Source organism: Falco cherrug, chromosome 8 (assembly GCF_023634085.1).
Source record: "Falco cherrug isolate bFalChe1 chromosome 8, bFalChe1.pri, whole genome shotgun sequence".
NCBI classification, from domain to species: Eukaryota; Metazoa; Chordata; class Aves; order Falconiformes; family Falconidae; genus Falco; species Falco cherrug.
In genome coordinates, this window is record NC_073704.1 from 63,817,518 (window position 1) to 63,923,197 (window position 105,680).

At 41.3% G+C, this 105,680-nt stretch overlaps 5 protein-coding genes and 1 long non-coding RNA gene across 14 annotated transcripts; 3 read left to right on the forward strand and 3 right to left on the reverse strand.

Moving 5' to 3' along the window:
* The first annotated feature begins 20,949 nt into the window (after positions 1-20,949).
* On the forward strand, positions 20,950-25,998 carry GDF9 (growth differentiation factor 9). Its single transcript, XM_005440678.3, has 2 exons — positions 20,950-22,059; positions 23,931-25,998. The coding sequence occupies exons 1-2, from the start codon at positions 21,630-21,632 to the stop codon at positions 24,881-24,883; spliced, it is 1,383 nt and encodes a 460-aa protein (XP_005440735.1). The 5' UTR covers positions 20,950-21,629; the 3' UTR covers positions 24,884-25,998.
* Positions 25,999-27,137: 1,139 nt separating this feature from the next.
* Positions 27,138-27,788, forward strand: LOC102060081 (cytochrome b-c1 complex subunit 8). The gene is made up of 2 exons (XM_055719203.1): positions 27,138-27,358; positions 27,571-27,788. The coding sequence occupies exons 1-2, from the start codon at positions 27,205-27,207 to the stop codon at positions 27,663-27,665; spliced, it is 249 nt and encodes an 82-aa protein (XP_055575178.1). The 5' UTR covers positions 27,138-27,204; the 3' UTR covers positions 27,666-27,788.
* A 126-nt stretch (positions 27,789-27,914) lies between these two features.
* Positions 27,915-31,705, reverse strand: LOC114016270 (uncharacterized). The gene is made up of 3 exons (XR_003560655.2): positions 30,685-31,705; positions 30,040-30,190; positions 27,915-28,068 (listed from the first exon to the last, which is right to left on the reverse strand). It is a non-coding gene; the product is annotated as an uncharacterized LOC114016270 (long non-coding RNA).
* Positions 31,706-31,847: 142 nt separating this feature from the next.
* On the forward strand, positions 31,848-33,770 carry LEAP2 (liver enriched antimicrobial peptide 2). Its single transcript, XM_005440679.2, has 3 exons — positions 31,848-31,994; positions 32,395-32,525; positions 33,486-33,770. Exons 1-3 carry the CDS (start codon positions 31,938-31,940, stop codon positions 33,520-33,522), a joined length of 225 nt encoding a protein of 74 aa, XP_005440736.1. The 5' UTR covers positions 31,848-31,937; the 3' UTR covers positions 33,523-33,770.
* Positions 33,771-33,859: 89 nt separating this feature from the next.
* AFF4 (ALF transcription elongation factor 4) lies at positions 33,860-88,109 on the reverse strand. Of its 8 annotated transcripts, none has more exons than XM_055719200.1 (22): positions 87,878-88,109; positions 68,916-69,042; positions 66,764-67,555; positions 65,398-65,442; positions 64,362-64,448; positions 59,021-59,057; positions 57,491-57,539; positions 56,084-56,104; positions 55,470-55,524; positions 54,403-54,440; positions 53,874-54,036; positions 52,417-53,334; positions 50,071-50,159; positions 48,277-48,514; positions 46,021-46,118; positions 44,128-44,191; positions 43,843-43,979; positions 43,378-43,449; positions 42,558-42,651; positions 41,334-41,377; positions 40,265-40,485; positions 33,860-34,049 (listed from the first exon to the last, which is right to left on the reverse strand). In XM_055719200.1, exons 1-22 carry the CDS (start codon positions 87,922-87,924, stop codon positions 34,039-34,041), a joined length of 3,447 nt encoding a protein of 1,148 aa, XP_055575175.1. In that variant the 5' UTR covers positions 87,925-88,109; the 3' UTR covers positions 33,860-34,038. The 8 variants fall into 8 exon arrangements, with proteins under 8 accessions (XP_055575175.1, XP_055575170.1, XP_055575172.1 ...); XM_055719195.1 differs by lacking the exon at positions 33,860-34,049 and adding an exon at positions 34,439-39,679 and having other exon boundaries at positions 87,878-88,108; XM_055719197.1 differs by lacking the exon at positions 33,860-34,049 and adding an exon at positions 34,439-39,679 and having other exon boundaries at positions 87,667-88,108.
* A 2,997-nt stretch (positions 88,110-91,106) lies between these two features.
* On the reverse strand, positions 91,107-104,111 carry ZCCHC10 (zinc finger CCHC-type containing 10). 2 transcript variants are annotated; one of them, XM_055719202.1, is made up of 4 exons: positions 102,608-102,734; positions 100,193-100,354; positions 96,459-96,500; positions 91,107-92,961 (listed from the first exon to the last, which is right to left on the reverse strand). In XM_055719202.1, the coding sequence occupies exons 1-4, from the start codon at positions 102,721-102,723 to the stop codon at positions 92,694-92,696; spliced, it is 588 nt and encodes a 195-aa protein (XP_055575177.1). In that variant the 5' UTR covers positions 102,724-102,734; the 3' UTR covers positions 91,107-92,693. The 2 variants fall into 2 exon arrangements, with proteins under 2 accessions (XP_055575177.1, XP_055575176.1); XM_055719201.1 differs by lacking the exon at positions 96,459-96,500 and having other exon boundaries at positions 102,610-104,111.
* Between the last annotated feature and the right edge of the window lie 1,569 nt (positions 104,112-105,680).

Here is a 105,680-nt window from a genome sequence, read left to right on the forward strand (position 1 = left end):
TTTCCAACGCTCTGAGAAATGAGAAGAAAAGAAAATAAATACTCGTGCCTGCATGATGCCAGCTTGGAAGGAAAAAGACAAGCCTGAGCAATTCCTCCTGCCAGGTCACGAGCAAAGCTCTCATCTGGGCATGGAGCCGGCGACGCTGGTCATGCCTCCTCCATGTGGGAGCTTGTCTGTGTTCCTTTTGCAACAGAAAGTTGTGTGCGGGTATGCCAGGGATGACTGATGTGTTAAAGCGCTGCAGAAAAATCTGACCTCGGTCCTATGTGAACAATAAAGGTTCCAACACATCACATGAGAAAATACAGAAAGCCAAAGTCGTCACTTTTCCACCCTACACCTCCCAGGGTTAATGCACTGCTCCTGCCTCTCCCGGGCACAGCGGGGGCAGCTGGATTCAGCAGCTCGGCCATTAACCTCAGAGAGTTTGGTTTAGCTCCAGGATTTGTCACAGATCTTTGTAAGGTTTGGCCCTTATATTGAGGATAAGATTTATTTTTTTTTTTAAAAAAAAGACATTTCACCACATCAAAATTGAGACTGCATCCAGACTTTTCCAGACAGTACAGTGACGACTTCTGACTCCTCACCACTCCAAACAAGAACTGTACAGACACTGAAGCTCAAAGGCCCTTAAATGATGCATCTTTTGTATGTAAACTGGGGATAAAACCCTCTCTTCTTGCCATACTGTTGTCAAGATAAATCCGTTAAAAACTGTGAGACTCTCGGAAACAAACACAACTTGCCCCCTAACCTGCGGGTGCTGAAAGCCTCTGCGGGGTGGGGAGCGCCAGCAACAGCTCAGAGCAAATCACTTGAAACTTTGCAAAACAATACAAAACCTCAGGAAAACAGCCCTGCCAGCCCAGCATCATGTAACCTGGAGCTCTACACCAGCAGAGGTTTTACTAGTAACTTGCAATAACACACAGTAACAGCATTCACTAATTACTAGTTATTTCAAAATATGAATCACATGACTCTGAGTGACCCTCCCGAACTGTAAACCAGTTGCCTTGTAAAGAAGTTATTAAATATTATATATGGTCTGCAGCTCTAATGATTTGCATCTCACAATGGCAAATTGTTCTGGGGCTGGATCCGGCTGCATTACTGTCAGGGAGGACCACGCAGCCACACTTGCCTGCTGACACCGCCAGCACGCGAAACACGAACTAACAGGGAGCAGGGCTAAAATCCACGTTTTACAACAATTAAAGCTTCCCATTGCCTTTGCAGGAAGCGCTGCAGATTTTGGCTGAATAACTGCCCTTTGCTCTGCCCTCAGATCCAGCCTCAGGGCAGCTCAGGGGTGATGGCAAGAACATGCTCCTGAGAGATGGGGCTTCACCACAGCCCTGCCTCACTCAAATGCCACAGCATGTTTCATAACTAAGAAAAATTGAATGAGATGTAACGGTGAGACCCCAAAAGAGAGATTTTACAGCTGCTTCTGGCAATTAAAAGCACTACAATAAATTAGAATCAGAGAATATGATAGAACCAAGGCATAATCCTTGCTCTCATATCAGACATCAGCCATTCATTCATCCATCTCCACTGGGAAACAACTGAAGTATTCTTGGGAGACCTACAAGTCATGAAAAACCATGCTTAAGGTTTGTTATCTATAAATTTACATGGTAACAATAATAAACAGGGCCAAGAGTAAAAACAATCAAAGGATTTTGTAAAAACAACAGAGCTGAAGTTTATTTTATTTGTCCTTGGGTTCCTAAATGTTTAGAGCATGTTTACATTATGTTTTCAAACTCTTCTTCACAACTAGAAATACTGATATACACGGGGGAGTTCTTAATTGAGAGCTAAGACTTCCAGGGAACCCTTGAATTTTAACACCTAATGCTTTCAGAGATGCATAAAGTCTCATAACGCTCATGGTAAAGATATCAGGAGCTGCCATCAGTATGCCTTTCATTTCTGAACACCATCACAGTCACTGCACAAAATTGCTTGGAAGTAGAAAAGCAAGAATTAGGGTTACAAGCCAAAACTTGCCTCATGAAGCTGCTTTCCAGATCTGCACATCGCTGGGATGCGTTCTGCACTTGTGTGCTGCTCCTGGAGGCAGGTGACTGTAACTCTGGATAAAACGCAGGAAACATCAGCAATCAAGCACCACCACAGTAGATGCCTGCCCACCATTCACCAGCCCCTCGCGTCCTGACGCTGCCCTTTTAACACGAGCTTTACTGTACCAACACCACAGAAACATTTACAGACTACAGGGATATCAGATAAATATACCATTAAAATAATTTCTCACAGCTGTGCCAGTCTTCCATCCAGGCCCAGAGCCGTCACTGGTTACTGAGATGAGCCCCTCGAGGCAGCAGGACACAAGGAAAAGCACCGCTACCGGCCACGGAGCCCCCCTCCCACCCCGCAAGCTAATCCCTGCTCATCTGCCTTCCCAGCCCTTTTAACTTGGTGTTAGAAAGCGAAATCCGGACGGGAAGCAACACAAACAGCAAATGCTACCCGTAAACCCCTCCAATCGCCCACTGGGCTGTTACCTTTCCATGTTATTTTCATTACTTGGCATCAGCTGGGATACAGATGGCTGCTCAGAGTTATTGGCTTCAAAAACTAGGTCAATGCTATATCACAGATATAAAGCAAAAATAAAAATCCTGGGTTTTACCCACCAAAACCCTCCAAGTAACACCAGCCTAATAGACAAAATAACATCCCTGAGAAATCTCATCAATCCCAGGCTGCAGGGATGCGGCTGCCCTACCTAGCAAGCAAACCAGCTAGCTGGGCAGAGGCAGTGGTATTATACACACACATTCATTATTTTTTCAGTAAGATCCAGTAATTCCTACAGGAGTTAACCCTTCCGAATTACATTACAGCAAAAATGGTCAATGTTTTTTAGCATTTCCTATTATTGAGTTATCTGTTTGGTAATCGTTTCTAGAAGAAAGGTAACTACTATTGTTCTAAGTCATGCCAAGGTACCGGGGATCTAAGGCAGGTCCCCATGTTCCTTCAATCCCTGATCCAATACAAAACCTTCTATGGCCAAAGCAACTTGCAGACGTCTCCTTTGCTCATGCTCCTTTCAAGGCTGGTTTCCCACTCCGCAGCAGTACAAGCCGTGGCAAGGAGCAGGGTTTCTGCTGCCCGTGGAGCCGCGGCCAGCAGCGGTGTGTGTGCTGGGGAGGCACGGCTGCCAGGAATTACCTGCAACTGCTCTTGCTGCCTAGCAGCCCAGCCACACTTTAGACATGGAAATCTTCACTGGGAGTTTTGACTGAGAAAGGTTACAGGATTTGTCCCTAGTAAAACATATAATTGTAGGTCTTTAGGTGAGAACAATCAGATCATATTTGAAAGTCTCATTAGAAAAGAACAACATTTAGCCAAACAAGGCTTCCAGCTGAAACCACCCCGAAGGTGCATTTAAATGCTACACCACCAGCATCTGAGCTCTTTGAGCCCACAGAAAAATCTTTAGACAATATCATACACACAACACTGGGACACTTTAATTTCTGAATCAAGGGGCTGTACCAGCCTGGATAAGTGGCTTTAATTTTACTATTTAATGTCATTTCTCAAACCAGCTGAACTTCATTTTGTATGGCTCATAGATTACTAGTCAGCCATCCCTGGGCCTCAGAGCAGGATCTGCTCAAGCCATTTAAATGGAAATGCAGCTGAGCCAACGCTGCTGCTGAAAGGGGAGAGGCTGTCCTCACCCCTCCTTTGCCCAGCACTTCCTTCCTTCCTGTCCCCAGCACTGGCCTTCCTGCAGCTCTAGTACTCAGGCTCTGCCGAATTGATTCAGTTTACTAATTTGGCAGAAGCTGTCCAGGGTTTTAAGTTTTCTGATGATTTACTGAGCTGGAAGAGTTCACAGAGGACCTGGGTGAATGTTGAGTCAATGCCAGTGGTGAGCAGATGAGAGGAGCGTGCTGCCGGGCAGGATGGCTGCGTTTTTAGCAGCTCCGAGCCACCCTGGCAGCTTGTGCTGTAATGCAGAAGTGCATCACAAGCCAGCTCACGCTCTTGGCATTAGTGCTGTGCCATGTTATCCTTTGACAGAAAAAGGAGTCTGGGCGCAAAACATAACAAGCATCAGTCTCTGTCCCTCCAATCTACCACCACCTGAGCTAACTGCAGTGGGTGCACCCATGGTGGTACCTGGGGTAGGGATGTGTATCCAGCACTCCCAGCAAAGGGAGCCTTACCAGAAATCTGCTTTTCTTGATAGTGGCTCCACTCGAATCTGTCAAAACTCTTTCTTTATATTGGCTAAATGAAAGGGCACTCAGAAAAGAAGTAGGGCACTGTTTCAGGAACATGTTACTTGCCAGTAGTTGTATGCTTGCTTTTTTCACAGATAATTATGAAACTAGAATTTAAATGCAGCTTGTTGCTACATTTAAAAAATTTGTTCAGGAGTCACACTCGTAGCTAAGTATTAAAGAGTGGTGCAAGACGCTAATAAACAACTCCCAAAGAAATGGTGATCTACTTGTTTATCTTTTAAGCATTGCAAAATGTGAAAGAACTAAGAAGAGAGGGACATTATGGTTCCCCTGGGACAAGGGTCTGGCTGAAGAGTAGAAAAGCCAGCTGCTGCCTGCTTTTGTCATCAGGTACGTGCTCCTCTCTTGCTGTGCTTAGAAAAATAAATAAATTACAGGGGCTTCTGGTGGCATGTTGATCCAGTTACACAGCAAAGGCAGCAGCAGGCTTTCTGCTTTCTCTCACAACACTTTAGTACAATGGTGTCTTTGTTATGGGGAGGCTAAATAAATAACGCAGCCATTAGATGTCATAAAGAAATGGAGCATTAAGCGATACAGAGCGGGGCAGCTCTGCCATCTCCAAATAAACCAACGCACAGCAAAGAAAGCTGCAGACTGCCAGAGGCTTGGTCCAGCAGCATGTGGTTTTTTTAGGCAAAAATTACACAAGGTCAACAGAGATACAGAACGTGAAGGTCTGGGCATGAAGTACAGTTCAGTTTAGAATAGTGACCGATAACAGGTATTTCTCATGTGCTTTTGTTTTCTGCAGTGAAGCTTATAAATGTATAAAACCAGCAGGATCTGCACTAATGACTCTTGGAAAAAAAAAAAAAAAATCAGTCTGTCTCCCAACACAACTTGAGCACAAATACTTCCACAAGTAAAAGCAATATTATTCTAATAATGAAGCACTAAAAAGAGTTTCAGAGGTCTCCAGGCAAACCTGGCTCATTACTCACTCAACTTCAGATTTGGTAAGCATTCATTTGGCCAGTAGTCTGGAAATGCCAGTTAATCATTTGAATTTTGGAGTCTCCCTGAATTTCAGAAGGTATTGGGATGACACAATAATATACAAAGTCATTCTACCTTTAAGATTGGTATTTTAGGAAGCATACATTTTCTTTTGAATGAACCATTCCTGCTAATAAGGTCTTACTCTGCAAGCTATGCACAATGCAAATGTCACACCAGCTTTTGCAAGAGTTTTCACTATGGAAAAAAACTCAAGAATAAATTTCAAGACATTTTTCAAGTGGTAAAGTTCTACGAAATTAGTAACAGAAGACAGAAAGGTGTCTGTTCTGGAAATTCCTGTAAGTGGATATACAAGATGCTACAACTGATCTCCCCCCTTTTAAAATATGATTTTATATATCAAAAGAATCAATTTTCCTAGATACACAATGTGAAATTCTATTATTCTCATCTAATGACTGACAATTTGCTAACAACCCCCACAAAACTGGAAAGGGTTTTTTTTTTTAGTTGGTAGGAACAAATCTTTCTCGTTTTACCAGTCTGTTTTGTTTAATTCAGGCAAAATTACTTGCAACACATATAAATATATATAAAGGTGCTTTGAACTCAACACTTCTCAGACACAGAGCTGACAAGCTATTCAATGGCCAGGTTTGGGGCTACACAGCGATTTAACCACATTCACACAGTAAGTTAGCGGCAAAAGTGGAAAGAGAACAAGTCTATTTTCCAGTTCCCTTCCCTGCTGACCAGACCAGATTTCCCATGTTAGATGACCATGCAAGAGGGAAGCTTTGTGGGTGCATTTTCAGAGGTCAGGTCAGGTTACGGTCTCAGATCCTTAAGCCCAAGACTCAAGAGTGCACATGCAAGCTCATATTCCATTAGTATGCTAGACTAGGTTCTACTGACCCTTCTGAAGCACCACCCAAGACCCTTTGAAATACTACAAAAGCAATTCTAAAAACCATGTCACTTACCATGGGCCTTCACATGGATGTGAGTGTCTCCTCTACATTAAAGCATAAGATCTGCCATGGGGAAAAGGAGAGCGCCTGGTGTGAAAGGAAGGGCAGGGAGGAACCAACACATCCTGGAGTCGCTCCCACCCATGTAATTCTAAGCTTGGTTACAGTTGTCCAATATGGGGGCTCCTCAGCCCTTGCTGGAAAACACCACATGGCAGAAACAGTAGCTGAGCTTCCCGAGGAACAGATGCTGCTTATGGAGAAAGCCATATTCTCTAGTTGAATGACTTAGTCAAGGGTTTGCAGGGACTTCTCATGAGATCAGGACTGGAAACTCAATTTCACACTATAGAAGCTTCAGAGACATGAACTTTGCCAGCTGAGATCTGCCAGGAACAGCTTTCTGGCATCATCTCATCATAGATATTTTCAGTTTGACAGCCGAATCGGCTAAGTAAGAATTGCTTCAGTTAATATCAAAACCACTTCTACAGCTTGTCTATAAAAAAACCTTAAAGTACAAGCTTCTGTTTTGTGCCAAATAAAACATTGCAGTTCCACCCAAAATGAAACATTTCACGTATTCAGGATGTGCAAAACCATCAAGGAACCACCAAACTGTGGACATGGCCAGCAGTGTAACTGAACAGCATGTAATCTGGAAAAGGCTGTGAAACACACCTGGAAGTGGGACAGTTTCTTGGGTGGTTAACACCTACTGAGGTCTCCTAGCAGCAGGCACCACAAGGGCAGCACTCTTACAATTAAATTGTCTTTGAGTTTCTTCTACAAATGGTCTTCAGCAGCAGGGACAGGTGAAGGAATAAAACTGAGGCAGGGGCAGGTGCAAACCACACACTTGCCACAAGCAAGACAACTGTGGTCCTCCTGGATTAGACAAAAATACAAATGTACAAGCCCAGCTGATCTTAAGCTGGAAGGACCCTTGAATGTACAAATCCCTCAGCAATGTGGAATATGTGCATACGACCACGGTGGGGAATCAGCACAGATGACCTCCTTTCAGCCTTGATGAAACAAACATTCCTGACACAAGCCAAGCTGTTACTGCTCCAGGTTCACCATCAGCACTCAAGGGAGCAGAGAAGTTCAGCTCTCCGAGATCCTGGGGCACCACACTGCTGCTCTTTTGAGCATGCTGAAGTGAGATGAGCATCTTCTAGGACTTGGATAAATGTCCTAAATCAGACCTCGTGCTACTGGGAATACTGGTCCCTTAGAAGGTTTGATTGGGTGAAGAGCTGAGACACTGCTCATTTCTCAGACCAGTTTTGACAGTGTCAGTAATGTACAAGCTGTATTACATCGCTAATGCTTGGATTTCTGCAATATATGATATGAAGTCAAGTCATTCTTGAGTCTTCTACAAATGGTCTTGTAAAAATGGCTTGTGATATTTTAGATACCAGAAAATTCAACTTTAGCAATAAATAGGTGATACAATTGTGACTATTTCAAAGACAGAACAGTAAACCCCCAAAAATTAGCTTTATGGTGATTAGTCACAGACATGACAAACCCTTGGGTCAAACTTTTACATTTTACACGCTCTAAGATTATCACAAAACTCAGCTCAAAGAGTATGTCTACTATCTAAACCATTTGGTTTAGAACTCATGGAAAGTTTGTTGGCAATTTAAAAATAAATACTTAGTTGTAGTTTTTCCTGTAAAAAGTTACTAATATAAAAAATCCACTCACTGATTTAGATTTATTATCATAAATAATTAACAAGAAAAAATTGCTTCAAACCGGGACTGAAATTTTATTAGGTACAGGCTTAGTGGACAGCCCAATGCATAATTAGTCCTGGACAGATGAATAGCAGAAAGATTACTTTCAAATTCTAATCATACTCTGTTCCTGTTGTTGAAGCTAGAAGCCTGTATAGTAACAGGGACAGGTGCAGAAAAGCCCATGATCCAAGAAATGATCTTGTATAGCTCCATGTGTGGAATGCTGCACCAAGAATAAGCTCCCAAAGAGGACAGAAATGTCATTTCATATTCAGGATGAAAAATAGATACATTTGGGTACTCTAGAAAGGTCCTGTGCATATCAGCATTGCTTCATGTTTCCTGCTATAATTACTTATAACAAATGTTTATCCATTTGACTGTAATATTCTGGCTGGAGATTTGTGTGTTTGTTTTTTTTTTTTTTTTAAACTTGTCAGATGAAGTGTTCCAGCTGTTTAAGAACAAGTCTCAAGATAATACATTGTTTTCTCAAGGTTAAAAAAAATATCTGGCAATCATTTATAAAACAGTAGCTCTTGTCCTTTAGAGTTCAAACTAAAAAATCTGGCAAGGATTGCAGATTGGCTTGGCTATTGCACCAAGCACTTGTCTTAGATTTATCTGTGAAATCTAAGTCATCTAAATTTGGGACTGAATTTACAGCCCTGAACAATCACTTTGCATATATTCAGTAGAGACTTGATGTATTAAAGTTTCCATGTAGTCAATACACAGCTTACAAGGCTATTCTTGGAATTTATTTTGGAAGTTCAGCATCATCCACAGCTAGTGAAACCAGAGCACTTCTCAGCTGTGAGAAGTTTCAGCTCTCGTTTCTGTGCTGCTTGGATCACAGTCAGGTGGAGCAAAGGAATTGCCAATTTCAGAGAAAAGTTAGAATCAGTTGGAATACAGTAAAGTGTGTTGAGGCTGGACTGGTAGATAGATGATGGGTGAGGCTGTCCTAGCAAGAAGGCTTGAAAGAGGAGCCAAGTAAAGGAAATTAATTGGGGGGCACCAAAAATCCCCCAAACGCCAAAATGCTGATTTGGAGGAGATTAAACACTGAGGGAATGTGGACTTTTTTTGCCAAAAAGACTGGGCCTTGGAAATAAGAGTGGCAAGGAAGAGCTGCAGCCCAGGCAGGCAGACACAGTAAGAGCCAGCCGAAGAGCAGAGGCTGTTCAGGCAAACAGAAACGGACAAAAATCTCAAAACCCAAGATATAAAATAAACAAATAAACCCAAGGGAATATTAGGTATTCTTGATTCAGTGAGAAGGAAGAGCATACTTCTTGCTAACTAGGCTAGTGTCATTGTTCAAAAAGCCAAAAATAAGTTGGTCATTAATGAAAACTACCACCACAGTGTAAGAACTCACCCTGTTAGAGGGAACATACAGTTTATAAAGCAGAATTAATGACAGGACCTCAGATGATCCAAGTCTGATAGACTTCAGGATACTTACAGGCCTGGTTAAAGCTGCCTCAGGACCGTTACTGTTTATCTGCAAGGGCTGATGGAAGCTGGTCCAGAGAAGACAGGAAAAAAGGCAAATAAAATGCCTGTCAAAACAGGGCAAAAAGAGAAAGCATCTGGCTGGTTTAACTTTGATTTGACCTTGTCTATTTTTGACAAGTCCATGTTTTTAAATAATCTGTTAACTTACAGTCGCTCATGATCAGTTCCTTTGATTATTTACATTCATTCTGCACATTTTCTGCACTTCATTCACTGTATGAAGACCTTCCAGGATCAAATACTTTACACATCCCTACACAGTAGTTGGAAAGCATTCATTCTCAGACCACCTTCTGTCATTCCTCATTAGTCTGTGAGCACTTCCCACATCAGATGCAAGAAGTCTTTGGGGATAACAAAAGGCTCACGGCAGATCCCCAAGCTAGCTCAACCAGCATGCAGGTCACAAATAGATGTGTTTTACCCAGTCCCCAATGCCTCCCTGAACTAACCGCTGTTCTGACAGGAAGGCAGGCCATGCTTGTATTTATAGAATGATGCATATCTATGAGAGCAAGTACCGACACTCCATCCATTTGCATACGAAACAATTATAAATCTCATTTTGAGACATATAGTCTACACCCATGCATGCACACAAGCAAAAAATGGAAATTGTATGTCACTTGTGATGATGTACAGGACTGTATTTGGGCATAACTTTCTAAGCAGCACATCAAGCCAGAATGGGAACCAGGCTTGTACAACCATAGGACCAGGAAACCCACTGAATGAGCAGGAGCATCATCCCCAGAACTGATGTAACTGATTTCACTTCCACAGCATGCTGTCTGATGTTCATTCTCACACCTTAGCACCCACCATTATTCAATGCCAAAACCTAAAAACCACTATAAAATCATCATTCACCTGATAGCAAAGGATCTTCTAGGTCACCAAAAAAATGTGCTCATCAGATTATTTATGGAATATTTAAGTACATTTATTGACTTTTATTATGTATATGATTTGGCATAACATTAAGTTCTGTTGCTATCCTTTAAGAAGTTTTTTTTCAAGGCCCACTAAAGTAAATGGCACCTTTACACTGATTTTACCATTTTGAATCAGACCCAAATCAGACCCAAACAAGCAGGAAAATATCCAAAGCAATTAATCTTTTTCATACCCTTGGGATAAATACATCCCCTGTTTAAAGAAAGTTTACATTTGCCCTCTCTTGTTTGAGTGTGGATATAGTACACTATTAAAAGAAAGAAAAGAAGAGCGAGTGCAGAGAGCGCTGCTGCCAGGCAGCAGGGTGGTAGCCGGGGAACGCAGAGCACCTTTCTTCCCTTCTCCCCTTTGCTTTTTATTCACTCTGTATTAAAATTCTATACATATAGAATTATGTTAAAAGAACACTCACAGTACTCCTATTCCACTTGCATCAGCCCTACCCTTCAGTTATTTTACAAACCCATTTTCACTGTTTTATAGCAGCAAGTCCCCTATCAAGTCACCGCTGGGGGTTCAGCCAGCACCAGCTCTTAGCTCCAAGCTGGCTGAGGCCAACAAGCCAGCCACGATGGCGACAACCTGGTTTATCATCTGAAGCCACAGGTCAAAGGCAGCATCTTCACTTATGCTTTGGGACTAGCACAGAATCAGCCCAGCCACAACTGGAAGCTCTCAGAGATTCCAGTATGTTGAAGACAGAATCTTCAGACATTTAAGTTACTAAAATAAGTAAAATCAAAGCATGTGCATTTTTCAGACTTCTTAATTGGCCAGACTTGCGAAGATTTTCAGAGGAAACAATGAAGAGCACACCCCTGATGCAAATTCATGCAAAACAAAATTTAGCTCCCTTCTCCAAAGCGTGGGAAACAAAGTTGTTCAGTTACAGGTCAGATGTATTGAAAACAGGCAAGACTTTTTTTCCCTAAGCTGCTTCTTAGAAATGTAGGATTCAGTTTGTCTACATATTCCCAAAATTCTGGGCAAAGCAAACAACTGGAATGCAAAACCCTCAGATGAAAAACTCCAGCAAAGTCAGAGGGAAGAAATGAGATTGTTAGGATTGAAAGTACCAAACACCTGGTGGCACGTACAGCGGCAGTCACTGGTTCTCCAACTTGGAGCCCGAACTGCAGATTCAGAGGCCATGCCTGGCCCAAGGGCAGGTACTGCCGGGGCAGGTGCTGTCCAGGGGGCAGATGGCTGTCCAGGCCAGGGATGCAGTAGCCCCTGCCCCTCTCCAGCTACAGCCTGAAGCTTATTGCACTGGATGCTTGGATGTAGTTTTCAGTTTCCATAGCTCACTCTGCACTGTATAGGCAGCCAGCGGGACCCTGGCAGGCCTGAATAGCCCTGTTAGTATGAATCTGGCCCTTTGCATGCTTGGACTTGCACCTTAGCATGAAATAAGGCCAAATGAGACAGTATCAGAGCATAATAAAACCCTCTTAGGCAAATTCATAAATAAATACATTCGCATATTCTCTCAGCCTTTGTAAGTGGCTGGAAAATCTCCTGCAATTCCCTCCCCCCCCCCTCCACTTGAAAATACTTTTCTTTTTGTCCCCTCCCCTATTTATTCAACCTGGATCTCTGTTTTCTAAATGCACACTCAAATTGTTATTCAAGTTCAAACTTCAAGATTTTCTCATTAATTTGCACATTTAGGTGTACATCATTTGGAGATGCTTCTACTTTTTAAATACATCACTAATACTTTGCAAAACACCGAACACAGGAGTTAAGTTTGGAATTCTTTAGAATACACTTCATCGAAATACATTGTTTGTACCTGACATTGCTTCATTCTTGACATCAAATGCTGCTAAGGAGACCTTTCTTTCTGAGAGAAGAATCCTATTAACAGGTCTCTGCACAACAGGGAAAGAAGGGCCCGGGCAATTACTGCCCCTGTGAATTTTGCAGGAAATAGTTATGTAGCTCAGGTCTTGAAATTAGTAGAAAGATTAAAAACCCTCCTGCTGAAGACAGCATAAATAGGCCACATTGTTACACATCAAAATTTGTTTTAGTACTACAATTCCACAGATTCTAAACTACGAAAGAATGCTTTTCACCACTGGAGTAATACCAGGTTAGATAAAAGTAATTTTTAGAAAACTTCCGTCTTCAGCAGACAGTGCCATAGCTGTCCTCAGCGCCCCCCCCGCCCCCCCCGGAACGCGCTCAAGCCCCGCGCCCTCACCCGGGGCTGCCCCGCACCGGCAACCCGAGTTTGCCGTGGCAATTCCAGCAGCAAGGTCCGGGAAAACGCCGCTCTAACGTTTCCACCCCTCTGAAGGGCTCACTGAACTTTAAACGGCTCTGGCGCTGCAGCACCGATCGCCTCCCCCGCCAGCATTCCCACCCCGTCCACCTCTGTCCACCCCCAGTCACCTTCTCCAAGGCCAATCACTTCCAGATGGGTGCGCGCGGTTACAGTAATTAGAACCAATCAGTGTAATTTCTATAACGGGGATCATCACCGCGAGCATTCGTCACTTCAAGTTGTAGCTTCCTCTGCCAGCTCCGCAAGGACCGAGCCCCCGAGCGTCCCCCTGCCCCCGGCACGGGTTTACCTGGTGTCCCCGGGCGGCCGCGGCCGGCGGCGAGCCCCGCTCGGGAGGGCAGCGCTCGCCCAGCCGCCACCGGGGCTACTTGTAGCCCGCGAAGGCAGCGGGCAGGGCCCGGCCCAGGGGGAGGCACGGAGGTGGGGTCAGGATAACGAACCTGAAACTGCCGGCGGGGGAGAAGCCTTGCGCGGAGCCACGGCTCCTGCTGCAGAGGGAGGAGACGCCCCGCAAGAGCTGGGCAACCCGACGGGCAGCCCACCGCCCGCAAGCCACTGCGGGGCCAGGGCGGCAAGGGGCCGCTGGAGCTCACCCCGTCCCCCCCGCTGCAGCAGCTCTCCTAGAGCAGGACCCACCACGTCCAGGCGGGTTTGAATGTCTCCAGAGAAGGAGACCCCCCCGCCTCGCTGGGCAGCCTGTGCCAGGGCTCCGTCACCCGCAGGGCAGGGAAGTTCTTCCTCACGTGGAGCTGGAACTTCTCGTGGTGCGGTTTGTGCCCGTTGCCCCTTGTCCTGTCGCTGGGCACCACTGGAAGGGGCCTGGCCCCATCCTGCTGGCACTCGCCCTGAAGATATTTGTATGGGTGGATAAGATCCTCTCTCAGCCTTCTCCTCTCCAGGCTAAACCAGCCCGGCTTTCAACCTCTCCTCACCAGGGAGATGCTCCAGTCCTCTCATCTTTGTAGCCCTGTGCTGGACTTCCATTGTTCACCTGTTAAATTTTCAAAAGGACTGGGGAGCCCAGAACTAGACACAGGACACCAGATGCGGCCTCACCAGGGCAGAGCGGAGGGGGAAGATAACCTGCCTTGACCTGCTGGCTGTGCTCCTCCTAGTGTGCCCCAGAATACCACTGGCCTTCATGGCTACAAGGACACACTAGTCAAGAGCCCACTGCCAACCAAGGTCTTCAAGGCACAAGAATAGCTCGCAGGATACAATCACAGAATCATTTAGGTTGGAAAAGACCCTTAACAGCATTGAGTCCAACTGTAAACACAGTCGCATACGAGGAGCGTATCCATATACGAGAACAGAGAGATTGGAAAAGAATATAATTATGGAATTTAGTTTTCTGCAATTTTAAAAAGCTGAATTATAATTTAGCATTTTTCTCATCTAAGGGTCACATAAAGACTTGCATCTTAACCATATCTGATAGCAGCATAAAATAAACAAGATGCCAACAAAATGAAAAACAGTTTCCCAGCTCCTACTTCATGGCCACAGCTGAACACATGGCAGCAATGCTACAAGAACGGCCAAACTTATTTTATTTAGGAGTAATAAAAAAAATTCTGAAAAGAAAATAAAAATCATATCTGGTACACAGCATTTTACCTGCCACCTGAGGTGACATTTGAGGTAACACCAGCAGGCTCTCTTACTTTCAAGAATTTTCATTCTTCAGGGCTTTCTTCTCTCTGCAGCTTGTAAACAAGAGCTCACCAGACAGGAGAGTACAACAGGAAAGCTGAAAGTGATAGTAACAATCTTCACAAACTCAGCTCTTTATACTAGCATACCAAGGCTAGAGGAAAACTATCTAGTACATGACCCCAATTCCCCCGTTTTTAGAATAGTTTGTTCCAAACATTTTCTTTCTCCCTTCTGAAAAAAGGGGAAGGTAGATAAATCACGCAACCCTGCCTACATTTTTATGAAGAGAGGGGAAACAAATAAAAAGCCCAACTAAATTCTACCTACTCATTTTTATCACTGAATCTTTCTAGGTACCTATAGTATCTAGAATATTCTTGACTCTAGCATTGTATAACTTCACATTATACCCAAGTTAAGCTAACCATAAGATACCCCCAAAGCAGCAGGTCACTACCCTTAACCTTCCTCCAAAACAAAGCACACAGCCGAGGCTGCCCCAGAGCTTTATACTGAGCATGCAGCTGTGAGCATTCAGCTCACAGGCCAGGTGAAAACTATTCCACCAACACATGGAAAGAAGCCAGAAGGCAGGTAGGAAAAGGCAAACCCCACCCTATAGCCCTGAGACCAGATTAAATGTATTCTGAAACTTCACCTGAAAGCCATGTTTTATGGATGCATGTATAGCACCTCCCTGTAACAGAAACGACATGTGCAAACAAGTGATGGTTCTGTTCGTTAACTTCAGAAGTTTTACTTCAATAAAAATTTAACTGTACTAAAAGACTATCTCATTCAGGTTCCAGAAGGGTAGTCATGTTTGTAAGTATGCACAAAACTTGCCCTATAATGGCTTTCCAGAGACCTATGAGAAATAAGTCAACATCACAGATTTCACTCCTTGCAGATAGTGTACACCAAAACTTTAACTTCTATGGTTTTGCTATATGCCCATTAGATGCTATACAGCCATAATGTAAATGGAGGTGTCCCTCTATTGAAGGGCCCCTCCAGGAACCTTGCTGTACTACCTACAGTAGAGTGTTTTCTGCAGCTGTTGTTTCTTTTCAGAGAATGACCTTTATTTTTTTAAAGAATATCCGATTACAAAAAGGACAAACCTGCTAGTTTTCCATGTGGTATTTCCTTACCAGGTGAAATTGCAAGTGTCATACTTCAGCACTGAATATCCACATTCTTCCCCAATCATAGCAGGGATGATGAAAAGTAACATGTGAATGAGTGGGAAACTAAACTCTTGACACAAAAGAGCTCTAAGAAAGCACTCCAGCAGCATGTACCCTCACGTCAGTAAAGCTGAAGAGGTTTGACAAAGATACCACACCAGTATCCAAACGGCCACCAGCAGCCCAGCTGCAAAGGAAAAGCTGGGCTCTTTTTCCGTGGCTGAGTGGGGCTGTCAGGTTGCTCTTTGGTAATCGTTTGTTTTCGCCACATGATGAAGTAAAACTTTTCTCACGCTGCTGCCCATTAAGCCACTAAACTCATGTCCTAAATGAACCGACTAACTGATTACCCTGTCAAGAACATTCATTAATTCCACTTGTACAAAGTGTCCCCAAGGTCACTCCTCGGCGTTACTATGCGCTCAGTTTACAGCAATGCCACGTAAGAGAACAGGAAGGTAACCAGCCCGAAGGAATGGGAGCAGGAGCTTGGAAACGCACCACGATACCTTCCCCTGCATCCTCACAGAAGCCATTGTCATCTTTGTCGCTCTGTCTTGTACAGCAAACTCCATACTCCGACCAAGCTGTTTCATCTATCAGCTAAGTGTTTTGTAACACTTGAAAGAGTTACTTATTTTTATTGACATATAAATAATACAAGAAACCAGAGATGAGGTTTCATTTTTGTTCAGAATATCCTAATCCAATATAGAATGCATGAGATATTAGAATGTTTAGTAAAGTTATACTTCCATAGATCTAGATTTAATTTTCATAAATCTAGAAACTATATAGAAGAACTAAATTGAAAATTGACTGTTGGATCATCTATAGCTAAGTCTTTTAGCAACAAAGAATAGATACCTTTTGCAAACAATAGAATTGTAACTATATATACATTAACTTTAGGCACCATTATAATATATTTTTTGTAAAGTGGGAATCCAGTACTTGACATGGGTGCCTTAGTGAAGCAGGCAGAAGCAGAGGCAATGATTTTTTTCTTTTTGGTTGACTTACTACTGTGCCCTTGGCAGAAAACTAAAACATAATATTATTATGCCACTGGATAAACTCACAGCATACGCCTGGTCCCCTTAGCTCTACAAGGATATAGTAGAAGGCAGTCTTTTTTAGCTAAGGCAGACAGAGGCCACAGATAGTAATTATAAAAACAGAGGGGTGGCTAACAGTCTTGCCCCAGCCCCCAGAGCCAGGCACTGCCTTTGCAGCAGCTGACACCACGGCACTGGGTGCAGTTCAGAGTCCAGTTCTCTTCAGATATAAAGAAAGGGGGAGACATGCCTGGGACAAGGTACTTCATTTCTGAGTGCTCCTCGCTGCCAGGTACACCACAAAGCTCATCTCCCTCCCCTTCTCACCTTCCTCACTGGAGTCAGCCACCCAGGAACGATCTTTCCTCATCCTGATGCTTTGGGGACCTCGGTGGGCATGTGAACAAAGAGGAAGGCCCTTTTGGGCATGTCCTCCTCATGCAGGTTTTTCCCTTGCCTAAGGAACTGAGACAATTAAAATTTGGAAGTTTTACATTATTTCAGATTCTAAAACCTGATTATTGTGGAAAATCCACACTGTTTAGTACATCATCACTGCTGCTGGCTTCTAACCTACCTATTACAGCCATAGCCTGCAGATACCAAATGGTATCTGAGATGGTCACGATCATGGCTGTGTACCTAGCTGTGCATATCTATTTCAGGTCATTACAAAACTCGCATTACCCTAGTGCTTGAATGGTTCACAGTGTTTCATATATATTCATCCTCAGAGCACCCCTGTAAGGTAAGGGGCATACCAGTGTGCTCTGCCGACAGCCTCTCATGGGGCCAGCTTCCAGTGTTCACCTGTTAAATTAAAACAAGATCTTCATGCTGCCCCTGATGCAATCAGCAATGCTCTTATGTAATCTTCTTTAAAGCCCTAAAACTCTGCTCTTCTATAATGACGACAAATACAAGATAATCATTCATATGCTAAGTCCCTTCTCTTGTCCTATATTTAGATCACAAACTCTCTGGGCAGTTGAGTCTGTATTTATGCAGCACCCAGGAAAATGTGCTCACAGTCCATTAAGGAAATTTCTAGGTTCTATAAACAATGATAAAGTGACGGTAAATTAAAATATAAAGATACATGCAAAGCTGCAAAGGTAGTAGTAGTAGTCTGCAAGAAAAAGGGAATTCATAAACTATCTATCCATCAGTGCCACAGCTTCTGTTTACGTCTAGGATGTTTCAGTTCTTTTCCAAGCTCTTCAAGAAGGCTGACCTTTCAGCTAGGAAAATAAGTCCTCCATGGGACAATTACAAGTGTGATAAACAGGAAAAATCTCATCCACTGTGTCTGTGAAAAACAGCTCAAATTGCAGGTATGACTACATAAGACGATGGAGACTGCTGTAACAATCAGGTACAAGAAGGCAGTTAGGAACAGAGAGGAAAATGGAGCCCAACCTTCTGGCTATCATCAGGTTAAGGGGCTGCTGATGTTATCATCAAGGAGATAAAAGTGGGCTGACTTGAGCATAGGCTGCTACCATCAGTGACAAAAAAAATCTCTGTTTTACACTGTAGTCATAAAAACAGTGGTACATAGTTCTGTAGCTCTGATTCTGTCTTGTCAAACCATGACATATGTATCTATGCATCGGTTCTTCAAAATATTTTGTTTGATCTTTTTGGTTTGTGGCAGGAAGAAGCTATTAGAAGTGACAGAAAACATTTCTTCTTTTTAAATTGTTAGAAATCGCTACAGCTCACATCTGTATAGCAGACACACAACTCAGCTGTTACTCTGCATGGGCAGTTAGCCGAGTTTCTGCAACGTTATTAATGGACCCTGCAGAGAGCACCTGATACTTCTTATATTTCAAAGTCCACTGAATAAGCTCAGTGAGCCAAAATTAAAACACTTTGTTTATCAGGGCATAACAGCTATACCTATGATTAATGCTTTTGCTCCCTTGTGGAAACAAACAAATGTCATTAGCTACAAGGCAAAGCTAAACATTCTTCGGCTCTGTTTTATAGGAATTTAACAATTATTATTAGTTTATGGTAGTACAGACTAGGTACTCAGTGTTTCCCAGGAGGAAAAAGGAAAATATAATTGCTGCTGCAACAAACTAATGATTATAATAGACTAAATATTTCAGATAGATAAAACATGAGACTATCAAACAATCTAATAACGGTCAGGATTTTACAGAGATACAATGAAACTAATCTCCTTGGATATTATGTTTTACTAAACAGTTCTTTAATATCTGAAATGTTTATGCACATGTATTTGGAACTACCTACAACTGTAGTATGTCAGAATCTTCACTCAAATATAGCTGCAATTTATAACTCTTCAGCAAATGTGTCCAAGCATTAAGAAACCTGAAATCCAGTAAAAAAATCACAGTTGGGATGATAAACTGGCTTTGGCAGTGAGTGTGGCTTACAGGGCTCTCTCTTTTCTCGTTCGTTCGTTCCCCCAGCTCCTGACTCCTCCGCAAGTGGCTCGGCTTCAGTTCTGCATGTAGGGATTGTTGTGACTGTGCTGGATCAGTAATCTGTTCAGAGGAGCTGGGTTTCACAGCAAAAAAATCAACGGCAACATAAATTCCAGGTTTGTCCCTCTTTATTACAGGCTACTGCAGAGCAAAGGAAGTCTAGTTTATTAGAACCTGCTGAAGAACTGCCTAAAGTTATAAATACATTCATGGGAAGGCTCTAAGGCTTCAGTAACATTAAGAATCCTTGCACTGCTACAGCCAGTCTCAGAGTGTTTTAGCTCCTATTTATGCACTGAAAACGATCACATTTCCTAAAGGGTTGAGGAGTCAGCATGCCACAGTCTAATCAACTGACCACATTTGTTGTCAAATGACAACATTTCCACAGGTCTAGACCGACAAGTTGCTAAAAGTGTGAAAACTTAGCTGTAAGATCCTTTGAAAGCCTCCACAGCCTCTAACTGAGTTGGACACCAGGATGAAGAAAAATAAACAAGATCTAACTTTCTTCTACACCAAAGCACCACAGGATGCTAATCAGCATTATGCTTGAGGATGAGATGAGAAGCAGTTGTGTTGATGGCCCTCCAGCCATCACTACAGCAGCTCCCAGCCTTGGCCAACAGAGCATGAGGCAGTTTGTACTAGGTTTCTCCCTGTCATTACAGTCAGTGAAAGTGCCTGATATATCGGTTCAAGTTGGATATATTGGGACTTTGACTTCTCCACTTACGTTTCCAACAAGACAGCTAATAAATGTGGATGAGTTTTACGGTCAGGCCACTAGATTATGCAAAAGAGGGGGTATCTCTAGTCAGGGCTAGGTTTAAATCTGCAGTTAAAAATCTCTGTGTCCTTCCACCTGTTTCATGAACTTTTCATTCTACTTTAATACAATTTTCCAAAGCTACATATTTAACAATACCCTCTTCAGTGCAGTATATATATAAGGATATGTAAGATTATTTCAGCACTCACCGTATGGAATAATAGTTCAGGATTCGCTCTGCCTTTAGCATCCACAAGTACCACTCATGTCCTGTTGATCCCTGAATTATTCAAGATAGGCTTAGTTTTTCTTAGCAGTCCTGTGGTTTCAGCAAGGTAAAGCAAATATTCACTTTTTGTTGGATTATTTTCCTACCGTTTCAGCTCCCTGGCTGGACCCACCACAAGATCTGGTAACATCAAAAACCAGTGCAAAGGAGAGAGCAGGAATGCACATTTGGTTTGTGGAAGAGGGTAGGGTTAGAAGGCAGCTTAAGTGGCCATGGAACAGCAGAAACTATAGTTACATTTGATGGAAACTCATGTGAAGTGGGACTAATTCAAACCCAGAAGGGAGAGAGAAGATGAGCTTGTTCAGTGCGAGCAAGCCTGACCGAAGGATATATTTTTAAAACTAATCAAAGTACAGATCACCTTATTAATCACAGTTTAAACATAGCTGATCTTAGAAGTAACAGTATCCCACTCTCATTCTGATCAAATCAGCTTTGAGAAATCTTGCAAAAAAGTTATATTGTTTCATATTCTAGGTTGTTACTGGAATTAACCTTCCACCCCAAATCAAAGAATGCCACACTGCCATTTTTGTAAGTGAATCAAACACTCTCCAAACAAGCAATCCTTACTCAGAAGCCTTAAGATGTGTAAATTGGATTATGGGTGACATTTCACTAGATTACCAATAGCATAGGTCTAATTAAAAACAACTGTCATGAAAACAGATTTCCCCACCCCAGCCCATATTTTCCTAATTAAATAAGACTAACCTCCCCATCCTTTTAGTTATGCTCAGCTACAAGAGTTTTGAGTACTTTTGATGCAGTCAATATTACTCTGTTTGGAGTCTTTTGGAGCACACTCCACAGAGATCTGATACTGACTGAAAAAGCACTCTGCTTTTTGGATGCCTTACCTGAGCTAAACATGTGCTGCGTGCTGGAATGAAAACAAATCTGATGGTACTATAGTCACAGCTACCTCTCTCTCAAGTGGATATTACTGTCTACAGAGACATGAAATGTGAGAAACACGTCAACAGAAAATGAAATGTTTCTTTCTTTTTTCATTAGTGTACTATTGCTAAAAGCAATAAATTTTAGCTCTATAGATTTCTGCAAATAAACAGGGACTTAGACTAGCCAATACCAGCTTGTCTCCCCAGCTCCCTCTGGAGGCTGGCGCTCTTGTTTTGTTGTTTACCACGTGAAAACGGTTAACTCTCTGAATAAGGATTTTGTTTATAATATACTTTCATAGGCAAAGGCTGTAGCCTAAATGCAAACAGGCATATGGTTTCAGTAGCCAGCTGCAGATCTTTCTCTTTGGTTTCTAATCAGAATGAAACCTCCCTCCCATTCCACAGCTGCAACATATATAAGGGCTGGGGCTCCAGTACTCTTTTCCCCCCCCCTCCCCCCCCCCCCTTGAATATTTTAGGGGAGGCATTTTTTTTTTGGCTGTAGCCCTAACGAACATGGAGAGTACTTGGAGAATTTGTGTTTGCTTCTATTGCTGTTTTCATTGGCTTTCTTCTAGCATCCAGTGTTCCCCCCGCTCCAGGGGTAGTGTAGTCTCTGACAAGACCTCTGGGATACTGGTAGTCCCTGAGGATACTGCCAGTGAGCCAAATCCATTGCTGCAGCTGCCAAAAGGTGTGAGACGTGGATATGCTCTCTTGCCTCCTCTTCTCAAGGTGCTGTCTGACCGGGGACACCAGAACTGGGAAAGCGAGGCCACCAGGCTACAGCCAGATTCCAGAGCCCTTCGGTACATGAAAAGGCTGTATAAGATGTCTGCTACGAAGGAGGGAATCCCAAAGGTTAACAAAAGCCACATCTATAACACTGTTCGACTTTTCACTCCATGTTCTGAATGCAAGCACCACCACAGGGACCTCATGAAAGGTAGGTGTGCAGAGACTGAGTTGCCAAGGTTAAATGGGGGTTTTCCATGTGTTCTGTGCTTGCAGTGTAATAGAAAAATACCGTATTTCTTTAGATGTGTTGCTGTCTTAATCCTGATAACTCCTCTCTTAAACTGTAGGTGTTTTTCATAACCTACTTCTCCTTGAATGGCATTCGACATAGATGCCACACAAATGGTACTATGTTCAAGATGATGCTGATGTTTCAGGCTGGCTCATCATGAGTCACAGAAAATGATAATCGCTTCTAAGTAAGAAAATAGGAAAAAAAACCCCATGTTTCCTTCTACTGCCCATATTGGTTTTGTTTTTTTCAAGGGAATAAAAACAGCACTGTAATGAGACAACAAATTCCCAGACTCCTATTGCCAGATGACTCTTCCCCTTGCTTTGTATGTTTGCTGGGGAAGAATCACAACCGGAATTTGTGACTATCCTGAAGGGAAGAGTAGAATTACTTGTAAGTCAGGCTCAGGGCTGAAAATCCAGGGTAGCTGGGTACTTTGTAACTTACCATGCTTTCATGGCTTTCTTGAATGTGGGCTGGCCACACCAATAGCAGCTAGAAATCCTCAGCCTTTAATTCTGTTTATGCGACTGCTGACAAGTGATCTGAGTTCTTCTGACTTGGATTTTTGTTCACTTAGAAAGACAAATAACTCTAAACACAAACATCATACCTGTGCACAGTAACAGCACTTTGAGACTGAGGTTCAGTTAAGGGGTATTCGCTATGGAAAAATAAAATAACCAAGCTATGTTTATGACTATATTTTCCTGGCATAGTATAATCTACTGATTCAGAAACATACTCAGAATTAACAGTTAATCTTGTGATTATATATTCTAAATGTGGTAGTAATTAAAGCAGCAGCCTGAATCTGAACCAATTTCCTACAATTATTGAGGATATTCAGATTCATGATTTTAGAAAAATTCATTAATGTAGGAAATAAAAAGTTTAGCAGGGTCTACAGAGCCCTCATTTGATTGCTTATTATTTTGGCCTATGTAAGTCTGAAGAGATCGCTTAATGCATTAGTGGTCGAAAAAGAACAGTTTCTTATTTACAGAAAAAATACAGTGGTGAGTAGTAAAAAAGCAATATGTTAAACACATGCTATGTCCACATCTGGAAAACAGGCCGGGAAATGGGTTTATCAGTCTCAAAGCAAGATGGAAACTGGAGCAAACTGAAAGAATGCCAGAAAAATTTTAACATTGTGGGGGAAAAGATAAGAGCAGTGTATCTTACAGTAGAGATTAATGAGACAAATGTGCTTTCAGAATAACTTGGAAACTCTGGTCCTGTTTTGTGAGAGAAGCAAAGTGATGTGCATGAAAGAATGATAATATTTTTTTAGTAGTGCTAATAAATAACTTTCTGCCTTGCTATTATTCAGACTTGCTGGCAGCTGCTGGTCAAAAGATTTAAATAGGAAAAATATAAGAAAGAATAACCAGAGTTAATGCTAAAAAGCTCTGAAAGCACTCACTTTAAAACTAGCTATTTCATTTCATGACTTGTATAATCTAGTTTCTGTTTCCCCATACCAATGCTGAAAAGACAACTGCTAACTTCCTCCTGTAGTTGGTTTGTTTTTTTTTTTTTAATGAAACGAATCCTAATAACTCTTCATCATGGGTTTCTTGGTTTTGTTGCCACTTGACTTTTACGTCTTCTGTCCCTGACCAAAGTAGAAGTTCCATACAATAAAAGTAAGGGAGGGCAACTAAGCTGGTTTCTGCTGCTGCTGAATTATTTCTACTTACCTGCTACATGGCTGTTATTTATGTCTAGGTGAAAAAATAAGATGCAGTAACTCTACAAGATTTTGTTTCCCTTCTCAGGAGATGTTCACTCAGCGGATTTACTCTTCAACCTGGATCGTCTTACTGCCTTGGAGCACTTACTCAAGTCTGTCTTGCTTTATACCTTTGACACGTCAGTTCCTGTTTCTTCTTCCACTACATGCATGTGCCATTTATCTGTTAAGGAGCATGATTTTTCCAGCCAAATATGTCCCAGCATTTCACACTCTATAGCTTTTAGCCTGCACTTTGAAGTTAGAAAACGCAAGTGGGTTGAGATTGATGTGACTTCTTTTCTCCAGCCTCTAATTGCCACTAACAGGAGGAATATTCATATGGCTGTGAACTTCACTTGTCTGATGGGTGATCCACAACAGAACACTAAACTGGAAAATCCCATTAATATGGCACTGGTTCCCCCTTCTCTTCTTCTTTATCTGAATGATACCAGTGAACAAGCTTATCACAGGTGGAACTCACTTAGACACAGAAGGAAAAACCCAGTGCAGCCCAGGCAAAGGAACAATCCGCTTGTTGATGTTACAGGTGACAAAGGAAAAGAGAATTCACAGGGTAAAAGGGCCTCTCGACAGCGAAGAGATGAGAGCCTGAAAGAAGCGCCAGCAACTCCACTTTACAATTTGAGTGAATATTTCAAACAGTTTCTGTTCCCTCAAAATGAGTGTGAGCTTCACAGCTTCAGTCTAAGTTTTAGCCAACTAAAATGGGACAAATGGATAATAGCACCACACCGGTACAGCCCTCAGTATTGCAAAGGTGACTGCCCAAGGGTTGTCGGGCATCGTTACGGCTCTCCAGTGCACACAATGGTGCAGAACATAATATATGAGAAACTGGACTCATCTGTTCCAAGGCCCTCCTGTGTTCCTGCGGAATACAGCCCACTGAGTGTCCTGACCATAGAGCCTGATGGCTCCATAGTCTACAAAGAGTATGAAGATATGATAGCTACAAAGTGCACTTGTCGTTAGTGGGTGAATCCTGCTTGGTTTTACTCTGGTTTTGGTAATTTTTGTATTCTCAAAGTATCTGTAGCTATAATCAACAGAATACTGTTTGTGAAATTCTAATAGCTCTATAAGATCAGTTATGATTTAGCATGGAGTTAGTAGAAGGTGTTTACATCATAGCACTTATTTTTGTAGCCACTCAGCCTTTCTAGAATGTGAAATTAAATTTAAAATCTTTTTATTGGAATAATTTTGCATTTAAAATGTGGAAGAGGTTTCAACTACCAGACGTCTATTTTAAGCTGCTTTGTTATAAATTTAGATAAATAAATGTCTATCATGCATACCACTTATATTCAACGCCTGATAGTCTTCCTCTAGATAAAGACACCTTTTGCATGAAGTTTCCAGCAAGTGTCTAGGAAGAGAAGAAAGTTGTTAATGTTAAAATTACTTTCTCAGGTTTTCATTCTTTTTCCCTACCGTGTTTCCAGTTCCCCCAGGCAAGAAGACAACTCTTCCTCACAGCTCTGTAAAAAAGTTACAAGGTTGCTTCTTGCTTTTCTTCTTTGGGCTTTCTCAGTGAAGAGTGGTAAGAATTGAAGGATGGCTGTGTCGTAACTTGTGAAAACTTAAGTAACTGAACTATTTGAGTAAGAACCGGCACAGCTTGTGGGTGAGCTGTTAAAAATGGAAAGGCTTGATCTAGTTCAAGAGCAAAGCACAAGCTGTTCATGGGCACAGGATTCTACAGGTGGTACTACACCACCACTTGCTTCTGAATTATGAAATGTTCAATGTTGTCAGCATAAAAAAATAAGAAAGGGCTTTAGAAGCCCATTTTAAAATAGTTTATTTAAATGCTATTAAATTGGTTTAGTAGTCTGAAAGTGTGGGGACATAACCTCACTTCCTCTGGCAATAAAATTGTAGGTAATGGCGCCTTAATGCTAGATGTTTCCAAACCAGATTTTTACTATGATCAATTTATTTTCTCCTAAACTCTTCTAATTTTAAGAGTTGTGTCAAAAATGGTGGTTTCACACTGGGGACCCAAGCTAGGTGAGCTTTAGATGGGGCTCATGCACAAAAAAAAAGCCCAGCTTTCGTAGGGTGTGGTTTTGTGGTTTGTCTGTTTGTTTGGGGTTGTTTGGGGTTTTTTTCAATAAAAGGATGTGGAGCAGCGCAATCTTTTAAAACTTGTTAAGATTAGCCCTTAAAATGATGACTTGCTAATGCATTGATACATAAATGCCTTAACTTTCTACAATTAAACCACCTAACCAGACCCTGCCTTAGATCCTGGCTCCCCAGGGCTTGGCCTGGGGCTGGGAGTTCAGCCTGGCAGGGAAAGGATCCACCCGAGGGGACGCTGTGTGGTTTTCCTGTACTGTGACTATGGTTCACCTGCTCATTTGCCAACCAGTCAGTGTTGCTATGATGCTTCTCAAAGTCTGAATTGCTCCATGGAGGTGCAGTGCCATCCGGCTAACAGTCATATAGCTGCTTTAAAAATTAAGTTCCTAAGTGAAGCTTGCGTTAGCCTGGAACCATTGAACTAAAGTTTGTGCTTGTTCTGGCTCTAATTGAAGGTTCATTTGAAATAAATACAAATATCTCAATGTCAAACAAAAAACATCCCAGCCTCTGGCCAACGCTGTTTGATAGGTTTAATTCAAATTGCCTAATGTGGCGCTATTCACAGTAATCCCTTTCAAACAGTGGGAATTCAGCTTCACCGAGCTGCCAAGAAGGGAAATAAAGTGAATTCTTTCTTAATTCCTTCCTTGACACAAATGGAAAACCCTATTTAAGACAAAGTGCTGAAGTCAAGCTAAAGAAACCATGGTTTTGGGTCAGCTACAAGCAGCTTCAGAAATATGTAACCTCAGCAACAGGTTAAAGGTTGAGACCATGTTCTCCAAGGCAGCTTTGTGCTGCTACAGCACCTTTAGCCTGCAGCAATACACACTCTAATAATAATGTTAATATTCAAGCCCTCTTGCTGCAGAGGTAGGGAACAGGAGCACCACAGACATGCGGCCTTGCCTGCTGAGCGGCTCGTGCTCAGCACCGAGAGGCTGCGGGCACGCTCCCGTGAGGCGCCCCCCGCCCAGCGAGGCGCTGCCGACTCGCCCTTGATTAATAATCTAATCACCAGGACTAAACGGTGACAACTCTCGTATATAAACTGTGATTTCAGAGGGCCAGCGGCAGCGGCCTGGCCCCCCCGCGAGCGCGTGAGGCGGCGTGGGCGCCGGAAGCGGAAGCGGCCGCGGAGGATCCGCTTCCGGGGGAGGCGGCGGCTGCAGCCCCACTGAGGAAGGTGACACCGGGGCGCCATGGGCCTTCACTTCGGTAACCTGGCGCGGGTTCGCCATGTCATCACCTACAGCCTGTCGCCTTTCGAGCAGCGAGCCTTCCCCAACGTCCTCTCGCACGGGCTGCCCAACATCTGGCGCCGCTTCAGCTCCCAGGTCTTCAAGGTGGCGCCCCGTGAGTAGCAGGGGGCGGCTCAGGCGCGGCCCGGGCCGAGCTCCCGGGTATTTCCCCGCAGCACCGGCAGTTTGGGGATGGGGGAGCGCGGGGCTGGCGCCTCTGCACCGGGGGCCTTGTGTAACGCTGCCTCGTCACAGGCGCGGTGGCTGAAGCTGCTCTGGGGTGTGTGTATTGCAGGGCGACTTCTGAGTGTCCCCTTTCCTTTGCAGCCTTTGTGGGAGGCTACCTCTTGTATTCCTGGGGAACACAAGAGTTTGAGCGACTGAAGAGGAAGAACCCCGCTGACTATGAAAATGACCAGTAACGAAGTTAATGAGACTTACCTCACTGTATTATCAGCTCGGTGTTGCTAAGCTTGTTCACATGACTGGAAGGGTATTAAAAGGGAGATAAGTCTTGTCGAATAAACTTTAACTTTGCTCCATGACTTTGTGTGAAGTCTATGTCTTAAGATGGTTCAGGTGAGCGGGATCAAATCCCTGTCTGGATCACTCTGTACAGGGAGATAATCAGGCTAAAGTTCTGTATGTCCAGATATTTTTATCTTAGAGCATTTCCAGCCTTTGTGACTACCATTCCTTTGAACATTTGTCAGTACGACTGGTGTAGTGAGGACTGCCTTCAGCTGGAGATGGTATGAAATAACAGCTCGTTGCTGCATTTGTCGTTCCATCACTGGCCACTTCTTTCCACTCTGGCCTCGAGGTCTGTGAAAAACAAATAGTCCACCTGATTTGGTATTGACCAGAACTGCCTGAGCTGGCTGATGGCTCAGGACTGAATGGGGACCTTGACTTCTGTACACAGGCTCACTTTTCACAAGGAGACCTGTGCAGAAGACAAAGGGCAACAGGTACAAGCTGCACCAGGAGAGGTTTCATTACAGTGTAAGAAAGGAGTTCTTCTTGCTGTGGGAATAATCAGTTACTGGAATAACCTCCCCAGGGATGTGGTGGGAGGCCCCAGCTGGAGGTTTTCAAGGACAGGGTGCCAGCTAACCTCATCTGGGGTACCTTCCCACAAAAGGCTGGACCGGACAATCTTTCAGGGTCCCTTCCAGCCTGAGCTGTTCTGTGATTCTATATTAACTAATGCTATTTGGATGATTAACTGCAACTCTGATACCTGATTAGTGTTAATAGGCTGGATTAGAAGCTTCTTGGAAACTACCAGGAGAAACAAGACTGTTGAATACCTGAATGTTACTTAAAAACAAATGCTAGTAATAAAGCTACTTAAGTATGTGACAAAGAAACTCATGCTGTGGCTCTTCAGTATACAAACAAGCTTCATTCTTCAAACTCCAGAACACTGAGCTGGTTCCTTTATCCTTTTTTTTTGTCCCTTTCATCCAGCTGACTGTCTCAAGCTTATGCCACATGCAAAGCAACACATTTATCTCTCCATTGTGCTCTTCCTGTAGCTGGTACTGAGAGTCTGATCCGCAGGGCAGGAGGGATGTTTCCCTGTGTTAAGTTTCTCAGTGTGCTCAAGGCTGGGCTGTCTGGAGGACAAGGATGCTCAGTCTCTCGCTGCAGGAAGTTGAGGGGTATGCAATTTTTAGAGCTGAATGCTTTTTTAGGGCTCTTAGCACATGTTTTTAAAAGCACACTAAGCTCAGTCTTAAGGCTGTTCCTTCTGCTCGTGTTTACTCCAAGTACGGTCTGAGGTTGGCATAAGCAGGAGTAATACAAATCATCCAGCGCTAAAAATATTCTGTGCTTAAATTTAACTCTGCATTTCAGTTTGTTGGTATTTTCTAGGCAGCTTAAGCAAGCAGAGAGCAACCAAGTGGCTACTATAATTGCAAGAGCTGGGAAAGACATCTGGAGTCAGACTTTATTCAAAGCCTTACTGGCGGCCTGCTTATGTAGGCTCCAAGAGCACCCACAGCAGCTGATGGGCAGCCTAAACAATAGTGCATGTGAACTTCAACGTCAGTAGCTTCACTAAACGCTTGTTTTTCCACCGCATTTTGAGTCACCAGCTCTGCCGAAGGCGAGTAGCTCCTCTTGGTCTCTCTCCCGAGGTCTCTGTCCTTGTTCACAGACAGCTGAACCGTGCCTGAACCAGCTGCTAGACAACTGTAAACAGCGCAGCAGCTTCCTCACAGCCGGTGACCTGCACCCCAGGCAGCGCACCCAGCCAGTGCTGCAGCAGCGGCTCAGCCCCGCTGCAGCGTCAGCAGCCAGGCGCAGGCAGGCAGGGTCTCCTCGCCCTTTGCTCTGCCACCGGCCTGGCGCAACGCCGCCCAGCCGTCCTCCGGCCCTGCCACCCACCTGGCAGGGAGCCAGCTGCGGAACTGTTACCAGCAGGGATGGCTACCGCTGGATGTCTGGCATTGCCAGGCCAGCCCCTGGGCATTTCAGAATCTGAACAAGGTGGCTGAAAATTTTTCAGTCTAATCATTTCTGTTCTCCGTTTGGTAAATGTTGAAAGTGGCAACAGAGTAGCATCTTGTGTCTTTTTGTTTTGTTACAACCTGCATCTTTGCTGTGGGTTTTTACTGGCATGCTAGACTTGCCGAGATGGAAACAATTGGTTCCATTTTATTCTTTTTTTCCCCCCTGTGTTTTGCACAGAGTAAACAGACTTCTGCCTGAAAGGGATACACTGGTGCTATTAGTAACCCAGGACACACAACAAGTTTGATGTGCTGCACAAGGTACTAGACTTACCTAGCCAAAAAAGCTAAGAAATGATGACTTGCAGAGGGCAGTGCTGTCAGAAGTGAAAGAGCTGTCATTTCAAATCCTGTGCTCCACAGATGAAGTCAAGCCTATCGCTGCTGCCTCTTGCTTTCCTTTCTGTGTTCTGTATCAGTGCCTACTGGAAACAGCAGAAATTAGAACTCAGATGCACATAAAGAAATGGGAAAAACAACTGAGAAATTCACAGCCAAAGGTAAAAGAAATTTCGAAGTTTGGCTCTTTGATGTGCCATGATTTACTGTCCCATTTCCTTCCCTTCCTAAGAACCAGGAAGGTGAAAATGAAGGGTTTTGATGCCTCTTCCCAGGGAAGCAAGACAAACATGGCAGAGGAAGGAGTGTAAAAACCCAAGGAAAGGAACAAATTTTCCAATAAAGGTTGCAGACAATATGCTAGGAAGGGTATTTATTTAATCCCAGTGAAGTTTGGGCTAATGGGTAGTCATCTGTGGACAGGAACCTAACAACATGGCATTATCTTAATCTAAGTAACTTGCCTTCCACGCTGGCACTTATGCCTCCATATGAAGCAATCACAGGAAGCAGTAGCCTATTACATCCAGATTTGTATGTACAATTTAGCTAAAACACAGCTCACTATTTCATACAGTACCTTCCTACTTGAAGTGACTTAAAACATAGCGTGCTCCAAACCCTGCACACACTTGACACAACCAAGCTGGTATTCTCTTTATGGTACTCTTCAATCTCAAAAATCTTGTACCAGACAGATTCGGCATACATGGGATGGATGTGGGAGCCAGATGCACAAGATCTCACAGAGGAGGAGCAGCAGCAGGTACCAGTAAGGTCCATTTACAGACTGGTAATATCAGACGTACGCTTCTCCCACTTGTCCCAACATTTGTAAACTGAGAAGATTATAGAAAACATGAGGTAATAGACAGTTCTTCTTATACGTTCTTTTCTCCAGGCATCTCATTTCATGATACAAAAAAATTAAGATTCCTCCTATACACAAACTGCCCATCCACATCAATAGTTGTTGGCACCGTTTAGAAGGCTAAGTGTGAGTTACGCTGTGAGGGACGGAGGCAGACTACAGCAGAGACAGTTCATCTAAAAAAGCCATAGTCTTGTCACATGGAGCAACTCAGCTCCAGAAAACCCTTGCAGCAGTCTCGTCTACTTTTGGGATTAGCTATCCAGAGATTATTATCTTTATCTACACATTAGCATCCCTGGAAGAAGAGGTCTCTTATTTATCAATTATAAGATTCTTTTTTCATTCCAAAATCCATCTGAAAAGCATTACAACCGCTTTTTGGGTACAGTGTGTGCAGCGGGAAGGAAGGTTAAGTAACTTCCCTGTGATTCTTTCATGTACCAGGAATGAGAAGCAGAATCAAAAGCATCATTTTCTGCTTCAGATAAGCTTGGTAAGGCAATATGTACCTGCAGCTGACAGGCTCAATGCTGCACACACTGACTGTCACAGAAGCTAAATAAGGTCACGGCTTTTTTGATTTTTTCCAGACTTTGGACTGGCCACCTTTTTTCTTGCAAAGACACCATGAAGTTCTGGTAACATGTTAGCTAGATTTTAAAAAAGGGAACAGTTGGCACAAGGGGTAAGCTGCCCAGACAAAGTACAAGTGGAAGAAGAGTAAATCATTAGCTAGACAGACAGGCCTTGAACCAGATCGCTCCAGCAGATGCTAACTTTGTAATCCCCTCTTGCTCTGAAGTGAACTTTGGTCCTGTAATGACTGACAGCTGATGCAGATAAAGAGAGTGCAGTCTATAAAAATCTAGCTGAAGCTTGGGAAGTTCTGTTTGGGGCTCTCCCTACCTCCTCTGCCCAAGGCTGGTCCTGCAGCCGAAGTGACAGCTCACACTGGGAAGATGTGCTGGTGGAAAGTGACGGCGGTCCTTTTGCTCTGCTCACTGCTGCTCAGCCAGGTAAAAAGAGAGAACTATTTAAAGTGTTAATTAAAATGGTAGTTAATAGCAACTGTTAGGATTTGCATGAATAAGAATAACTGGCAGGAGCTAGAGGTGACAGTAGTGCTCTTTTAGAGGATTCACCATCACAAAAAAGACTGCCTAGGGAATACTGGGTGATTCCGAGGCGTAACTTAGCAAGTAATTCTGCCTTCCCTCCCAAGAAGATTAAAACCATTATATTTTGTACTTCTTCTTTGGGGTTAGGACACAAGCAACTTGACTTCGATAGAGCATGCTATGATCTGAAAGTAAGAAAGATTTCAAGTTCTTCACTTAAAATTAAGACTATTGACCTCCACATCAGAATGACCAACTGCTTACAGCTGCTGACAGTCCCTCTATGACTCTGTTTCAGACACACTGCGCTTCCCTGCACCACCGACAGCCACGGCAGAGGCGGATGACACCTTTCTGGAGAGGAGTCTCCCTAAGACCTGTTGGAGCCTCGTGCAGGGATAACAGTGAATGCATTACAATGCTGTGCAGGTAACTAATCCTGATCAACATCTGGGCTCAGTGACACTTAATACAATATATTATGTGGGGGAAGTTCCCACCTACTCTCAGCCAAACGAGATACAGAATTAATTCTGTCCATTAAAAAAGAGATACCAGGAATAGGGATGGGGCAATAGATATAGACTTCTTTTGTAAGCAATGCAAACAGAGCAGAGTCCAAGTGCCCTTGACTGCGAGCCTCAGCTCTTTCACTGCGACCCCACATAACCCGTCTCTTCAAAAAAGAACATAAGATTCTAGACAGATTAGATAATTGCTTAGAGACCTTACAATTAATTCTTCTTAAAGCCAATATTGTTCACTTTCAGGCATGTATTAATTAAAAGCTGTACGTTACCCTAAATGAATCCCTTTAAGCTGATTACTTAAGCTCATCCTTTAAAAGACAACTAAAATATCAAAAGACAGTTAGTTCTCATGAACATGAGACATAAGCAAATTGTCCAACTGATTAAAATTCCTACTTAGTGACCGAAGGGCAATTTTCTGTGGCACCTGCTGTACAGGTACCAGAAAGCAAATAGAGAGAGGGTAGAAGATGCCCATTTTCTACTATACATAAATGTAACAGGACATTGGAAATGCATCACTTGGTTCTACTGATTAACAGAGGTGAACTGTAACAGCGGCTGCAGGAGGATACAGACAGAAAGGGATTTCAGTCTTGTATCATTTCTACACTGCAGCCTGAATGTATAGCCCTGGGTGAGATGCATTTTGGAGTTGTTAAGTAAAGCAAAGAACACAAAATTAATCAAGATAAACCAAACAGAGTTAAAGAGGTAAATACAATGTAACAGCTACACAAGCTGAATACCAGCAGTGCTGTAACAGCTGCATGAGAGGAGCACTGCTAAGGATTTATGTCTGAGCCCTGCTCAGCTGACAGCCCAAGCTGGCAGTGCCCGACGATCTTCTGTTTTCCAGGAGGAACCGCTGTTTCCTTACAACAGCCTCAGAGTGACCTGTCACAATGAAGAACATTCATCACCGTTACTGCTAACAGTGCCCTGCTCACTTGTGAAATATTTATTGACTGTTCAAAATCTAGGACAGTGAATCCAGCAATAAGTATATTTAACATTTCTGTCATACGAACTGATAAAAGGACTTCAAAGAACTTGAGAGCATTTCCTAACCAAGGCTGTACCTTTGCAGCACACACTTCAGGATGCCTCTCTGGCCAAGCTCAATAAAAGGACTCTGCACCTCCAGTTCATTTTGTTTTGTTGTAATGGTTCTCTTCAGGTTTTTTTTTTCTTTTTTTCTTTTTTTAAGGTGTGAATTAAAAATTTATATTCAGCAAACCATGGTTTTCCTTCTATCCTGAGAACAAAGTGTGTGGCGAGTCCACAGCTGGCATCTCAAGTAGAGGTGCTTAGGAGGACTTTAGACATTTATCCTTCAACCTGGCGAGCGTACAAAGCAGATCACGCTTCCGTCTCATTCCAGTCTCAACAGCTGGACTCTTATCAGTACCTCAGATAAGGCCTGTTAGAAAGAGGGAGCAAACAAACAGATAATACTGATAGCATTTTCAATATCCCAAATATATCCAGTGATAACTGGAAAGAAAAGTATTTACTTTTAATTACTTCTGATCTGATCTACTTAAATGTTCGAGACTGACTTTTGCCACTAAAGTATCACCTATTTTAAAATAAACTGATCAAAATCCTATTTTGATCTGTTGCATGTTAACTCAGAGAAGGAAATCAAGCCACTTTTGATGTGACATGTATCAGCAAGCCTGGGACACAAATACCGAATGCTGTTTTCCTTTTTGTTATACACAGAGCACTAGCCTGAAAAAAGAAAACTCTGCTTAAAGATGCACCACCAGGGAGCAGAACACCCATGCAACAGATACGAGCACAGCGTTTGAAGTTTAATACAGAAAATCTATTTGATATTTATTAAACTTAGTTTCTCCAGTTACAGTTTTGCATTGTACAAAGCATTTTAATGACACAGTAGTTAAAAAGATCTTTACAAATTGAAATGTGATACCCTTTTCTCCAAATATTTTAATTGCCATAAATTTGTTTAAAAATACACATTAAACGCATGTTTCAGACACTAAACTTTCTATAATCTCAATACCACAAAATACATAGAATATACTATACAGATGTGGAAAAAATCTAGTTAGTATATAATACTTTGCTCACCATTAACAGCTTTATTACGTGAAATGCACATACTGACTTAGAAATCCTAATTTTGAGCCCCAAAGTACCCTTTGAAATTTTAAATGTATTGCAACAAATAAAATCACAGTTTGTTTTTTTTTCTTTTTAGGTTTTGGTTGAAGACAGATGCCTAAATATTTTGATAGAAAACAAAATGTAACACATGGACTTGTCATGTACAAAGCATAAAACAGAGACATCCCATTAGTTACTAACAGTACCTTTCTGTATGATTAATAAGGGCTTCATTTATAAGTGACAGGTTAAAAGTTACCTTCCCCCACCCGCAAGCCCTCCCCCAAAAGAAAAACCCTTCTTCACCAAATAATAATTTCAAATAAGATAAAGGATTTTTAATAAATATATAAGCACTTTATCCTCCATATACAAAATTTCTGAAAACAATTTAAAAGGGGGACCAGATACAAATGTCAGGAACTGTGCTTGCAAAAGTCATGCCTGGTCCTTAGAGTTGAGTTTTCTGATGTATAATGCCAATGCAGCCAAAAACAAATGCTGCAGAACTTGTGCACCCAACTACATCAGCGACTAGGGTTGCATATAAAAACCGAGGACAGGGAACACTGCATTCCAACCCGCCTGTCAGCTCCGCTAGCACGTGCGGAGTTACGCCAGGAATGGATACGCTTCCATCGAGTTGCCAGATGAAACTAAACCAAGTGAAGCATGGACATCAAGACAGCCTACACAAAGGCCGTGCAGTACCACTGCACTCCCAGTCGCCCAGTGTGGGGTGCTCGGTCGAAGCCCAGCTGAAGGCAGCAGAGCAGGGGGCAGCATGGCTATAGGGCCACCCCCCGCCCGACACCAGTTCCTCGGAAAGCCATGGAGCTGGACATGCACCACGATTCCCCAACTGATCTGAGTTCACAGAACTTTCCTACTTAGGAAATTTGTCTCCCAGAACAGGCCTGGATTTGTCTGAGTTGGCTAGCGAAAGCTTTGGGTACTCTTCATACTTCGAAGATGTCTAGCATTAAAAGTTTGTTGCTGGGAAACACAGGGGTTTCCGTAACACCAATTCATCAGATGGAGTAATTGAAACCCTGACCGAAGTATTTGTCAGAAATCTAAGAATTTGGAAGCTGTTTACTCCCCAATGGGTAATTCAAACTTGACTTGCTCAGGCCCTTTTTTATCTGCCTTTACATAAACACTGCAGTGACAGCAACTATCTGTTCGGGAAATGAAATATTAAATACAGCAAAGGTAGTCTCTAGCAGTTGGCCATTTTGGCAAACTACATAATTATCTGCCTACGGCTTTATTTTACTTGCCCCAGGCAAGCGCTACATTAGCTCCATAAAGTACTGACTCTCCGTATGTTGGGGCCACTCATAAATACATTTCAGGGCGTTTCTTTTGTTATCACAGCAATCAAGCCTCAGCAATCTAAAGGAATATACATTGCACTCCTGTATAATATGCAATATTTATCACCAGTAAGATGGTGACTCAGCACTCAATAAATAATATATCAATATAGTCAGTTGCACCATAATCTAAAAAACAAGTATAACATATACTTTGGACAGACTGAGCTCATATATATATACATATATATTAAAAGACACATACAATACAAATTGCATACTGCAATCAAAAGCCAGGAAGAGCCATCCATATGCTCTGCTTTATGGCTAATAGTTTCAAATCAAAAGAAGAAGTCTTGGGTTGTTTTACTCTGGTGTCCTGAAGATTTGTTTAGAATTATAAATGGTTGCACCTTATCACCTAGGAACCTGCAAGTTTGACAGCAAATTCAAATAGTATTGATATCTGAGCAAGCCTAGTCTGATTAAGCCATTTTTAAGATTCACCAACTGGGACCACATTCAGTGAGGGAATTAAAATTACGGTATTGATATGTATTTGATCGACAATTGCCTAGGGAACCATTTAGGAAGCCAGGAGTTAGGGATTCCCTACCGGAGTCACTAGTGCAACGTGCATTAGTGCTGCGGTGACATGCATTTCCACTGCTGTTGTGTAGAGGTACGAAAGGACAGGTTCAGACTGTTTGCCTGCACTTTGACAGAGGGATGGAAGCCTGTTACGTACTTGCATTGGGATTTTTTAGCTACAAAATCTGACAAAGTACGTAACTTTTCTCTTGGAAAAAATGGTAAATCCCAAATTAAGATATGCTTTTGGAATTGCAAAGTTTAAATGTATCTAATAGCCACAGATGCGTAAGGCATTACTTTTCAATGAACAAGACTCCTGCATATCTCCCGTACAGACAGAAGACCTGGGACAGCACTCTAGAGGACAGTCTACTACGAAATACACTGTTCAGGTGGGACACTTTCAACCAGTTCAGGTCCACATTTTGACACGATGTAAAAAGTCTTCTGGTCATTTGAAGACAATTTTTTTAAGATCCACCAATCTAGGGATAAGCGATACATTTTTAAGAGACCAATTCAGTGTGACACCAAAAGGTATTTGTGGGACTCTAGTTAAGGAAAAAAAATTCCCAGAGATGAGACCATTCCTGCTAACAGTAATGGTAACTGTGCACAAAGGAGCAAGCCAAAACACAGCCATGCTGGCTAGTGCAGCACTACACAAAAAATAAACTATGAATGCAACTTGTACGAAGGTATTTTTTATATAGCGTCAAAAGTGTGCTAGGCACTTTAGAGTATTACAGGAAAAATAGTTGACAGTGTCCCATTAACCAAGATGCGGAGTTTGAGGGTACAGAGTTCTGTCTCGAACAGCAAACACTAACAGAAACGTGACCTTGCACAGTGATTCAATAAAAAGGATGCTCCGACAGACCTGAAGAGTAAATTCAGCTATCATGGAAAAAGTCACAGGTCTGTTAACCATGTATCAATTTGTATGTAGCAAAGCTTTTCTGGAAGTACAAAACACGCTGGAACGCAAAGGAAGCTCTACGAATATGCAGCTACCTTTTAGTAGGTTACTAATTTGCAAAACTTCTAAACTCTTAAAGCCCATAGGACATACTGCAGTACTAAGTAGCGTAGAATTCTATTCCTTCTCTCGAGGTTGCCGTGATTTTGGCACTTAACTACAACTACACAAAAAATTTAGTGCAATAATTTTCCTGAACATGCACGTTCATATCTGGTACAGAATAAAGGGTTAAATGGAAAAGAAAACAAAGCAGCATTCCACAATCTCACTCCAAAGGATTCAGAGTTTGACTCTTCAAAAGGAGACCACTGCAATGAGAAGTCAGTTTGTGTGACAGACACTAGTACGTTTAAAAAGGAAGTGGAATTTTACCAAAGTACTGCAGAAGACCACTGCATACAGTATACCTGGTCCTGCTGTAAAACATCTTGTAAACAGTTCATAAAATCTTCATCTAAAAGTAAGGCATAAGGCACACCAGACATGTTAGGGGCACTAAGCAATACTGAAAGCAGTAGCATTTTAAACCTTTTACTCAGACAAGCACCTTACATGGAAAGGTACTTTGGTTTACACTTTTTGAGAGCAATCAACTGCAACTCCATGAACCATTTCCGTTGCACCAAGTTGCTCCCTTGCAAGTGAGTATTACGCTCCATCAAACATTAACGGGACCTTCATTAACACGGGGTAAATACAAGTTTTAAATCCATTCTGCATCAAAACAGTCAATTTCCCTGTAATAGCAGGCGTGCTCCCACCCCACGATGGCTGTTGCACTGTTATCCTGTAGTGTCCATTAGCTATCAGACCCTAAAAGGAAAAAAATGGACCTCTATTTCTACTAGATTCCTGGTTTCTCAGTCAATGGAAAAGATGCAAATGACAGATCTGGTAGGAATTGTAACTCTTGTCGGTTTTTTAACCGCAAAGTTCACCCATTTTCTAAGTGTCAAAAAATGACAAGCACGCAAACAAAACTTATTTTAAACAAAGAGATGCAAAAAAGCACAAGATTGTCCTTTCCAGAAACGTTTCCTGTATGCATCGCACCTATCAGACTGAAGTTCATTCCTACACCATTACTTCGATATCACATTAAATGCAAATTACTGTAATGTTTTGCGATTGTTATAGTGTTAATCGATGTTTTGAAACTGCCTTGGAAACAATCCAAGTCAGATCCAGCTAAATACTTTTCCATATAAATTTATTTATAATTCATTTAAATGAAGTATCTTAATACGTAGAAGAATATCTGGAACTTCTCTATTTAGTACAAATTCTGCAATAATAAATCTGTAGTTGTCATTTATTAGTTGACTCATAGGCATTAGGCATGAAAAGTATGGTGTCCCTACACGTTAGAACCTATCAACCCTAGTTCCTTTTACAGGCTCTACCACCACAAGACATTACAGAGTAACAAAGCTCACAAAGTACTTAAATAAAGTGTCTATGTTTAATTTCTGCTAAGTACTCGAAAGGGTAAATTTAGGGGAGAAATAGCTACAAACTGCCCAAAATTGGGCTTTTCAAAATTAAAATTAAAAAAATAAAATAAATAGGGTTTAAACTGACGATTTATGTATTGTGACTGGAATTCCAATGATCTATCCATGACAGATCAGCAAAACTATACCTTTTTACGTAGCAGATTTTAAAATATTTAAATAACTTAGAACGGGAATACTGAAGAAGTCCATTAACCAGATGATTTGGGGTTAAAACACAAAACACAAATGAGGATGGGAGACATGTGAAAGCATTCCTTGCTCTTAGTGTCAACTAAGCAATGTGTTATGGCAGTCTTCCTTATTGACATGACACAGTGTTGTGGAGATAAATCAGAGGCAGCGAGAAAAATGCGTTCCATTTTCCATTCCTTCAGTTCCAAATATCACTTGGCATCCAGGCGCAACCAATGTAATCCCTGACGGGTGTAACGCACTAGGTCTGTCATGATGCTTGAATTGAAAACCAGAGGGCCCATAACTTTATCCAGTTCGGCAAAGAACTCTAAAACAACACACACACAAGTTAAACTATGCACATATTCTCATGGGGGAAATACTACAACCACCATCTTTTCAGCACGAATCTTTTAGATTAAGACAGACAAAGTAGTGAAGATGGCTGAACGATGGAATAAAAGAAAGGAAAGAGGTCCTTGATAATCAATTGCTTTACTGTTTTGGAGAAGACTGGTTGATCAGAACAACTAGAGTATGGTTAAACTATTGTAAACTTCCTTGGGCCTTCCCCCTCAAATGTGTATGCCACTTCACTTAAGAATTACAGAAAAAACCCCCATACCAAGTTCCTCTCCCTACAATGAACATTTCACAGGACATGCAACAAAGATTTTAATTTTTTTAAAAAAACATATAGCTGGTAGGAGGCATCACATCTCCAATACCACTTAGACAACCAGCCCAGGGTATCGCCATAAATCAAAAGTACAACCTTCCACCTTACTTTTGCAGAGGACCTGGTTTAAGCATCCTGTGTGCCATGAAATGCAACTCCAAAATTCAAAGCCTGCGAGTATTTCAGCATGCTCAGGTACATCTGATGTTACAATCCACCCGTGCCTGCCCTTACCTTTCTGTTCTCTAGACAGCTGTTCAGCTTGGTCCCAAATTTCAGTGGCATAGAGGAAGTTGGATGTAACCTGGACGTAGCTGGCTGCCATCTGATGGATCCTCTGGGGGATCGTCACCGAAGACCCGCTCCCTGAAGGGTTGGCTGCCCCAGAAGAGTAATTTCCTGAATTCCCTGGAGACAGCTTTGGAGAGACTGGAGACGGCATACTGACAGGCTTGCTGCTTACCCAAAGAAAAATATTAAATTGTAAAATGCAGAGAGAGACATACTTTAGGCACATCATGCTGTTAAGATGCCCTTCCAGACCTCTCTTCCCACACCTCAAGGCGTGAGACACTAAAGCACTCCTACTTCACACATCAACAAGTCAGATTTGCCCTACAACTAATGAAATGCATGACACTGTAACAACTGTTGAGGATCCTCCAACTCTTTATCTTTTAGCTTCACAGCCAAAACCTTAGCATCTCTATCTCTTATTTCAATAAAATCTTACATTAATTGTTTAAATAAATTGAACCTTAGAGAAAATTAACAAAGACATTACAACTACATGGTAACTATACTGCCATAACATTACACTTTCAGGTAACATGATGCAAACCTGAAATACCCTCCTAAAACTCAGAGTGATCTACCAAAGGTCTCCTGTTAGGTTTAAAAAAATAGAAATAAATTGCTGTACTCTAGCAGAGACAATCCTGAAAGTACTTGTAACCATCTGGGCTCGCAGCATTAATAAAGTTATTGTTTTGAGGGAAAAAGCAATAAATAAACCAGCAAAACTCACTGAGATAAGTGACTTGTGTTTAGTGACACACTGGCCCTTTTTTTGCAACAAGGAGCTGCCTGCCAGACTCTGCAGAGCACTACCACAAGCGGCAGTCTTCCAAACCTTTCATCAGAGCAATTACACAAACAACAGAATCAAAACCTACTCCCTTTGAACAGTCACCCCAACACTTTACAAGGCTGAAGAGCTCCTCTTTGAGCACCTCAGGCACACGGCTTATGTAGAAAACTAGCTACCAGATGAGAAATACAGGTAACAGCTTTTACTACTTACCTTCCCATACCAGGTGACGGTGCTTGAGAATTATTATAGGAATTCTGTTGGGGGGAAAAATAAATTTGTCACCTGATTTATGTTTCTACTTTAACTGGTTATATTTTATTTGGCTATTCAATTGGTTATTTTTGAGCAAATTAATTTCTGTAGCTTTTCTTTTAAGCAAGAACAGCAACATTTTGAATAATATCACAGTAAATTACAATTTGGGAAAATATCCTTTTTTACTGATGACTAAGACAAAAATGATGGGATTATTTTACCAACCCGAAGAAGGCCACTAAACATACAGGACTGGAGTAGTTCTCTGCTCTAACCATTGGATTCCACTGCCTCTTATGAGAACATTTTGGTTTTATCAGCCCATTACTAATCTGTTATTACTGGCACTGAACAATTAAAGATGTCTCAAAAAGATGTGAGAGGTCGGGCATGTGACACACCTGTTTCCTCTCAGTATCAATAGCTGGAAGTTTCAGAGAAAACCAGTGACATTAGCTACCTATCCCCAATTGCTCCTTTGAAAAATCTCAGTCTAGATTAAGGACTGAGTAACATTACAGAAATATTGTAACTGTTTTTCCCAACTGCAACATCTTGATTCAAATAAATTCACTCAAAGAATGTGTCTCTCTATCTCCTTTCCCTGACAGGACTCTTAAAATCAGTTGCACAAGAATTTAGATAAATTCACAGATAGGAAAAATTAAAAAATAATAAATAAATAATAAAAAAGAACATTCCACTGCAAACAACAGAAATCCAGAAAGACCAACGTGGTTCTGAATTAGAAGAATTAGAAGTTGGCTCTGGTGCCAACTTTTGCGAAGGCTGAACAGCTGCAGCCCATGTAATACACCCCCCTAGATCTGAATTCCCTTAAGGTTAAACATGAAAGTGAAGTTTCAGCTTGTTATAGCTGCAGCAAGAAAAAGTTTTTAAATTCTCCTTGAAGCTTTCTGTATTCATTAAAGACAACAAAAGCTAGATCAAGTTATCGAGAGAGCTACCACGCTAGGACCAACAGGGTTATGACAGCCATGCTGTCTCTTCCCAGCTTTAAACTACCCAACTTTTAACTATTTTCAAGGTCCAGTTCTAAACTGGGTATATTCCAAGTTCATGTGTAGTGGTCTTAAAACGGGATTCAGGAATTTTAAGTGATGTAGAGCTTTAATTTGATTAGGTTTTAATATTTGAAGAAATTACATATGCAATTACCTTCAGATGTTCAGTCAAGGTTTTAGAATATTTCAACGCACTTTCCTTCTTCAGTTTGAAAAGCCTTAGGTATAGTAGAGATTGGCACCGAAGACTGACCAAAGACAGAACAACAAAACATTCACAGTTAAAGTCAAGTTTATCACAACTCAGTGAATTTCAGAAATCTAGCAGCTGTGGGTTTAAAGCTTTCTCTGCCAACTCTAACAAGCCAGCTCTCAAGTAGTAACTCAACCAGAAAAATCCATAACCACCTTTAAATTCTCAAGGAAATAAAACTAGCTCTGTGTGCCTTAAGTTGAAACTGAGTAATTTTCAGTGATCTTGCTGATATAATCAGTTTCCAGTTCTGAGCTTAGGAGATGACACTAAACTACCTCCAAGAGTTTAGTTTATTTTTCACTGAATCTAATGCATTCTGCCATGGCCTCCCCTTTCTTTCCCACCTGACACCAACTGGTTCTGGTCTGTAGAGTTGCAGAACCTGCTGCAGCCATTTAATTAATCTAGTAGGCTAGTGACAGTTCTTTACAGCCAGTCCAAATTTTTACTTTCGCTGGATGAGCATGTAGGACAGACCCCCCCATCCTTTCTGCTGTTATTCCTTAATATTTCAAAGGCTTGGGTCCTCATTGTCAACATCCCCTCTTCCCCAGTTTACAGCAATCAGATACATAGCGTTAACCTTTACATACAGCCAAGCGGAAAACTCATGTATTTGTGTCGGTAGCACCTGAAAACCCAGTGTAAAACAGCATTTCATGTAGATAAAACATTTGAAATTAACCAGTGCATTGTACTAAGTTCAGAATACACATACCAAAGCACTGCTAGCCTTTTATCTGCAGCCGTAGCATCCGGTGCCAAGTAATTCTTCAGTTTCATAGTGTATCTACACAGACAACAAGTAAACAACACAAAGATTACTGTATCATTTACCAATCACAAAACACTGAAGTTTTTATAAATTTCTAGTTTCAACTGTCTTCAGAAACCTCTCTCAGACCATAAGCAAAGTGCAGACTGGGTAGTAATTGGAGTAACCTTGTCTTTCATGTTATGCGTTGTAGAGAGGCTTCAAGAGCCTTAGCAGAAAGCATCTCAAGCATCATGAAAACACTTTAAGACTCAGCAACTGGAACAAACTGGTAAGTGATCAAGTTTTATTGGAGGAACGATAAGAGATCTGAAAAGTTGGCAGCAAAACTGTAGTAAAACTTGAAGTTCTGATTTCCAGACCTCTTTCCCACCCACCTGACTTTTCCATATGCTTTGCAATGCTTACTTGATTAATTCCACAGTTTCTGAATACATAGGGAACGGGGACTTGGATTCCTGAGCATTTTTCTCCAATGCATTCCCACATTCAATGAACGACACTACAGCATCTAGGTAGTACACAGCCTTCTCAAACCTGTCAGACTGAGATTGGAAAAAAACCTTTTAAGAACAAAAACCAGAGAGGAAGCACAAGAAAGCTCCAGTACAGAAGGGCAGCAAAATGGCAAAAGTAGTAAACAAGCCACAGTATAATGTGCAAACCTTGGATAAGTATTGGGGATTTACTTACCAATGCATCTGCATTATGTTTTAACTTCTTTGCTTCTTGTAAATAATGATCAGCTGAGTAAGTCCTGTAACAGAGGACACAAACTTAGGGGGGCTCCACTCACACTGCGTTTTTCCCCTTTATGACTCAAGTTTCTTAATATTGCTAAATTTTTTTTTTGTCTAATTCAAATTACAGAAGCTACACTATAATAAAGGTGTTAAAGTTGTTAAAATAGTTAACTAGCATGATTAGTTACAGTATGATAGAATTTGTTAAATAGTTTTAAGTTAGTTCTCTAGTTTCAGGTAATTCAAAATGGCATTTCAAGCAAGTTGATAAGTACACATGATTTGGTTAAATTTATTGCATTTGACAGTCAGTCAAGCAAACCAAACATTTGACCAACAACAGGGGCAAGGGAAGGAAAAAAACCTACAAAATTTGAGAACAAATGAATCCACTGCCTCCAGGACTGGCATTACTGAAGGTGTGAAATATTTAAAAATTATGGTAATAATACAAAATAAATCAAGATGCAGTCAGGTGGTAATCGCTTTTGCTTAGTCACCCAAGACAATCAATGCTAAATGGCTTTCACAAGTAGATGAGCAGAAGGTAATCATAAAAGTGTAATTATACATTTCAATATATTAACATTGAAATAAATTCTCCCATCCAACCTGTCTTACTTGTGTAAGGATTAAAGATATTTGAAATTTTTAAGAGTCCACTTACAAAAAATTGATGTAATTACAAAGCAAAAGTTAATACTAAAAAGATTATACACCTACAAAATTATTCAATCAGTCCAGACCCAAGAAATCCTGAAACGTCTCAGTCATAACCATAAGATTATAACATGCCGCTGTTCCAAAGCACAATTACTGTTCCCTGGGGGGTGCTTTCATTATGTCTACCTATACTTCAATACATATTCAGATTTTATTTTTTTAAGAAGTTTGATCTTATCTCAATTTCTTGGCCCTGTTCAGTCTTGGAATAATTACAAAATCCCCCTAAAGTATTTTGTCCTGAATGATTGATAGTGTACTCCAATAATCAAATTCACTTAAAACTTTTTAAGGAATAACTACCAGGAGTAAAACACTGACAAGCTAGCTTGCCCACTTCCAAAGAGATCTTAATCAGGAAGTTACTTTTACATTCGGTATAAACATAATTTTATCGGTAAAGTAAACTTAAAAGAACAACAAAAAGAAATGCTTTAAGAGCAAGCATTGTACTGAGATATGAATTGGTACAAGTGAAACCTAAAATCTGCACAAGACTGCACAAATATTTGTTATATTTTCTTTTCAAGATATTTAACCCCACAGGATTCAAGCCCAATCACACCCTTGTGGATCTGAAATTTAACAATAATAAAAAAAGGCTCCTCTCTACTATCAATGACAACTCCTGACTCTAGAGGACGTGGGCTCTGTTGAGAGGGGAACAGACAGGTAGCAGCAGTGCCCTGGTGAGGTGAAAAGAAGCCATCAGCATTTAAAAACAGAACAACTTTGAGCTATTTAAGTCCACTGCATGGTCCTTTTATGCTCAGGAATGTACAGGGCAGGCTCCAGTACCTCCTCAAGGACTGCACCCTCTGCCAAGTGAATGGCACAGGAAGCGCTCAGACAGGCACATCCATGCAGGAACAATGCGCAGCTCTCCAGAGTGTGAACCCGCACTTAACGTCTTTTGTGAAGCAAAACGACAACTCTTCTCCAAGGGGAGCTGGCTATCACGACATCGATGCAGGAATAATGCGCGGCTCTCCAGAGTGTGAGCCTGTACTTAACATCTTTTGTGAAACAATGACAGCTCTCCTCCGAGGGGAGCATAGGAGCTGGCTATGCTCGAAATTCAGAGCCTCACAAAGGGAAAGGCATCATTTGCTGTTCTTACCTATCATCAAAAACAAGTTTTGCTCTTCTTGACTTTGAACTTTCCATAGACTGAGCAGACACAGGAGGGCAATTTGACGAACTGTTCAGAATCTTTTCCTGAAAGGAAAATTATTGCCAAATAATAAATTTAAAGAACAGTTAAATCTTCTCTGCCTTCAAGAAAAGCATTTGTTGCATAAATTTCTCCCATGACTTCATGCATTACATGTGGTAAGGTCAGTTTTGCAGCTGATTTATCTGCTGTTCACCGTAGACAGTAACACAGCTCCCATGGGGCTTTCACCTAACGCTGGCACAGAGGTACACACAGAGGCTACAATCGAGCTCCTCACTCTAATACACCAGGAGATCTCCACTAGAGGGAAGAATGTAGCCCAGGCTTTCAAGACACACCCAGATCCAGAAAATCCCTCCCTAAATCTCCCATGTCACCCTCCCCAAGTCCTGTTTTTCCACTCTAACAAAGAGATGATTAATATTTTTATGATTTCTTGTTTCTTTCAACAATACACTCTGCCGAATGTCTTTACCTCGAATAATAATAATAAAAAAGTATTTTGGGAGGATAAACATCATCTTCAGGGAGAAAAGTTAACTGATTTCACAAACACATTGTCCTCGCTCCCCTAAATGGCTCAACATAACACTTCAGGCTAAAGACCAGACACTACAAACACACCCGGAACCCTAAGTGAATCTACTTTTCGTAGCTAAACAGTATAAAACGCCTCAGCTTCCTATGTGGCTCCTACTCTCTTGGTTTATCATGATCAAAGGCCATCTATATAGACGTATTTCATAACCTGCATTTATCAGATTACTGCTAACCAGAAGGATCCTAGAGTTGCAAGGCATCAAATTCACAGTGATGCACTACCTACCATTGTAATGTGGAAACAATAACAAAATGTGCATTGCAATGCAGGAAGAGTATATACTACTATAAGACAAGCATGACTAAGCATATCTTAAGCCAGTTGTTAATTCATGAGATTTTTATCATTTTATACTTAGGGACGTTTCTATGCTGACAAGTAAAGAAAGGACAAAGCCTCAGCCTGTAAGTAAATTGACTATCTACAGTTCCTGGAAGTGTCGTACACAGACACCAATATATGCAACCCTGCCACGCTTCTAAAATCTCATGGTATTGGCATCTGAAGTAATGCAGCATGTCTCCCGGTTCAGATATTCACGAACTCCACCCTGATGACTAAGTTACTTTCTGCCATTGCTAATGTCTATTTGCTGCTCTACTCCTCCCCAAATCAATTATCTTTCCTGAACATTTTTAGATTTGCTTCTAAGCTTTTCAGTGACTGCAAATACAACTACCGAGGTTTAGCAGTTGCTTAAGCTACCAGAGCTGCCACAGCCTGTCGGAGGCTCTGGGGCTTTGCTGCAGAGAGTTTGCAGACAGGCGCACCACACCTGCCACAGACATTGGCATCACAAAGACAAGCCAAAATCCCTCCCAATTAAACACGCTGTGCTCAACAACTGGCTGCACAATAGAAACTGCTCACAGGTATTCAACAATACACTCTCAGATGTCCGCACAGGCTGATCTCTGTCCAGTATTACACACTTATATACCGATGAAAAAGCACATTAAAACTTAGTAAGACTATAATTTTCCTATAATATTTAAATCACATCACACCTAAATACCTTCCTAACACAAATCCCTTAAAAAACATTTTCTGCACCATCTTTATAACCATGTTTTCTCCACTCTAACCATGGGGAGAGTGCTGTACATTCCTGAAGCTGGAGTTAAAGTAATCTTTCTGTGGTCCTACAATGTCACAGAACAAGAGCTACAGCTTCCTATGAGAGTGGACCAAGCTCCTGCTCTCCTTAAAAATCAGGACAAGATCTGTATCTGCTCTGATGAGACAAGAATAACCTCATTGTTCCATTTACTGCTGTGTGAACAGTTTTCTAGTGATATTTCTTATTAACAAAGTAAAGAATAAATAAGCAGCATCAGTAATCAAAAGACAACTAAATGCATTTCACTAATTAACATGAGAATTTGGTAGGAATAGGCATTAGTATTCCACAATCCTTCCAAAGTTGTTTTCCAGTTTATAGACCTCCAAGGTACTTAAGTCCTACAACATGAAACAATGCATACCTAAAACTAATTAATTTTAACTTGAACTGCAAATTATTGTTTAGATTACACAGAGCATGTCAAACTGCAAAGCAAAGAAACAGGCTTAAGGCATTTACAGAATAAGGACTTCACCTTGGTTTCTTTAGCACTGCTTGAACCCTTCCCCTCCGTCTTTTTTTGTTTAGAAGATGAGCTGCTTTTACTGCCACTGCTGCTCTCCTTGCTAAGGTTGCTGCTGGACTTTAAGGATGATGACTGACTGACAGTCCTCTTCCGGGACCCATGTTCTTGCTTGGAATCTTTCTGCAGCGCTGGGGCAGCTGGAGACGGCAGTAAATCCTTCTCTTTAACAGTACTTGGCTTTGAAGACCTGGACAAAATGGACAAATTGAAGTTTTAGGTTTCTTTCCTTGAAAACCAAAACCAACCAACCAACAAAACCCCCAAAACCCAACACCACAAAACTTTATTATTTTTAATACAATCAAGATCTTTATTGTTAGACCTAGCAAACCAGTTATGGAGGAAAAGAGAGTGATCATCTCAGTAAGCAGGGTTCTACGAAGCCAGATTGAACTCGTTTTCACCATTTTATTTGTTCTGACCTGAAAACACAGTAGACAAGTTCTAACCATAAAACCACATCCCTACAACAGTTCTTAAAAAAACACCCTAAACACTTACAATGCAAGAAATCAATGCCAATGTTAGCGCCAGCCTGTCTGTTGCAGACTAGTCAGCCTAACAGCTCAGAAAAAATATGGTCCATATAAATGTTCCCTGGAACCCAGGGAACTGGAAAGCTTTCTCAGCATAGCCTTTCAGTAAACTCTTACCTTCGCTGCCGAGAGCTACTGTTGGCTATTCCTGGCTACCCATAATAATTATTTCTACATTATTTTTATAAGGTATTGATATAGTTTAATTTAATTAAGTGTCCTTCAGACAGCACTCGCAATTAAGCAAATATCAGAAGTAATAGGTTAAAAAAAGCATAATCTAGCTAGCAATGCATCCATTCATGCTATATCCGTGTTCCAAGAAACAGTAAGACACTATTTAACTCAGAATGGGTAAACAAGATTTCTAGCATCTGATGTGCTGCAGCTTTTCACATATTTGTAATTTGGAAATTGCTCACTATATAGAATTATTTTCCATGGCATAATTATACCAGCTTTCAGTTGCTTAATCTGAAATAGCTCAGTTTTAAAAGGCAGTGAGGAAAAAAATTAACTCTTTCCCATGGATTAACACTGACCAAGAACTAAATCAAAGCCAAAGCATAACAGCTATTACAAAAAGCATGGAAAATTACATAAAAGTAAAAGAGTATTAAACAGTGTTATTGATTCGCTAATTCTGTGTTACTTTGCCTTTGTGTAACTCACACTTCTTTAGCTAACGCATCAAGCAAATGTGAAGCTAAATCCATGGATCCGAATCTCAATGCCTTCAGCTTTCCAGGCAATACCAGTTAATTTATTCAGTTTACCAACTTGCTAAATGGAGAATTACTAGATTGGGTTAATTTAAAAGCACAGATTTTGCAAGACCAAAAAACTAGATGCAGAGCTGATTTCTAAAACAAAACAGAACCCTGCTGTATACGAGACAAAAAACAGGAAGCATATTCCATAATACACCAACCCTTCACACAAGGGGTTACCTCACTACTGTTAAGTGAAAAAAAAAATGTCGTTGGCCAATGTTTTTTGTTATGGTAATTAATTTCCAGCAGCAACTAGTGGAAACTCTAAAGTAAATCTGTCTGAAGGGTAAGAAACAATGAAAAATTTTAGGATTGATTAATAATGAGGAAACACTTTGCAGGGGGTAGGAGGAAGGAGGACAGGGGGGAAGATGACACCCATCTCCTTGATCACCCTGAGCCTTTGCTGTTGAAAACATAGCCAAGATACTCACTCCCTGCTGCTAGAAGTCTTGTGTCCTGATGGAGCTTTTTCTTCCAGTTTCGTTTTCTTGCTTTCACTGGCTCTGTTTTCATCCTCGTTCTGAGCAAAGCAAACAAGAAATACATCCAGGCAAACGTCCACATTTACAGCTTCACGAAGAGTAGCAATGTTTCACATTAACAAACTTAATTTGGCAGGCATTTTGCAGTGTCCAGAATAAGATACATACAGACCACAAAAGTATGCCCTACAGCATCTAGTCCATACAAAATATTTGCCCAAGCCCTGATATTGGAACATCATGAAAAACAAAGTCTGGCTTATAAATTATCAACCTACGTGAAAGAAGTAGCAGCTAAGCAGTTGCTCGCTTTAGCACAAATGTTTTTATCACCATGCAATACCTGAGATCAAGGAAACAATTTTATGTCATCAAGCCTAACAGAGGTGCTTTATGAACGCCAGGAAAAGGTAAAAGTCTTGCAGTCTATTAAGTAAGCTCAGGGATGTTGAAGACTAGCTTTTTATATAAATGTAATCCTACAGTCAAAGGGTCTTGAAGTTAAATCTCTAAGCAGCCTTCAGCAAGCACTGGAAGTATCAATACAGTGAAGACAACGGAAAACAGGGCCTCACAGAATAAATAATCCAGCAACATAACCCAGATTCAGACCTGAAGGTTTCATTTTTGTTACGCTAACGCTGCAACCCTGAGCCTTATGATCAAGGAAACGTGAGCAAATAATGTGTAGAAATGAAGTGGTGATGGCTGCATACAGAGCGCTCACAAACCTAAAAACTGGAAGGCTGGGGGGAAGGGGTGGGGTTTTCTTTAGCTGCCTCAACCAGGCATGCATCTTCTCTGGCATGCACCAGTACGCATCAGAGTAATCAGGATTCAAACCAATTAACAAGCAGACTATTTTCTGGGATAAAGCCTAAATTTAATTGGTCTTACCAAAGCTTTCTGGTTTAGACATAAGAGCACAGACCCTTAATGCTGTAACTCCCAATGTGTACTGAGAGGCACAACTACTCAAAGAAACAGAAGTCAGTGTGTTCAGAGCCACTGGAGCAGGTGAGTGCAGTCCTGGGAACATCAGGAATTACATAGTAACTCTTGCAAAACGTAATTAATCATTGTACTGGTCAGAGTTACTCCCATTTTACAAAAAAAAGCTCATACTTTCTCACTTCACTTTGTCATCCAGACAAAATAGGAATCTTGGGTTTCTCCTGTACTGTTCTTCTGTTTGCAGTTACATGTCAAGTCTCCTAGGCAACACCAATTTCAGTAAGCAATCAAGTTTACTTAGGTTGCTCAGTAGGAAAACTGGTTTAACTGAAATTAGGTATCTCCTCTAGAGGGTCAAATGACTCTAAATGATATCATATAATCCTTTGATTCCACATGTCAACAAAGTCTTACAACCGCTGCCAAATCTCTGTCAAAATGAAATTTTGAGAATAAAATCCAGAGTAGCATGGCAATTTTTGAATCCCTGAACCAGGGCTTCACAGTCCTAACATCAGGGAAACCAAAATTTATAAAAACTCACTGGATCACTGAGTCCATCTGACAGGCACAAGTTTGCTCTTTATACAGACTGTATATGTTTTGAGGTTTCTAAAAGCAGTTTAAATTACACCACCAGCTACTTCTTACCATTGTCTCCAATGATACTTGGAGTAACACTCCAGGAGTATTACTTCTATTCAGCTCCCACATTTGAGTCCTGTCCCATTTTACTGCACTCAGGCATTCCCGCTCTTTGTTTATAGTTGAAAAGATAAAATGCTTTTTTAGAGAAGATTAAACATTGTTATGGAGAGAGCCTTCTGCTCCCAGTAAAGGAGCACCCCTGACATTATGGTTTCTGCTGCTGCAATGCCCCAGGGCCATTTCTGTCCCATCCCTTGTCCTGGCAATACGTTACATGATTCACTGGTTCAAGGAGGCAATCCAGCTGAATACTGCCTTTTTTTTGGCCAGGTGAATTTTCCATTGGATCAGCTGCCTGAGCTGGCCTGCGGTGCAACAGGAGGTGTTGCCAGATCAAGTGGAGGCATGAGGCATGCAGCGCCCAGAGGTACAGCAGTTGTGCCACCTCCCTGAACTCCAGCTACAGTGCTAATACTCCTACAGGTTCAACCTCCTAAGAAAATCCCAGTAGTCTCTACTATAACAGTATAGGGATGATCAATGTGTTCTACACAAAATAACTAGCCAAAGTCACCTCCTGAATTGCTCAGTCACTACACTGGGTATGATCTGGATTGCTGGGCTATATGCTTGACACCAGCACCAATCCACTAAGGGGCCCCAATAACAGGTAAATCTCTACAAAATCATCACCTGCTTATGTTTCCTTTTGCCTTTTGTAGAACTTTTGTCAGACGACTGCTTCTGGGATTCTCTCACGTGCTTCTCTGGCACGTTTTTCTTTTCCACTTTGGGTGCGTCAGCATCCTTGTAAGGCTTCCCTGGTATTCTTGATAAGAGGCTCAGGTCAATCTTCACAATAAGTGGGTACCTTTCATCAGGATCACTGAGTGGTGAAAGAAGCTCTTTCTCTTCCATAGGAGAGAACATTCTTTGCCGAAAAAAGCCATCATCCTCCTCCATGGAAGATTTAACAGGAGTCCTATTGCTCTCAGAGTATTTGGGTGTTTGTGATGAAGGAGGCAGGCTCTCATTTTCATCAGAATCAGAGGATGAGGTATCTGTTTCTATGAATTCCCTGGATTTCTGGGCAGATTTGCTCGAAGCCTTGTATTTCTTTTTCTCTGCTGTAGGCCGAGGGGAAGATTTGGGTTCTTTCTTTATATTGGGTTTTCTGGAGCCTTTTGTGGCTGCCTTATGCCTGTTTGAAGGTATATTTGTTGCCATGTCTACTGGGGTTTCACTTTCTATTTTAAGACCTCCTCTAGGTTCTTCAATAGATGTCTTTTCTGCTTTCTTGGGCTGCTTTTTACCTACAGTCCTCCTCTGTGACGAGCTGTCACTCTGGGCAGGTGACTTCTGCCTGCCACGACTGCTCTCTGAGCCCTTTTGGGTGGGTTTGGAATCTCGCCCAGGTGTAGAAGAAATCGAATCCTTGGATCCACTTTGATCAGTGTAGCCGCTCCCTGTCCCCTGATCCCGTCCCTCTTTTTTGTAGCCTTGGGAAGATGGGATATTGCTGTCCACGGAAGAAGCTGGTGACACTTTATGTGAATTAACTTTGTTCAACCAGTTATCCAGTTGCCACTTGTTTGTTGGTGGTGGCTCTGGCTAGAAAAAAAATTTAAAAACGAGTGTTAGATAAAATATTTTACATTTCTTCCACCTTCTCAGGGGACAGCTGTACTGTGCTATGGGCCAAAAAACCTGAGATAAATAACAAATCTGAGATAAACAACAAATGAAATATAGGTTGATGAATATAGGTACAAGTAACAGCCCTCATTTCTTCATCTGGAGCAGGTGCCATCAACAGGCAGCATGTACTGCCATAGCCTTCCACACTATAAGCCTGCAGTTTTTTGAAGCTACTGTTGCCACATACAACTTCTGCTCTCCAACAGGTAACGGATAGTAAAAATCATCTCAAATTCAAACATCAAATGCATGCTTATATAGAGAACTGTTACAATATCAAATTGCAGGTACTTCAGCAAAAGAACAGTCCATCTTGGAAACTGACCACATATTTGTCAGTCTATTACTTTTTTTTTAAAAAGCACTTTTACATTTATTAATCTTTTCTGCTTTCGAAACTCAGGATTAATGCCAAGCTAATGAAAACAGCCCAAACACATGTCAAATCCTACCTCAGGGGAAGCACTCTGTGATGGTTCATTAGCTTCACTATCACTGGAACTGCTTTCACTTTCAGAGTCAGATCCTGAACTGCTTTCAGATCCACTATGGCTGCTCGAGTCATCCCTTGAATTATCTGCTCCTTCACTGTTATGCTGTGAAGGTTCAGAATTACTGAAAACAAAAATGAGGAAAAATAAACAAATGCTATCCAAGGCAAAAATATATCCTAGAAGTCCTTTCATTAGAAAGAAAAAAAAAGTATTATTTTAAATAACAGTTACTAGAAAATTAAACATAACTGAACACAGTCACCCTGGAAACAAACAACAGCCTTTATTTTTCCCCGCTTGCCAAAGTGGTCAGTAAAATTTGTATGATATAAGCTATTTAATCACTGATTAAATTCTAATCACCTTTTGCTTTAACACAAGACAAAAAAACCCCATGAATTTTAGAAATGAGATCAAGTCAAGAGCTCTGACTGGGCTGAATATCACCACTCTACTTTCTATGCTGCAATCTACCAGGAATGCCTACCTTCCAGGTGTGCTCCTTGGCACTGTCTTATCGCAGTCCTGCAATTAGAAAAAAGAGCATGAAGCTTCTAGAACTTATTTTATGACTGTAAATACAATTAAGTTGCAAAGCATCAATTTAGAGCCTTTCAATTTTTAAAATTATTTAGCCTGAATAGCACCTTAATTCAGTACTTGTAGACAAATTAAAGTGCTGCATTTTCCTTACACAGAAAGAAACACAGAGTTATTTTCTCCAGATTTTCACCACCAATCTGTTATCGCAGAGTCCCATATATTCTGACTACAGTTCTAGGAGTCCCTGTTTCCACCACTCACTAATACCATTTCCATCTTTTTGACTCTGATGATTCAACGTTTTACAATATTCCAGAGATGCTCAGAGTACTAGGAGTTAACTTTGAGTACTATCTTCAAAGTTTTCCACATGAAGAAAATCAAGTACAAGAACTGGGAACAGGAAGAAAAGAAACAAAACAAGAGAGGAGGGTGGATTACTGCTAGGTAGCACAGACCCTACAGGTGTTTTTAATTTAGCACACTAAATGCCTTTTCTGGCAGAAGCTGCATGAAGTTAGTATTGACAAAGAAGAATAAAAAGACTTTTTGATAAAAATCAAAGTGCTGCTATACTGCCAGTTACAGATACAGTATCCTTTATCATCCCAAACACAGTCCAAAGCTACTAATGCACAGAGATGTTCACACCATGTACTCTTTAGCTGGAGTGGCAGAACATGAAGGGTTTGATCTTTACATGGCAGGCCATTACGTATATTTTAAAATCCACTATTGCCAATATACCTTCAGAGAAAGCCCATCTGAATCAGTAAAATGAGCTTTTCTAGAGAAAAGTGTACCATTTTCACAAAACAGGTAATTTTCCCAAAGTTTCCATTTAGGAATACCTGAGTTTTGTCTAAAAACATTCTGTTTGATTTTTGTTTCTTAATCATAAATCTCCTCTTAAGCTGCTCGGTTTGCTGTTGGAATATTGAACACTGCTCAAGTACTGAACCATGAATACATTCACTATGTTTTTCTGAAACTCTCATTTAATGAACATACCTGCTCTCCATCGCTGTCTTCACTACTGCTAAGTTTTAAGTCATCTTTCAACATACTAAGTAAAAGGGAGAAAGTAAGACAAGTTTTTCCACGTACTTTAATTACTTTCAAAGCGTTCTTCTATATTTCAACACGCTATTGTTTATACTACAAATTAGGCTGCATGGGTGAAACCCACAAGATACCATTCTAACATTTGATGTTTAAGAGTGGTGAGTTGAAGTCATTCTTTAGAGAAGAATAAGGATTCTAGTCCTCTGACTCCCTAGTCCATTCTGTTAAATTTCGAAAGGAAATTTGACACAATTTACTAATGCAGGAGGAGCTAACTCATGTGTGTTCAACTCCTTAATACACAATGGCCAAGAACATTGTTTGAAATAGAATCAAGGAAGCCAACACTAGTGGCTGCTTCCTGTCTCATGGCAACAGCACAACTGTTCTAAGTCATAATTATTTTATTATTATTCAAAGCCATAATTATTTATGGTAGTCATACATACACACATTATTTCACAATAACGACATGTGAACACACTGAAAACATATAGCAGGGTACAGGCCCTTTGTGCTTATTGAAAACCACCTTTGAATACAAAAATAAAACATCTTACTCTGTCTGGTTCGATTCACATCTGGAGAAAGAAAATGAGAAAGGATTAAATTCTAATACTTCTGAGTTTCACAGTATAGCTGTTCTACTGACTATCTGAAAAGAAACATCAGCCTTTATGATCTAGTTCCTGAAATATTTTTCATTTCTATCCTTTTACAAAAGATGCATTTATCTCCTTTTTTAAGTTTCGGGGGTTTTTGTTGTTTTTTTTTTTTTTTTTTTTTTTTTTTTTTTTTTAAGATCACAATCACTTCTTTTTTTCCCTACTAATTATTTAAAACTGTATTGTCGCAGTAAACATCACACCTCGGCTCTCTTCCTGTGCATCCCAGTTCAACACATGTCCTACGCTACCTATTGTTCTTAGATGTTGTCCCACTCCCCAGCTTCGGAAATAGCAGAGTTCCTTCTCGGCAGCCTACACTGCTATGACAAAAGCAAAGCCAAGTGGCGAACTTCTCTTTCTACCCCTCGTTGAACTGGCTGTGTATCAGCATCTTCTTAACAACACATTTTTAGGAAACTGACTGTAAGACTATAATAATTGAGGAGGGTTTCTTTTTGTTCTACTCCCTTCCCATAGGTCATGTGCTTTTTAATCTTGCCAATCCTGCAACATGCACAGACAAGCAGAAGAACAAGACTTCATTTTGTGATTGCATCACAAGAAATGTTAACTCAGAATAACAAGCTTTCAGAAGCTACAACCACTTTCATTAAACATACGATCGGCTGGTAAACCTTTCATAGAAATATTTGTTTGGAAACCATCTGTTAACAGCATATAGTTGATTTTCAGGTATGAGATAGGTGGACTACAGGCACCAAGAATATTCCAGTGGGTTTTTATTTTTCCTTCCAGCTGCATGATCAGCAATGTAAAACATTAGAGGTCTGTGTGCATAACTAACAGAAAAGTTTGTCAGTTAAGAGGCTGAGCAGAACAAACCCAACTAGACCCCAAGCAGAGTTTACAGTCTCCCCCAACATGAAACAGTTCCCTCTCCTGCCTATGCATGCAACTGCTTCCAGCTCACAGCTCTGCAATGCACACGTTTGCTAAATCCCATCCCATCCTGCCCATTCTTGGATGCTGATACCTTCCCGGTTCACAAGCTGATTCCAAGGCCCAAACTCTTGCACACCTATCCTGACAACTGACAAGAAACAGGGGAACAGAAAGGCAGCACAGGGTATTTGTTACTCACTCCAGTGTGCAATACTGAGTCTAATGTCCCAGAAAATGGCTGCTTAAAGATGATCACTGTTTTCTGCCCGTCAAGGAAAAGTATTGCTTAAGTGTCCGTGCAAGAACTGGCACATTCTAGTAAAAGAAACAGCTACTTTCCAAAGCTCTTAGAAGTTTGACTATTGTTCATAAAATGTTTTCTCAACAGCCACTTACGATTTGGATTGATGACCATTGGATGTTTTTGATGAAGGATTATATCGTTCTAGAAGAAAAAAGAAATGCACAGTTGAAAACTCAGCCAGTAAAGTAAGTTACTCCAAAGTTGCCACAAATACAAGGTCTTAGGATAAACCAAGAATGGCTGAGTAGACGAGAGAGTAATAACTAGCTGACATGAGGTACAATCCCCTCTCAGACTGAAGTAGTAGTAGATGTAGAGATAAAATACTAAATAGCGTGAATTATTTAATCAAGAAAATTGATTATAGAAAATCTAAACCAATACACACTTAATCTGTTATTAATGGTGTGAAAAACTGGCTTGCTTCTATCAAGATTAATCTACTGCCTTCTACGTGCAGGATACAGGGTATAGATCACCCTGTCAAGCTAATAGTCAAGGTCTGACATATTTCAGCATCCCTACATAGCTTTTTAGCACATAAACAATCTTTACATCCAGAAATCAAACTCAAAAGCCAATTCTTGCAATAGGAATACATACTGATATAAACAGCTTTTCAGTTTGGGTTCTTTTTCCCTCCCTTTCCTTTAATTCTGGCAAATAGCTAAGCTTAGTTCAACAGAAACAAGAACTGATGCTGTCAAAAGTTTCCTGGAAAATTCAAACAGGAGTTGAAAACCGGTTCTGCGTTTTGATTAACCGAGCCTCTTTACTTACACACCTAAAGATAGTTGCTCCTACAATGTAAACCTATGGTTTAGCATTATGGAATTAAGTTCTAATTTGCTTCCTTAATTCCCTACTGTATCAGGTGTTTAGATTAAGCTGCTTGTGAATATCTAAGACTAAACCGCTCTTCTTTTACTATTTCATCTGTTTCACCACTTCAAGAGGGAGCAGAAAGACTTTTGGAAGGTAACAGCACAAATCAATTCAATGTTACCTGGTATGTAACCTGTGTTAAATTATTAATTTCAGTAATATTCAAAACAACGATATAGTTAAAGAGAAATAAAAGCAGCTTCTGTCCAAAATCTGAAAATGCATTGTGGGAAAAGAAATTCAAGGATATTAGTAAGCATATTACTGTATGAGTTCTTGACCAGTTCTCTCTCTCGATTTTCAAATGACAACGTGAAAATGAACAGTGAAACTGCAATGTGCCATTTCTATTGAAATATAAGCATAAGCATTATTTTGGTTTCTAATGTGTTTCTAAGCAGGGAGCTGTTTTTTTTAAAGGGTGTTTTGTTTTTGTACTCAGCTATATTCAGTTAGATCAATCATAATGGCATTTTTTTTTCAAGAGTTAGAAAACATGACAGATTAAAAATGCAGGGTATTTTCTAGAAGATGGTAACAACTTCGCAACTCAGTCATAACTTTCTAGATTTCAACAAGAAATGCAAAAGAAAATCAGGTTTAAACAGGTTAAAACTTGAGAAAGTACAGCTAATCTTAACTTAGACTCCATCCTATGACCAGTCTGGAAAATCTCATTCGCTAAAAAGCATGAAACAAAAACATTAAACATTTTACAGGAAGTTTAATATACTTACTCTGTTCTCCAGTGCCAAAACTGGACTGCTGAGACTCCTATGGGAATAAAAGATCACAAGCGGGTTTTTTTCACTGAGAATTTTAACATATCAAAAAACATGCTGTGAGCAAGATATTCTTTCTACTGAAAGGATGGCACCTAACCTCTAAAAAAGGAAAAAACCTAACAACAAAAGAGAAAGAGTGATTCTTTATCTGGGCCCAGCTCCTCTCACCAGCCATACCAGGGAAGGGGAGCTTCACGCTCCTCTTCCATCGCTCAGCTCTCCCACTTGCTTCGTTTTAAGAAAGGCCGTGTGCAGCTGTACTACACAAGAGCTGAAACTCCAAAATTCCTATGTAACTTCCATATACCCTAGCTTCATGTACGTTTAGCATGGAGAGGAACTGTTCAGTACGTTTTTCCTTATCTTTCTTACACAACAACTTTGCTACTATTTTTATGTATTTGCATTCAAAGACTTTTCTCTGCATTTTTCTTTTCCACACACTCCCCACTGTGGTAGACAAGTAATGAGTACAGTAACAATCTCCCCCACCCCCCACAAAAAAACCCACCAAACCAGCAACACCACCAATACCACCACCACAAAAAAAAAAAAAAAAAAAAAACCAAAACCAAAAAACCCCACAAAAGCCCACCTTGTCAACAAAGGGACCTAAAAGACAACAAAACTTAAAAGCTGAAGAGCTCTGCACAGCCTGCCCAAACCCCCGTTTTGGCAATGGCTGCACACAAGTCCCTGGTAAAGGCATCGTTCCTCTTCTGCAAAGGCCAGATCTTCATGTAATCAGACAATTCATTAGTACAAAACCAACTAAACAATGATATGTAACTTCCTTTGACATATAATGAGTCTGTTACCTATACATCTAGCCATGAAAGATAAAGCCTTGCAAAATTTAGGACTTGTATCATCTTCAGTATTCCCATTCCAGAAAACCCAATTCTGACTCCCAGGACATAGTAATTATTTTTTTTAAACCCTAAAATATTGTTTTAGCAAACAAATACGAAGAGGCTACCAAATTACTGGAAACCTACTTCTAGGCTAGAGTGCCATTTTAAAATAGGACCTTCCTGACCTCATTTTAAAATGAGGACAAATGATGGCCCCATAAATAAAAAGTGAAAATATTTGACTCTATTCATAAAGTTACATATGCATATTTTACTTCAATGCTCTGGCAATGGCAAACCAGAATGACAACTCAATAATTATTTCCAGGTTTTTTTGTTATACCTGCGAACAAGTTTTCTCAAGCAGCCAAGTTAGTGACATGCAGCAGTTATATACGCAATTTATAAATTTATATAATTTTTTTAACACAGAAAAGCTTTACACAGCAAAGTACACTTGGAAATTTCTAATTTCCCTTAAAAGTAAAAGCAGTTGCAATAATGCATTGAACAAGTATTTTGTTGACTGTGAACTTGGTAAGGAACTTGCTTGTAAGGTGTTTCAAATGCCTCTAATCTTTACTAACTGAAAGAAAGGAAGGTACAATAAAAATAAAATTAACCTATGTTTAAAGTGCAAAGCAAAGATGAAGTTGGAGAGAAGCCTTATGACTTCAACGGAAAGAAACAGCTACACTTCCTTCAAAATTAATTAACTGATTTTTATCTTTTACACAGGTACAATGAGTACAATTCCCTGATTGCCTTTTTCCACTGTCAGCTTTGACAAGTTGACAAACTGTAAGTCAAAAAAAGAAGTGAAGACCACACAGTAATCAAACACCACACCCACAGAATAACTGCACTGGGGTGAGCACAGGATGAGGAACTGGCACCCATTCTTACCAATAGATGTATCACAAATTCTGCAGAAAACCGGCCTAACTGCTCACTTCAGGCAACTTCCTATTACTAGGGCATAGTGCAGTCTTTCAGTTAAGTGCACTTTAACGAGGCGTTATGTTTAAATGTGCAACTTTTTCCATCTCTCTTGCCATCTGTGTTGTCTTTGAATACTTATTTCTTTAAGAAACTTGGAGATTAAAAAAAAAAAAAAGCTGTACTTTCAACTCCGAAGTTATTTATAGCAATATCTTCTAAAGGCCTACTTCAGAAAGAAGAAATTAAAAACACCTTAAAGGAAGGAAACCCTTTTAACCGAAGTGTAATAGACTGCTGGGGTTAGATACTGAAGACACTGAAGCAGGAAACAAAATCGCAGCTTGTACTCAAACACAAAAGGTGGAGAGAAAAACGCTCGCCAGCTGCGCAGAATGGCAGTCGGGTACCAATTCACATCTGCAGGTTACCAGCTTGGCTGCAGCCCCGGTTGTGCTGAATGGGACCCATTTCCATTTAATGTCTGAAATCTCAGGTCAGATGTCATTTTCATTTCTCAGAAGCAAGTTTCTGTATTACAGCAGATCAAGGGATCTTCTCGGGAACTTCAGCACAGGGCAGATGCTGAGCAAACCTGGAGACAGAATCCACCTCTTCGGAGATGCCTCTAGGTCACTGCACAGGTATGCAGATTCGAAAACTGCCAAACCTCTCATGCTAGTTTGAAATGAAAAACTTTCACTCTAACAGACAGCTGGGATTTTTAATATACTTTACAAACACACCAGTATTTTTTGATTGTAAGTCCATGGCTTAAAAAAAGTTACAGGGGGTAAAATTACAGAGTGTTAGGTCATTGGATAACATTTTTTTATCAAGACTCAGAAATCAACATTTTTTTAATAGCATCCATAAAACTTTCCCTGACCTATTTTCATAATCAGAAGTTTTATCTTCTGATTCAAAGACTTCCTGAAAACTATTAGATAGGTTTATAGTAATCAGAGAGGCCCCTGTCAGGAGTTCGGGTTCCTTCAAGCTACTCACTACCTACACATGGGGAAAATGATCCTAATCCCAAGTGTCTTAAACATAAATTCAACTGGTCCACCAAAGGGAGCTTAATTTTACGTGCACAGGCAAAACATACTAAACTTCTGCACAAAAGAGGAATGCTGTGGAACACTTCAGCATATTACTTGTAAATAAACTGAGCACAGTATTAAAGAGAACAAGCTTTCCGTGAACAGTACTGCATGATTAAAGTAAACCACTGTTTTGTTTTTTGAATTCTGCTCTGGGTCCAGACTGCACAAGCCTATGGCTCACTAACTCACTGGAATTCTGCAAAGAGCTGCTGCCAAGAATGACAGAGGGGAGAAGGCAGAGGAAATTATAGGCTTTGGATGCAGAGAGAGAATTTGACAAAGTTCCATGGCTAAGATGTGCAGCCACAAAATAGAAAAAGCTGGCAGAAAGTCAAAAGACTCAGAGCAGCCATAAATGGAATTTTTTGCAAACTGGGTGAAGAAATACAATCCAGCTTGATAGGTTCAAAGAAACACAACCTACCTTTTTTGTTCAAATGTCAACAAGGCTGTGCAATCTTACATAGTTTCTCTCTGTGTCAAAGACACATATTTCTGCACACCACCTTTCTTCCCAAACGGAGTCAAATACCAGAGAAACACAGGAACAAGCAGTTCTAGCAACCCCATAATCAAATGTGCTCAAAAATGTGCAAAGGGAAAACATCTCCCCAAAGGTTCAGGAATAAGTATTCAAAGCAGTGGAATAAGTACCTCTGCCGGTGAGGAGAGGTGTGGGGTTTTTTAATTATTTTTTTTTTACAGTAACAGGTAAGAATCGTTTCCAAGTTCACAGTCTTATACAACACAGCAAATAAACCTGATTAAAAGTAACATACGCAAGATTAATATTGATCTAATGTTAAGAAAACAAATGACAAGATTTATTTCTAGACACGTCCTCAAAAACACAGCTGAGAACCACATAGTATGTTCTGCATTTTCAGCTCACTGGAGAGAAGCAAGCAAGACAGTGAGCAGGAGCACGGAGCGCCGAGGGCAATGACACCAGGGCTGCCCATAGCCCTGGGGTTTGCTGCCAGTGTGAGAGCCTGAACCATTTAACTTCACACCAGCCCGAGGGAGTTCTGTGGATGTGCACTTACAACATGCTAGCCGAACTTTTGACCAAAAGAAGGTGATGTCAAAGCATTCACGTAAAACGGATTACACTAGAGACCTCAGTGAGGAAGTCTTGAAATCCTTCACTGAACTGTCCTGCTTTGAGGAGTGATTTGGATCAAACAGGAAACTGACAGCAGCCAGCGGTGCTCCAGAAGAGCAGTCTGGTCAGAAAAAGCATAGTCTTAACTATTATGAAGTTAACTTTCAAAAGATAAACAGCGTAATTTCTTCACTCTGAAGTTATGCCAAATTAGGGGTGGAGTACCCCAATCCATTTCAGAGAGATGTTGACTCTGGAGAAAAATTTTATTGTCAAATCTTTTATTGGTAATCAGTAGATACAGGAAGCAAAACATGGATCCTTGAGTGAGTCAGCTATCGCAAGCTGAACTGTACTCGCTGAAGTTGCTACCCACAGCTATCTACCCTGCCTATCTCTACCCTGCCTACCCCATCAGCTTCCGAGATACTGCTCACTGCAGAGTGTATTTCAAGGCAAACAATCACCAGTGCCAGTCTGCCTTGAAATCCTGCTGCTGGGGCTGCCAGATCCAGCCTCAGGGGAGCAAGCAGGCAGCTGAGAGCAAAAGAACTCCTTCCTCAGAGGTGTCAGCTCAAGCAGGTCTCCTGGAAACGTGCCCTGTGCTGTCAACAGCAGCAAAGAGTGACCGATTTCTCTTTAGAATTAATAGCTTAAACACTTCAGTAGTTATTAAGTACATGGGAGGTTAGGAAGAGGACCTTTTTGAACAAGTGATCTGAAAATTTCTTTAGCAAAACATCCAATTTTAAAATTGGTTTGGTTTTTTTTCTAAATTGAAAATGTAAAATCTAATAGAACTATTAATAGACTTCAAAATAATGAGGAAAATTCATTTGATGCAGCAAAGTACATTTAAAATTGCTTAGCATTTACCAGTCAGCCTCCATTACTTTGCTAGACAGAGGTAAATGCACTTGTTTGGTTCTACACAAAATGGTGCAAAGTGTTTCCCCAACAGTGAAAAAGGCTCAATGGCATTTTCAAACCTCAGAAGTATCCTGAAGAAGGTTTGAATTTATGAAACAAGGTTTAAGTAGTAAAAGGAAAGTTACATTATAGACATCTTTGCAAACTGCTCTGTGTGTGTAAACCAGAGAAAAAATGCTGACATTTTCCATAAGGTTACTGCTGACAAATGTTGTGGTGAAGCAAGATAAAAGAGATGCAAAGCACTAAAACAAACCCAGAACTATGCAGAACTGAATTTAGAAGAGTTCCAAAATCCTGATCTTTAACAGGAGTTACTCTTTCAACAGCATTCAGTATTTGACTACAGCACTGACCTTTGTTGGAAAAGGAAATTTTGACGGTTCAGTTTTGCATGGTGTATGAATAGCAGTCAGTGGAGGAGGCCAAGAATGGGTCATCTCCTACAACCAGGAAAAAAAAAAGGAAAGCTATTAACAAAATTAAAAAGCAAAGATTTCATGTTACAATCTTGACTCAAATGGCTACCCTGTCTCTCAGGTTTCAGTTCACTGTCCACACTTCACTAAGCTTTATATTCAAATATTAATTTCCCAAATGTGGAACAAAGATTCTGCATATAAACCTAGATTTCAAATTGTCAGCCGTGAGATAAGACAGTTAAGCTGTAATAACAAGCAGACCTGAACATAAACTCCAGCAGAATTTAAGAGTCTGATCACTTAAGATTGTGAATAGCACACGTAGCATACAAGGATAGCAAGAAGAATCCTATGAAAGGAAAGCCTATAAAGTTTGAGGAAAACGGGGAAACATCAAATGCCTGAAGCTGGGAAGAAAGTGTCTTGTATTCTCTCAGAGCATCTCCAAGGACCATGCAGTACCAAAGGTGAGAGCAAATGGTAAGCCACAGAAATGCTCAAGGGAAACATGATCAATTCTTTTGTGATGGTAGACATACAACCAGGGGGATCACATGAGGGGTAAAAAGACTTGAGAAAATAACCTGGGTAGAAGAGAAGGGAAAGTTTTGCTGTGGGGTAGGAAAAAACCTACTACAGATTATCAGAATGTCAGGACTGTATTTTGGTGGAAGAAATGGGCAATTCTGGTTAGGTTAACAGGGAGGAGGCCTAGAAGAACACGAATGCAGTGAGGATATCCAGAAGATGATGTGCATACCCAGCAACGCTCAGTACCCAGCTCACACCGCTCTGCTTCCAGTTTTCCCTGGTCTGCCTGCACTAGAGGAGTAATTGAAGAGCCCTCCTGTAACAACTTGCAGCCAAGTCAATTTAAGAGGCACTAATCAACTGCAGAGTACTTTCCACCTCTTTAGCAATGTTTGCATTTTCAGTAAGTAAGCTATGAACAAAACCACAGAGAACTTACTTTCAGAATTTCATCCACGCAGCTCACATCACCAGACGCTGATGCCTACAAATCAAAACTCAAGATTAACTTCTCCTAAAGCAAATTTTCCTTAAAAGATTCCAGGGGCTAGAAACATTTAAAAAGCCTTCAATTCTTATCATGATTCATATGGACTCTATATAGATACAAACAGATCTTGCTACTTCTTTTCAGCAACGTTAATTTTAATATCAGATAGATCCATAGTTTATGGTATGAGTCACATCCAGTTCTGAAAAGCAATACATGAGATCTATAAAAAGTTGACAATAACGTCTTACTTTTCACTTGACAGTTAAAGTGATCACAGGCAGTTTGATATTATAAACTTGGGGGGGGGGGGGGGGGCGGGGGGAAGAGAATCGTAGCTTTCAATCATTTCCTGGAAGATGCCACTGGATAATATCTGAATTCCAATGCATGACCGTGAAAGCCCAGTAATGACAAACTGCATTATGAAGTAAAACATACATTACAGCGTGACTCTAGAAACAGCAATAATTATGAAACTATGAATCTTCTGCATCCCTGATGGCTACAAGCAAAAAGGAAGCAAAGCTACTATACGATTCACTGCATCAGCATTAGCATGTCAAGTCTTTGCAAGTAAGAAAATAATTTTCTAATTCTTACCTGTGTCCTGGATCTTATTTTGCTATTTGTTGAAATCCCAGGAACAAAGGCTTTTCTCTAGCTACCACAATTCAAGCAGTTAAACAGGAGATGCTCTCCTTGCAAGTGAGCTGTAGTCAAGAGTCTGTGCCTTAATGATTCAAAAATTACCAAACTACTAAAAGTTGTTAACCCAATAGTGTTTTGTATCCAGCATAACTGATAAAAAGTTCTGAACCCTGTTCAATTTGGTGTGCTTTAGGGTTACCTTATTTTCCCTAGGTGAAGATGAAATAATCACATCTAGTAATTGCTACACACTTCAAAAGAAAATCCGATACATGCAGATACTATCACTAGCCTAAGACAACATGGCTCCCAGTAATAACAATATATGTATCTAGCTTGTCAAAGTATTTGTGAATATCCTACTCTACAAAAATTAGCCTCTCTTGGTTAAGTTAGCCTTTCTGAAAGTCTCACAGCCATTATTTAATAAAAATCATCGTATTCATACGGAAGAAACAGAAGGAAAAAAACACTTTTGCACATTGCCCATTTAAAATACAGGTTTTCACTGCATAAGTTTAAGATGCTTTGTGTAATTAAAAAAAAATCCAGTGTTTACCAAAAACTAAATTTTGGTTATGTAGATTGGGATTTTAAAGCAGCTGGAAAATCCCAGCCCAAAGGAACTTAGGTTTAAGCAACCAGGAAACAGAGAGCAACTTACATCTAGTGGTTGAGAAGGTATTTTCAGCTTGGTTAGATGTGCTTTGCTGCTAGGCTTCAGCTCATTCACACTGCTGCTGTGAGTCTGACTACTGTAGTGTTCAGAGGATAACTTTGGTTCCATGGATTCCTGTCCATCCATTGGCCTTACGTACGCAGTGGGTTTCTGTAACATTGAGCTGGACTTGGACATTAGTGAAGGTGGAAAAGACTGATTAGAGTGCTGTCCACTTGAAAATGAGGGTACACGGGAGGGAGAGTCCCAGTTGGCATCAGGATCCCGGGGAGATTTTGAACGTTGATGTTCTTTGCTGTGGTGATCATTTCCATGAGATCTTGAATGGCTGGAGCTCAAAGAAGAAACAGTAGATGGTTTTCCAGGGCTGGAAGAACGGGGTTTGGAGTGTTCAGACCCATGCTGGCTTTTTTTGCGGCTGCTGCTGCTACTGTACGAGTCGCGGTCATGCCTCTGGCCACCACTGCTAGTGTTATTGCCACTGCCACGCTGACTACTATGTCCACTCTGTAAGCCCGAGGACCGTTTCTGAGATTGTGAGGAAGTGCTAGGTGCTGGTCCTACAGGAGTCCATTTGCTGCTCTGATGTGAGCTAGTATTATGTCTCTGATCACCAAAGAAACTTTGGTTTGATTTTTCATCTGGTGTTGATGGTACAGTTGGTTTGGGAATTCCAACAAGCTTTTGTAGCGATCTATCTCCTATAAGATCCTTCATTTCATCATAATTACCAAGCATACTCTGAATACGACTAGACAATTTGTCTTCTTTACTAGTCTGTGAAAATAATTTTAAAAAACAATGCTTTAAAAAAAAAAAAAATCACAACTTTACTTTCAGTTAATTGATCTGACCACTATCTAAACTTCAGGGCTAAGATCACGGCTAGCATCCATGTCTTTTTTGCCATTGTTTCCAATTCCCAATTGCAGTTCTTAAAGCAGTAATTTAACCTCCTAAAACATAAGGAAAACATACTTCAGCAGCAGGAACAGTAGAAACAGCACTAATCAGTGCTTCAGATAATGCACTGGTGAGCTGGATTCAAGTTTAAAAATTGTAGATGCCTACTGTCACCTTAAAGACTGTTTCTCTAATACAGAATGCATTAGTCTAAGAAGTTTTAATTACCAGTAAAATAAAATCAGCTTAAACTCACCACTGCATGTAATTTTTAATTGGTATTTATACTGGCATAACTCTTGTTACCAACAGTTATAAGGGTTCTTTCTTATATAACCTGTTTATTTTCAAAATCAGGTATACTGTATCACTACCCCTGCATCCCTACCAGCTTTAGTTAACCTCATACATACAGGGTTTGGTTATCAAATACAGTAAAGTGACAGGAGGACAGAAATTTAAAAAAAAAAAAATTGTCAGCTTTCCTCCTGAAGGAAGACAGTTTTCAGTCACGGTACTTCACTTCTTGCAAACCTTGCGATAACGGAACGAGTTTGCTTTCAAAGTTGAGTTTTGAGCTAGATAATCAAAATCTTAAATGGTACTGGTTTAGCTGTACCAGAACTAGGTTATTTTTTTTCACTTCTGCTTAGCAAAGCAAACTGGGAAGGAAACCTAGCACAGGCTTAAAGCTGTACAAGGTAAGAGAGTCAACCCCTTCCAAACAAACTAAAAAAATCAGAAACAAACAACTGGCCTACTGGTTAAAGCTGGTAATTCTATCATATCAGGCATTTCAGTATTTAAAATTAACCTCCTATTTAAATATTCTCTTGCTGAACTTACCCAGGTCTGGCTTTCTAACCTTCAATCAATGTAAGTCTAGGAACAGGCTGAAGTACCCCAAAAAAAGCAATCTGGGGTGATTTGGACACAAATGGACAGTTTGTTTCAAGTCACTGTAGCAAAAGCTGAAGAAAGCAAAACAATTTGATGGTTTTATCATCCCTTTTCTCACTCCCTGCAAAGCAGCCCCCCCCTCCTTCGTACGCATTATTATACATCTGCCAGCAGAGCTGGTTAGCAACTGTCCACCCTTATTTTCAAGTCCTGCTTAAATACCTGGTTGACATAAGAGCCGCAGATCTAAAAAGAAGGCAGATAAAAACAAAGTATGCATTTGCATACGACTTCTGCTATAAAAACTGCATTTGTAAGAACTCCATAAACTCACAACTTTGTATGGTTCAGCAAAGAGAGGCGAGTTAGGTGGAAAGGCTTCTTCGCCCTGTTGAATTTCTTGATTTCGCCTTTCCCTTTCTTTCATACGCAGCACATTCCGGTCTTCACGGTTCATGTTGCTATGAACAAAAGAATAATTTCTGATCACAGAAGGAAATGAGGAGGGATGCAAGCATACACGGCGAGCCCCTGTACCTGTTCTGCCAAAAGAATGACTTCAGTTAAGAACCTCCTGCTGATGCGGACTCTAACTCCTCAAAACTGAAAAATGTTTGTCCCATTCAAGACACCTCATACTTCAAAGAGCTATAAACCCACAATCTACAGCTAGCTTCTAACAGGGAAAGTTTAGGCAGTAATAATCAAAAATGAAAAAAATAATCCACAAAGTCCTCAGGCAAGTAACTATTTCAGTCCATTTCCCTTTCTTGAATCATGCAGCTATTTCAACCCACGCTGCACATCTCCCATTCATTTCTAAAAGACTTTTTCTCCTCCACATCCCCCAAATGTTCTGCAGTTTTACTCTCTTATGCCCCCACCCATTCAGCACCCAACTTCTACTGTAGATTTGGTTTTGGTTTTGCTGCTGACATACCTTTATTGGCACCCATTCCCCAACATATTCTAACCTCAAGCTTTGATGTTGTTTCCAGTCTCCCTTCCTGACTCCCAAAAGACACTTCTATTCAAAGCAGTAATTTCAGTGGAGCTCTGGCAATATCACACCTTTTGCCTTAATCCATACAGTGGCATCCTAATGCAAAAATGCAGATTTATAAGCTACCAATCTCCCTCCTTAAAAATTTTACTTTGCAGTTTGGTTTTGCTGCTTGGGTTAACAGAAATGCATCAAATTGTTGAGAAAAGAAAAAAAAAAAAAAGGTTGGGAAAGGTTCCCTTTGAGGTTGATAAAGCGTTGGGACTCAAAGGAGTAAACAATATAAGATGATAGATAAGGTGGTACTAACTCTTTTAACATGTGCTGTACTTTATATCAAGAGAGTTACAAATGTGCCTTAGTGATCTGCAAGAAGTACAGTAGGTGCTTCCATGAAAGAAACAGATGTTCTTCCACATAATTTGCACTCTAAAATGAATACGTTGTCTGCTTAGAAAATCATTATCTCATGTTTTTAGACAGCTGCCTGATTATAAAAAACTGAAACATACATATTTGCTACAGCATTACTTTGAAAGCTGTGCAAAACCAGCTATTCCATTCTAAACAAGAAGCCTTCAACCTATCACCCAGTTTTTAAAAAATTAGTCTTTTCACCTTAGTAACATTTCAGCCTCTGTTTGGCTTAATTTCATCTACTACTCTGAATATAGTGATATCTAAGAGAACGCCAAAACCAGAATAAACCCACAGCATAAGTTTAATATTTGATGCTTTTTAAGGTGACAGGCTTGTTTTACTTCCTCTTGTAACAAGGTAAAAGCATTTAGCGTAATGCAACTGGATTATGATAACTTCAAAATTGTATGTGATACAACCCCTTTTTTCCCCAGTTATCCTGTAATCAGCTGGACTGACGTAACTGTGAGGGAACATCAAGGCTGCCTGCTGGGAGAGGGACCTGTACACAGGATTGTGGCAAGCAAACTACCTGGATCATTTTGACATTAATAGCAAACTTGGTTTACAAGTTCGAGGCTTAAAAAGCTTATTCTTCAGACTGCAGCCCAACTTCTTATATGTGTAAGATTTGAACAGAAACAAATACAGATTTAATTGTAAATACTGATCAGTTAAAGCCCACTGGAACAGTTTGAATCTATGCCATTTTACTATTAAAGGCAAAATGTGAGGCAAGGAATAGGAGTACCAACACATCAGTACACTAAGACTGGATTAGACAGCTATACATTTAGAAGATTATAATCTTAACTAAGAATTTTACATTTACATTTTACAAATAGAGGGTTAAATATTAACAAAGACCTTTACTATTTTTTTACAGAGACAAGCAGCATCTTTCAAAATTGTATCAACAATGACTGTAACTCTTGGGACTGAGGAAAAAACCCCGTTTGTACCAACACTGTCCCATGAAAGGAACACTATAGTTAAGAAAGATCCACTTGAGATCAGAGTTGGAGCAAAACCAGAGCTGATCTGGCTATACCTGCCACGTTAACATAAAATTAGTCACCAGAAATATATACCAGCTAATCACAGATTTTACTACTGCCCCCCAGTCTTTTGTGATACACTAAATGATAAACATCTTCATGGATAGTCTTTTTGACTGTATGGGGACTAGGTTTAAGGCCTTTTTTAATTATTTTAAATTTTTTCTTAGAGTCAATAGTTTGAATGTTCTTCAAGTTAAACTTGTTTGTATCTAATCCGTATCTCTACACAGAGATATTTCAAGTGCCTACAGTGTGTACTAAAGCTATTAAAATCACACTACCATTAAATGTGTAAATAAATTAAGTTAGCGAGGCTTCTTTAACGCTGTACTTCAGACAACTTCCCCTATCTTCCACAGCCATAAAGCATAACGGAAGATAAATTTGTCTGCGTTGAGGAAAAGCAAGCAGTAGAGATAGTTTGAAAGTAGAAGACTAAGGCACACCTACTAAATTAACACTGCTAGCAATTAACATCAGCATAAAGGAAATTGCAAAACAAAGTCTTAAGACCACTTGTAGATAAAACAAACCTTTCAAATCCACCACCTAAAATTTACCACTCTGATCAAAGTTACAGACTATATGCTGGTGTCCAGGTTTTTGCCCAAGTCAGAGGGGACACCAGCCCAGTCCCACGCTGGCCTGAGCAGCTCCGTTCCTGCCCAGTTCGACGCTGACTGGTGGGAAGGTGCTCTGCCCCACCACTGCTGCAGGCATCCAGAGCTGCACAGAGACAGAACTGCTTCTCCCTCTCCCACATCCACACCTGCTTCCTGGATTTAAATGTTTTCCCACAAGATAAAAGAGCTGGGAGCAGCTCGGTGCAGCCCAGCTCCTGCCACCCCTACCCTCTGGGCAAGAGGGCAGCATCCCTGCTCCCTCCCTGCACACCAGCCCTGGAAGGGGAAGATGGAGAACTTCTACCTGCTGCTGTCAAGAGGATCCTGCTATAATTTCCCTTTTCCTCTCCCCAGGAGGCCTGAGCAAAAGTGTGAACACCTAGGAGGTGTAGAGCCAGGCTAAAGGAGACAGAATTAACGTCCTCACAGCAAGGACCAAAGTCACCTTGATTTCCACATTTGGGGAAAGAAAAGTCCAAAAATTAAAAGAAATTCAAAAACAGGCCTGAAGCACAGCACAGTACTTCCATTTTTAGAAAGACTAATTCTGTCAGGTTTGAGTCACTATTTGTGCAGTTAGCCACACTGTCCTCTGCATCGTCCATTTGGCATGGGATTTCAACTATGCAACTGGCTTTGTTCAAATCTCATGCCTCTTCTCCAGCTCAATACGAAGAGATGAAAGAATGCAGGAAATTCAGCAGGAAGTTGACAGAAACCTCTGACAAAATTCACTTGTGTGTATTCTTTCACCGCTGTTAACTGCTGACCTAGACATACTGAGCACATGAACTAGTCCTGCGTCATTCTAATCGTCCATACCAGAAACACAATTTTAATTTCTCGTTCCAACATCTTACTAAATCCTATTTGGTATTTCTGTTCATCCTTAATCCGAAAAGGGCATGGCTTTGGCTAGAGTTCACTCAAGCCATCATCGTCTTGGACTTTATAACTCGCGTTACGAAACTGCAGCATTGCTGCTGCCCTGCCCACCCGCTGCAGCCTTCTCCCACTTCCCACCACCCACTCCCTCAGCTCTGGGGCAGATCCCACGTATGGGACTCTTGGACCATGCTTTCAGGTTAAAAATAAATAAAATTTTTAAAAAATCAACACACCCTCATTGCCAAAGTTTTCCTGGCAATGCTGTTAAAGGAAAGAAGACCTCCGCCGGTCCCTGGGTCTGGGCGTGGGACTAACAGCCTGGTACCTCTCATCCCTCTTGAACCACATCAGGCATCCCAGAGCCTGTCCTTGCACAAGTTCACCAGCACCCTCACCAGCAGCAGCATCTCTCCATCTTCCCAGACACCGTAAGGCAAAACCATCAAAGGTGAAGGTCCGCCTGAGGGACCCTCCACAGGCAACCCATCAAAAAGCGATCCAAACCCACCACTTTTCAAGCAGGCATTAGTGGATCTTCAAAGCATGTTTACAACACCTTGACTTCCTTCAAGACATCCTCATTTAACTCAAGGGCTTTTTTCTATCTGAATTGGTTTCATAAGCAAGAGAAATCAAACAGTTCACTTATCCAGTGCCGGTTAATTGGCTGTGATGAAACACAAATTTTGTTTGACAACATTTGGCCATGAACGATAAACAGTCTTCAGAGAGAAAACACAGTATCTAGCACTTCATGCAGGGCACACCCAGCTGCGCGAAGCACAGACAACTCCATTTTTTTTCTTAAATTATTATTTTTTTAAAAAAGGAGGAAAAAACCCTGAGAAATCCTCCTTGTAGTATGGAATTATATGTTTTCAGAAGGCATTTAAAAACACCAGAAATTGCCTTAATGCTATCCAACTCCCTCCCAAAGATACATTTTATTTATTTAAACCATTTTTCTTACTTGTACCATGAACAGCAAGGAGTATCTAAGGAGCTGGCATGGCAAGCTTCTTCCAACTCATGGGTCAAATACAGCGTCACTATTAATCCTGTTGCTAAAATCACATAGACAATCCAAAAATGCTACTCTGACAGCTTTTAATACAAATACACTCACAGAACAGCTGTTAAACAGAGAAATTAAAAAATAACTGCCCCACAACAACAAAAACCCACCAGCACACAAAATAGGAACATGCTCTGGTGTCACCAAGAACTATTTAATACCTATCACAAAAAAATGAATGCGTAGTTTCAACTTCTAGCTTTCTACATTACGGTAAAGAGGAAAAAAAAAAAGGCAGAAAACCCCCAAAATGATAATGATACAGCTTTGCACAAAGAATTACAAACAGTATGTGTTGCGAATATAGAAGCACCACGATCATCAAAGTCATCTTCATAGTTTTGTAACACTGAAATAAGGAAAACTAAGACCAACAGTTTACAAAGAATTCAAGTAAGACGTGTATGTGTCAATAAAGAGGAAAAAACAACTTTTCAAAAGGATGAAGTCCTCTTCTATTTCTCTCCCTCGCACCTTTTGACACAAAGGCTGCAGTTTTCCATCGGCTCTGGTTAACACCGCAGTGGTTTGCTGTGCCAAGGGAGGGGTATTTAGTCTGGGGCAGCTCCAACTACAAATGGTATCTGCTCCACCAAAGAAAAGGTTGGTTATACCAGCAGCATGTATGTTATTAAATTATAACTAAGTATCAATCTACTTGCTGTTAGGCATGCTCACACAGTAAGACTGCATATGTGAACGTAAGAAACTTGAGCCATAACCTCATTTAGATATTTTGATGAGAATGAACTCTGACATAGCTCCATCTCTAGGAGAGTGCTATCCTGCCTTCCAAGGTTTCATTAAAAGGTCGGAGCTATTGGTAATACAATTTTATTGGTATACAAATACAAAACCAGTGATTCACCATTAATACAAACATAAACGTTTCTTGTTTCTGTAATATAAACATAAATGTTTATATCCCACTCATCACATCAGGGATCCCTTCTGCACATTCAACAGGGACATCATAAAATACTGTAAGAGCTGCTATGTATTGTGAGGGTGGGAAAGCTTTAAAAAAAGGGGAAAGAAAAAAGATAAGTTGGCCTAGGTCAGGTTAATGTTTGACAAGAACCACCAGGGAGGGCAGAGCTAGCAATCTGCTGTAGGCACTTTTCCTTCCTACTCAGCTCTGAAACACCGCAGAAATTCCCAAGAAAGCACTATATGCCTGGGCTTGCCACTGCTTCTCAGACAAATGAGCACAAATCCTTCACCACCGTTAGTCAAGACAAATTTCACAGTACTTTCTAAAAGAGCACAACATTAATTCCAGTGTCTCAGTCAAATGACAATGCAAGTAATTACATCCTGCTCTTTAGTTTTATCTGCCAGATTCCCCCTTCACCCCTCAAAACTGTATCAGGTTACCCAAGCATCAGCCAGCATCTTCTACTTGAGAAGCCACCACACCGAAAGGATGGATTAAAGAATTATAGCGATCATTCGTAACTTAGTAACACTAACTACTGAAAAAGACTTTGGGATCCTTTAGAACTAAAGAGACTAAAGAGGCTCTATAGGATAATGTTTCATTAAACAAGTTCAGATGAGAATTCAAGATTCAGCACAAGAAAGCAAGGACTACATTTTGACTAAGGTAGAAGTTAACACGCAGCAACTGCATTTTAGAAGCCAAGTTAAGGAGGAAATTCTAACTTCAGCAGTTGAAACATAGCTCATTCAAAACAAAATTTTAAGTCCATTTCTAAAACATACTACTAAAATAGCTTAAAATTGTTTACACCTGGGAAGAATTTGCAAAACTGGTTTGATGTAATTTACTCAAGGGATCTGAAAAGATCCAAAATTATCCATTCTCTAAAACGTTGTATTGTTGTGCAAAAGTATTACACGGTAATGAAAACATCTGATTCCCCCCTCCCAATGATTAACCTTACACAGAAACAAAGTTCCCAGCTCTTCCTCATTGTAGAGAATGGAGCTGCTTACAAGACATCAACTTCAGTCTCTCCTTTTTGTCCTGTCTCTTGAGAAATCATAGAGAAATAGGGAAATCTAGGAAGTGACAGCACCACTCCCTGCTCTCTCCTCAGATACATGTCAATTCCTCCATCAACTGCCCCATTAACAAAGCACCAGCACCGGCAGACAGCAGAGATCCCACCAAGGAATGGCCTGACAGCTGTGTTACTGACTCTCAAGGAAAAGATATCCCCAAGGCTGAATGCTGCGACATGGCAAGGTCATAATCCACAGAAATTGTCATTTTCTGCACCAAGTCAGGACTCTGAGCCAGGTAAGGCAAAGGAGCCCCAACACACTCCCGTTACCGATATCCAAGCCTGAGCCAGCAGCAGTAAAGCTCGCTCCTGCTGTTCAGCCAAGCAGAATTTCAACTTTGCCTTCCCAAGTCTTTGCATTTCTATTTGCTTCACCTGGCTTAAAACCAAAACTACTTTCAGGGATACGAGGCCTTCTTAACCAAGGCAACGATATTCTTATTAACATCTGAAGCTCAAGCCCTGACATCCAACAGGTCAGGAGATAACAAAACCAAGCAGCACAGACTCGACCCAGAGCTCTGCCATCATAGGGAACACAATTTTGTTTCTCATGCAATTCTCAACTCAGCAAACTTCAGCCCAATCCAGCCTCACACTCAATGACATCCTCTCCTCACCCCTTCAACTCTCCAGCACTGCTAGATTCTGTAATTTGCACAGTGCAAAGACAGACCATCATGAACACAAAATTTTTACATGCTATCTTTTCGTGTCCACACAGGCTAACCAAAGCATATTCTAATACTGTTCTCCAACAATATTCTCCAGTTTAATTGAGCAGAAACTTAATAACCGAATTCCTGTGCCTACATGTTCTTCTGTTTAAACTTTGAAGCCAAGACAATTGGCGTTTAAATTTTATTAAGCAATAGTTATTCAGACATCCAACATTAATCTGACTATTATAGTTCTGACTTCCTCACACTAATTTACTTTCATAAAAGACATCATTACATTTGAGTGTTATGAACTCTATGGCATTAGGATTAAGAAAGGATTCACTTCACAGAAATTCTGATAAATATGCTCTGTATAAGATCTGAAACTGCAGACAATGTTTTAATGAGGTGCCCTCTAAAATGAAAGAGTGGAAAAGGCAAAAGTGAAAAACCACATTCATTTCAAGGTTCACATCCTTCTCCCATCTCAACAGAACTACAGAGAAAGCAGGGAGAGAAAAAGTTTATCAAATACATTACTGAGGTTTAACTGCCATTTCCTCCAGCCTTACTGAAAGATCATCTGTCTGCACTCTCTCACAAGACATTTATCTTGGACTTGCTTTTGTCAAAGTTCACACATCCTACTGTATAACATACTACAACAAACATCAGGGTCTGAGATAGTAACACTCTGCCACTGTATAAACCACGTAGGTCTTCTGTAACTGCTCACAGCAGCGAGGTCTCTTCCACATGGCAATGCTGCATAAACACCGACAGCATCTCTGCCTCTTCCCCTTGCTCTTTCAAGGAGCTTATTTTCTAAACACAGCTTTTATTTGATACATCTTCACAACACAAACATCAATAATAAAATATTTGGGGGCTATTAATACACCCTGTCCACAGCTCTACTTGGTACTTAGAGCAAAAGGCAATTTTTACAACTCAAGAGTGTAGCTTGGGTGCGATTCCGAGCCCCTGGCCCGGGGCAGATCTTCGACGCAGCTCCCACCCGCGTGCTGTGCGCCAGCCCCAAACCCCTCTCCTGGTTGTGCTGACACAGCCGTCTATTGGAGCTGGTTAAGCTGAATTAGGGAAATCTGTGCTGGTTCAAAATACTTATTTTGGGGGTAGGGCTATTTTTAAACACAGGTAAACCTGAATGCTCCATGGCCCCTGAAAGTCACATTGGCATTAGCGAGCAGGAATAAGCAACCTGTTTAAAACAAAATAAGGACTAAAAACCTCGAACAAATAAAAATACCCCCCAAGAAATCCACAAAAGTCTCATTATATTACTGCCTCTGCTTTCTGTATCAGTGTCATAGGTGGACTTTGTCTGCAGCTGCTGACAAGCAGTGAGGTTATGACTGATGAAATAGGAGCAGGAGGATGCTGGAGAGCACGTCAGCAGAGCAGCCAGAGAGAATGAACTTCACCACTTTGTGATTTAACTCTCTTCAGAACCACGGGAAAACACTCAAGGTGTGCTACTCTGCCATTCTGTAGCACAACAAAGCAAACTATGTTTCTGGACTGTTAGGGCAACAGCCGAAGGGGGTGGAGGGGAAGCATCAAAAAGCCAACTGAGTTCATGCATGTCGGCATGTGAGTATCTTCTCAAACGTGACAGCTTGGGCTCTCACAGCACTAAGGGTCCCCATTACCAGTTACGGTATTTCCAGGATTGCCTTACATTTTGAAAACGAGAGTTCACAGACTTCTTAAAATCCACAGTTTTGAGTACCAGAAAAGAGAGAATAAGAATTTTAACTCTGATTCCCAATTTTCAGCCCTAACTTGCATGCAAAAAGTTACCAAATTAATAACCATTTGCCACCTATCTAAAATCTGCTATTAGTACTTGAATGACATGACAGCTCTGAAACCAGGGACACTTTCTGATCACTTAAAACTTTCTTTTTCCATTTAAGTATACTGAAGATGAGGAGAGCGTGTATTAGTTAAACTCTGGAAAAACCCATTAGGGAGAAGGAGTATTTAAGATTTGCAGACAAAGCAAAAAAAATTTGGAAGCAAGAGGAAGGGACCAGAACAATCTACAGAGGTAAGCTGAAATTCAGCAGGAAAGCCACAGCTTTGATGTGCAGTGCTTCCAAACAAACACTAGTCTAAATTGGAAAGTTTTAACCTTTCATCCTACCTATTAAATGCCACCTGTATTTTATAATCCCTGCGAGCAGACCGAGAAAATTATTAACATTTCAGCAGCCACTGAGTATCAAGACATTTAATATAGTATCAATTACTTCAGGAAAACAGATGATAAACATTAATTTAGCTATACAAACCCTTTTAATAAAGTGATGTTACCTTTTTTCACTACTAATGCCACTAAGTTGTTTGGGGATTGGGGTTTTTTTTTCCAAAGTTATTACAGCTTTTCTCACTTTTCTGGATATGGCCTTAAAACAAAAGTGATGCTATTCAAGGTCTATTATATTTAAGGACCAAAAGGAGACTGAGCCACCAAAGACACTGCGGACAGAACATGCCTTGGGCTGCTCCCGTGTCGCTGGCAGGGCAGCCAGCAATCAAACAGTGCCATTGTGGTCATCCCCACAGAGCACCGGCACCACTCGTGTGGTACCCACTGACATCCCAGGACCATGCCATTACGCCAGAGATGTCATAACTCCCAATAGTAATGATTACAAAGTATCTTCCACAGAAGATAAAGAATTTTCTGTCTATCCAGACCAAAAACTTAACTTCTGCATTTGATAAACTAGTAAAGGCATTGTGCAAGCTGGTTCTGAACTCCTGTTCCTAACATATTTTTAACTATAAGCTAAAAGACTTGACAGACATGGAACTGCAAAATGTAGAATCATAACATATATAATGTAAAGTCTGTGAAACTCAATGAATCTTGCCACTAGAGAATGAAGTTTTTTTTGTCAAATGCAGTTAAAAAAACCCACAGGCAACCTTGCAAAACCCTTGCCAAAATTCAGTTGAATTTCAAAACACTAAATGCAATAGGCCGTTCATACCAAGCCACTCAGCATGTCAGTTTGTTACAAAGCTTAAACCCGGTAACGTCTCTTAACAGATAGAACTGTTTTCAAGTGCTACAGAAATTGCACAGTAAGATACACTTCTCATCGCTAAAGCTTCCAAGGATACGGTGGACTAAGTAGCTTCAACCAGTTTTGTCGTCTTTCTTAGACATTTGGCACGGATGGCAGCAACTCGTTGTTGGTTGAATTAATTGAATTCTACTAAGTACAAGCTAAGATTAATTTTTTTAAAGGTATGATTCACTATTCACTTACACATAATACTTTAAAAAAATATTAATGTTTAATGGATTAAAATAAATTGTATAAATGCAAAATACACTCCTGCTAGCAAGAAATCAACCCATTATACCAGCCAATGAGATCCAAATTTTGTTCTCTTAAAGAGAAAGGAAGGTTAAACCACACCCATTTTTTATCTTTAGTTTTCGAGTCTGTCGGTAAATCATGACTGAATGTATTTTAACATTCCTCTGAATAAATACCTGCTGGCACGTGCCACTAGGGGAGAGCAGGAGTGCCACACAGCAGATGCAAGTACCTGTGGTGACTGGTGCTCCCCTCTCCCTGCCCGTGCCCCCTGCCACACACACCACACTGCTCCTCTGCATCACCAGAGCAAACGGGAATTGGCTTTATCAAAAAAACCCCAAACAACAAAAACATCGACACAAGCTATTTGGGCTGATTAGGCACGTGAAGAGGACACCGTGAAAACATCTTTACATGTCAATTCAGCATGGATCTTGCTTCATGTGGCCATAAAAGGATGCAAGTTTTTCCTTAAAAAAAATTGGAGAAAAAAATCAAGAAAAAAAGTTATTTTTTAGACAGTTATTAGTGATTAACAAATTTAAGCTGAAAACTACTTGTTGAAACTCCTAGTAAAACATATTTCTGGTAATTATTGGCTAAGAATGCGTCACAACACAAACTTCTTACTTGTATTTTTTCCTCATTAAATATAATTGGTGCAGATATTTCAGCAGCAGTAATCATTGCTCCAAGAAAAACATTTTCACCCTTTGTCTTTTAAAGGCTATCTACACCATAGCTTTCACCGTGTCAGATCAACATTTTAATATGATATTAGTATACCCTATAGGTATTGTAAGGACAAAATAAAATACAGTGGTTCCAAAACTTCACCAGGCAATTTAAAATAGTATAACAAGGAGGTACAGTGACCATACTGCCTTCCACCCACAGCCAGCATGGATTGCAGCAGCTGCAATCCACCACGAGTCACTGACATACAAACCACACATGAACTGGAAGATTTAATAGTAGATCTCAAACAAACAGAAAACCCCACCAGCAGCAGCTCCCCACCCACCCAAATATACAAAACCCTACTCAAATCACACAAACAAAACTACCAGTAAGCTCTTTTCCATACAGGACCACCCAGCACATCAAAAAAAGACATGAGATAGGAAAAATATCAGTCCATTTCATCTCATCTTAGCCAATCGTTATGCTTCAAGGCCCTTGAAGTTACAAGAACAAAATACTATTAAGACACCTTTGTAAAATGAAGCATTTTTCAACCAGAGCAACTTCCATTAGGCTGCTGTTCTTATTTATGCCGAAACACAGTACAACTTGCTAAATTCAATTTACAACATGTTCCTCCACTAAATCCTTTAACCCATTTCTCCATATTTAATGTTCCTGAAATTTTAATCTTAATGGCTCAATTTTTCAGATTTGGACTTTGACCAAATTTTTTTTTAATTACCTTTAAATAAGGAAATGCTTATGCTAATAGTAATAGAACACTGGAAAATTAAACTGGCAGATTTCTCATTTTTTTTCCCCCAGAAACTCTGGTTATTCCTCTGCCCACAAAATACACAACATCACACAAAAACTAAATTCCTATTTTGATGTGGCTTTTTTGGTTTGCTTTTACGCTGCCTTATAGGAAAAATAGAATCATAGAATCGTTTAGGTTGGAAAAGACCTTTAAGATCATCCAGTGCATTTATTCCTCTTGAACAGAGTTGCTGGTGACTTTGACAAATGCCAAAAAATAGCCAGCATCTCTTCATACATTATTTTTATCTTCTATATAGCATGTGCTAGGGAATACATTTAAATATTTTGGGGTCCTTCGCAGTGTGTCTGTGTTCGCTGAACTCTGATCAAACACAAGAATGTTTGTGCCAGGTCCTGATGGAGAAAGGGGACAGCGGCCCCAGCCAGCCGGCCAGCAAGCCCCTTAAGAGAGCTGAGGAAGCTTATGAGGAGATGATGAAGAAGGCAGAGATGATGCAAAAGCAGCAGGTCCATCCAGCAGGCACAGCCAGCTGTTCCCTACAGAAGTCCAATCATTAACACAGCACCACCAAGCCCACCACTAAACCATGGCCCTCAGTGCCACATCTACACAGCTTTTAAATCCCTCCAGGGATGGTGACAACACCACCTCCCTGGCCACCCGGGCACCCCAGGGGCTCATGCCCAGCCAGCCCTCAGCCAGCCCCCCAGGCCCTTTCCCACCGGGCAGCTTCCCAGTAGTACAAAGCTGTACAATTATGATCATCTATTGAGCTTTTGTAGTAATGTTAGCATAGGTGGTGACGTCCATGGAAGTACACATTTAGTATTTTGAAGCGTAACTTATATATACTGCAAACATCCAATACACATACTGAACATTCATTTAAAAACAGACACTTGCAACAGGATCACACTAAGGAAAGTGCATTCTACATTTCTGACTGTTCTACACAGCCCTGAAGCACGAGGAGCGGGGGAAAGCACTGAATATAACTGCCTTCGAGGGTGAACACAGCTATCACAACTTGTTCCCAGGTTTTGTGATGCTGGAGGACCAGTTACACTAACATTGCCTTATAAGGCTCCAGGGTCCTTACACATTTATCTGTAACTACGTGTCTATCTATGGGTAGGTGCCTACTACCTCAGGATCTACACACTAAATGCAGCCAGAAGAGGCACAAAACATCTGCTCAGTTCTCCTCTTATTTGGTTTCTATATTTGAAACACACTTCCATGTTTCACATCACTGCCTGATGACAGATCACAATTCAACCCTCAAAGTAAAGGTTCACATGTAGCTGCTACGCTTCAGTGAAAAAGCAGGGCAGAGAGACTGCTCAATGGTGTGACACTTCAGCAAGAACCAAAACTGTTGAGGGAAGTATCTAATATGGAAGAATTTACCTTGGTGAAATCTCAGAACCTGAACTAAGGACAACTTCAAACAATCCTTCCTGTCTGAAGAGTACTTTTCAACTGGTTAATGGTTCTAAACGCTATTTTCCCAATGTTTGGTTCTAAAAATTAAACACGCTTTTTTTCTTAGAATTGGAAAATGCATGTAAATAAAATGATGTATGAACCAACTACAGTGAGATGACCAACGACTTGCCTCCATTTCCAGGAGATTACAAAGTTAGAGCGTACCTAAACCTGGGTGCCTTCTCATTTTAACACCATATACAGTAAAAATCACAGAATATCAAAAGCACCATGTTTAGGGATCCACTTTGGTTTGACACATTCTCTGATGCTATTCCCAATGCCAGTCACCCCTGAGAGCTTCAGGAGCAGCACACACATTTCCAGGGTTTGCTTCTGCCCCTCCACAAATAAGCCACTAAATTTACAAGCTGAGGGAAGTTTGGAGTCCAGTCCAAAAGACAAGCATCTTAGAGCTGCTCTTGGAAACTGCAGATAAAGGGAAAAACATCAATCCTCTACCAGAAGACAAACACAGCGCTAACACTGAAGAGAACCGCACCATTATTCTGGCCTGTTGTCTACTAGATCTATTCTTTATGTCCCCAGTGTAGCACTGGGGATAAACAGCAAGAAACTGCTGTAAGGCTGCAGAGGAGTACACCTATCCACAGGGAGAGATCTGGAATGATAAAAAGTGTCTCTCCTGAAAAATACAATCATTACAGGGTTACAGTATTAGTAAAAGTACACTCTGTATTTAACTATAAAACATGGCAAGCAACACATTTAAGTAAATTATCAGTAAATGTTATGACACAAAAGCTAAGATGAACTGTTAAAAAAAAAAATATCAATAGAAGGCCGCTGTGAGCTGTCTAGTGAGGTATTGCTGGGACTGAGTACCACAGCTCAATAGAAAGGAGTGCAGGAAAACTTTTCTTAACGAGCTGTTAACAGAAGGAAATTAGTTCAAGACTTCAGGGCAAGAACTTCTCTTATTCAATGTTTGTACAGTACTGAGCAGGAGATATTTTTTTCCTTTTTTTCCTGTTGGTACCTGGTGCTACTGCCAGTTAATAAACCAGGTTTTACAGTCATCAGCAAGAATTAATGAATCAAGTAAGAACAAGAGAAATGACAACTTGAGGAACTACAAGCTAACGCACTCGGGGAGAAAATACAGATCGCTACACTAGGGAAAAGAGAGTTTTGAAACACGAAGTTGGAGAAAGGAATTTGGAAAGTAGTAAGAATTTGAGAGCCTGGGGAGATGGCAGACACCAAATTAGACACGAGTGCATGAGACAAACAATATCACAGCTACAGGGAAAATGGAATTTTGGACGGCACGTACGAAGCTGGCACAGAACCAGACAAGGAAGCAAGCTGTGCTACGCTGCAGCTATGTGCTGTGCTAGGCACCCCTACAAAAGTCATACACAACACCAGATTTTCATTTCAGAGAGCAGATACAATTATTCAAAATGGGAAACCTTAATTCAACAGGAGTACGTACATGTAGTTCAAGTATCTAGGAAAAGAATAAATCTGGATTCCCATCGGCCAAAAATATACAGTAAGAGAGAGAACAGAACTACTATAAAAAAATCAGACTGACTAAACTTACGAGAAAAGCTTTATGACAGGAAGGAGCACAAGCCTGTGCAGTTACACTTCCTAAGCAGCGATAGAACCCCTATCATTTCACAAGCTGGAGAGCATCTTGTTAGTCATTAGTAACAGCAGAGAAGGAACAATTCTGCAAGAGAAGTGTAACTGCCAGGTAAGTTCCTTCATCCTTAGTTCTGCAATTCTATGAACTTGATTTCTTATCTTAACACAGTTAGCAGTATATTTTTACATACATCTAACCCTGCTCTATCTAAATGTAATCTGTTATAGTTTCCCCAACTCATTTCCAGGCAGTCCTCCTTCATCCTTCAGCCTCTCCATCTCCCCACAATTTAGAGCATTCTTTCCTCAATGCATAGTGAAGATGACATCAACATCGCTTCTTTTTTGATACAAACTCTCAGACAGACATTAAAATCAAATGACAAGGAAGACAGGTGGACTCAAGTTTAGTTATTTCTTAGCCTCTGTTGAAGGTAACTGTGAGACTGTAGGAACATGAGAGAAAGGAAATACACCTGTAGAACAAACCACATGTGAGTAACAATTTGAAATTACGTGGCCAAGAACAATTACTGCAGCAGAAAAAAGACCTCAGAGTCACTATAATCTCAAGACTATTCCTACATCCTCAGACAGGTATACCCCAAACGCGACACTGCGTGACTAACCTTCCTCTCAGCTCTACATGCACATTGCTGCTGCTCGAGGCAGCCTCTTGAAAGATGCTTGTATGTTTTTTATATGCCCAACAAAGGCAAAATCTGCCTATAGGACAGGTGCTGATTTCTCGTCTCAAGATTCAGCCTCAGACATGGGTATCATGGGTTAATATTTCTACCCTCAACCCTGCAGACTCCTGTCGATCTGGAGCAAAGAGTAAGAGCAGTAATAATTAAAAAGCTCACAAAACAAGAGGATGAGCAGGAAGGCAGGCATCAGAAGCAGATATGAGCTGTTATGGCAACTCTCATTACAAACACTGAAAATAGGTGTGGAGGGACAGCAGTTTCACCATTACTTGGTCACAGAGTCCCCTGTCTACTTTAAAAGATGCTGTGAACTGCTCTCTGTCAGTAACGCACAAGTCATGTATGTCTTTAGTCATATCCAACATCCAGGAGCAACCACAGTGGAAAACTAAGTGCAGCAGAACATCCTTGCCAGCTGTGAGCTAGCAAAGGAAGCAGGAACTAGCACATACGTGCCCACTTATCTACCAACTGTAAAGTCAGGGCAACTTTCTGCTGCGACTGTTTCTCTACAAAACCTGAACACCACAAAGTGTATGGCTTTTGCAGATAAAAGTATCCAGCATCTTTTTATAAAACAGTTGGGTCATAACCATGCAAAAGCACTTGCACATTCCAGCTTACTGAAAAAGACAACCTAGGAATCCAACTAACATTTCCGTGAAGTTTTATCATGTTTTATCAAGCTCAGAGAATTAGAACTGGGAAGAATGCAAACCGCACAAATATGAACTATTTTTTTTTGGTTGCAGTGTGCCTTCTTGCACAAAAACCTACCCCAGAGGCTCAGTCTTGCTCACTCAGTGTTTTGAGACATAGGATAAAAGTCATAAAATGAGAACTGCAGAGATGCTTAAAGGAAATATCAGGGACCTGAAACTGGTTTTGAGACTAGAGTTTAAATTTACTATTTTCTTTCATCATTGCTAAAACTGTTCAACAGAGGAGAGCTTGATCTTGCACAAAGCTGCAAATATACGGTATAGCAGTTAGGAAATCATAAAAACTAGTGCTGATATTAATCAAGCCAAGATATTAACAATGCCAAAGGGTAGAATTTTTTTCTTGTTATTGACCAACAAGAAAAAACGATTACCATTACAAGCCACTGTATAACTACAGTATAACACCCATACACAGTACCTATACCACACCTTGCTGGGGCAGACGACACAACCGGACCACTGTGAGTTTAATAATGTTCCTCTCATTAGAGGAGATAACAAAATGAGAAATCAAGTGTACAATCACTCCCCTCCAAAGCCTTGACTAGACCCAATTTCACAATAACGCCCCTGGGCTGGAAAACACTGTGTTCCAGTGACTTAAAGAGAAGTACTCAGAAGTTGTAAAGAAATGTAAGGAACCAGAAACATACCCATGAGAATTCAGCTGCCAGAAGAGAGCTGGCAATAAGGTGACAAATAAAAGCACAGACTTGAGCAGAACAAGTTGATTTCAAAGACTACTGATGCTGAGTAAGTGCCTGTTCAGCTCACACAGACGCAAGCAGGAGGTCTGACCGACATCAGTGGAAGGAAACGCAAACATTTAAAACCATCAGTCTTCGTAAGTAAATAATCAAACAAGACCGCAGTAAGTTGAGGAGACAGGCTTTGTGAAACAGAGGGGTCCCCACCTGCGAGGTGGCGCTCTCTTCTCATCAGTACATCACCTTTTCAGGCCGAATTTGAGGTACGGGTATAAGCACTCCGTTTTCCCCCAAAATGACGTTAATCACTTTCTCATTTCAAGAAGTGAATGGAAGACACAGGGACTGAAAGCACCGATACGGGCATTACACATCCCAACACTTCCTTGCTTCGTTTTGTTCATTGGAAAAAGGAAAAGAACGACTAACCCACTGATCAGCCCAGGTCAAAGAAACGTCAAGCAAATGCTCTTATGATTACAAATTATAACACAACCCTCATCAGGGACGATGCTTTACATAACAACTATCCAGTCACCTGCGAGGAGGATGTGACTGTGACCCCGGAGTCTGCCCTCCCCTGACCTTCGGCAGCACCCACCGGAGCCACCTCCCGTGGCCGCCGCAGCACCAGCAGCACCCAGCCCTGCCCTCCCCATCCCCAGAGCAGCTCCGGGCCTAAAGCACTGACAGCAAAGGGGAAGGAACAAAGCCCTGACGTCAATTACTGGGAAAGGATTAAACCCATCGGCTAAGAGAGGGGAAGGCACCGGCCCCACCGGCCCCCAGATGCACCCCGGGTGCCCGCTCCCAGGGTTCCGGCTCTCAGACGGGAGGGCCGGGCCGGGGGGACCGGGGCCCGACACAGCCACCCACCGCCGGTCCCGCAGCTCCTCTCGGCGCGTCCCTCGCCCCGTCCGTCTGCGGGGAAACGCCGCAGCTCCGCCGCTGGAAACAGGAGATGCGCCACGAACCGGCCCGTCCCAGGCGCCCGGCGGGCCGGGGCCGCGCAGGTAGCGCTGGCGGGGGGAGGCGGGCTGCGGCCGGGCAGGGACGGCGGGGCGGGCCAGGAAAGCTCCCGAGAAGTGAGCCGGGGGGGAGGGGGGGGAGGGGGGGCGGGGGGAGGGGACGTTGGCCGCACCGGGATCCCGCCCTTCCCCCGCCGGCGGGGGTGCCAGTCTCGGCGGGAGGGCCTATCCCCGCGGCGGGCCCCGGCGCGTCCCCACCCCCGGCCGCGTCTCACCTCCGTTCGCCGCTCCGCTAGGCCCGGACCATTTCCTGGCTGCCGCCACCGGCCCGCCGGGCGGGGAAGGGGGGGGGGGGGGGGGGGGGAGGGCGGGGAACGAAGAGGCCTGAGGGAGCGGGGCGCCGCCGCCGAGCGCCCGGGGAGCGCAGGGGCAGGCCCGGCCGGGACGAGGCCCGGGGAGAGGGGGGCGGGGGGGGCGCGGGCTCACAGGCGGGAGGTGGCGACGGCGGCTCCCCAGGGGTCCCGCCGCTCCATCGCGGGCCGGGGCCGCGCTGGCTGCGAGGCGAGATCGGCGAGGGCCGGCGACGTCGGCTTGGGCAGCCCTCGGCCCCTCGCCCGGCTCCGGCCTCCCTCCTCCCTCCGCCCGTCCTGCCGGGCCGCGGCTCCTCCCGCAGCCGGGCACTGGCGCTACCCGACAGCCCCCGCGCCGCCGCAGCCCCAGCCGCCGCTCACGTGACCCACCCACCGGGTGGGGGGGACTCCCGCGAGCACGCGACCCCGCGGGGCGGGGCAGCTCGTCACGTGGCCGCCCCTGAAGCGCGCTCCCGCCCGCGGCGCCCTCTGCCGGCCTCGCTCGCGCCCGCTAACGTCGGTTAAAACCCCGTCACTTTCGCAGGCGATTAAATATCCACACGTAAATACCGCGCTCCCGCACTGCGGCGCTCCCTGCGCCCGCCAGCCGCTGGGCCCGCGCCCTTCTGACGGGCCACCTCCTACTGGAAGGTGAACTCCCGCACGGCAGAGCCGTGCCCGGCGCGGCCCCGGCCCCGCCGCCTGCCCGGGCACGCAGGGCCAGGCCTGAGCTCTTCTGCCCGCTGCTCCGCTCCCCGGCGGCGTTCGGGGTGGGCCCGACCCCCGGCAACGGGCACGGCCCCCCCGGGCTGCCCCCCGCACCCGCCAGGATACGAACCTCCCGGCAGCGGCTTGAACAAGCATCTCCAACAGAAGCTCGTTTTGAAAAAACTTATAACTAGGCTATGTAAACCTTTTTTAATTTAAACAAAAACCACTTCTTCCACATAAACTGATTCTGAAAGGCACTGGAGCATGGTTCTACCGGGAGCTCGGCTGTTACCAAGTAATACTTTTTGAATGGCTTGAAATACCTGAGTCAAGTGCAGCAGAACAGTGAAAACACACCGACTTTTTTTTTTCCCCCATAAGTGTAACAGACTCCAGAACCTAAATCCTCTTTTAAAAAGTCTCTGATACTATGATTGCAGAGACCCTTCAAAGAAAAATTATGTAAAAAGTCATAATAAAAGTTTTAAATCTAGAGCCAATCTGAAGCAGTTCATAGCTACTCTAACTGGTAGTGAAATCTAATGTTTGTGGTGATGCTGAAATCCCACCAATGACACAACAAAGGCAATCAAATTGGGGTGGAGCCCCAACCTACCTGAAAATTAAACGCACATGTAAGTTCCCTTCTCTATAAAGGGAAGGAAAGGCACAGGCAGCTTCTCTAGGAAAGTAACACAGTACTGTAAATAACAGAAAATAACAAAAATACACTGTTCCTATCCGTTTCAATGATGTTTTTAGAATTACATTCTGCCAGTGACACTTCTGATACATCAAATTTCCAAAATCAAACATGTCCTGGTATTATGTTTTTTTATTACACCCCTCCCTCCCCTTACACATCTCGAGTAACGAAATCAGGTTGCGAAGATCTGCCTCAGCCACAACTGGTGTCTCAGTGTCTGGTTAAAGGCAGAGCTTAAATAAATATAATTTCATAAAGCAAATTAAACCCATGGGGCTAAGGTATGTTGAATCGTTTCTTTATAAATCAAATCCATTTGCTAGCAAAAGTCCTATTTATTAAGCACTCCTCCCTAAAAAAAAATAAAATCTATCTATCAATCCACAACAGACTGTGTAATGCAATTTCATTGAGGGCACCCAAAAACCTGTTTCTGACTGACAGATGTTTGATTTAATAAAGACCCAGACTAGAAGATCAAGTTATCTCTCCCTTCCTCTGCTCTCCCACCGGTTCGGTTCCCAGCGTTTCTCCTTGAAATGTGATGCCTTTACCTGAGGCTGTTTTTCTACCAGCCCACATCAATTGCTTCCCTTCAATTAGCAACGGCAGCTGTACTTGTAATTGGAAGGATTAAATTGAGGCTGTTCAGAGCTACACAAGCCTTGTGTAACTGCTTAGCAAATATAACAATTTCTGGTTAAAAATTAATGATCTTTTCAACTTAACCTAGAGCTTTGGAAGACAGTAATTAAAGAACTACCTTTCCCATTGAAAAAAAAATTTGAATCAAAAGCATCCACTCAGATACAAGGATGTGATCTAGTGAAAGATGAACTGGTAAGGATCAACAGGCTGGTGGGTTTTACTCTGTAAAATAAGAATACATAGAGACAAAGTAAACAGGGAAATTAAAAAAACCAACAAAATACTGTATTTGAAATTAAACACATTTTAAACAAATAAGGGTAGAGGGACTTCAGCAGTTGGCAGTACCAGACACACAGTGAACGCAGTAAGCCACCTCTTTGAATCTCTGCTCATGAGCCAACATCAGCCCAGAAGTTGAATTAAGGTCTCCTTAATATCACCTGTAATTACGTTATCTTATCCCAGCTCCTGCTGACACAACCGAACATACACAAGCATGTCCTTTTGTCTCTGTGAATGGACCCAATTTGTCCGACTGTAGACACCAAAGGTAAACAGATTATGAAAGGACCAACCCTCTGATTTTAATGACTGGCTTTAGTACTTAGTAATTGTCTAACAAACCTCTCTTTTCTTGGCAACTTAATGGGTAGAAGTAATACACTTGTGTGGAGCACTTCTGATGGAACACCTACACTCAAACACCAATAACATTAAAGAAATGAATGTACAACATGGTCTGAGCAGGATGGCAGAGGCACACAGCAGAGACATGATCCCCATCCCCCCGCTTCTGAATAGCCCTCACACCCACACTGGTGCTGCCCTGCTCAGCATTGACTGAACTAACACCTGTATTTTTTGTAGGATGGGACCACCACCCAGAAGAGCTCCACATCCCTCTTCAACCATCCCCATTCAACAAAGAGGTTGCTGACAGCAAGCTTACCGCCACACCTGCGTCGGGCATCACGCATGGCTTGCTGGAACTGCCCAGACAGCCCTAAACCCTTCACTATAACGCCCTCTAATCCAAAGGGCTTACACACGCTTAGCTCTGGCAGTGCCCAAGGCCAGGCTGGACAGGGCTGGGGGCAGCCTGGGCTAGTGGCAGGTGTCCCTGCCTGTGGCAGGGGGGTGGAACTAGATGATCTTTAAGGTCCCTTCCAACCCAAACCGTTCTACGATTAGCTACTATGATATCACTTACATTTGGGTTTGCAGTAAGCATGAACTTGGCAATTACCGTTTAATAATTTATTAACTTTTCCCATTAAATGGTACATTTACTCAAAAAGACTTAAAACCATTTGCTGGTAATTTTATTTGCAGTCTGCAGTGTGTTCTGTAAAACACAGTAATGATTACAGACTAAAACACACAACATACATTTTCAAACATTTAAATAAGCACAGTTTATTCAAAAGTAATTCTACACACTACTTTTTCCATAAAAATATAAAAAATAGTTTAGTTACTATATTTTACCTAAACCAAGATATTTAGGAATTCTTCCACATGTGATGTCCCCTCCCCAAAAAAGGGCACTCCAACAATAAGAAGTTTAGGAGACTGCCATCACAAATCAGAATACTAATGCCAACTGTTTCAATCCACCAAAAGAACAAATAACTTCAAATTTGCAACCAGCAATACTTGAACTGCCGTATGTTTGGAATTTGCCTTTTTTTTTTTTTTTTTTTTTTTTGGCACTAACTTGCTTCTCCCATGCCAGATTTTCACAGACACATACACACTATTACATAAAAATAATGGAGTGATGATACTGCAGACCATAATGCCAGCCACCATGTGGCCAACAACATGGATTGGTATATCTTGCATTACACAACAATTTTTTGCAAAAATATCAAAAGGGAAACACTTTCCTTTGGGGCCTCTATTTAAAAGCAACTCCTTTTCTTACTGAGTGTCCAGTGAAATAACCTTTTCTCCCATCTCCTCGAAAATAGTGCCCATCTTTGTTTGTTACTACTATATCTCTGGTTTCACTGACCATGTTCTGTATGGAAAGCTAATGGAGTGCTGAAAAACACCCACTCAAGCCCTTCTCTCACTAGGATACATTTAATTTACAAAAAAAGGCACAAAGATGAAACTCCTAAGCAGCATCAGTCATAATTCTTTCACTGTGCACTGCTCCTCTTCCTTACACAGACACTGCTGCAAGAGACACTCTGTGTCTCAGAAAATACTATAAATACATGAGCTAAGGAAACAAGCGAGTTGAAAAGACTAAAGCCTCTGTACAGTACAAGTAATATATTGATCATTAACAAATTAACACTATTTAAAGTTCTATGTTGTAGTTAAGACTCAACCTGGAAGCATCAGGAAAAGCCATCAGAGAAAAAGCTCAGCAGCATATAATACATTTGTTAACAGTGAGATAGAAGGCCCTCTGTGTGCAACATTGTGCATTCAATTTCAACAATGACAGTGCTCTACAGCCAGCAGTGTAAAACTTTTGCTTCTAATAGCTTAGAGGATTTTCTAAATGTAAATGAAGCTGTCATAAACATAGTAGCATATGATGCACAGCATGATCTGCAATAAAAAGCTTTTGCTTTCCAGCATGTAAACATCCAGGTTACTGGACCTTAGCTCATATAAACAAATCTGATGATAGATTTTTGAACTAAAAAAGTAAAATTTTCCATAAAAGGATAAACCACAAAAATACTCTTTCAGTAAGTCTCATGTGCCATTTAATGCCTTTCATGTCCTATGAACAACTATGCAAAACATTTAGAAAGTTTTAGCAGTAGAAATGTTGACCATTTAAACTGTTTGGCAATCATGTGCTCAAAACATCTTTGAAGAGTGTTATCATCACTGAACAACAGTTCTACACTGTACCGCACTATTTCTTCTTCTTTTTCTTTGGTGGCTCATCATCAGAACTACTGTCTGTGCTACTGCTGCTACTGCTGGAGGAACTAGAATCCGATTCAAACTCTGAAGAGGAAGAAGTACTACTCGAGGATGGAGAAGAGGAGGAAGTAGAAGAGCTCTCATCACTGTCACTATCGTCAGAAGAAGAAGAGGTAGAAGAATCTTCGCTGTCAGATGAGGAATCACTAGCCGAACTGGCACTGCTACTGCTGCTGGAACTGGTCACGCTTTTAGATCTGAAAGAAAAGATATACACAGATGAGAACAGGTCTGCTAAAGAAAGCATTCATTACACAGCATTCTGCTGTGTTACGATCCAAAGGTCCAATTATCTGGCCTGAAAATTTCCAGGCCTGACAATTTAAGACAAAGTCCTGTGCCCGCCCACCCACTCCACCCCTCCAATTCTGAACAAATGCATTTTGGCTATTTGAGCAATGGCAGAGTGACACCATGTACATGAAGTAAGCCAAAAGAAGACTACAGAAAAGGTTACGGTTGAAAGCTGGCAAGGATCTTGTTCAGAGTAATGACGAGTGTCTTTACTGGCCTGGCTAAACAGAAGAACAAGGATGCAGGAGAAGTAGGATTGTCCTGTACAGCTAAAACCTTGGGGAAAATTAACAAAAATCAGTTCCCTGGCACACTACTGTAATAAGAAGTGAAATTTTGGCAATGTAACAGTTGGTGGAAGTTTCATCAGTGATTTCACAAATGTCAGAATTGTACTCATCGGAAACTGTTCTTAGATTACTCCTGGCAAAAGAACCCAAATTACCTGCCACTACAAGATGCTTATGCTTTCAAGGTGGAAGAGAAAGGGTGGAAGCAGTCCAAGATAAAGACAGAATTATGAACGCAAAGTGGATTTCTGTTATCCTCTCATCCCCACCTCCCCGCCATGTTTAGCCCTTAGTGAGACTGTTCTCAAGATCAACATCTCTAAGTAAGGCAATATGAATTCCAAGAAAGTACAGTTAAGTTCTCCCATAGATCTTCCTCCAAATGAAGTGTAAAGGTACTAATTCACCTCTCTTCCCACCAAGTCAACCAAACAGCATGCAAAAGTGCTAGATATAGTAATGCAGAATCTTCTTTCCATTAGAAAAATCAATGTAGTAGTTTTTATCAGATGGTTTGGTTCAATAGAACGACTCAGGAAATGCCTGTGTTAAGACTGTTAGAGAGTAATGTTTTTTCACCGTATCAGCCACGGTCACAATCAGCTGAGAGTTGTGGATGCATGTGTTAATCCATGAACCACTGAAGTTTTCATAATACATCTGTAATATGTTATCTCCATGTGTGCAGACACAATGGCTGTTTATTAAAGAGAAATCCGTACGGGCTGGTTAAATACAGATTTACTGTTTGTGGAAAAACTACTGTTAAGATGTGGGGGGTGAGAGTAGCAGTTTCAATCTAAAGTTTCATTAGATGTGCAGAGCCATTCATAGGGGCAGGGAACAGTCAGAGGATCCCCTGAATGATAGCTTTGACTGAACTTTATTTTCCTAACAAGGTTTCACAGAATCCCTAGAAGCAGTCTATGGACCTCCAATACTTAAGTTATGATCTGAAACCACTCAACAGAAACATCACAATGTAACACTTAATACCGCTTCTCTAAGAGGAAAGCAATAGCTAGATCTATGACAGAAGAAACAAGCAGATACTTGTTTTCATACATGGTCTGTTGGTAGCAAGTAAAAATCACCTACTTCACCTTGTCCTAGTTAGGTAACTTGACAATCCAGATCCTATAGATCAGTAGATCTAAGATTTTTGGGTCTACTACACCCCTGTAAAGGTACAAAATTTCTCCAGCAGACAAAGTTTTATTCTCCTCAAAACAACTTTTCAACTGTTAATATCTTTTTTGATTCTATGCACCAACTGTGGAACTGCTACATTTTGTAATACATGCTATCACCCTCCCCTGAGACTTTTTGTCCTTTCTAATTCTACTGGAATCATCTCACAGCCCCAGGGGATTTTAAACATGCTACTTAAATCGAATCTACAGTCTTGGGCACAGTCACAGCTGAGTGCCTGAAGAAACAGGTGAATTAAGACAGGGTTCTGTCCTTCAGACAGGTAGATTTATGTGTGATCCAAGAATGAAACAGGCTTTCAATAACCAAAGCATGCTGTATGGGAACGTTGAAGTCAACATGCACCCAGAAGACAGCTCTGGGTCACCTGAGGTCGCAAGATTGTACAACAGCTCTTTTGCCTGTTCCTGTTTTTCTGGTTAAGCCTGTAGCTTGCTTATTACTGTTTATATCAAAACAAACATACACTATGTAAAAGGTTAGTGCTCACTTCTGCCAGAACCCTAACTTTTGCGTTTTTTTAAAAAACATCTGAAACTCATATTCAACGGTAACCTTTTGCTAAATTTTCTGCATTTAATTCTTCCTGTATCTTAATAAAAAAATATAAATAGCATAAAATAGGGAATGTATACTGACAGTTTTGGTGCTTGCATAAAACCAGGATAAAAATTCAAACCTAGAAGACTTTTAAAATTTGAAGGGAAAAAGTGACCAAACCACCCCAATCTCCATAAATCCTTTTGCTCTTTTCATTTTTGCATTTGTTTAGAGCACGAATACTCTGAAAATCATTATACTCTCTGAACATCATAAGTAGAAGACTGCACCCTATGAAAAAGCTGAGGCAGGAAGAGGTCTGAACTACACTGTTTAAAAATCAGTTAATTTATGATCTCGCTAATCTTAAGTAACTCCCAACAATAAATGGACGCTACTGAGAAAGGAGCCTTTGATAAAACACATTCTGATAGCAGAACTGAGAGACTTGGCAAGAAGCATTCCAATAAAGCCACATTCTACACGACAGACTAAAATAAAGTTGTGTTTTAAAAAACTGCTGTGGTTTATTTAATGACTTCCACACAAAGCAAAAGGCCTAGTCATAAAAGCTTCCAAAACCTGTTTTTAGAAGATCAGATTTAGAGACAGAAAACAGCTAAATGTGAATAGATAAATGAGGCTATTACTATACAGACATCCTTCATAAGTAAAACTCACAACATTAGCAGGAGTATTACAGCCTGAATTCTAGCTGTTCCTGAACCATTTTTGCAAATGCCCAAGCAAACATTAATGTGAAGTGATGTAGAAATAATGTCAAAAAGAGTTCTTGGCTCAAAGAACCTTGGCAGGGGGAGGTTTACTTCCTGGATTTTGGTTTGGTCTGGGATCAAGAGCTTTTTGTTTGGTTTTGGGGTTGGGTGACTTTGGGGTTTTTTTTTTAGATGCTTTATTTAATTCTCTAGACGAAGCTTGAGAGACAGACAGCTGCTATGAGAAGGGAATGAAAACAACAAAAGGAAGAGCAAGACGGGTAGGTGGAGCAATCACAGACTAGAAAACAGTATGCCATTCTTACACAATTGTTTAAACTACACACTACAAACTGAGGCAGAAATGGGAAGATTTTTGTTATTAAAACAAGATCACAAAGATAGGACAATCAGTAGGGACAAAAGCAAAGGACAAAGAATTTAGACTTTTTCGACAGGGAAGAGCAGAAATTCTCCAGATATTTCTCATACAAATGCCTGTAACAGGCTAAAGTCAGTAAAATCAAAACTGTATTTGCAGTGCTGACCTTCCCTACACACCCCTTCCAAACTGCCTGCTGCAATACCCAGTGCAAGATCACACACAAACAGCTGCACAATTTGTCATCGTTCCCCACATACCTTTTTTTCTTGGCCTTCCTTTCTGCAGTACTTTCTCCAGTGCTAATTAAGGCGGGGGGGGGGGGGGGGGGGGGGAAACAACGGCTTTGATTAATACAACAGGAAAACTAAATAAATAGCAGCACAGTAGAACTGTGTTTAATATTAGAACACTGGTATCCCACTGACAGAGAGCCACACTGCCCAAAGTTCATTTGGCATCTATTTTCAGTCACTATTCCAACCAGAAAAACAATACTTACAAATCAGGAAAGGAAAAATAACAAAAGAGCAGCAATTCACCTCTAATTTTCTGTGTTAATTATGATTTTCTCTTCTTTATTCTTTACTTCATATTACACAGACAACAACATTTTGGGATGGGAAATGCATAGGAGAAAAGGATGCAAAAAAGTTCTGCATAACCATATTTAGCAATAACCAAATTGACTGAAACAAAGGGTAAAACACTGAATTAATCTGTAGTTTTAATATGCATTTCAAGCACAAAAAGACACAGATCTACTTATATTGATGCTTTCCAGCTATTTACCTTTCAGATTCCCATGTGTTCATGTAATCACAAAGTTTTAGTAGTAAATGACACAGAAGAAAGTTTCTTTTAGCAAAACTCTAAGGATTTTTTTTTTTTTTTTAAAAACAGTATTCATTTCTGGATATTTTTTTTTTAAATAAAATTCTTTCAGTCAAATGTACCAGTCACATGCCCTTCTCAATCCATTGCAGATATATGGCACATAATTCAACCTGGAATGTATATGTATGATTATAGTAGTCTCTCATCATATACTTACAACATACTTGATGTGTCAATGATATATGAGGAAGTTGTACATTCTTTCATGAACCAGGATACTTTTTCTTCAACTGAAACCTATTATTAGAAGCCATCTTAAGCCCCCAAAATAAAAGTAAAAGCTGCAAATATATTTCATTTATAAATTAGAAAGCAGAATGTGTTGATATAGACTCCAGAAAAGGGCATAAAGAAGAAAGTGTTAAGTGCAAATTATAATGCATTTCCACAAAAGTACTCAATGGAATTTGTATGCCAGAAAAATGAGAAATTTTTCATACATATGGTATACAAATATTATCATTATATAGAAGATTTTTCCACATTCTCTGCAATCTGTGGGCAAGAGGAAGATTCATTCGTCTTCAAATTTGAAACAAAATCATAATCCCTCCTGGACTGCTGAATGTTAACATTTATTTTATTAGGGCTTTATACCTTTAGCATCGGTAAGTAGGTGTTTCACAAGTAAGAGAACTCACTGCCAGTAAACAGAATTCGATCCCAAAGCACCTTTTAGAGGGCGGGACCTAGTTTGGCATATGAGTAACCAGGGCTGCCGTGGTACAGGTCTATGCTTCCCTCTAGCGTTTAATGTATGGATAAGCCTAAGAGTTCACTACTCTTAAGAAACTACACAACCGATAGTAGTCAGTCCCCTGCGGATCAAATATGCTTCACGACACTTGGTCGTTCTCCCTATGGCATCACACTGTCTTCAGAACCATAAAAAAAAAAGACTCTAGGCATCCTGGTTTTCGTTCAACGCAGTAACATCACCAAGGAATAAACATTTCCTTACACTTCCTTCCCTCCCAACTCCTACTCTAGGACAAGCAAGCAGCTTTACTGATGCCAGTAAGTGAAACCTCCATAATGTCCATCAGAATCATGGGGTCAACACAGGGCAAATAGAAGGATCCTGGAACAACTGCTGAAATTAGTTAACTTCTGAAAAATCTTGTATGCAATTGTCAAAAAGTAAACATTAACCTTATAAGACTACATTTACCTTCTGGTTAATAATTCATTATTAGATCTTTAAAGATGATGATACGAATACTCTGAAGCAGACCTGTAGGAGACCCAACTTCTCTGAACACATGAAATAACCTTCCAAAGCAAGCTATACAAAAAGTAAAAGGTGCGACCTAGGAAATTCTTTCCATGAAGAATAAGATTCATCCTCAATAGTGTAACATTGGCATCTGAGGAACGGGAAACCCCATGGCACAGTCAAGGGGATTCAGAAAGCTTAGGATTATGTAACCACTATGAATCCAGCCCAATTTAACCAGGATTAAAAACTGTTTCCATCTAAGGATTACCTCGTCTTCCTTTTATGAGATGATTTTTCACACCACATACCCCTCACGCTGTCGACTGGTAAGACTTACAGCTCAAAAAACCCTCCACTGATGTCAGACACTGGACAGTCCTGTAACTCTTATATAAAATTATCCCCCACATGGACTCAAGCACAATAGCCAGGGAACAAGCAACTTTGCCCTCAATTCACTATCTTCCAATGTTAACCTGCAGAATTCAACGGAAATAGGGCAGAAAAGGAACAAGGAAATAATCCGAGTCTTAAAGATCTTGAGTCTCTGAAGAACTCTTCCAAACTGTCTCCAAACAGAGCAAGTTTTAGCACCTAAGCACTCCTGATTTCTTACCTATAATACCAGGTGACTACAATTGCTTCAGAACTACTCATTGGACCAAAATTAATTTCAAACATTTTATGTCACTCAACACAAGCTAACGGGTTTCCACTTAAGTCAGTATTTCAGCACTCTGATTCATAGTGCCGCCTCAGTTGAAACAGCTGACGAAGTCAAACCAGACCTCACTGCTAGAGGTTAGCACCCATTTTCTTTCTGCATTAAGATAACAGAGCAAAAAGCGTGAACACCCTTCCATAACTCACATCCTGGCAGCAATGACTTACAGCCAACATACTGAGCTGCAAGCAGCCGTGACAGACAGTATGTTTCCAAATCCTCAACAGTTTTAGCTACAATGGCTATAAATGGTACTGTAAATGCCTCAGTGGGGCTGAGGCAACAACCCTCCAGCTACCACAACCAAATTTGAGTTGCAATGGCAGAATGGAAACCCTCATATATAGGAATTTCACAGAAAACTAATGTGCTACTCTATTTTTCTCTTTGTCACCTGGAGTTGCTTGTTAAATTATCAACTATTAAACTTGGGGGAAGCATTAAAGTCTAGTCACAGGGCAAAGTGCAAAGGAAATCACATTACATATGCAGGCTTTTGCTTAGCTGCAGGTATCTTTCACTTTCTCAGATGTCAAAACGGGAAATAGTTATGCAATTCAGCGAGATGTTTTTACTTCATGCTTGAGAGTTAAAAACACCTGATAATCCAACTCTCATTCATCTGTTTAGCCATTACAGCTCACACTGAGCAACATACAGAAGCTGTGCTGGCACAGATCCACTGTCAGGTCATACCCAGAAGACCAAGTTTTAACTGCACAGTCTAACAGCAAACCTAAACACAAGTGAGAGAACCTCCATAGAAATATCTTCGATATAAATACATTTACAGTTTTCACACCAACTTGCTTGTGCTAGCACATAACATAAGAAATCAACCAAGGAATTCAGGAAACAGTATTCCACTAAAAAAGGCCCCAACTATTTTAATTTTGGCTTAGTGCACGACTTTTTCAGGCAGGCCAAAAAAAGTTTTTAGTGTATTTCAGATGAGTAGGTGTTAATGAACAACATTTTAATTTTTTGGGACCCGAGTGTATATATTCCACCTAACATACAAACCAGCTCTAATATTAAGCAAGCACCACACAGTCTGAAAGAAAAGATCTAGGTCTAGGACACCACCTTACCCACCCACATACAAAATTACTTTTTCATTAATAAACTAGATGTTATAATTCTGCCAATCTTACCTTTGTTGCAGTAATAGTTGCTTTTCTTTTTCTTTAAGAATTTTCGCTAATTGAGCTGTCCTCGAAGGTCTGTGCAGGTATTTTCTCTTCCCTTTACATTCATACGTCCAATGTCCAAACTCTAGACATTTCTGACATCTTACATGCTGCTTGTTTGCTTCCCTATAAAAATGCAGAATTGCTTAAGTGACTGACTCCAAGTCTGTTCTACCTACTGAAAAAGACATATTTTTAAATCATGCAGATTCCTAACTGCATACAGTTATGATTAGACATTCATGTGTGCTTTAGCTATTACCTTAAGTCAGGACATGAACAGGAACATTAGACACGTACAGAATGTAGCTGCTTTGCTACCTTCTCACAGACACCTGCCCCCTTTACAAATAAGGAAATTCATATACCAGTCAAGTGACTCACTCGAGGTCAGAATCACAAATTAGTTTTAGATCCAGGACTGAAATCAGGACTTTGTACCTCCCATACAGCTCATCGCAGCTTCTGTAACTTACTTCCACCTTCTATCATTTTTTTTCCAAAATACTTTAAAGAATAGGCCCCCACCTAAACTCACAGCCTTGGCTTAACTAAGAGCAGGTTCCTAGACTGCTCATTTAGTATTTAGAGAGCACAAAGTGACAAACCAGTAGTGAGCATTTTTCTCTCAAAAGAAACATTGCTTTTCAACTCTATCCATCGCTTTTTGTGACAGTGCTACTGTATCTCGAAGAGAATCCTGTTTTGAACATCCACCACTTTTTCAACGCAAAGAGGATTTGGCTTCATAGTCTAGCCTTATAAACACCAATCTAAATCAGCACTAGAAAACTAATTAAGCTTATAGCCTACACTGCACAATTGACTTGAACAGGAAGCAGTATACCTAGCAGTGAACAAAAAAACCCCAACATCTTTGAGTGGTTTGCTTTGTCTTGCCTTGGACTTCTGGATCTAAGAGTTACATATAAACAGAATGACGATGTTCCTCCTCTTCATCAACATGCAAACCCAAATAGGCAAATGTGGTTTTCATGACAAACTAGCCCAGACCTGTCTCCACAAGAAGAGAATGAACATTTAAAGCAACAGTAATATAACTGTATTTCCAGGGCTTTAGTACTACTCACATGATCAGGGCATGCAGTTCTATGTGAGCTAAAAAGATAATGATCAAGCCCTAAAAGCAATGTAAGTAATTACCTGGAAAACAGAGCAGACTAGCACAACAGCTACAGATCTGTAAGTACCATATCAGCACTAAGTTTTAACACTAATGAAAAGCATGAGACTGAAGTACAGTTTTAAACAGCGATCAATAACCACAGCCTAGAAGCAAAGGCCAGCAGATACACATTCAGCATATACAATTCAAGCACACAGACATCAAAGAAATGCAAGAAATAATTGACACATATAAAATAGCAACTTAAAAGATCACATATTCCATCAGTACTTTGAAATTCTAAGTTACTTTCCACAGGAAAGAGACTATAATAAACAATGAAAAAGGAAAGAGAATACTGAACTCATTCATATTCTATCCAACTCTTCTGACCAGGTTAAAACCCCAAACACACTCCAAAAATTTAAACACACTAAATAAATTATTCTAAAGAGAAAAAAAAAAATCAAACCCAAACCAATAAATAAATGAAAAGCCAATGCAAGTAATACATGAGAGCAGAACATACACATTTGCTGTACTTAACATAAACAAGCAAAAACATTGGCTTTTCCTTTTTTTTTTTTTTTTTTTTTTTTTTTGCAATCAGGTCCCTCTGGTATTTGGGGAATTAACTGAACACAATAGCCCTGTCTGGGTAAAGGTCGTTTGCTTGCTCCACACACACACTCCTTTCACGGTTCTGTAAGCAGATCAAAACATTAATCTAGGATTTATTTTGTTTTATCAGACTGCTGAAAGTCTACAGTGAAGATCAGCGACCACAACAAGATCTTACACACCCCACCGACACTACAGCATGCCGTCACCCGTGAGGCGGCTTCCCTCCACAGGCCGCTAACCAGCGTTAGCGCCGAGAGAGCGCTCTCCTCTTCCACAATCCCGCTTCCCTTCTCATCGTTTCACTGCAACGGTGCCACTAAGCGGGTCACCCCAGCCGTACTTCGGAGCTGTTTCCTCACAGACGAGCAGCGCCCTGCCTCGGATGCGGTGCACCTGCAAGGGCGGAGCTCCGTGCCCTCAGCCAGCACCCGGACCCAGAGCCCACACTCGCGCAGAAGACCCCGGCCCTGCCTGGGCCCCGCAGCCGCCGCTCCGCAGCCCCCTCCCCGTAGGCGGCTGCCTCGGGCCGCTGCCCGGCGGGCCTCCCCTCGCTCCGGTTTCACCTATAAAAACCCCTCACCACGCCGCCTCCCACGCCCTGCCCCACATCGGCCGCTCGCCACACTCACGCCTGTCTCCGAGCGATGAGGCGGTGCATGGGAGTCGCCATCTTAGCGGCCAGGCCGGGAAGTGAGGCGGAGGCCGTGGTGCATGCCGGGCCATGCTGTCGGCCGCCGCCTCCCATTGGGGGAAGGAGCGGCCGCCACAGAGAGCAAATCCTCCAGCGGCCAGAGAGGATGTCCTGGTAGGGCCGCGCTTTCCAGCTCGTCTCGCCTCCCTCCGTGTTGTCATGGTACCGGCCGCGCTGTGGTGTCCGCTGCGGCCCGCGGTCCCGCTCGCTGCCGCTTCGCCCTCGCGCTTTCCACCTAGTCCAGCCAGGTCCCCGCTGTCCCCTCCCATAGCCTCGCAGCGCTCGGCCGCTGTGGCGCGGCGCCCAGTGTCCCTTCAGGGCGTTCGGTCCTCGCAGGCCTCCGCTGGGCCCGGCCCCCCGCCGCAGCCTCTTCGCGGGCTCCCGCCGTCAGCGCCTGGCCGCTGCTTCTCACGCCCTTCAGCCGAAGTCTCACAAGAACCTGCCTCTCATTCAAAAACTTGGGATTTTTCCCAGAAGGGATATGTTTTAAATACCTGAAACCAGCAGCGGAACGGGCTGCAACTGAGAGAACCCCGTGTGGCTGGGGGAAGTCCATGTTCCAGGCAGCCAGCAAAAAGGTAGCGTGCAGGGGAGGTGGGGAAGAGGGAGTTTATTGATCCAGGTCTCTCGCGCAACAGGGCAGCACCTCCGAGCTGCTTCAGCCAGAGAGCAGGCCTGACCGCAGGGTGACATTGGGATAGTGCTAGTCCACATGATTAATTCAACATACCTGCAGGTAGCCTGCTGCATCTTCCCAAGAGCTTTTAGCTGTTCAACAAGTTAGAAAGCATAATAGCTCTCTGGTCATAACATGAAAGCTCAAAAAAAAAAAAGTTAGAAAAAGATTTTAGAAAGGAATAATTCAACTCATCATTACTCCTAAAAGGTTGCAAGTGTTTACCAACAGTTTTTAGCAGGTCAGATGTTTATACCCCACACTGACAGACAAATAAATCTCTAGATAATTAAGAAGATTAATTCTGCTACTAGTATGGGTGCCTAACCATGCCTCAATAATACATGAAACAGTCTCGGGGCCTGAGGATACTGGTAAGTCATGTTCATGTTGACCCCATGTGTCCTATACTTGATTGTAAGGAAATACAGTTCAGATATATCTAGGAATTGTAAAGCAAATTCTTCTCCTCCATTAAGCCCAAGAGACTGCCATTCCCCAGCTATGCCAACGGCAGCTAGTATTTTCGGCTCCTACCTCATCTCATAGTCTCTGGCTTGGGAGGAGAGGTCTAGGCACAGAAAAGAAGAGCAGCAGCGGCTGGAGTGTTCTGACGGCACATACCTGGCACACAGCCCCTTGGGAATCTCTGCCAGCTGGCACAAGTAGAGCAGCCAATATCCTGGATTCAGGGAAGCAAGGAATGTGGCTTCATATATTTGCTTCATCAAAACTTACTGTTCTCTCATGGGATCAGTTTTAAAGTGGTATCTTAAATTTTGTGACAAATACCATCAATAAAACCTTTTTTAATGCTGAATTGTCATTACTCCTGCTATTAGTATCCTGGAAGTACTTTATATCCAACCATTTTCAGTATTAATCCAGAACTATCCTGCCATAGGGACAACTGATAGGCAATAAATGGGCATTCCAGTGGACATTTACATTAATGAAATAGTTGAACTGTTACCGATTTGTAGTAGTTTGGTATCACCTATGTAGCTCTTTAAAATGTGCTCCTTGTGAGTTGGTGGTGTTCATTTATTCTATAAAATAAAAATACATATTATATTTTCTTGAGTTCAGTAAAATCCAACTGTACCAGTCGGATCATTACTGTGTGAGGAACTTTAGAAAGAGGGTAAAAGGCAGCCCTTGCTGAGAAAGCTCACACCTCAAGACAAGATGCAAGGTGGGAACACAGTACAACAGAATTTGTGGAGAGCAAAAAGAGGAATGTAACAGTAGTGAGAACAGATGGCTATTCAAGTTTATATTTTAAGCAATTCATAGATGTATAAAAATAAGATATATTTATATGTCACACATAATACAGCAATAAAAATCTGATGCTTTTAGGTGATGAGCATCCCAGGTCTTGAATTAGCAGGTGTGTGGCGTAGAGGTGTTTCAACTCTGATGGTGCACAATCGAGCCATAGCCAGGAGATACCAGAGCCAGAACTTCCAGCTCTGTATCACATAATATTTATAAGAGCAGGGACGGCAACAACATCTGCTGGGTACAATGGCACCCATTAAATATCACACTGGGAAAGTAAGATACTGAGGGATTCTCTTGGACATAAACAACTCCAACTCATCAGGATTAATTCCCATGTGACTAATTGTTGATTATTCTAGTAGTTCCTGTCTCCAAACTCTGTAATTGTAATGTCTAAGGCTAGTGGCTGTTCCTATATGCGTCATGTTTTCTTCTATATCTGGCACTTCTTGCGGTGTCTAATCATTGTCCTGTTTTGGATGATGCTTTGCGATAACCTGCGATTAATCATATCATATTAGCACCTTAGCTAAATTCTTGTGTGTGATGCCTGGTATATTACAAACGCAGCAGAATTTGGCCTCGATGTTTGAATTTTGATGTCTGGCATCTCACTTTTAATGGAGAAAGACAGAAGAATTTCCTATTTTAGGATTGACAAAGAAACTTGCTTAAAAATACAAAAAACCTAAGAACATCTATTTATAATAATCCATGCTTTATAATAAATCCCTATCTGCTGATCCCTTTTTTACCTCAGTATCACTCAAAATCTTGGAGTAAATTACATGCTGAGAGCGATATCTGTGCTCTGCTTAATAACTTCTGATGTTTCTTGCACCAGGGCAACTCTCCTAATGTTAATGCAGCAAAAATATTTTCCTAAATTGGCCAGTATAGCAAGATTTCTGACATATGTCAAATTATGCCATGGAGTCTATGGGCTTTTCCTTACACAGAGGCTGTAAAGATGCACCTTTTATTAGAACAATCCACTTAAAATCCTTCCGCCTGAGGAGTTTCAAAGTATTCTTGTGCATTCAAAGCC

Bases quoted from the DNA above. Each gene is read 5' to 3' on its own strand.
- GDF9 (XM_005440678.3), top strand. From the start codon at position 21,630: ATGGAGAGTACTTGGAGAATTTGTGTTTGCTTCTATTGCTGTTTTCAT. The intron at 22,060-23,930 runs GTAGGTGTGCAG...TTCCCTTCTCAG, and splicing joins CCACAGGGACCTCATGAAAG to GAGATGTTCACTCAGCGGAT.
- LOC102060081 (XM_055719203.1), top strand. From the start codon at position 27,205: ATGGGCCTTCACTTCGGTAACCTGGCGCGGGTTCGCCATGTCATCACC. The intron at 27,359-27,570 runs GTGAGTAGCAGG...TTTCCTTTGCAG, and splicing joins GGTCTTCAAGGTGGCGCCCC to CCTTTGTGGGAGGCTACCTC.
- LEAP2 (XM_005440679.2), top strand. From the start codon at position 31,938: ATGTGCTGGTGGAAAGTGACGGCGGTCCTTTTGCTCTGCTCACTGCTG. The intron at 31,995-32,394 runs GTAAAAAGAGAG...ACTCTGTTTCAG, and splicing joins GCTCACTGCTGCTCAGCCAG to ACACACTGCGCTTCCCTGCA. The intron at 32,526-33,485 runs GTAACTAATCCT...TCTGTTTTCCAG, and splicing joins TGCATTACAATGCTGTGCAG to GAGGAACCGCTGTTTCCTTA.
- AFF4 (XM_055719195.1), bottom strand. From the start codon at position 87,924: ATGGAGCGGCGGGACCCCTGGGGAGCCGCCGTCGCCACCTCCCGCCT. The intron at 48,515-50,070 runs GTGAGTATCTTG...CATTTTGTCCAG, and splicing joins AAGACTTCTAGCAGCAGGGA to GTCTTCAAAGCCAAGTACTG. The intron at 41,378-42,557 runs GTAATTGCATAT...TCCCCCCAACAG, and splicing joins CCTTGACTGAACATCTGAAG to AATTCCTATAATAATTCTCA.
- ZCCHC10 (XM_055719201.1), bottom strand. From the start codon at position 102,938: ATGGGAGGGGACAGCGGGGACCTGGCTGGACTAGGTGGAAAGCGCGAG. The intron at 100,355-102,609 runs GCGTGAGTGTGG...GCATTTTTATAG, and splicing joins GCCTCATCGCTCGGAGACAG to GGAAGCAAACAAGCAGCATG. The intron at 92,962-100,192 runs GTAAGATTGGCA...CTTTTCTTTCAG, and splicing joins CAACTATTACTGCAACAAAG to ATCTAAAAGCGTGACCAGTT.